A 107622-nucleotide genomic window follows, 5' to 3' on the forward strand; every position below is an offset into this window, starting at 1 on the left:
TCACGGTCCTGAATAAGGTCCATGTGAATTACTTTCTAAACAATTCTTGATAAATGGTCAGTCACATCTCTTGCTGCTTCTTCTGGGTTAATACCCTAATTGTCTCACATATGAGATAACAAAATAGGATAAATCAAAAAAACCCTCAGTTGAAATGTATCTCTTCTGCTGCGCAGCCTGTAATAGGGAGAGGATGATGAGGTACCCTGAAGTGATTAGACATGCTGCAAGAGTGAATTTAATTTGGAAGATTGAGAGGTGTGGATATAACTGCTTTCTGCCTACACACTTTTACCACCACTACTCAGTACAACTGAGGACTTATAAATACTTCATAAATTAAAGAAATTAACCACAGCACTCCCAAACTGCGAGAACCACCTACACCATTTGTGCGTTGCTCTATTAATAGTGGCTAGAACATTAGCTCCTGCAACCGTCGCATATATTAAAATGGAGCAGAACTGAAAAGATCAGAAGCCAGTGTTCTTTTCCAGGCAAATCCGTGGATTTGGAGGGACTAGGTACTTCTCAGTTTTAAAATAACAATAATTTCCTGGCTATCTCCAGATCCCTGACCAGAATGACAGTATTTTTAAAAAGATGATAATATACGTAATGACCAGATTTGGTAAATCCCAAGAGCCAGACACCCCCACCCCAGCCTCTGTAAGTGTCCTCAAGCCGCTGTGATGCTATCAGGAAGGAAAACTTTTCATCAGTCACTTCCGTGTCACAGTCCCTGTGCAGGAACAAAGCTTCATTTTTTCCTCCTAAGTGTCCCCAAACTAACTGAAATCGTTATGCGACCAAACCCTCCCCTCACCCCCCAGCCCAGCACTTCTGCTTGCAATATGCCTAGAAGCCTTATTTAATCTCACCTGCAATCCAATTAAAAGCCTCTCAAAAACTCACACCTGTGCTAATTGTAGATTCACATCACTGCTTTGTAGTCATTAAGTCTATGAGTTAACGTTTTTATGAGTGCAACTAATCTAGTTTATCAACAAAATGCTGGAAGGTTTACGCGCTACAAGAAGATAATCAGTATTCATGCTTCAAGATTTCAGCAGGGGTCAGGAAGGAATTATCTTGTCTTATGAAGCATTTCAAAATGGCTAATTATGTTTGTTCATAAAACTTGGTCCTAAAACAATTGAAATCAGGGTAAAAGCTTTTGAACTTTTAACTGTGAATGACTAATTTGGCTGAGGTGTTGATTTATGTCGCAAAGTCCTGTGATCATTTATTTTTTTCTTCAGTAAGGACCAAGAAGATACACTTTGAAAATACAAAAACCCAATAACATCTAACCCTCCATCTCCATGATCTCTGTGTTGCTTCCAAAGGTTGGAAATGTATTGCTGAGAGGCAATTGCTGATGAACCTGTTTTTATGTACGTAGGTGTGCACGGATGCGTGGTCTCTAAGAGACACGTGATTTTAAAGCAGTGGTCCTCTCGGCTCACAGAACCCAGTCAAGGTTGTTAAATATCAACCATGTGCGCACAGTTTCCAAATACCTTTTGTAGATCCCAAAGACACAGTATTCAAATAGTCTAAAATTTTCTATTTTGCTATTATTTTTTTTTTAAAGGAAGTTTCTTCACCCTTATACAGTAGCAATCACTTAGCAGTTGAAAACTCATCTAGAACCTCGGACAGATGAGGACAAATAAAAACAGAGCAATGAGAAAGAGAAATAGTTGTAATTCAGCCATGAACCTTTTCTTTTTTTTTTTTTTTTTTTTTTTTCCTCTTTTTCTAGTGGATTCTTGCTTCCTAATCCACCCAGAGTAAATCAACGGGCATGTGGCATGTACTACAGATGGATCAGCCCTGGTAAACATATACAGCTGCACATATCTGTTACACAGGTGCTTGGTTTCAGACTGGCTGGCTAGCCAAGAGCAGTCGGAGTTTTTGGCAAACGCCCGTAGTTCCACGGATTGGAAGAGAAAAGCCAGTGAGAAAGTAGTCAGCTGGCACTAGCGCTTTCCACAGCAGCCCCCGAGCCTGAGCCAAACCTGCCGGTCTCATTCCTCACCCTGTATTCTGAATCGCTGTCAAATTCCTAAACTTATTTTGCAATTCAGTGGGAGGATTTTTTGGCTGGAGTTATTGGAACAGGGACACTGGGATACTTAGTACCTCTGTGTACAGTATTAAGCCCTCCATTTGTTTGCCGTTCTGGGGCAAAAGTGCTTGTGTGGGGGTTTTATGGTCTTTTTTTCCTTTGTCCCTGCTCTCCCCCCCCCCCTTGTTGGGTTGTGATTTTTTTTTTTTTCTTGCTTCCCACCCCCCAGGTGGTTTGTGGTTTCTTTTCCGTGTTTTTTTTTTCCTCCTTTTTTTTGTTTTTTGTTTTGTTTTCTTTTTTGGTTTTTTTTTTTTTTTTTTCTTCTTCCCCCAACAGGGGACATAAGGGCAAGAGCCCTCTGCGGACAGGCTGGCATTTGGCAGTGGCAGCACCGGCTGCTCTTTATTAGCTGGACACGCTGCAGGTGTAACTGGAGTACGGTGACGTTTATTACGTCCCTCTAAATAGCTGCTGCTGATGTTGCAGAACTGGTGCTGAGCCAGTAGAAATGCATGAACCATAATCAAGCCTGAGAAGACGACATTACGATGTCGACAGAGACTAATACGTATCTCTCCGCTGTTAATGTTACGTTCCGATTAATCTATGTGATATATCTGCACGTGACAATGGGCCAAATCGCTTGCTGATGATCCGTTGTGATAGGAACATTAGGGAGGCCTACAGAGGTCATATTAAGCTTGTACGTCATGAAATATATATCCATTTTTCTGACAGTTCCATCAGTGTCACATAATCTGAAATAATTTTCTCTCCAACGCTCAAAATATTAATAAAAAAAGAGGACTTATATTCCTTATGTTGCAAAGATACCTTTCCAATTATAAACTGATAGAGATTTGCCTCTGCTTCTTGCTATGAAGAGACACGTACAAGCTGTCTGTTCACAAAGATCTAAATTCTGCGCATGCATCTGTGTGTTTATAGAGCAGTAATCTCTGCTCTATAAATAGCCTGAGCCTCTAGTGACCAAAGAGGGCCAAAACCTCAGGCTTCCACTTAAACAGAAATTTGGCTTTATCAGTATGATAAACCTAGCGCGATGGCCAGGGCTTAGGACAGAAAGGGCTGAGGACATGTCCCAAAAATCTGAGCTCTGGGTGTAAAACCTGCGCTTGGGAGGAAGCCTGGAAACCCTGTGGGGGTGTTAGCTCTGCTAGAGAGAATTTTTGGGGTTTGAGGGCCCCTATTTAAAGCCAGAAAGCTTCAACCTTGGTTGATCCAGCTATGCAGAGCAGCCCTAGCCCTTATCCAGGGTGCCCAAGACCAGGTGCCCTGGACATCCCAACTCCTGTGGTTTTTGATACTCCAGCAGGAGCGCAGATGGGATTTCACTCAAATAATGTTTAACTTCACTGAAAGCTTATCTAACCCAAATTCCTTTAGACAAAACACTTAAAATGCAAAAACCGGTGGCTTTAATTAAACAGAGTTTTGCTGGGAAATTTCTGACTTCAGTCCTCTCATGGCTGTCTCTAAAATACGTGTGAAATGTCTGTAATTTAATCAGCGTGCTGTTAGCTTATAAACCTAATGACGACTGGTTTAATGCCAGCATTTTTGTTGGCACTGCAGTTCATTTTATTATAATCTTTCAGCAACTCTGGGACTAAATTCAGAATTCTTGCTTCAGATATCAAGAACGGCAAGAAAGAATCAACACATTTTCTCTGGTTTCACAGAGAAACCTTGGTTTCTTGCCTCTTTTGAGCCAAGAGAAAACATTAATTAACAACATTACATCTTCAGTGAGGTCTGGGTGAGATATCCCTCTAATCATCATTTTTAAGCAATGACACAGTATCCTCAAACTATTTCCATCAGAAGTTTGTTTGACCTTTAGTTTGAAACTACCCACAATGGGGACTGGTCTTTTTTCACTCTTCGTTACCTTAGTCACTTACATCCAAGTACCTAAGGCCTTCTTATTTTTGCATAAGTGTGGGTTATGAATCATGACTACGTGATGTATTGATTTCATATGGATGATAAATGGAGATATTATTTGCTAGCATATGAAAAAGACAAAGCTAGCAATTTATTCACACCAAGATAATCAGTAAAACCACATTTCAAAAAGTGGCTTAACCTTTATTTTATTCTGCTTTCCTTTCCTCTTCTCTCCAATTCCTTAAGAATGTCACAAGCATGGTATGCGCGCTGTGGAAAGGATATTAGTCTTCAAATAGACCTTATCCAGCCCGGCTCACAGCACATACAGACAAAGGACACCTTTCCAGAAAAAATATTTTATAAACTGCTTTGCAACCTGCCCTTCCCAAAGGTTATTTGTGCATTCTCATTAGCTGAGATTTTTTTTTCCCTCCGTTGATAAGGCTGATTAGACAGATGGATAGTGAAATATAGCTAAGACGACGATATCAAAAGAGACAAATGCTGGTTTTACTCATGCTTAGGTGGTGTTGGTGCTGTCAAAGCTCACTGTGGCAGGTCAGTACCCAACATGTCTATGTACCCCACAGAAATGCAGCGGGGAGTGCCAGAACTGGCTCAAGGATGGGCAGAAAGTTCATCCTTCTGTGGGTTTTTCTGGTGGTGTGGTGGTTTGGGTTTTTTTTTTTTTTTTGGTAGCTCATCACTGGCATGAGGAATATCCGATGAATATCCAATAAATACCCAAAACACTGTAGACTGACACAGCTCTCCATGCAACTATTAATGGCCGTAACTATGCTAATGTATGTAATGAGCTAACTGCCTGTGATATAAACATGAAGTGCCGCATAAAGAGGGCTTTTTAATCCGGGATAATTTCAAATTTTAATCAGCTTGCTCAAAAATGACCAGGTTTTTTGATTGCACAGGTTTGATTGTACTCTTTGGAAATACTGTTTTAAAAAGTGATTTTCCATAATTTAGTTGTGAAATAATTGTATTCTCTTAGAAATGCCTGAAAAGATGATAAGCCATCATCTCTGGCAGAATTTGGACTTTCTGCAAAAATAAATCCTTTCAGTGTAGGGATCCGGTGTGGTCAAACTGATTGCCAGAGAGAGAGCACTCTCAGTTCATTATCTAGATGTCTTCAGTCTCAATTCGAGAAGGAATTTTGCAAGAGATCGGAATCGCTAGAACAGAAAATAGATGCACTGAAATGCTATTACATTTACAGAAAGCTTCAGGATAAATTATTTATGAGATGGGTTGTTGCTTTTACATACTCCTTATGTTTATCAAATTTTTGGCATTTATTCTTCCCAGTTGGGCCAGTAAAAAGCAGCCAATTAAGGTGTTTTTTAGGCATACAACTTCCAACCCCCTCCAGAAGTGGAGAAGTAACAAGAATTATTCAAGGGCATTTTTAGAAGCTTCTAATAGATTGAGCTCAAGCAGGTAGAAAGGGGTCCAGGAGATGCCTGCTTGCATGGCAACTAGAGCTCACTTGACCACGTCAAAGAGCTGGGTCTTTCCCGCTGAGGTCCCCGTGTCCCTTTGCAGAGATATCCTTCCCCAGGAGGAGCGAGGACTTTGTGGCCGGGTCCCACTCTCCTCCTGAGAGCTGGCTGGCTGAGCAGGGCTTTCACGGCTGATTTCTGATGACCCTGCTGACGCACAGTTCGATGGTCTTCTGCAGGTTTGTCTGTCGTGGCCCAGTAAATGTGGGGCTGTCCCTCGACTAGGAGGCAACGCGGTGCACAAAAAAAAAAAATTAAAAATAAACACAACTGGAGCTTACCTCCGTAGCAGAGACTTTTGCCAGTTGAAGGCAGTGGGTGCCTGAGAGGGGAAAGCTGTGAGTTCACTACTTTGTGAGTCTGTGGGTCTTTACTCCTTGAAAAATGAGAATAGCAGAGGCGTCAGTTTTTCTGGCTTGTTTCACCACTGGACGCGCACACAGAGTGCTGATGATTTAGGCCTTCAGTACATATTTGAATACTCTCCTACTATGGTTTTGTCCTACAGATTTGGCCATAAAGCAGCAATGATTCAGGCTTTAATGGTGGTCTTAAAACTTTTTGGTCTAACAAGCAAATATCATTTGGTGCGTCCAGCAAAGTTATTATCTCTTTATGTTTATGTCAATTAAATTATGTCTGAAGCAAGGTTTAAGCGCGGTGGCATTGCAGTTACAGATCAAAACCGATTGTGTTTTGCATGGCAATACTGTAAAACGCTGCTATTTCTATTAAAAAAAATCCACTTTTCTATAACAGATTACATTGTTTCTTTGAAGTGTGCTTTTAAGCGGCTAGTGTTTATAATATGTACCTCATTAATCTTCTGACTTTAATCTCTATAGTCCTATTTAACACAGTGAAGCTTCAAAGAGTACAGATGCCTTATATTGTTTATTGAGATATGAGGTAAAATATAAATGAAAGATCTGGGAAATCAAAATTATATCCATAACATTTTTTAATCTGCATAACATATTTAATGCTAGACGTGTTAGAAAGCTACCTGCGTTTTTGCCTGATGAACAGTAATACGGGCATACTGGAAAGGGTAAACATATTAATTAGAGCCTGCACATCTCTCCTTCTTGCTAGTGTAATCATTAAATTGATTTTTCCAGTCTGACATGTAATTGTTCCAGCGATGGAATCCTGCTTTCCACTCTCGTTCTGCTTCATCAATATTTCCTGTAAAACATGAAATGGGTTACATTAATCTAAATTTGAATCTCTTTATATGCTAATTGAAAAATAATTTTGATTATCAATGTCATTTGCTCCAAATACATTATAGGATGGTCTTTTGCTTCTTTTCTTAAACCTGGGATGATTGAAAATTTAGTGATCAACGCTTTATCTTTACATCAGGAAGGAAAGACTGCAAAGATATCATTCTAGCATACTGCAGGGTAATAAATATACTTATGCATGGGCTTGTTGCTTTTGGATAATACTTCTGTCCATCAAATGAGTAACTTTAAAGCCACCTTTTTTTAAAAAAAAAAAATCCTCAAAAATATTATTTTTACTCAGTATGCTCTACAGTGAACCCTACGTACCCCAAAGACTATGATATGCAAACTGAGATAGGTGCTTGTAAAGATACAGTGAAATCACAGCTTTGTTCAAGGCAACAACAGTATTGCCATTAGTTTTAATGGATTTCAATGGATGGACAGGACTTCACTGCACTGTGAAATAAATCTGCAAGTTTAAAGCATACGGGACACAAGTTTGCAGAAGGATACCGTAAAATGTGCACTATGTCAACATGAAACCATCTTGACTTTTCTTTTTTGTTCTAGCCCATAAAGCATTTGCCGACTAATCCTGTGTCCCAAGGCAATATTTATTGCCAAATTTGTTATAGGCATCAGAGCAGAGGGCAAGGATGAGAAGAGTAATAAAAATATATAATTTTATAAGGTTCTCAGAGTATTTTACAGACAGGGATCGCTTCCTCTGGTCCGAAAAAGTAATTAATGCTAGGGAGAAATGCAGTGACCTTGCAGGAACAACCCATACAACAAGTAAAGGAAAGATAATGTATGTAGACTGTATTGCATACTGTGGCTTATTATTTTGGATCAGTTGTAGACTTTTTCTTAAAGCTTAGAAACCATTTATGAACTATGAATGCCTTTATTCATTCTGGATCTAATTATCTCAGTGTCCATACTGACATAGTCTGCTTCCAAAAAAATTTGGTAATTGTGTTCATGAGATAACGGTTCCATGGTTCCTTTATGCTCTTTTGACTTTATGTTCTTCTGCTGCAGTAGACCATAGGCCCTTTCCCTCCATAAATACACCCTTTTCCCCTTTTTTTATGATCTGCCAGCACTGCAACTTTAACTGGTTATGTGAAAATGAAATACTTTTGTGTTTCACACATCAGTAGAGAAAACATTCTGGAAAGAGAGTTAACAGATTCAGAGATTTAGTTTGGAGAAGCATCCAGTAATTCGGTTGCTTATCTGCAGTTTCGCTCAACATTTCCAAACCTTTTTGGTGTGGAAATCCAGATGGCAATTTAATGAGACTTTGAAATGAGGTTTACATTACTTCGTGGTTTCAGTGAGACTGGAAATAAAAACAAGATACTCTTTCTTGGGGAGGTTCTGTACTTCTGCTTGTAGTCAAAAGGGAAATTGTGAAGAAGAAATATAGGAAAAATTATTTAAAAATTAACTACAGTCCTCTCCCTCAGTTCGAAGATGTAAATAAGCTCAGTTATATCGGAGATCAAAGAAAAGTTCAGGTCACTTTCAAATTTTTTTCTGCAGGCCTCGCTTGTCATTAACTCAAAGAGGATTTGTAAATGCTAGTAACAATAAACCCACCTTTTAATCACTAGGCTATGCAGATATGACCCTCAGAACTATGGGGAGAAGACATGCACAACATTTAACTTCCCTCACTAAGAACTCATCTTTGCATGTTTCTTAATTAAAGATGTAGCCAGGGTCTCAGGTAAAGCCAAATTTTCTATAAATGTCAAATGAATTGGTAATTTAGTGTATCAACCAGTAGTAGTAGTATTTGGAGAAAAATGCCCTAATCGTATTTCTTGTCATATTCTTGATTATAGGTATCCAGTTTTACTTATCCAGGCAAAGTCTACACTTATAAATTAAAAAAAACACAACTGTTTCTTCTTTAATTATTCAGGTTTAGATGTGTTTGAAGTCTGCCCAAAGACCCTAGAAACTGGAATACCTCTACCACACATACACCTTCAATTAAAAGTCACTATTCTAGAGTATAAATTAATGAAGCTTTTCAGTGCCTCTTAAGGATCCCGGTGAAGAAGTGAGTCTGCTAGAGAAAGCAGACAACGAGAAATTCGGAGGAGCCACCATTATGAATCTAAAAGACAAAAGGGGGAAGGAAAACACTGAAATAAGAACTCGGATTCCCATTTGTTTGCTTTTTCGCAGTGATAAGATCCAAATTGAAGTCACAAGTCAATGCATCCCATTATCACCAACATCATCAATCTCTTTGAAGCAACCACCCATGACTTAGATGAGCTGACAGCTAGAAGGTGAAGGCAAAGAAAAAAAAAAAAAAAAGATTAGAGGATTCTACTTGACCGATAATTACAGCTCAAAAGCTCAGAGCACCGGGATGCTACAGTGTGCTGCAGTACTAGGGAAGTCAGTTAATAATACGGTGAGGTTGTTTTGCTATATGTAGTCATTTAGGCAATCCCAAACCTCATAGTAATACCAATTATCCTAATGCAAAGCCCAGTGAAGTTTACAAGGAGAAAAGGGGAGGTTTCAGTAGGCAATGAATCATACCTTGGTGCTCAGAAAGGTCCCAGTTTATCAGACCAAAAAAAATGAAAGGTTTTGGGTTTTTTGATTCTTTGGCAGTGTCAGCACTGACAGCTGGCATTTCTTTTCTTTCCACGCAGGCATACAGCCCTTACTTTAATGGCATTATAGCAAAGCTAAATTTATCTCCATACCCTCACTTGTTGAACTGATAGATGTGCCAATAAAGTGCTAATCTTAAATGTATTTTTGTGTATTAACATTAAGATTGGGACAAAGGCCATATAGCTGTTGTTATACAGTATAATTAATAAGGGATGACAAGTTGGAATTAATTTTTTCTGTCCTCAGTAGCTCAAAAACATGGGTATCTGCAAACTTCTTGATTCATTAGGATGATAAATGCTACAAGTTTATCTATGCTGTAGATTCCTATGGTGATAGTTTCTACACAAATGTTCAGAAAGGAGAAAACAAATAGTAACTATACTTCAGTTTCTCTATTCAATGTTCTTTAGTCACGCGCTCTGAATATCGATGGTTATCTAACCACAACAGTGTATTTGTTTTCATACGTATTGTTAAGGACTTCCGAATTTTTTTTAATTTTTTTTTTATTTTTTAATTTTCTTCTTCCAAAAGTCAATAGAGCTCTCTGGGACGTGAAATGTTGTATGGGCTGTTATCTCTCCTATGACCTGGGATGCAAGGAACCAGAGTTAGAAAGAAATGAGATTCATAAGGCGCATCGTTGCTGCCCATAGGTGCACTGAGTAGAATCTTACTTTGTCGGTAGGTGCAGTACTACTGGTGAGGGTACTTTTGACTAGTTCACGTCTCTGCACGCATAATGAGTGCAGCATCTGGCTCTATGGAAAGTGAAAACTAATTCTGATGGCGAATTTTCTAATTAGTCTCACTTTTAATATTCTTACTACCCTGAGTATTTGGCTCTATAGAATCCAGATGCTGTTTGAAGGATCATAGCAAATACAATTGTTTTTGTTATTCACCGGTCAAGAGGCTGAACTTTTCTCAGCCTCCACATTAAAAATATTTTAGTGATGTTTTAAAATACTATTTATTTACATTACCTACTTTGTTTGATTTCTCTATAGATAATATGATGCAGTAATATAAAATAAAATAGAAAAATAGGTATTATATGTAATAGGCATACCAAAATAGTAATGGAGCAATAAATGGAAAGCTTGGCTGCCTGCAGCTCTCTATAATCAAAGGAAACAGCATATATAAATAGTTAGGGCTCTAGATGCATTAAAGTTTGTGTTAAGGAGGCAGAGTCGAACATAGATGCTTTTATAATTAACATATGCTTGCTCTAAAAGCCACTTAAGAGTCACTTACTGTTTACTGTCCCTCCAGTGGGTTTCTTTTAGAAACAGTCATCAGAAAAAGTTCTGGTGATTGTCCCAGAGGTCACGCCCTTGAATGAAACATTAAATGCCAAATGGTCCCAGCTTGTCTTGGGGTGAGCAGGGACGGAGGGTAGTCTTGGTGCCTTTTCAATAGGGTTGACATCTGTGTAGAAATTGGGTCTAGTTGGAACTGAAAGCCCACATTAGGCATGTCTAGGTCCAGTTTACCTGTCCAGTGATTATTATCAAGCTGGACACAAAACTACAAGTTTTGACTCATGTCTTCGATTATACTTCTATATATTGAATTGAAGGAGAAGACATTGAGAAATCTTCCAAAGTGATACAAAGTACTCTAGAGATATAAAGGCCGGTATCTTATACATATCAGTTACAGTTGTGTTAGTGGTAAGACTTCTATTTTTTTTTCTCGTTATTTTTCTCAATCCATACCCATGATAATCTTTTTGGAACATATCTGATTTTGTTTCTCGAGGAAAATGGGAAACAGTTAACCTTAAAGATGACAGGGACTAAATATCTTCCTCTCTCATATATTTCACTGCCTCAAGGAACTTGTCATACCCAGCCTGCCGTGGGAACAGGCTTCCTCAGTTGCTGAACACATCTGGAGCCAGCCGTTACATGCCGAAAAGACATCAAGGGGGTAGCAAGGCTTGTGCTGGGAGTGAATCAGTAACTAAACAAGTGCTTCGTTACCAAACGCATCCATGTCAAATTCTGACCGCCTGGCACAATGAGAAATCCCCTTGCCATTTCTGCAGAATAAGTTGGTTTGATTGTTCTCTTCAGGTTCTACCTGATAGAATTCCACTTTGTCTATCTGAACGCTACTTGAACTATAACTTGCAATAATGATAACATAAAATCTCCTTACTTCTTGTTCTGTGTCGTCTTATATCATGCTAAAGTAACCTTCTTTTTCTAAGAATATTTCAACCGAACAAGCAATAGAAAAGACAGACTCTCAGAAAATGAGGAAATATATGTATTTACGGCATGCGCTCTCCTTTGGGCATAAAAGGAGATAGAAAATGCAAAATAATATTTCAGTGAAAAGAGTTATTACATTATAAAGTATTATATCATGTTTGTAAGAAGAATGTTAAAGGTTTCTTTGTCAGAATTGTATAAGACTGTATAGGGAACGTAAATACAAAACCATCGTATTTCTGTTGCAATGTTTCAAGGACTAATAGATGTAGATACATGACAAAGCAGCAGTTCTTCCTGACAATATTCTTGTCTCATTTCTATACCAGCGTCCAGGCATGATGATTCTTTACTTTTTGCTAAGAATATGCTCAGGAATGTCTTTTAATTAAATTATGAAAATTTATGTTGTAAATCACTGAATACGGCAAAGGGGTGTATTCCTGTCTCCTGGCAGATCCAGAGTGTTGCTTTGTCATCCCTCACACCACAGGACCATGCAAAGCAACTCTGCTGTCCTGCCAAGGTGTGTTGAACTATGTCTGGTGATGTGCTCTCTTCTGCTCCGCCACAGAGCCTGTGGTTACGCGCAGTCCATTTGTTAAGATGCACACGACTCAATAGGGGTTCACAGCCAGGTTAAAGAAATATGTAAAATAGTTCAGTTCTCCTGGCTCAGCATAAAGGGCTTGTCAGAATTTGAGAAACCTCCTTTAAATCCACCCGTAATTCGGTATACCGTGATTTTAAAATCACAGGGTATGCTTTATAAATTATTCATTTTACCTACAGATTTTGCTTCTCTTGATTTAATTGAAAAGCATCTATTGAACTGAGAGGGGATAAAAGTTGAGCCATAATACAGTTATAGGCTCAAATGAGGAAGGAATAAATTATTTCAGAAAGAATCATCTGTGCACCATGAAAGTTTACATATTTTTAAGACTAACATTCAAACTGAATCTACAGGAAAGCCTGTAAATTACTAATTAACATTTAAAAAGTGTATCTTATTTTGAAATGAGACTTTTTTCTTTCTTTTTTTTTTCTTTTCTCTCCAGTAGAAGTGCAGAATGCAGTTCCAGAGCTGCAAAATCACTTTATAAAATCAATTCCTTTCGAAGTCCAGAAGCACAGAGGCTTGGTCTGTTTGGGCTTTGCAAAAACAGTGGCATGGGGTTTCCAATGAAAATCTGAGTCCTTTGTGTTTAACTGACCTTATAGCAGCCTTCCAGTACCTAAAGGGGGCCCACAGGAAGGATGGGGAGAGACTCTTTTTCAGCGAGTGTAATGATAGGATGAAGGGTAATGGTGTCAAACTGAAGGAGGGTAGATTTAGATTGGATATTAGGAAGAATTTTTTTACTGTGAGGGTGGTGAGGCACTGGAACAGGTTGCCCAGAGAAGCTGTGGCTGCCCCATCCCTGGAGGGGTTCAAGGCCAGGCTGGATGGGGCTTGGAGCAACCTGGTCTGGTGGGAGGCCTAGGGCAGGGGGTGCAACTGGATGGTCTTTAATGTCCCTTCCAACCTGAACCATTGTATGAACTGAGTTTAAAGTTTAGAACAGCCTGTTACATTTTTCTGGGTAGTGAGATTTCATAAACTCATTGTATACAGAGTCAGGCACAAATCAGTTCTATTTTGCATAGGCAAGTCTGGAAGTCTCTGGGTTGTTGTCAATGACTGACACTCTAGAAATAAAACACACGGCGCTCTCATGTGAGATGTAGAACAGAATCCCCTTGCAGCAGCAGTAATACGCTCCATATCCTCTGTGGATTAGCTGCATAACAATACAATCCCATAAATAACAGATAATATAATCCCAATATAACATCCCACAATGTACTTCAGATACATGAAATTTATACAGAACATCTACAGTCTCCAGAAGTCCCAGTGCAAGCTTCCACTTCAGTAATGTCTTCCCTGCTCTCCCGTACCCCAGGAAGCAGGAGCCAGGCAGTGCCGGCCTTAATTTGGAGGGTAGCTTGAGAACAGAGATTTGCAGCGCTCTAAAATGTCTCACCTTGGGGCTGCTTCTCCAGTTTGGGGCAGAGAAGCTCCACACTGCACAAGTCCCAAGGCCTGGCCTGTCCCCAGGCTTTGTCCTAGTGCATAAGAGGGTGCTACAGGGCGGTGAGCCCGTGGCCAGAAGCACAGGGCACGTTGCAGGGTGTACCCTCACCACGGCAGGGATGGGGGTGACCAACATCTCAACGTCTCACAGGGAAATTCAGTTACAAATAGGAATGTAAATATTTAAACTCAAGTCTCATGTTAACATCAAGTAAATGATCCTAAATGAAAGTTTAAATAAAGACATCCATAAAAGCATTTTTACCTGTCATTTCCAGGACTTTGGGAAAAAAAATATTCCAGAATCGACACTGCTGAGCACGTAACTTTGTCAGTATCTCTGAAGTGTCGGTATTTAATGTCAAATATTTTTGTTCAGTACTGGTGAAGACTGGCCATCTTGTTCCATTAACCAGCGTCCCATTTGGAGTTCTAAATGAGAAAAGAAACATTTCATTTGGAATGAGTAATTACCTCAGTGCATCAATTAAAGTATTATTTCTTTTTGATTTGGCAGTTACTTCAGCTTAAGTGTGTTAGTTTGAAATTACTGAAGTATACTTTTGTAAGCAACACAGGGTGGGGGGAAAGAACGTAAATTTCATTTAACCTCATTTAAAAAAAAAAAGTTTGTAATCCCTCTTTGGGGTGTTCTGGGTTCACCTAAGGGACGGGGCGGGGGGCGGAAGTTAATAAACGACCACAGAGAAACTACGCTTGTTGAATTTGGAGGTTCTCACAGAAGCTGTAAATTATTATGGGTGACTTAAGAACAAACAAAAAGGTTTGGGAGGCTGAATAGTTTATGTTTCAGTTTGAATGTTGCTGATCCCTTCAGATAGGCAAATAGACTGGACTAAATAGCTCGGATAAAAATGCAAGTAAAGGTACAAATAATGTCTAAACTTTGGATGAGAGCTATATTGGGAGAGAAAACAATTATTCCTCGTTAAGAAGGAACAGTTCCTCCTTGAAGTATGCTAACCCCCATCAGTGGCATGCCAAACATGAGCAATCTCAAATCTTTCGGAAATCGGGAAGAGATACAGAGCACTTGGCCCTTTATAAAACAGGCTCCGCATGTTAAAAGATCACAGCTGTTAGTATTAAGTCGTTGTGATAAATATTTATACTACAACAGAATTCATAATGTTCTAGGGACACACAGCCAGTTTTTCTCCTCCAAAAAGGACAATAGGTAGTATCTGTATGACTAGAGAAAAAATAATTGGTTTAAGTGTGTAGAAAAAGAACAAAATGGGGAGCATTGCACAGGGAACAAATGAGATGGAGTATGGTCTTCAGGAAAAGCAGATGATTTGTGACTGTTTAAAGTATGAATCTGTGTTAGCTCAGAAGAGGTTAAAAAAAAAATTAAACATCTTATTGCAGTGCAAGCAGAAGGACGCCTTTTCTGAAAGCTGGTATCAAGGAATCTTGGGTTTAGGGCAGAACAACAGTATTTGATGATTTTGGGTGGGATAAATTAAGAATGCTATTAGCTAAGTTAATTTGGTTATCTCTACTTTACTTTTCACCAGGACTCGTCCCAGAACGCAGCGGCCAGAGAGGAGTCCGGGGTGTGTGAAGCCCACTTGAGTTCTGCTTGCCAAGAGTGGGAACAAGGTACCAGGTGTAGGTGGGAGCAGTCAGAGCACAAGATTCAGCTGCCGAAATAATATCAATATCTCTTAGTTCATTCAGAACGAATCAAGTTTTCGGCCCATATTTCAGTATTCTGGAGTCTTTGGCATTGGCTGCTTACAGAAAGGATGTTAGAGTAAGAGATCCAGCATGTCATTTCCTGAATTGCACACTTCTTTACTAATTTTTCTTTACTAATTCAGCTCTGATTAACCTATGGCACCCTTTTTAACTGAACATTTATTTGTGGTTCATGAGAATGATGACTTAAGCAGAGCTGACTTGCACTTCAGTTCAAGATCAGAACGCTAATGGTGCTGTCAGTATTCATTTAACGGCTTTCATGCTATGAAATAAATCATGACATTCCACATTATAATTTACAGGTGGGGGGGGGATTACACAATGGCTACAGATGTATTTTACTAAAAAAGATTGAAAGAACTGTCAGATGAACGTAGCGTTTTGAAATACATGAACCTGCTGATAATGACATTCTCTCTGCATTTCAAGGAAGCTTACTGTTCAAAGAAATGTCCAGTAATTTCCTTCTTAGCTCTATTATTGAAAATTTCCCAAGTTAAAAAGTAGCTCCCAGTTACAGCAAAACAGAGAGATCACAGGAGTATAATTTTTAGCTGGTGTAAGAACAAGTCATCATGATAACCTCGTTGTTCTATCACAATTACTGTTTGTTCCTTCTTGTTAATAACTTCATGATGAGAATTGCAGTGCCCAGAATAAGCTGCAAAATTCCCTGTTCTTTGCACTAAACTCAAAGTTTAACAATATTCATGTAGAAAATGGAAAGTATTGTGAGAATATCCTTACTGAACAGAAAGGAACCCAACACGCTCCACAATCTTGACTCTCTCCATCTGTGTTTGGATGGACAATCTTTGCTGATAGATTGAAATAACTTGCTTCTATTGAAACAAAGCTCAAAATTTCCATGGGAACCTCCATTCTATCATCTTTACCAATTCCTCAAACCTCTGCTCTTTCTTCTTCTGGTACCACTCCATCATCTCTTCTTAGTACCTTCCAGGTTTGCCCACCTGAAAGGGCTTGGGCCACGCGTCTTCAGGACGGACCTCTGTTTTGTGCATCTTTCTCGTCAAACACTAATCACTTTTCTCAGACCTCTGTCCATATCTATAAGCTGTAGTCAGGGAAAAACTTCATTTTGTTTGGAGAAAATGTGAGCTTCTTCATTGAATATTTTAGAAAGAAGCCAGCTCCTTTTCTACACGCTTTTTAATGTTTGCAGGAGCAAGTTTTATGGCAATTAAGAAATACAATTATTTGAATTGCTCCCAGAGAAGAAATGCAAAAGAGAAAAGCGCCCAAAAAACCAAACCACCTGTGTTTAAACTTTGATATAAACAGAATTTGTTTCATTATTTCAGCTATTTTTTTTTTCTTGCATATGCCCTGAAGTTATAGGCTGGACTCTCTCTACTCTCTGTTAGTGGTACAGCAGCTCATTTATAGTTAATTATTTCATTAAGATATGTCTTTAAGGCAGCCTGACTTATTTTCTCATTAACTCGAAAACCAGAGTATCTTTGTCAGCTCTATCTCCACTAAAGCTGCTCTCATGTTCTACCTGTACACGTATATGTGCTTTCACTGAAGTTCATGAGTCTTTCTTTTTTAATCCTGGGCTTGGTGGAAGTTGCTTGTAACTCACTGCTACGAAGATCAGGTTCTTTCCCCTTTGGGTATTGTATGTCCATAATTGTCAATAACACTTAATTCTCAAGACTCATTTATACTAGGACGTAGGAATGAAGAGCGTTTTGGAGGAGCTTTTTCACTGATCGCTTCTGTGTATTTAATGTTTATCTTCAACAACTTTAGAAAGGGAAAGTTAATTTGGTTCAGATGGAAAATGCAACAACCTGAACACGGTTCTGTTAATCATAATAAACATACATACATTACCATTCTCATTAATATCATCAATACAGTCTGAAATACAATACTAGTTCACTGCATATTTATTAATATTCACATAGCATTACTTCTACAGATGGTTTATCACACACATGCACAAAAAAAATAATTCATCATCTAACCTTTTTTTTTTTTTAATCATTTGTGATATATAAGTACCTGAAATGTCTTCACTTCATTTTTGTGAGTGAACTCCAAATAGTTTTCACTCTGCTGTGGTACCACCATTTAGCCGAGAGGTTCTTTTGTAATCTTAAGTTATATTTTGATACAATCCACAATGAAAAATTTTCTCTAAGTCTCTTGAAAACAGTTTTAGGCATCATTTACCTTCCTAATGAGTGTTGTAAACACTAACTGTACCACATGCCAGCTTAGGTTGTCCCAAGCTTTCACTGCATTCCTATTTAGCTGCTCTATTTGTAAATAGATCAGGTTAACACGTTGTGTGTTTCTCTAGAGGGAAAGAAAAACAAAACCCACATCATTTCAGCTGTCTAACTCGGATGAATTATACCCACCCGAACTCACTGAGATTCACAGGCTGAAACACAATTTCACCTCCTCTCCCCCGTACCCCCTTCCTCTAGACAGACAAATATTTGTTCTGCCTGGCTGAAGCTGTTCGTAGAGATATCATTCCCTGAGAGGAACCATGCACTAATTTCACCTGAGCAGTGTGTTATTGCTTTTAATTGTCTCTTCAGTTGCCTTTGGCTTCCTTCCGACCCTCTCTGAGGAGAGCCCAGCAAACCCCTTTGCCTACAGCTCTCCCCATAGAGGGTTTCCCGTTGCCCCCGTTGTGCGGAGATGCAGAGGGTGGCCTGTCTGTGCCCAGCCTGCCTCCCTCCTGCTCTCCTCAGGGTAGCAGCAACCCCACCAGACACTTGATAAGGCAATTTCTTCCTCGGTGCCTTCTGCAGGTTATCACCAGGCTGGCGTTCTGCTGGCATGGGTCTCATTAGCTGAATGGGTTGCCCACTGAGGTTAACGAAAAGTTACGATAATGCCGCTGCACCCTCTGCTTCCCCCCCCCGCAGCACGAATTGAAATCAGACGGAGACCTGTTCCTCCTCATTGCGACTTTATTGACTTCGCCTGGCTTGTAACCGCTGATGCTCATATTCAATTTGGCCCCTTTTCTTTTAAACAGCTGGTTTAAAGGGAGGAGAGAGTGAATGTGAATCATTTTTATTAACTTTCATGATTCCTTGGAGCTATCGGGCAGTACTGGCAATCAGCTGTTTTTCATGGGATGGCATTTTGCGGTGTGTTACCATGGGCACGAGATAACAGGGAGGAGGAACAGCCTTAGAGCGAACGCGACAGCAACAATAAACCCATCGCTTGCACTTTTTCTACAGGTGCATTACAAAGCCTTCAAGAATTACGGAAATAGTCAGCTCAGCATCAAATAAGAGCCATGCTGTAAATGTTTCGCCCCAGGGGTAGCTCTAGGAGTGAGGGATGGTTCTGCACATGTCTATACTGCAAACGAAGGGAGATGCTGAAGCTGGTGCAGTGGTACCCAAGGTGGCTTGAGAGCAGCTATGCAAAGGCTACCAGCAGCACAGCACAGTCTCCAGCTCTGCAAACACTTGTGCAGCAACCCAGCATGGGTATAAAACCTGATAGGAATTAATAATGTCTTTGTGCTTATAGAAATACATAACGAACTGCTTTCTCTGTGGCATTGTAAATTTTGGTTGTGTTGTCTCCTGTATGCGTTTTCTCTGCCAGGTGAAAGGGAGGAAGATACCACAGGGCAGAGAAATCCAAGGTTCAGGAAAAATGAACAAAAGGATGAGAAGACATGGACTGGGCTATAGTTATCAACAGCTGATCTTGGTGAGTCAGGAGTTGGAAGAGGAGTTATGTGGTTTACAAAGATGCCAAACTCACAGCCGATACCGCAGACTAAGCTGTTACTGCACCACAAGTAAACACGCCGCTCGCTTTAATGAAGCTACAAGTAGATTTAAAAAAAATGATAGGATGGTAAGGGCTCCTGGAGAACGTCATCATGTGATGGATGCCCATCAAAGCTCTGGCCTCCAACCCTTTGCTCCTCCAAGGGACGGGCTCTGCCAGCCTTTTGGGTTTCCTCCTGCAGTACGGCCACAGCCTGAGACCTTCCTGCTGATGCCTCAACCAATGAGCGATCCCCTTGACTTAGGAGCCACAACAGGGATATTGTAGGCTTTGAGGAAAGACCACAAGGTTTGTATCTAAAAGAAAACTTATCTCAGTTTTACAATTGCTTTATTAGTGGTTGTGTCATGTAGAACACCGTTAACCATGGTGGTACTAAACAATATCAAAATATATTTATTTATCTTATCCAAAGGATGAATCTTTTTTCTTTTTTTTTATTACCCATCCTCAATCTGAAAGAAAACATTTTATTGTTTTCCCTCATTTCCACTTGGGCAGAAAGGCGCTCCTAATTAGCAGGAGAGCTGATGAGGAGCACCAGGCACGCCTGTGCTGCCCCAGCCCTCCGGAGCGCGGCTCGCTGCAGAGGGGTGGGAAGTGTTTGCGGCATTAGTCAGGCAAACGTATCCAGATGTCTCACATAATTTCTAAAGGCCACGACATATGATATTTATACCTATGTTCATTTTCTCGTCGCAACACGACGACTTGCCAGGTTAATATCAATTTTGGGCAGCGGCGTGGTCCCCAGGGGGATGGTGGTGTAGCGACAGCACATGTTTGCGCAGTACTTTGGTTGGATGGTACGACTGGGAGCTTAGCAGATACTTTCCAGCCCAGCCCTATTAAAAAGAAGAGCGGATTTTACTGTTAACTACTGGTTGAATCTTCTCAAACCCTCAAACAATTTGGCTTAATGCCGGTTTCTTCATACCAGGCTATTAGTTTCAGGTGACTCACTGTTAAGTAGGCACTGGAGAGGGCTGTGAGGTTGGAGACTCAAAGTCCTTAACCTGAGGAGCAGTCCTAGATATTGGAACAAAGGAAATGAACCTGTTCTGGAACTTTCCTTAGAAAACTTAACAAGGGAAAGGATGGAGAAATATCTGTTACACCTATAAAAAAAATAAAAATGGAATTATTAATTGTAAAAGCATCTCCAGAAGCTCTGTTTACTGTATAGGCTTTCCGTTCAGAGACTGAGGCCTGTATAAATCTGAAAGGCTCTCACTGTGTGAATATATAGATTGCATCTAGTGCAATATCACCATCAGTTTGGTCCACCTATGTACGGTTCAGTATAATGAATTTATTTTGGGATTTTTGAAATTCAGACAGTTATCCAGAACATTTTCCCAAGTCGGCTAATTGTCTATCGCCTACTAAAATGATTTGATGGACTCCCTGTATAAAACCTTTACGTTATGCCAAAATATTTTGCATTAAATTGTACACTTTGGGGCTTTTTGTTACTAGAAACTGCAAATGCAAAGACAAGATGACAGGGGCACTTTTCTGTCCCTTATCAATGGTTACGAATTGGCCCATTTGGAATAACAAGCAAGGGTAAGCTCCACCCCTAAATAGGTGAATTGGAAAGCCGACACGCTGTTACTTCGCAAATATATAAATATATATATACGTATGCTACTTTTGATGTTACTGTTGGTGCTCTTTACATATGATACCACATAAAAAGTTACCTTGCTAGTTTTTATTTTAGACAGCTCTTCAGAATATTCCTTTATATCAGATAATCACTAACGACCCTATCTATTGAACTGATGGGCCCTCTGTACAAATGCACTGCCACACTTAATATTTTATTTTAAAATATTCTCTGAAGGCCTTTATCCTCTTAGCCGAATGGGAAAGACAGCAGCCATCTAATCCATTAGCTGAATAGGGTGAGCGGTGCCATTTATAATAATGAAGCTCTAAAAACTACCATACTGAAAGGTGACGATTCAGACGGGGATATTGTCAGCCCGTGCAATACTGGGTGATTGGAAAGCATCCAGGATTATCTGTTTCATACACTAAGCTTCCTTGCAGCCTCAAGATATCAGGCCTGTGCTCCTGTGGCACTATGAAGAACTGGGGAATTTAGGAAAAAAAAAAATAAAAAATTAAAATTGGTCATGTTTAAAAACATTGTTTTTATTTATTAGAATTTAATTCTTGTGAGAAAATAGTAACCCGTTTCTGAAAATTTGTAGTAATTAAACCTTTCTCTTTTACTTGTTCCTTAAGATGCAAATACCATTGGTCCTGATTCCGTGGCGTTTGAGCCTTACTCAGATTCCCACTGTAATGAATGAAAGGGCTCATATGATCGAGTACTACAAGTCTGGGAGAGGTTGCAGATTTGAACCCTTCAAAGTACTTTTCTTAAGCAGCTGTTCATGAGAAGTTCATTATATTCTGTTGTGCTCAGTTCTCGCTCACAGATCACGCACTGAGTTCCTAATCTAGTGACTATAAAGCGCCCCTGAGCCACGGCAAAAGGAAGCTGCTTTGCAAGTTATATTGTAGGTAAATGTTATTTCTTCTGCTGATCCTTGAAGAAACCTGTAGGATCCAGCTGGCATACTTGTTAACTGACAGAAACTGGAGAAGGACCTTTGCAGCTTGGCTTTCTCACACCTTCACGGGCTAAATAAAGCTCAGGATATTCCTTCCAGATTCCAGCTTGGTGACAGCAGTTGTGTTTTTAAATGTCTTAAACTATAAATTATCGTGGTATGCACTATTACAACCAATATCAGTTTCAGGAAATGAAGCAACAAGCTGTTGCTTCTTTTTTTGTCTTATTGTGTGCCGCTCAAAGCGGCCTCAGGAAGCACTCATCAAGTTGAAATGATTCTTGCTTGTGCATGTCTTGGTACTTATTTGTGAATTCCTGCTATATATAAGGATTTGGTAAGGTAGGTCTTAAGATATTAGCTATAAATAATACAGTATTTGAGAAATTTAGATCCAGGATGTTCTGCCTTAGCTCTTTGGGCGTGCTTGCAGTGCATTTAGGAGCTCAGTGCCTCAAATCCCTGGCTCCCGGATTGCAGTCTGCTCTGGTGTCAGGAGTAATAACGAGCCAGGTCAGCCGAGCCAGAGCTAATGAGCCCTTCAGACCCTGCCTGCGTATCTCTAACCTCCTGGGCCCACGCTGGCACTCTTGCACGTAGGTCTCTTCCATGGCGAAAATGTTCCAGCAAAGCTTGGTGCTATTTCAGGAACCCCTACCCCAAACTCCACTATCTTTATAGTATATGATGAGATATGATTATCATACAAGGTCTGGAACAGCAGTCCCACCGTTCTGTCTAAGAGTCAGTAGCATTAGAAACTGGAAACAAGTTAAAATGTCCTTTCCTGAGCAACTGGTCAAGTTAAACGTTACCAGACCTTTCTCTAAATTTAGCTCTAATCAATAATGAAGATCCACATTGATTTAAACTACAGCAACGATGTCCCAATATCCTCTGGGTCCCTCTGAGTGAGCACTATCAGTCCTGTCTCTCCTGTCCTCTCAGCAAGTCCTAAAGCCCTGAAACTCAGAGATCCCCCAGTCTCTCGGAACATCCCAAATCCATGCGTGTTCTGCACAGTTTTGAAGAGAGTCTAAAGGAGAGAGTGAGACCATACCGAATCTGACAGCTTTCTCATCACGGAGCAGCGTTTCTGGCCAAAGAAAAGAAAGCAAGCTCTGAAAATGGAAAGACGCTGTGACACTGGAGTGGTTGGCAAGAGGAAAGGGGGGAAAAAAAAAACCAACAAAAAACCCACAAAAAACCCCAACCCAAACCCAGCAAATGACCTTCAAGCTAATGGTATGACTTCTAGAAGACAAAAGATGTGAAGTTAAATTGAGTTCAGGGAAATGGATAAAATTTTGACATTGTGGAGATAATTTCAAACCGCCAAAATATGGTTTATCCTGTCTTGTTTTAAGAAATACTTATCACTCACTCAGTGTGATACTCAAAGTCACACTAAGCTGAATGTGACAAGTGTCTAACATAACACACCTACAGCATATATAGTTATAGTCATTTACACATTTAGATTACGTATTGGGATAAAGCAGTAAAGAATTTTCAGACTTCTTGTTTTCCTTCTGCTTAACGTGCCTTGCATCTGATGTGGTTTTTTGCATGGTGTTTAAAGACCAGTCCAGCAGTTTTTGAGGTGAATCAACTTGCTAGTTAGGGGCTGATCCAAATACAAAAAAATGGAACAGATCTATTGGCTTCAGAAGCTTTGGATCAGGTTCTAGCTGGAGAAATACCTGTATCCTTAAACTTCTCTCTTCCTAGACAGAATTCACAATGACGATTTTACACCTTCTCCCGGAGTCCAGGTTCTGGTGTGAATATACACAGTTTGTATTTATGTCACTTTTGAATAGACATGAGAAAGGTAACACTATGGCTTAATCTCTCTTTATTCTAAAGGAAATTTTTTGCCTTTTTTTTTTTTTTTAATGTTCCTATAAAGTATTTTGTAAGATCCTTATGCCCTTTCATGTGGTATCCCTTTTAGCTTTCAAGGACCACTTTTCAAAGCTGTTATTTTTTTACACTCTTGACCGCAGCCAGAAATCAGACAAAACTGTACTTTTCAGTCTTACTTGTAGAGGTTGAAGAGGGTTATTTGGAAATGGAAGAAGGTGCTGAACCTTATCGAGACCTTGAAGAGGAAGTAACTTCCATAGGAGGTAAGTAAAAGAATAAATAGTCAGGAAGGCACATGACACTTCCTCTTTTACTCATCCTCTGAAACCGGCTTATCTCCTCTACAACCTCACTTCTTCTCATAACCTGGAAAAACATAAACTTATGTGGCATCTTAACCAGAATTGCTCCTTGGGACAAGCCTAAGGAGTGTGTGTAAATGGAAAGAAAAATGGGTTTGTTGCCATGGAACTGTTAATATTGTGTTTTAAATTCCCAGTGGCTTTGGTAAAATTTGTCAGCCCGGTTGGTTGTGAGAAAGAGTAAATACTGTACTCATATGTATATGATCGCTGTTTCCATCTCTTGCCTTCTCTCCCATTAATAGAGCTCTTCCCAGACACTCAGAAATTGTTAGATAAATGGATTCAATGCTTTCCTTATCTCTGGAGACGAAATTTTCAACACAGACTGTGTAGTAGACAGTATACTAGGATATAGTATTTGAGATTTGTTTTCAATTGTAATTGCCCTAATCATGATTTCTTTTCAAGACGGATGCTCCACATAGCCCTGCACCACATAAAATCATCAAGATTCATTGTGTCCTGATGGACTTCATCATAGTAGCATTTTCTTGATGTTTTCCACTACTGCACTGTTTTATCTCTGTGAATGGTAGGAAGAGCATGAGTCACAAACTTCAAGTACTGTGCAATCTAGGCCAGATTGAGGAGTCCTATAAATGAAACCATCAGGTAGCTTTCAGTAGCATGTATTTGTGTTATTGCTTCACCTGAAATAGAACCACCGATACATCATGATAGGAAATGTAAATCAGAAGCTACAGTGCTCATAAACCCCCAGATAAGATATTTAAAAAATATAGGATTAAGTTATTTTCTTGTCTCTGTTATAAACTCATTGTAGGTTTGACGTGGACAAGTAGTGATCGTGTGTCTTTCTACGATAAACACATTCAAGTTATGTCCCAGCATTACAACATCCTGTGAATCTGGTTTAAACTACATTCTGGCACCAAGAGGGAGATCTCCAAATATAAACTTTCGGACTGAGAGTCATGAAAGGCATGCTCTCGAGAAGAAATAATATGTAAAGAAGGGAGAATATCTGAGCCTATTCAAAGTTCTCTTTCAAAACTGTGTAGATTTTTGTGGAAATTATAGTATGCAGACTACTTAATGGCTAGGAAAAAACAACTCTTTAAACCTCTAAGCATTTCCAGTTATCTAGAAAATTCACTTGGAGGCTACTCCTTGAGGACACCACGGTGAATAACATTCATGAGAGGCAGGTATTTAAAACTTCATTAGTTAAAACAAAAATCACAGTATTTGAACAGCAGCTCCAGTAGAAAAAGGATCTCTCTGGTGTAAATATGCGGCAACACTCTTTAGAGTTTGTATTGTATGAAATTAGGAAGTTGCCTTCTGTTCCCTCAAGGAAAGGTAGAGGAACACAGATGGTGGCCAGAGATGTCTGGGAAAGCAGAGGACGGCAGCTTTTAATTTTACATCTGCAACAGCGTGTAATTGTGTAACATTACTAACTGTAAGCATGAAATGCCTGATTTCCACTTATGCAGCTTCTAGATTTGTGGGGATAGAATCTCACCAATCCTGCGACTAAATTGCTAACTACGTTTACCCACAACTGGCTTCTATTGCGGCTGATTGAAAAAAAATTAAACACCATATTGAGCTACCTTCAAAAATATGGTGTTAGGTAACCTCTGCTGCTCCTCATTTCCTCTTTTCACCCCTTTACCACTTTCCTGAAACAAGCCAATCTCTTGCGTTAGGGAGTAAATTAAAATGTGTACCAAAAGGTTTCCATTCTTCATGTGAAATTTCTCAGTAGGACTTCAGATTAGTGTTCCAGAACCACCTGGAAAAATGGGGTTTGCAGACCTTTTAAACTTCAATTTCTGTCTTTTGATGATGAAACAAAGACTAAGCTGCAGAAAAGCAGCATGGAAGAAGAGTGCCCTTAAAAAGCGAATTAACTGCGGGTGAACACTAATTAGAATTTCACAGTGACTTTTGCAACCATGTGTTTACGTGCCTGCAAAAGTTATGATATAAGGAAAGTAATCCCTAATCCCAGATTATCTCTGAAGTGTATTGGTGTTTATATGTTAACCTGCCTTACACATAATTAGTTCATGCATGCATTTCCTTCATTTCACTGTTCACAAATACTTTCACACCCCCACCCCCAAAAAAAAAATGGTTAACAAGTCTCTCGGACATTTTCTTATCTTTCCATCTCTTTTTGTTCTTTCTCTCTTCTTTATGTCTCTCCTTGTTCACCTAGGCTCTTGCATCATTAGTTAGCATTTCCCTCTCTTGTTTTCTCATCTTCCTTACTTATGTACTTTCCATCAAACGCTAAATTACAGAATCACAGAATGGTAGGGTTGGAAGGGATCATCCAGTCCAACCCCCTGCCACAGCACGGTCACCCAGAGCAGGCTGCACAGGAACGCGTCCAGGTGGGTTTTGAATGTCTCCAGAGACGGAGACTCCACCACCTCTCTGGGCAGCCTGTGCCAGGGCTCTGCCACCCTCAAAGTACAGAAGTTCCTCCTCATGTTGAGATGGAACTTCCTATGCTCAAGTTTGTGCCCGTTACCTCTTGTCCTGTTGCCAGGCACCACTGAAAAGAGCCTGGCCCCAACCTCCTGACACCCACCCTTTCAGTATTTACAAGAGTTGATAAGATCCCCCCTCAGTCGTCTTTTTTCTAGACTGAAGAGACCCAAATCCCTCAGCCTTTCTTCATAGAAGAGGTGTTCCAGTCACCTAAACATCTTGGTAGCCCTTTGACGCACCCTCTCCAGCAGTTCCCTGTCCCTCTTGAACCGGGGAGCCCAGAACCGGACACAGCACTCCAGGTGCGGCCTCACCAAGGCAGAGCAGAGGGGGAAGATGACCTCCCTTGATCTGCTTGCCACACACAGTTATTCCAAATCGTCTCCATCCAGGCTTCTTATTCCCAATGCCAAATTTGAGGTAACAATCATACCATGATTTTATTTCGACTTTGGAATGGTTGTATCTCTGCATTCCTCTCCTCTCCCCAAAATACATCCATGTAGGCTCTATGCCAGGTCCTGGGCACAGCAGGGAACCGTGTCCAGTCAGGGCTCTTCCACCTGTCTCTTTTGTGAGAACACGAAGAGCCACGTCCAAGACACTTCCCTCTATTCTTTTACAGGGTCAGCCAAAGGCAGCATAGCTCTACAAAAAAGACACCTCAAAGAGATCCACTTTATCATTTCTTGTGCCTGTGTGTGCATGTTTGTGTGTCTCTGTCTCCGACCACTGACCCGGGGAGTTCACCTGGCCCAGTCCCAGGGCTGCAGATTACCACTGGTCATTTTGACAGGCCTGTTAGAGCTTACCCTTTTCTACAAAGCACTGCCAGAGTTATATCCAAGGCAAACCTTTGCATTACACTTTCAGCTTTTAGTTTTATGTCTCATTCAATTGCTCCTACAATATTTGAACATTTCCTTAATAGGTGTTCTCATCTCCTTTTTGAAAATAACAGTTTGACTCGTCTGTTGTAGTGGACAAAATCTGTATGGACGGAATTTGCTGCACATACGGAAAGTAACAAGACATCTTCTTGTAATTTTGCAATGTTTGTAATACTATTAAGACAACCTAAACAATTTGTATCCCAGACCTATTTTCTAAAGATGATGGAATCAAATACTCCTGGTTTCAATTCTGAAATTCAATGGCAGCTTGTCAGCTTGCAAGCCAGAAAGAGAGAGATGACTGCCAAATGTGAGTCTCTAGTTACTGATTTTTTCCATGATGCGCTATTTCCAAATAGATTGCTAAAAAGATGTTTCCATTACCGCTTCTGAATATAACAAGATGTATGGACCCCGGAAAGATGATAAGCCACTTTTAAGAACCCAAAATCCAAAAGCGAAGGTGAATAAATAGGAGTAAGTTTCCTAAATCTTGACCTTTTTTTTTGTTCGTCACTATGATTTCCGCGTGCTTTTTCATGGCTCAGAGGTGACTCCAATGATAGGCAGCAAGTGTGACAATGCATGTGCCCTTTTGGGTCAAAATTAAAACTTCACTTTTCCCTAACAGGGGAAGGGAAGATGTTTTCTGTATCCTTTTTGTATTTTTAGAAACCTCCCTCATGCCTTATTTGTACTCCTTCAGTTTTTACCTCACACCCAGAAATCTTCTGTGCTGGATTCTTGACCTGATCCAGTCAAATCACCAGTTAAGGTGACAAATGACTTATTCTAGGCAAACGTGAGACGCCAGAAGCAGCAGCCTTGGGGAAAGGCTCCCCTTGGCCCCGCTGAGCTACAGCTCCGGTGCATTTGAAGATGCTGTGAGGACCATCACCAGGTCTCAGCTGAGGAGATCGAACCCAAGCACCTGCCTCTGTCCCTGTGACAGTGGGCTAATCTCAGAAAGAAATACAGCCCACAGTAAATTTCTTACCCTGAAATGGCTGAGTGGTACGTAAAGCTTCCTAGTTTCTGAAGTATTAGAAAATTAAAAGTGGTTGGAGTTTTTATTTTCTTTTTTTTTCCCCCCAGTATATTCATTCCCTTCCATACATAGAGTATATAGGTCCCCAGTTCAATCTGCTGTCTGGACTCTATATGAGGCTGTTGTTTTTGTTCTCACTGTTCCGAAACTACTCTCTATAAACATGTTGTGATAAGTTGGTAAGGAAAGCACTGAAATTTATTATATGTCTACCAGTGGAGCATCAGGGAAAGGCAATAATAACCAGGCAAAGTGCTTCAGAGCTTTAGTGGGACAATCAAAGCCTCACAAATTCCCCTAAAACATAGGAGGAAATATTTCAAAGGCTTCACTTTATAGAAAAAAGCTGCGAAGATTTGTTTCAGCAGTTGTAAACCTGGCAGTGAGACAAGTTTTGCCAGTTTCCTTTTATCCAAAACATTTTTCACAAAGCCTTAAAAATATTATCTTTGTATGTTCCACTGCATTCTTATTTGAGTTTTCATCTCATCTGATTTGTCTGTCTCCTTGTCACTTCACGTCACTCATGTCTAAAAAATACAGTTACCAAATCTAATGAATAAAGTAACGCAAAAGGCATAACCTAGCAACCACTGATTTGGGATGCCATATATTTTTTCATGATAAATAAAACTTCCTCTTACTAGAGTTAGCAGAGCATTCTGTTGCTTATGATTGATAGTACCTGTTAGTGTCACTTGCTTACTTTCAAAAGCTTCTGAAGAACAACAAAAGTGCAGAAGAGAAATGAATTTTAAAAGTGTTTAAAAAAAGAAATTTAAATTCTTTCACCATGGACATTCACTTAAATAAAGTGTGCTGGAAAGAATTCGGGAGAAAACCACTGAAAACTACCTTAATATTGTTAATATGAACTTTACCTATACACAAACAAAATCCTACTGAGCCTGATCCAGCTCAGGCCACATGTCCTTGCCTGTCTAATTTTGATGATGTCTGGAATTTTATCAAATGATTTTAAGGCTACCAGTTGATATTCAAGTGCTAATATTCTTAAATACAATAATTAGCTAAGGAGACGCTAGCTCAAGGTAAATAGAGGAATTTTAAATCAAAGTGTAAATCACGAAAATCGATTTTTTTGAATCTGTTCTTTCCCATAACCCAAATATTTTATTGCACTTGATTTATTCAGACAGCATCAGTAATAACCCTCTTTCCTCCCTCGCTGACAGAACAGATTTTTAAGGGTATGACGACAATGTTGTTCTTTCAAGGTTCAAATACTTGCAAAAAGAAAAAAAAGTATTTTATGAAATTCTGCTGATAGCACTAGGAACAGCTGGGATACTTGGTCAGCCTAACTTGGTACCAAAAGTTCAGTCATTACGAATTGTAGCGATAATGAAAAAGCAGAAGTGTTCAAGTGATGGAAAAAGAATTACCATACCTGGAAACTTTTGTCTTCCAATCCTAGGCATTTATTGGCTGTTTAGTAATAGTTACCTTTCCCTTCACTTTAACGGGCATCAGTATCCACCTCAAGACTGACTTCACACTGTTCAGTCAGGACATTCCTACCTCTGCTCTTTCTCCCTCAGGACACCAGGTCCAATTTTAAAGTGAAAAGGCCATTGGAAGATACAAGTGTTCGGCTGCCAGTAGACTTCAGACGCCGGCATGCCAAGGAGACCAGGAACGCCCAGGGCTGGAGGACAGAGGCACTTCAGCCACACTGGGAAGGGCAGGAACTGGCTGCACGTCTCCCAGAAGTAAAGAGTGATTGTTGGAGTGATGCTCTTCTAAACACTGTGAATCAGAGCATGGCATTCTTGTCCCCGTGTAGCACATCCTTGCAAGAGTCTAATGCGTAATCGGTACCCCTGATTGCTTAGATCTACTCTTGAAATAAATCGTAAGCATATTTCTGAGAGGAAGAGATGCTGCAAGCATTTAACTGGAGGGTAAGTTAATCACGCTGCAGCCTGCTTAGCCACAGCTCCATGGTGGGTGCTTGCCTGTGTCCTGTGGTCTACCTTAGAGCATCAGGGTTGGCATTAGCTAGAAACAATCCAAAGGGCTGATCCTAAACATCACTACCGGGAATCTTATGGGACTCCCAGTCTGTCCTTTCTTCACGCCACTCCACGTTAACTGCCTGAACAGCCAGAGCCCTTGAGGTAATTTGCTTTTTTTTCATTCTCAGACAGTGATGAGCAGCCTGTCCCTACCTGCATGGAGAGAGGTAGTTACAGTACCCATAGTTCCCATGGGTTCCCAAGCCACCGAGTCCTGTTCTGGATAATGAATCTGCAGGGAATCTCATGACTGAGAAGCAGTGGCTTGTTGTCATAGAAAAATATTTCAGCAGGGTTTTCACAAATGTTACAAACCATGTAAATATATGTCAGATTCCTAAAACTGACACTATTCCCTTGGGTACTGAAGAGAGATATTGGTGTATAACGCCAGCATCTAACTTCTAGCCTCACATATAAAATGACTGTTCCCTTCTCCTGCTGAACCATCTACATTACCCGTTCCTCATTCATATTCAAAAGTAGAAAACCTTATCCCTGTTAATTTTCCAGCAGAAATGGTCAGTTATCACTGATATTTATTTTTAGCAAGGATGAGAAATAAGAAGTGGCTAGAGACTTGCAAAATTGCACCAGCTATTGATGGTGGTTGAGTGGGAAACCCTTGGGCTGGCTGGCGGTCTCCTTTTGTTTACTGAGAAATGATCAAATCAAGAATTTCCCATACACTCACGGGATCCTTTGAAGGAGCTACTTCTCTTCTTCCCCCTAGCATCTGTCCTTTTGTTCTTACATGACATTAGGTATGTCTAAGAAATAGAAAATGCTCCTACAGAACATACCTTTGACTTTTCATTTCAACGTTTATTAATTCCCAGTGCTCATGTGAGAGTGACAAACAGAGATCATTAGGGTCAAAGTACTGGCTTGAAGACCCCCCATGAGAAACCGCTCCACAGGCGGTGAGCTGAGCTCCCTCTTGGTTCCTCCCAGCCAGAAAGTACCAGTAGAAAACCGATTTCTTTCAGCTTTTGTTGACTGTACCCTATCTCCTTTCCTCTGCAGGCTGCTCTTCTCTCCTTTGTGCTTTTATATGTCTGCACATTAGAATATTAGGTCAAACGCCCTCACTGAAAATTGTGCTGCACAATATTTCTGATTTTCATCTTTTTTGCCTGATCTTCTCCTCATCTACTGGAGACATCAGTGGTAAAGTAATTTCCCCCTCAGATGTTTACCCTTTGATCATGCCAGAGTTTACTATAAACACTGTGTCAAACGGGGCTTCCCCTGTTCTTTATAAATGTTTACTGTGCGCTCAAGGGCGCCAGGAAAATAAGGACCGCCTATTACTTTTGGAATTATTAACGATTTTTATTATTTCCCCACTCATCGTACGCTATGAATAATGTGTTACAGAGCCTCAAGGGTCTGTGTTCTCGATGATGAGGAAAGTGTCACATATAGGGTTAACGCTGACCCGGTCTTTTACTGTTACACAAATTGCATGACTGTATTGTTTACCCTAATAGTGATGTTTTTGATACTTGTGGTGGAAGAAGAGGGAGGGGTTATTTGCTATTTGCTGTGGAAACCACTTGAAATTCAATCTGTAGGCTAATCTAATTATAGTGCAAATGATAATCAGATAGATGACAGGACTGTCTTCTATAAACTTAAACCTGAATGTACCCTATGTTGTCTAATTTTAGCTAGCTACAGTGACAGGGACAGTGTACTCTATTTTGCACAGCAGGTTATTGACATTTTTATACATAAATATATATATAACTTTATATACATACATACATAAAATTTAAAAAAATATATATAATGCAGTGGAAACCAATAGTTCACAGAAATGTAAATACTGTTCTGCAAAATCTAATAGAGACCTGAATTTCTCTTTTCCTACTAAGAAACAGTTCTGTTTAATGGAAAGATCTGCTATCTCTAATATAAGAATCTGATTGCAAGCTCCTGTAGGGCAGGTTGTAAAGCTGCAGTATATAATAAGGAGCCTTCAGTCACTTTGCTCTCCACTAAGGGCCTAATGACACCGGCTTCAAAGCAATGTTGTCATGGCATGTCTTCATGATGCAGGAATTGTTACCAAGCTTTACCTGACCTCATTGTACAGACTTCATCTTGGGAATCTATCAGATGCATTTTTGGCATTGATAAATCAAGCGCACAGCTCAATTCCAGAAAATACACCCCTGCTGAATGCTTTTCTCTGAGCTACGGTCTGTCACACCAAATTCATATGGAGTGGTGTCATCAGGCTCCGAGTAAAGAGGAAGAGCTCATAGATTAAATTTTAGATTAAATTTTACAAGAATAAAACCTGTATTAAAACATTATGCATTGATGAGTATAGCTATCTGTATAGTCATTTTCTGAGTTTTAATATGCTCATCACTTATGGTAAAAAGAGTATTACAGGCTCCAACATATAAAGGGGATAGAACTTGTTAATGTAATTTATATTCCTACATATCAAGGCAATCAATCATGCCTATTGACAAGCCAATCTGTCAAAAAAAAAGGATGCGCATTAAAATAAGCTGTTAGTTGACCTTGGAGTGTAATGTGAAGGGACTACGCAGGGCTCGGGCAGCAGGCTGGTGCCGGACACTGAGATCGGAGCCACTGCAGAAGGTGGGGACCGCAGGATCGGGGCGGATGGTGGAGCCACTGGGCACAGCAGCTCCTAGCATAACACCACCATCAAAGCAAATAGTACTTTCCTTGGATGAGTAAACAGGGGAATATCAGGTTGAACCAGAGGGGATGGCTGACAGCTGTAATTAGGACTCTTTGGGGACAACTGTGTTTAATTCCAACACGGAAAGTTCCAACAAGGTGTTGATGAATCACAGTGTTAGAGAAGATGCATAGTTATTATTTAAGGACCTGAAAAAATGCATTACAGGGAAAGCCTCAAGAGAATAACCTGTTTTATTTAACCAAAAAAGAAAAAAAAAGGATTAAGGGTTATTTGAATAGAGGCTCGAAATATGTCTATATGGAACACGAATCACAATATAAAGCTTAGAAATTGTTAAACAAAAATAGTACCTGGAAAACGTAGAATAGGGAAATTCAGACCAAACACAAAACTTCCTTTTATAACTGCAACCCTTTTAAGTGGAATTAAGTTTTAGAACAACCTACCAACTTTTGTTCTCCATTTTTAATCACTGGAAATGTTTAAGTCCTACCTGTGTTGTGTGTTGTGTACAAGGTCATATGGATTAAATGAGCACAGTGGTCTCCTCTAATTTCTAATTAAGAAAAACAATTGTAACTTTTTCCAAAGTTGACTTCACTCTTTACAAATCCACATAACCTTCACAAACCGAAAGAAAATTCCAACATGGAAGTAAAATTAATGCAGGATTTTAAAATTTAAGTTAATTAAACATTTTTAAAGTGTGAATTAAGTGTTTGATTGTATGTTTTCATAGGTACAGATTTTTATACGTATAATTCTTCTCATGAGAGAGCACAAACCAAGCTTCTGAGAAGACAGGATACCTCCCCATCCCATCGGGCTTGCAGCCTTGAGACTAATCATACATGACTGTGGTAGCGGCTGTTTTTCTTACCGCACTGAAATGGTTTCATTTCAAACTGAATATTGCATTGAGAGCCCCACAGCCCTGCCATGCAGAAACGAAGGCTGTCTCACCTCTCTTGGACTCCAGCTAAACAGACTGAACGAGGGGTAGTATTTAAGCCATTTCAAACATCTAAATGAAATATGCTTATTTGCTTCTTATACAGGCTAGGACATATTTCACTTAAAGACGAGTCTAATGGAAATAGCAAGTGATTTGTCATCGGCTGCAGTGAAACCCAGGATTATACTTACAGTACACATGGGAAGATAGGCTTTCTGAAAAGAACATCCTGCAATTCCAATCACTTCATCATGTGAATGTAATATACCTCCATATTATACACCTGCATGTTCTGAGCAAATTACATCTTAAAGGAAATTGGGCTTTTTGCTCCTCTTTCGACTGTTGGAAGTCTTTCCCAGAATTTGAAATACTTGTTTCTAAAACTTGAAACCTTTACCTTCCTTTGCAACAGCTGCTGCCATGGTAAAAAAAAAAAAAGTTTTGCATTTGCTTTTATGGGTGGATACACATTGTTTTCTTAAGCTCACCCAATAAATGAGCTATGCATTAACGTTTATTTTACTAAGACGGTGTTTTTATCAGAACTAAAATAGGAATTCTGGGTAACTGAACAAATCATTTCTTCCTCATCGTTCTCATCAGGCTTCGAATCACCACCAAAACATTTAAGCTTTGTCTGCCTATGAAACAACAAGCATCTGACCAATCAAACAAACTTCCACGGTAAACTTACCCAGTTTTCGCAAAACTTGCCCAGTATCTCAACATGGACCGGCTTAAGATTTCTTCAGCTTTGGTGTAATTCACTCTTCTTTCTAGGGGCAATCCGAACACAAACTCAATCTCATAACCATGCATTACTCCCATCCACTCGGGCCAAGGGAGCTTTGAGGATCGATGTTCAAAGAAATAAAAGAACGCGTTGTGTCCTAGTTGTGCAAATTTTTTGGTGAATTCCATTGCAGGACATATGATATTGTAGTCACCAATAACATCATCCATGGCATCACGGTAATATTCTGGCTTTTGCTCATTTTCCCAATCTGTGTATTGAAAAATGATCGCTTCTATTGCAAGTTGGCTTGCTTCTGGGAAGGACAGAGTTAAAGCTGTTTCAAATTCTGTTTTATTGATCAAGCCATCCCCATCCTTGCTGAAGCCAGGGACTCCATATGCTAGAAATGCTGATCCTTCATCTTTATTAACACCAACTAAGATCTGTGTTTGTTTGAAAAGGCCATTCTGAATCAACGTTTCTGGCATGTCTGAGAGAAAATCGCCATCCACAGTCGGACAAAAATATACTCGTAAAAGAGGGTCATACGTTCCAACAAAAATTTCATTCTCCAGTATGTCCTGTGGGTCCTTGTCTTGGAGGCAGAGAATTAGCTCTGTCTCATTGCCGGTGGGACACTGGAGTTGTTTAGCTAAAGCCACTGTTCTGTTTCTGGCTTCAGATGCTGATACTGCAGCCCAAGGGGCATTTGCAGATCCACTTTGCAAGATGGCTCTTGTGAATAAAGGATGGCTTTTAGGAGAAAGGATATGGTAGCTGACAGAAGCCGAGCCAGCGCTCTCTCCAAATATAGTCACACTTTTTGGATTGCCTCCAAATGCTGCTATGTTCTCCTGGACCCACTGAAGTGCCAATCTTTGATCAAATAAACCTGCATTTCCAGGAGCTTCCTGGTTTCCTGGCAAAGCCAAAAATCCTAAGGCACCAGTCCTGTAGTTCATGGAAACTACAATGACTCTTTCTACCCTGGCCAGAAACTTGCCATCATAGACTGGTAGGGAAGTCGACCCAGTCTCAAAGCCACCACCATATATCCACACCATGACAGTTGCATTCTTGGGTTTGGGAGAAGGAACCCATACGTTAAGGTATAAGCAGTCTTCACTTAGATTAGTTTTTGGATTCCACATCTCTGATCCAGGAAATCCTGGGTAAGTTGTATCTATAAGCTGGTAACAAGAGTTTGCATGTTTTGTGGCATCCCAAACCTCTGACCACTTCTCACGAGGTTCTGGTTTTTGAAATCTCAGTCTACCAACGGGTGGCTGTCCAAAAGGTATTCCAAGGAAGGCCGTCACAGTTCCCCCCAGTACCTGCAGATTTGTCCCTCTGACTCTGCCTTTCTTGGTTGTAATGATGTTATCTTCAGGCACTACCTTCCTGATGAACATATACAGGAGAAGCAGCCACATAAGAAATCTGGTATAGAGACTTGTACCATTTGCCCAAATCATGATGCCTGAAACACAGGAAAAGAGAAATTCAGAATTAGTATTCCAACGTATTAGTACCAGAGCCAAAACGGTTTATTCAAAAAGGGTGTAGGTCACCCCAAGGGCATTGAAAATAAGACGGTGCTGCTGCACAAAGCTCAGCAGTCTTTAACTATAAGTTCCTGATAGTTGTGTCGCACAGACTGTGTTTAGTATTTAGTATTTTTTTGTCAAAAAGACTCCGTTGCTAAAAAGCATAGAACTGAAGAAGCCAGACCAGAGAAGGTAAAGTCATATAAGCAGACTCTGACCACTTCAGTTAGCAGAAGCCTTAACCACTTGTATTTCCACTGGACATTTTATGTGATGTGATGGAAAATGCCGTGCCCGACTATCCATAATTCTGTTAGAGGTTACTTCAGCAATTTGTATTCTCAAATCAATAAAAAGCGATAACAGACATCGCTAGGCATGGACTTTTCCACGCATAAACACGCACCCTGTGAACACCAAGAAGGAGCTTGAAGCCAAGTTTTAATCCAAGGATTTCCAGATCCGCTTAAGTTTTGAACTATATGCTTGTGTCACAGTAGTCGCCTGGGCTGAAGCAAACCATTGAGATGGCATTGCTATAAACTCAAAGCTCTGCGTGATAAGATCTGAAGGTGTTTTAACAAATGGAGTACATGAAGTGCCTTGGAACCTACTGTCAGTCAGTCAGCTCCCACAGGCGACTGCATACTGAGGTACGCCAGGGAATAAAACATTTCTTTGAAGATCATTTTTTCTCTAAAGCAACTTAACCAAGTTTACAACCACGACAAGTAGTCATACTTCTACTACTTAGAATAAGCATTAAAATGCTAAAAAGCCAAAATTTCTTAATGTATGTAGGTGGTGCCTAATAATTTAAGTATGGCCTGGTCTTTGCTTCCTGAGAACTTTTCAAAGTCATCATTAATATTATCTTAAAGCTAAAGGTATAGATGCTGATTATGTACCACATTTAAGCATACTAGTAGTCCTATTTACCCTAACCTTTTCAAATGCTATAAAAACCTCAGTATCTTCCCCTTGAAAGTGAAAAGTCAGAAAAAGACTATTTTGCATAACCCCATTTCTACGGCTAACATATTTGAAAATGCTCGACAAAGCTTCCTTCTATTTTTCCCTTGTTGCCCTGTCGTACATAGTGTACTCTGTCCTGCCACTTCAAACAGGCCATTCTTTGTTAATGAGAAGCACTTGTGTCCTTAAAAGGAATGAGGCTAATTTCTATGGAAAGTACAGCTGCGGCCTAATCTGAGCTCCTCCTGCTTGTTTGCGTATTCTTGGGAATGAACTAAGAAAATGCAGGGGGAGAAAAAAGATGATTTTGCACAAAAAGGTTCCTAACTTTGAGGTAGCATCAAAGGAGCTGGGAAGAATCTTTAGCGACAACATTTTTAGCCTTCATCTAAACAGACAGAAAATAGATAAATTTTCAAAAACGTAAACATTTACGCTCTTGTCTTTTTATTAAAAGAAAAAAGATAAGGGGACGAATGGGGGCCATAGACTTCAGACCTGGTCTAACACTCCGCCTAGCCTTCAGCTTGACTTGTAGAAACCTGCGGGCGGTCCCATGTATGCTAAACTTCAGAGATGTGAGTACTCAATCTGGACGACACACGCGGTCCACCAGACCTGAAGAGTTTGGGTAAGCAGAGACTCGCTCCAGCAGCCCGCAGTACCCATACAGGAGGCTCACACTATTTAGTGGCATTTAGTTCACCTTTCTATGTGCCAGTAATTTATTTTTTTTCCCCATTCATTCCTGTAATAAAATCTTTTAAGAGCTGGGTGAGAAAAGAGATTAGCTTGGGGCTAAACTCTTCCACCCTATCTCACAGTCAGCCAAGGCAACTGGGGTGGCTGTGAGAAATGTTAGCAGTAAGGATCTAGTTGGGTATGTATGTACCCAATGCACAGTGTTGTGAGATGGGGGAAGTAATTTCTAGAAGTCTGTTGTTTCACTGGCATTCTCTTTTTTTCACATAATGACTTCTGACATGCCACCCAGGACCAAACCACAACAAGAAGCTGGAAATGACAAGAGATTTCAAGCATCGTCATTATGAAGAAGAGAAAATGACATTAAGAAAAGCAAGAGATGTTAAAGTTCCTAAAGCTTTAAATATCTAAATCGTAATTAAAATTAATTCCCCTCTGCACTTTCCTGTTAATTAAAAAGGAATGGGATGGGAGGAAAATACCGTGGCATTGCAAAACACAGAGGCGTAACTTTTGACCCTAAGAAGTTTTAGACAAGAATTTTAGGAAGAAAAAAACCTGACATAAAATTCAATTCTGTACCTATTTAATTAGCTCTGCAAAAGAACAGGCGGCATTTTAAAGAAAAAGTTTGAAATGGGTCAAGCTTGAAAACAGCAGAAGTTTTGCACTACTGAAGGAGAGGGCTTGTCTAGTCTCAAGTTACTCTGCCAATATTAACAAACGTAGCAAGTGACAGAGGATTATTATTACACCTTGAATGTATGGCAAATATTACATTTAATAAGGTTTTTAACGCTGCATTAAAACAAACTCAACAAGGTAGAGCACACTGAGCAAAACAAACATCGCTTGATTATTACGGTGAGAGTAAAAGGGTCAGAAGATTGCTTTAGCTCATCAACCTTAACCGAGCAGAGATATATCATATAATGTATTTACATACTTTAAAAAGCTGCTTCTGTAGTAGCTTCCTCCAGCACAAGTTAAACAGACTATACTTCTGTATTCTTATTCAGCAAGGGAGCACAATTTATTTCAATGACTGTTTCCTCTCCTTGCAAATCTTCACTCAGCCAAAAAATCTATACACAAGACTATATAATCACTATTTAAATAGAAAAGATGGTTGAATTAATAAGCGATTTCTAGCTCAGCTTAATTTGCTTAGCCCAGGATCCCTTGAATAATACCAAGGTCTGATACACACGCCTGCTTACTCGTTCCATTTGCAGAGCGGAGTGAGTTTTCCCAAGAGAGCAACAAATGGGCAGAGCGTAACGTTTTAAAAGATCACAATCCCCGTGCAAATCAAGCTGAACTGTAAATTATCCTGGCAGACAGAGACGTGTAAATAGAGAATCACTTACCCCACTTCTATTACAAGAACTACAAAGTTTTAAAGAGTCAGGATCTTTGAATACTTCAGGGAAAATGCAGTATGCAGCTGCTGCTTTAAGCCCGTAAATTGGACAGTACTGACATTATAATCAACTGTTTCTGACACAAAGCTCGCGAGAGTTGGCAGCAGCAACTTGATCTGCAGGCAGCCGTTCCTTACTCTGACATCTGCTCAAAGGCTCATGGTATCGTTGTAGAAATGCTACCGAGAGAAACCCCTTTCTGGAGAAAATCAGGCGTGAGCTTCCAGAGGAAAGGGGAGACGCAGTGATTTGTTCTTAGCACGGGGCAACGATTTTATAATGTAGAAAGATAAACAGCATTATAAATATAATAAAATCCTGCCTCTCTTTCCTTCCTCTTGCTTAGAGCACCGATCGCACCTGTACTTTTTTGCTCTTGTGCAGCTCAAGATTAGTGCCATTTTAAAGCACCTCAAACTTTTCTTTTCACTGTAAGATAAGTAGTTATTTTTGGTTTTAAGCAACTGTGGCAGATAAAAAAGGAGTGTCCTCTGCACAGACATGTCAACAACTGGCAAGCATCAGTTGTATTACTTGACTCATGGCCATCTGTAGGCTACGGCAGAAATCTGCGTTGTCCTCTTCTGATGTTCGGGTTAAAAATGGTACCCATGTGGTGTCACACGCTGTTTTCTCTCTCTTCTTAGGCTTCAAATAGGATATCACCCGTGCTGCTCAGTACATCTGACACCCTCCTTTTGCCTGAACCTCTTAATCATTGTTTCCGCCAGAATTCAGCACTGCAGGCACAAAGCCAGCCTCAGGCACAGGTCAGAGTTGTCAGGGTTGCAGCACAGCTGGGAACACGTCCCACAGCGCAGGGGGAAATTTAAATTGCACATATTTTGGGGTACAAATGAAAGCAGAATAGAGGAGGGCTGGGGAAGATAAATAAATGACATACATCCCCCTTACAAATTGTCTGGTCAAACTCACATCCCCGAGCCACCACACGAAACCAGAAGGCCAAGCAGAAGGTGGTGGGGCTGCTGGACCCCAGCAGCATCTGCTCTACGGCTCTGCTCTGAAAAAAGAAACTTTTCCACAATTTTAGGTTTTCTCCTACCAGGAGCCTTTGCTTCCCCCGTTTGAGCTGAAGGCAATTACTTTCCCTCTGTTTAATAATCAAACTACAGCCCTGTTTCAATTACACAAAAGCAATATTTGGCAATGCATAGAACAGGCATAAAGAAGAAATAAAAAGTTAAGCATGAAGTTTATAGACCTTAACATGGAGACTACAAATGATTTTTACAAGCTAGCATGTGAAATAGTGTTTTAATAGAGAAAAGCTCAAGAAAGCATGGTCATTTAATTTCTCCCAGTAATTTTACAGTCTAGCTTTAGGATCAGACGTTCGATAGGTACATGGCAGGGACATGCCCATTGGGGAGAATATGTCTCAGTCTAAACATAAAGCAGGTTATAAAGCCCTAAGCTTTCAGCATGTAAGTGTCCAACACAGTTGCTAGTTCAGAATTCAGAACTCTTAGCTGAGATTGTTTACACTACCTACAGTAATGTAAACTGAGATATTTAATAACAAAATAGGATTGATTTGGAATCAACTGCAGTGGCAACTCTTGCTGATCAAAACTTTTCAAGTGCAGTTTCCTCAGAAAAATTTAGGCAGTTTTCAGGGTTCTCTGACGTTCGCTGATTTTCTCTAATGCCGCTTCAAGCCATTTAGAAACGTGGCCAGGTGACACACGTTTGCTTCATTTCCGTGACATCAGAGGAATGAATCATAAGCCCCAAATCTTGTTAGAGGCCACTTCTAAATAAGGTATTTCCGATGCTTATGACAAACCATTGTATTCTCAACCCTCCCCACTGCCTTGAGCAGCAGAGAAGCAGCAGGAGACTCAAACGCAAAAAATGCTGTTTCTGGGTTCAGCTATTTTCCGTCATAGGCCACGTGGTGCTACACCTGCTGTCACCACCGCTCCCTTCCCCTCTCCTCGCCCCTCTCTGCCCCTCTTTACAGTGCCCAAGGCACCTGAAACCGGCTCCTGCTCCGAGGCAGGCACGGTTACTGAATGCAAAACGTGGAGCGCTTCTATGGACTCTGACAAGGTGACCCTGGGACAAGTGAATCAACTGTCGCAGGCTGTTTCTCTGGCGGTAGGAAACCCTGCGTTCAGCCTTGGGGTTACCTGTATGTCTTCAGGGAAAGGGGCTATTAGGACAGACTGTTTAGACTGTTGTACTTCCCGACTATTATACTTTAGCCTAATGTTAGACTATTACGCTGTACTTTTTAAGAAAACTAAGCCCTCTGCTAGAATTTTTTCCTTTAATTAAAAAATTAACATATAAATTAAAGTTTCACAGCTGTGTGCTGTGAGAGGAAACACTTATTTTAGTTATTACTTAGCTTACTAAAAATACCTGCGCGAAAATTAGAGATTAAATACATTTAATGCCTTTAGTAACTCTGTGTAGAGTGGTCATTTTCTCAGTTTTGCTTTGGGAGCTCAAAAGGAAAGAAGAGGGACAAACCAGCAGATAGAACACTGTATATATACGTGTGTGTGTATATATATAAAAGCTCTTATAAATACATACATACGTATATATATATGTGTACATATACCGATGCTTTTAAATATCTCTATCCATCTCTCTACCTATCTATAATGGGTTTCTGGGGTTCTGTAAATTTTTATTTAAGGCAAGGTTCTTAAAAATCACTACCAAAGATAAAAATGTCTTTTCATTATTTAATATGTACATATGAAATAGATGTCACACTGACATAGGAATTTTGATATGAGAGATGTCCAGGTCTCTTAAGAAATGAAAGCAAAAGCCAGCTCTAGGAAAGATTGACATTTAGTAGGCTAAGAAGCTTAGAGAATTTAAACAATATGTATTACAGAAATAGCAAAAAATTTTATTATGATTTAGTTCATTGTTAAACTGCCCTTCAGGATATTACTTAAGCATATGCAGATGTTTGCACTTACAAATATCCTAAATTATGCACATTCTGGGTTATCTTCAGGACTTACCTAATAGAGCTGAGAAATCTATGAGAGATAAAACTGTTTGGAAAAAGATGTGTCCCAGACATTTCTAGTGGAAAACACGTGCCCCTCTCTCAAGGTGTCCTCTGAGCTCTCAAGGTCTACTTGCACGTGTAAAGTTCCATTCGCCAGATTTGATCCTGCCCTTCCAAGCCACCTACAGCCTCAGAAAGAGCACCTGGGCTCCTGTAAGGAGAACTGGGCTGAAAAGCTTTGCAAATGTGGCTTCAAAGGAAAGGATATCACATATGAAGTATGTGCGTGCTAATAGCGTGTAAAAGTAGGAAACATTCTTATTTTTTTAATGGCTGAGAGGAAAATCAAAAGGCAAATTATAGCTAAACTATATGAAATGTCATTTGTATGAAAATGTGCGGGGGGTTTTGTTTAAACTCCAGCCTTGGTAAGCTCCCTCAGGGGGGCTCAGCCATCTCTGATCCCTGGCTGAGTTTTCATGCTGAGCATCTGTGTGACCTTGGCTCGAACCTCTGAGAAAACCGCTATGTTGTGAGAAATAGCTGTGAGGAAAACAAGTAAACTCAAGCTGTACAAGATAGGAAAGGTGAAATTGCAGACAGGGGTAAGATTGCCGAGATGGGGACAGTTAGCAGCTCAAGGACTCAGAGGGAAAAACACCACAGCTACCAGCTGTGAAATCTTCAGGTAAAAACCACAGAAGACGGGAGCTCAGCGGGAGCAAGGAACTACTGATGCTCAGCTTTGGGGCTTGCATTCATTTTATTCTACTGTGCATATTAGGAAATAAATCATTGCCTTCACTATTAAGTTGAGTATACCCTGCTTGCAGAGCACCTTTCCATGCCTGTGACCCTTTCTGTATTTCTTTTGCAAATCTCATCCTTGGCACTGCACACAACACCTGTGTGTACCCATGAATGTAAAACAGGGACACCCTAAATAAACTTGGGGAGAGCTTAAGTGTCGCTACAGGTGACTGTAGCTGGTGGTTGGACCTGTCTGAAATTCTGTCGTTATTCTGGTTATTCAAAGAAGCCTCACTCCAGAGGAGCTGCCAGGACTACCAGAAGTTCCCAACAATAGATCTGAAGGGTAATTTAATAATATTAGCAAAGGTGTCTTAGATACACACCATGAAAATGGTTACCAATTTATTAAGTATACAGAAGACACTAACACTCATATAAGCCATTAAACATAATTATATTTTCCTCTTATTGGTTCAATTATGATCCTCTGTACCTTTTTCCTTATTACTCTAATTATAGGTTGGTATAATTTCCTCTTTATTAGCACAATTATGGTCTGCACTTTTATAAAATTCTTGGAGAAATCAGAGCCGATGAGAAAACATAGACAGTTAAAATATAAAGGTATTATGATTATTATTATTTCTTTTGAATGTTCTCTTACTCTTAATTCCTTATGGCACTCTTACATAACTCAGCATTTTGTCTCATATATGGATCAGATTCAATAAAGAAAATAAAAAATGATTAATGTATACACAATGCGTCTTGCATGACATTATTATAGCCTGGTGTTTAGCTTATAAGGAAAAATGGCAAAATTGGAGTGCCAGCAGAGCTGAAATCTTGTGCGACCATGATAAAACTAATTAAATTATAAGTTAGATTTCACAGATCTCCAGAGAAGATTAATTAATTGACAATATGACTGTTTTCCCTTCCTGTTTCCTTTTTCTTTTCAATGGATAGCAAAGTTCTAATTGTTTAAAATTATGTAAATAATTAAATAAATAATTATTTAAATAATTTGAATCAAATAACCAAGCTTCGTTGCTGGTAATCACCTATGGACAGCAGTGTGAGGTTCACAACGATAATATGTTTTCTCATACCCAAACTCTGCGAATTACTAAGAAGTTTGATGGATAAATGAGCTCATTTGAATCTGTTGAGTAGAATTTGTATCTGGAAGGTGGGAACTCTTCCCAATTCCCAGTTCCCAATTCCCCCTCCTTATTTTAGGTCTTATCACCAATTTGATCCTCCATCTTTCAGTTTCTGCATCCACAAGAGAGATAACACATCTCTAATGAAAAACACCATAGAGACATTCAAAGGTTTAGGTTAAGCCGCTGCGGTTTTCAGATTTCAATTTCACCCAGCATGTTGAAAACAGGAATGAAAGAATTGAGCCTTACGTCGAGACCTGCTGGGACCTGCGGGTGGGGAGCTACAGGGGAAACAAGTTCAGCGTGCCCCAGCCCACTCTCCAATTAACGGGTCGCAGAACCTGAACATGTCACAACTATGAACTTTAGTGGAGATAATTATGTGTTTGTCATGAGATAAAACTGCAGACCCACTGGTGCCCCGTCATTGCTCTGCGTTGGGGCTGAAGCCTGTGGGAGAGGAGGTTTGAGAGGTTACTGCAGCCCACGTACAATGACGGCAGCTGGGCTGCACCTTTCCGAAAGCTTTGCTCAAGCAGGAGGAAGGCAGCGTTGATGTTGGTCAACATCAGGTCAACATTAGTTCCTCGCTATGACTGCATCGGGGCAAAACTTAAACATATTCCAGAGCCATTTTTTCCTTTATTTTATATAATTCAGAGCTGATTTGCTCTCTTTGCCCGTGGGTTTCATGAAAGAAATATAACTTTGAGAAAAACAGACGACCCTGGAAGAGGTTGTGCTTATTTTGTTACCACTGCAGCACGACAGACGCAAGCACACACTGACCTCTGCCACAGGGTCATGCCCGAAGACCATCATGCTTATGAAAGCTCAGGCACTGCTGAGCACTCTTGCTGTCCCAGCAGACCAGCAAACTTCTCAGGCTGAGTGACTTTAAAACAGAAGGCCCCTTTGTTTTGGGGATGCGCAAGTGTTGTGTAATCATGAAAATCTCATTAGAAACATCTGTGCAAATTTTTCAGGAAGATGCCATGACTGGTGAATATCAGGTGATTTATCACAGTGCCATCTGCTTGAAAAACAGAGTTGTCAGAACAGGTGGCTTAGTGGTAAAGTACAGTAGACTCCCTCAGGTCTCGCTATATGTCTATATATTAAGTACATAACATTAACTTAAAGGTAATATGATGTTCAAAGTACGATGCTCAACATGAAGTTCAAGGATAGAAGTGAAAATATTAAGGGTATTTTGATTCCAACAGTGTCCTTGAAACATTAATCATGTATAACTATTAGGAAAGATTATTTTATAAAAGAGTTAGAAGAATTCTTCAGCAGTAACCTTCATTAGCTTATTAACACTACATTCAGCTCATCATTATTCTGTCCTGTGCAGATTCCTGATGGATCAACCCATCCAATAAATTTATCTTTTCTTCCTCTCATCTTTGTTTGCACCAAGGAGATCATACGAGACTGAAACAACACTGACTTTTCCCAGTCCTGTTCCCCCTACCATGTAGCAGCATTTTAACACTGAAAACAATCCGTTAATTGTATTTTCCCTTAGCAGGGGTTGCAGCAGGTTGAAGCAGGGGAGGAAAACACCAGTGCACCGACAAAGAACATGGCACCACGGGCAGACCTTGCGGTCCTCGGCTGGGGAGAAGAGGCATTTTTAGCAGTTGCAGGAACGTTACGATTCTTTGCTCATTCTCTCACTTTTGCCTGAAGGCAGGTTCAGTACAAGATGCACAAAGACAGTCTGCAACCTGAAAGACTTCCTATTTAAGTTATCAGACCAAGGATACTGGGAAATTAAAAGATGTGCCCAAGATCATAAGAAAGACTGAATTGCATTCAGATACCCAGAACTGTAAAATACAATCCCTCTTGGTTTGTTTTAAATCCCTCAGTTTTATAGCTGCAGCGGTAGGTTTTCTCTCAATATATTACTAAAAACTGAAGATGTTTTTGATGGTAATCTTGCATAAAAGCAGCATTTCCATCCATTTTCCACAGTGAACAGAAGTCAGCCCTTGGGATTCAGGGGTTGCATTTTCTGTAAGTCACCACAGGCAATATTCAGAAGAAGTTACTGCAGAATACCCTTGGGCTCCTGAGCTGGTAGGCAAACAGTGGGGAAGGAAAGCCACTGCAGAGCAATCTGCCCAGGAGCTGCCAGTGCCTCTTGTTGGAGCCACCACCACAGCTGTGAATCTTTTGTGCGCAACAGGACAAGAGGTAACGGGCACAAACTTGAGCATAGGAAGTTCCACCTAAACATGAGGAGGAACTTCTTTCCTGTGAGGGTGGCAGAGCCCTGGCACAGGCTGCCCAGAGGGGTGGTGGAGTCTCCGTCTCTGGAGACATTCCAAACCCACTTGGACGCGTTCCTGTGCAGCCTGCTCTGGATGACCCTGCTCTGGCAGGGGGTTGGACTGGATGATCTCCAGAGGTCCCTTCCAACGCCTACCATTCTGTGATTCTGTGATTCTGTAATAATTAATCATAATAAAGGTCGTAGTGAGGATTTTGTCTGGAAACGGATTCAGAAGCCGCAGATGGAATATCATGGCACAAAACCACGTGCCTTCATTTTTGCCAAAGCAGCGACTCCTTTGCTTTGAAGAAAACCCACAGGTAGGCAGGCAGGTGCCGCTAGGTGAGTTTTACCTGGTTTGCCTTTCATTGCCTATCCTGCAGGAGCGCAGCTTTAATCAAATGTCAATCTATTTCCCAGCGCCGCTGGAGGAATAAAGTGCAATGGCTAAGACGTGCTCAGTGAAAACATTCAAGCGATTTTAATTTTCGTGCTCATGCAAAAAAAAAATTCCCATCACCAGCCGACGAAAACAGCGAAGATTTCGAATGTCGCACAAAGAAATGCGAGTGCCTGCGGTGTTCCCTTTCTGATTAAGCACACTTATATCAAATATGAACTGTCCTCCTCAGTGAAAGGGCATTTACCAGTGTTTAGGATTTAACCATGTGAAAAGTGAAAGGCAATTTGCTAAGGCTCCTATGCTGCCTTTTCTCTCCTCCTCCTTTTATTCCCACCCCCTCCCCCAATTTTTAGTCAGCTATTCTCAGTGTTGCCTAAAATTGTGCAGTGATGTTCTTGCACACGGAATGTAAAAAATAGCTTTTCTAATAAACGTTAACAGCAGCCGTAAAACAGCAAAATAAAACAACAGTAAGGAACACAGTCAATAAAAATCTGTACAAGAATTAAGCATTGGTGCACGAAACAGGAAAAGGGTCTGGATCAGAGTCCTTTGTAGAGAAACCTATTTCAAGAGAAGATGGGCAAGGAATAAAATTTATCAAACGTTTCTGAGATAATTATACCAGAACAGACAGGAAACAAGATGTTTGACCAAAGGGAATGTAAGTGAGTGGGTCCAGCTCTTTTCTGTGCTTCCCAAATCATTGTCCTTTTGGGCTTAGAGTGATCCCAGTGTGTCACCACGCAAATGATTTTAAGCTAATGCTGAGACAGATGTTTCAGCGATGGGGGGGCCTGGGCAGCAGGGATTTAGCTCGTGCTAAGCACCTGATTCAATCTATGGGATCAGTCCAGAGCTTATCCAAACTGGGGGAAGGGAGAAGGGAGAAAAAAGGAAAAAAAAAGAAATAAGAAGCCCTGCAGCGTGCACATGATCAGATCCTCAGAACCAGCTCTTCCGTTGCTCTCGCCAGGCTGCCTTACCTGCTGTTGCAGCCACAGTGTCCCCGTGGGTACCCCCCTGTCCCAACAAGAGCACCCAGACATGTCCAACTCATCCCTGCAAACAAACCGTCTGGTCAGCCAGCAGAAAACGGGACCGTGCACAGCCAGTACCTAACAGCCTTCAGAACTGAGCCAGCGTGAATATCAATAAGCACGTATTTTGGTTGATCAGATAAAGGGTCAATAGGATCAATACATATCAGCAGCTCCAGGCTCTGGTTCCGTGGGCTTTGGAGTCTGTTCTGTGGACTAAGAGCTTTTTACCACTGAGCAATGCGGGGTTAAGGGAAGACAGCCCGTGCCTTAAGCAGTTGGAGGGATTTTCAAGCTCTTCCTTCAGTATCTCCGGAATCCTGGATATGGGATAGCGATGGGATGAGCTATCAAAGGGCTGTTCAACAGGGGTGTTACTGCCCGTCTAGTATGCTACGTTTGAGCCAAAATATGAGCCAGGAACCCAAGGGCTTATGGGTATTAAGTGGAGATTTTCCAGCTTAGCCATTTCCATTCCATATGCAGATTCAGCAGAAGAGGCTACAGAAGTGCTTCCTGGGTCCCAATGGACATTTAATCAATTAAGTGACTGAAAGACAGACATATTCCCTCCTCCTCCTCACCCAAAGATCTTGAGGGGGAGTAACACTCTGCTAAATTCAAAAACCTCACTTGAATAATGGGTGTGAGATTCTCCAAGCACAGTAAACTGCAAATATCTGCCGGAGATGGTAGTGACACTGGAGGGAATGCCCAGTCCAGCGATGATAACCAGCATTTGACACAGCAAACGTGCAAAGAGCAACTTTTATTTACTGATTGGTAGCACTTTAGAAACGGTGTTCCCTCTGCCTCATTACTGGGCTAAAGATCTTTACTGAGACCTCTTTGAATTTATTGTAGGGAAATTTTAGTGTACGTTTATACAGAGCAAAGCTTTCTCTCAGACAGAAAGCTGTACTGGGTCTTCACTCCACGACTGGAGTTTCAGGTAATGGGATGTGCAAGGAGATCGGCTAAGAGCAGTCTAAGTGAAAAAAAAGCTTTCAATTTAGGATAAGTGGCATCTGGTGGAAGCAGAAAGATGGGACACACACACTGAGAACCACAAAGCAACATTTGTCAGCACATACACTATATACCCACACAAACGTAAGGCGATAGAAGGTGACAAAGTTGTGGGGAAGTGCTTATGGGAAGCTCCTTCCCATGCACTGAAGAACAGAGGTGTTTGTCTGAGATAGGGTCAGCCAGAAATGAAATCTGGAGGTTTTGGCAGTATCTGGCATCTCATCAGCTGTAAAAGCAAGAGGTGGGTTGAGGGCAGGCAGTGAGGACAAGTTGTTCGGACTTGGAGTTCAAGCATCTGCCTGCTAGCTCCTGTTGTCCCCATGCTGCCTCAAAGTTGCATGAAATAAGCCTGGTCTTGGCTCACATTAACTCATTTACTATAAATCTTTGGCATGGCATGCAAGAGAATGTCAGTAAAAATGGAGCTGTTAACGCATGGATTTTTAGCGCTCTATACGATCTGTCTGGCATTACTGTAGCGCTGTTAGTAGGAAGGACTCTGGCACCGTCACGATGCAATATGCCAGTGGCTACCGCAGTTATTAGCCTGTCTACCTTTGACAGGATGCCTTAAGAGCTTCTCCATGGGACAGCTGCTATATTACATCATGTCAGTGCACAGGATAGAGCTATTAATGACTTTCAATGCGATACTCTGTATCCTGACAATGCATGCTATTAGGCCGTCCTTAATCACCGGACCACGGATATTGATATACCAACCCAAACAGCTCTAAAGATGTACGGTGCCAAAGTGTGCTACCCGCATCTGCAACAGTATATAGTAAAACTATTAGGCAAAGACTCCAAACATTATTTAGTTCAAAGGAAAATTACGAATTTTCAAACCGGAGCCTCCACAGGTCCAGCGTATGCTAAAAGTAATCTGAATTTTTATTTTCCAGGTGTCCACCTATTCTTGGGTTAATGACTGCATGTTACAACCAGTTTTCAAAAATATAACAAAAAAAATATTGCTGCTCATCTTCCTGGCAGACTGCTTGCATCACTTTAATTTAGGAAGCAAACCATTTTACAATAATCACAGACATGTAAATGAGCCAAAAATTGTGTTTGTTTTGTTGCTTTCCAAATTTAAGCTGACCTAAATAATTTAATGCAAAATTTGTAGCAATGAGAACAGAATTTGGTGGACACATATGGGAACACATTGAATTTGTACTGCAGAATTGTTACTCCTCTGGGTAAAAGATGATTCACCCTCTAAATGTACTGTAAATGCTGATACAGCATTCACTTTGGTGGCACGAATGGCATTGTGGAATCGTGAAAACAATAGAGACCCTCTCTATGTCCCCTCCATGTAACATGGGAAAAGCAGAGCTTTCTCTTACCCAAGCATGAAAAATGGGTACGTGCTTATTGTCTGAGTGGGTGTTTGATACTCAATTGTCAGGATTGTCAGATGTCCCCAAGCAGTATATTAAGCTGTTGGTGACAAATTCTTTTTCCTAACACGAAAATATGGAATAGCTTTAACAAATACTAGGGGAAGGAGAGCGGAGGACTGAGCCTATCAGCAGTGGTGTGTGTCCATGTTGCCCCAAGCACTACACAGCAGTTATGGCAGGAGGGGCTGATGGAGACGTCACCTCAAGCTTTGATGGAGAGCTTTGAGACTTTCCATCCAGTAATCAGTGCTGTCACCTCCTTCATGAGCAAAGCAAAAAACAATGTCTGAACTGATGGGTAATAATTAGTTGGTGACGAAAACATATTAAGCAGGTAGACCTGCCATCCCTGTGCTCACCAATAATTTTTAGCAAGATGAAAAATATTCTGGAGCTTCTCCACTGTGAAGCAGCCTGTGTGGGAAGCTGGCACAAAGGCATTTCATCTCAGATATGTTTGTTTTCTGTTCACAGTTATGGCTAGCTGCGGCAGAACTGAACATGCTTCCAGCATCTGCTCCAGCGGGATGCAGGGACGCGGGAACCACGTCAACTCCCTGTGCTTCAGTGAACTTTAGGGAAAGGTTGTGAACAACAGGATTTGTTCTTTGACCATCTTGTCCTCCAGTTCAGCACTCAAGGAAAAGAAAATAATTATCTCTCTTCTTTCTTTTTTTTTTTTTTCCATTCTACCCTTTTCCAAAGCTCTTTGTAGAGTTTCTCAAAAATATCTCCACAGGTCTTCAGAGTATTTTGTGCTATTTATGTAATAAAGTATTTCCTCTATAAGAAACTAAAGCAGAATAATAAGCATTTTCATAAATTTCAGCACACTTTACATTTCATGTATATTCAATTATAATCCAATAAATGAAATTCAAGTGTGAGCTTAAGTGTAAGTTTGAATGCATTATTCATACTTCCATGTGGCTAAAGTAATTTCGTGGACCAAGATTGTAAGTCATACTTTAGCCACCAACAGGACTAAAGTACAAATATGAAGCAATGAGAAACCTTAGCATTTACTTGTGTTGACAGTCCTATAGGAATTTTCACTGCATGAAAATAATGCTACTTTATGGCTATGGAGTCTTTCAGAGTCTTGATAAGTCTCTCTTAACATACCTTTTCCCTCAGGTCCAAACCCACACAGGCTGAAATCAAAGGTTCTTCCTATCAAGTTAGGCAGGACTGAGGAGTCTCTGTTTTGGACACAACCTGAAGATGAAAATGGCTTGCGCGGTCTCAGGACCAGCCCCACCATTGGACTGCCATCGCCTTTCTAGTTACAGCTAGTGGCTTTTGTCCCATTCTACGTGATCAGTAAATGAACTGAATGCGTAGTTTGCAAGAATTTTGTTCAGCAACCACAGCAGTGCCAGCTGCACTGCTAGTAATAACATAGCCCGTTCTTCCGAATAAAGCAAAACAGAAAATGTAATTAATTTTATTTGAAAATTCTGTCTGAGGACATTTGGCACCCACTTCATTTCTCTGCCACATCAGAAGATACACTCTGACCAATGTCACATACCCTGAAGACACAGAAGAAAGAGAATAAATATTATTATTGGTGTTTGAATATTCAGTCTATGTAAACGTATTATATACTTTGCTTGGCTTCATCGTAATAGAAAAAGCAAGCAAGGCAAACTTGTATTTTTTTCTGCACACACTTTCCTTTTGTCTTTTTTTTTTCAAATTTTGCATAGTGCATATTGCAAGTTCTTCTTTTTAGTTATACGCCTCTAGCTATTATCTTGGAAGAAAAATTCAGACATATCCAGCACAAAACCACATGAAATGGCTCGTCACAACGGCGCCTCGAGGTTTCAGAATCATAGATGTTGGGAAGAAAGAGACCTATTAATTTATCTTTTTGCATATGCCCTTGCAGTCTAGGGTTTTTTTCTATTTATTCTGAAAACCTCCGGTAAAATGGTATCTTACAAACGAATTAATGAAAACCAGCTTCCGTTCTGTACAGGCAATGAGTCGGTTTCTGGGGAAGGGAAAGTCCTGTGTTTTCTTGTGCAGCTACTTGATCCGATGCATTAGAACAACCATAAACCACCAGGTTGTGCTGTTGCCCTTAAGCAATATGCATCACCACAGAGCTATGCTACTGTGCTCATCGGATGGCTGTTATTCATCTGGGAAGACCCTAAAATCCTAGAAAACCAGAAAAAAAAAAAAAAGGTCCCTCAGACTCATTTTCCTCTTGATTATACAGCTCAGTATTTTTCATAGGACTTTTGGCTCACTTTGTAAACCACTGGCAGTGTTTGCCAGTGATGAAATTCAGGTACCAAAATAAATACTCCATCTGCACAGGCTTAGGATGCAAACACTGCAAAGCTGATCTGAGAATTGATGTTACACTCAGCGCAATTTCCAACAAACCATCCATAATGCTCATCCCTGCAGCTTACTTTCGCTGCTGCATTCCCCCCCCGACCCACACAGACTATTTCAGTTTTTCAAAACTATAGACTATTTCAAAAATTAGGAGTGTACTGTGGAGAGAGCTCGGAGGACACATTGAGAGAGCAGAGATTGGGCAAAATGCTGGACACCATGTCCATTTGCAGCTGGAACCAAATGCTGCTTGCACTTGACTAACCCTCTAAGTCTTACGAGTGCCTCTGGCAGGCTGGACTAACCCATAATTTTTTCAGAATATCTTTCATAGAGTAGTTTGGGTTGGAAGAGACCTTTAAATGTCACCTGGTACAGCCCCCCTGCAGTGAGCAGGGACATCTTCAACTAGATCAGGTTGCTCAGAGCCTCATCCAACCTGACCTGGAATGTCTTCAGGGATGGGGCATTGACCACCTCTCTGGGCAACCTGGGCCAGGGTTTCACCACCCTCATTGTAAGAAATGTCTTCTTTATATCTAGTCTAAATCTACCCTCTTTTAGTTTAAAGTCATTTTCCCTTGTCCTATCCAACAGGGCCTGCTAAAAAGTTTGTCCCCATCTTTCTTATAAGCCCCCTTTAAGTACTGAAAGACCGCGATAAGGTCTTGCTGGAGCCTTCTCTTCTCCAGGCCGAACAACTCCAACTCTCTCAGCCTGTCCTCATGGGAGAGGTGCTCCAACCTCTGATCGTTTTTGTGGACCTCCTCTGTGGTCTTTCCTGTGCTGAGGACTCCAGAGCTGGACGCAGTACTCCGGGTGGTACTCACCAGAGCGGAGTAGAGGGGCAGAATCACCTCCCTTGACCACCTGGCCAGATTTCCCTTTTTGATAGTTTATACCTGAGATTTTTCTTTTCTTGCTAAGCTCCAAATAAATTTAATTCTTTCAGGTTCACCATTACACAGCTTCTAAATAAGCAACCACTAAACTGAGCAGATTTTTTTTTTCCTACAGGACTAATCACCTCAGACAGCGGTGTGACTCAAAATTACTTTTCCATGATGTATGACTAAAGAAATATTAACTGCAGAGAAATAATAACTTCCTCCATTAAATAACGGAAATTTTATATAAGAAGAATACGTAAGAATGGCCATGCTGACTCTGACCAAAGGTAAATCAACAAATGCCAGTGAAGTTTGCAAAAGTAAAAGTAGAATAGCAGGCTAAACATGTAACGTTACAAGTAAAACTTCCCAGCCAGCAAAAAACTGAGTCTTAATAAGAAGTGAATTTTTTTTGTCTTATTTCCACCCAGAGATTTTTCTTCCTTGAATTTGTCCAAGCACTTTTTGAGACCTTGTTGTAAATATTTGGTATCTGGTGCATCTGGCAACAAGATCCATTGCATGAGTACATGAGCCATGAAAAACTGTTCCTTTCAGATTGCTTTTGAACACACCACCTGCTAGTTGTACACAGGGTAGTACAAAGAAAACTGGGCTTAGATTCAAGGCTGGGTCCTCATACTTTCCCTCATAAAACTAGATAATTAGATAAGATCGGTTTTAGGTGTTTGTGACACCAGAGACAAGATCACCCCACAACACAAAACCAAAATCAGGACCCCAAATCTTTAAACCCAGACAAAATAACTCAGAGTTACATTTGGAGATGATTAAGTTGAATTTTATTTTTCACACCACTAAGAGTTTGACTATGTATTGTCTTCTCACTATTCCTGAACTTTTCAGGACAATTCCTCTGCTACCCTTCAACTTTTTGCTTGGTGCTGGAGTAGCTTTTTCACTGCGTGTGCTTTCCTCCTCTGTTGATGCAACACATACTGTCTTTCATCTTCCCTCAAAGTACTCCAAGAAAAATAGCTTTTAGCTCTGCTTAAAAAGAAGAGGGGAAAAGGCCCCTCTTCTTCCGTGCACCTCAATGGGAATGTACCAGATCAGGAATTGTTCTAACACAAAGAAATGCAACGCTCCCACTGGGGAGCTGGCACCGTCCTGGCTTGTGGATCATACTTTCATTGCAGATGTCATGCTGCACAGTTACTTTCTCTGCTGAATTACTCTCCCAAAGAATACAACCAGATTTTTAGCTACCAAAAATCCCAGTAGTACTACTATAGCCTGCTTCTGTGCATCTATTTAGCTGAGATATGAATCTGTCCCTTCAGAAAGAAGGTAATTGTATGTTGGACATTTTCAGATTTCCTTCTGTCTAAATCATTGAGATGCAACTAATACTGTGTGAAGTCCAGTGTTTTAGATGAGGTGATAAATGTGAATATAAAACTCCAGAACATTTACAAAGTCACGCAACAGGGAAAAATCCCCCTGTTTGGAAAGGTTAAAAATCTTGCCCAACAGATCTGTTCCATGCCAGCAACACAAAGTTAACCGACAACAGAAGCAAACCTAAGGAAATCATTCAGTTGTAGTTTTAGAAGGCTTACGACACAATCCATCACCAAAGCCTATTATGGAAATTTGAAAACTACAGGGTAAAAGGTAAATTTCTGCCATGGATTAAAAACTATTCACGAGATAGAGAAAACAAAGGAGAAGAAAAAAGATCTAATTTTTGACACACAGAGAGGTTAATATGGAGTGCCCCAAGACTTGCTGCTGGGACTGATTTTTGTCACTTTAAATCACCAGCATAATGCAAAAAGTACTAGCTTACTCAGCAAATATTCTACGCTTCTCTATTGGCAATAAATACTTCTGCTTGCTTGCTTTAGATCAGGCTCCTGGGTCTGTATGCCTTAACTTGTGATAGCACCCACAAGACTATCAGGGCACACAAAGAGGAAGCTTAATCTCGATGTGGTTACACTTCAGTAGAAATGTCCCAAGGGGAGAATCTGTGTTACTTGCGATTGCTCATAAATCAGAACAAAGACAATTTTTCTTTTAAACCATGCCGTTAGTCTGAAGCTCTGCAAGGCAGATAAAACATATTTTTTCCCTTGTATATTGAAAAAATGTGGGAACCATGCTGCTACTGTGGAAAACATTGCTATTACGTCTGAATGAACGGCATGCAGCATCAAAAAGATTCCTCAAATCGCAAGTAAACTCCGTCCTAAAGGTTTAAGAAATATCATGCATGTATGCAGATATTTAGCATGGAAGTAAATGGTATACAACTCATTTTTCAGTAAATGTCATCAACTGGAGAAAATAGTAGAGGAAGTTTCACGCAGATGAAGATTTGTGAATCTACCAATAGAGATACTAATGGATTCAGAGGTGGCTGTTCACTCTCAAAAAAAAAAAAAAAAGATAAAAATAATCAAAACAACTCAGTAAAAATGTCTGCTGGTTAATGTGTTGCAGGCGACTGATAGCAAAAACATAAAGTCCAATTAAAAAGTCTGCTGTTATTTCACATCCTCTTGATTTTGAATTCAGTTTCAATCACATCACAGAAAACATTCAGAAGAAGCACAACAGAAATGTCTTCTAGGCAACAAGACCTCTGAAAAGTGTAAAAGCAGTTTTACACACGGTTCTGCTCCTCTTTTGACCAGCAAACCCAGCAAAAGTCTTTCAACTGTGCAGTGTCTCAAAAGCTGAAAAAGCTGCCATGGTCACACTGATTAGAGAAATCTGACTCAATTATCCAGTGCACATATATATCAAGATAAAAATACTGAGTACAATGAAAAGTCATGATTCAGAACATAAATTGATTAACAGCCAGTTCAGCCAAAAAGTTGTCTTCGTGGTGTATTTCACAGTTAGGCATCATGGCAGGGGGAATTGGCAGAAACCAAAGTTGAACATTTAATTTCTATTGTCAGCTGATGAAACAATGATCTCAGAAAATCAGTTGCCTTATGCCAATGGGTTTTGATATATGTGACTATGGAATATTTTCATTTGTGTTATGAATAATGCTGCCTAGTGTAGACCACCTAAAAGATCTCATTTTTCTAAAAATGTGATTGGAAGCCTTCCCAGCTTGCACGGTACATTTGCCCTTTTGAGAATAATGTAGAATGGAAGTCAATAATTGTACTTTATTTCAAGTTGTGTGTAGCACATGCAAACATTCACCTTTTATCCACAATGCAAGATTAGCAGTTGGGAAGCCTTGAGGGTCCCTGTAGAGGAACCGATGGAAATCAAGAGTTGATATCCACCTAGAGAGGAATTCGGTAAGTATCCTTTTTCTTTATTGGTATTGGTAAGAGTATCTACGAAATTTAAAAAAATATGTCCACAATATGTTAAAAATATGTATTTTTCAGTATCTCCTTTTCCTTTCTCTTGTTCTCAAATACATGGATTAAGGTAAGGCTGACGTTACTGGTTTGTTTTGTTAGAAACATAGCATCTCAGTTTGCTCAGTGTCACTTAGTTGATAAGAACACAGTTTAATTAAGCTAGAAGGCCTACTAACCATAATAATCTCAAAAGCATCTGATTGCTGGGGCCGGCTGGTAGCTTCCGCTCATTTTTTTTTTTTTGCTTCTGAACATGCTTTTTAAAAAAAAAAAGATTTTTTTTTCACAGCAAAATTCCTTAAGACTTCCTGCTCATTGTGTCCAGACCTCTACTGCTACAAGAAATCATTATGTGTTCTTTCACTCATTGCTTGATTAAGCATAATCTTGTAGTTTCTTGCCCACTTGACTCCTAATGGAAGAGCATTTGACAATCTCAGTCACTTGGGATTAGAAATTTTGCTCCCATTTCCAGAATAAATACATACAAAACTATTTTTATTATGAGCGTTAAAACTTCCTATTACGTTTTCCCCTCTTGGATATTTCTTTGTGGTTAAATTTGTAAGGAAACATCTGCAACAGCTGCATCATTTTTCTAAGCTACTCCAACCTGCTTCAGTCTATCAGAATTTTGGGGGATAGAAAGAATTTACTTTCCCCTCGTCATCCAAGGAAACCTTATCCACCCTGTCCCTGTTTGAAAGCATCACTCTTGACACAGAGGGATCAGAAATACGTCCACCATTATTGGAAAGTACGTCAATATCTTATGCTTCATGTCTTATTTCTATACAGCTATTCCAATGAAACTATTCTAGATTAACCAGAGCTGTCAAATTCTGTTCTTTGCCCCTGAATGCATGACTTGGTTTGATTTGACATTACAAAACCGAATAAGCTCGCATGATAATTTGAGATGAACAAAAAAGTAGGAATACCGGGAAGCCCTCTGAGACGTAAGTTCTGCTTTCTGACTTCTCTGCCACATTTCCTTGGCTGCTCTGAATGGGTACAGGGCTCGCTATCTCGGGTTTGGAAGCCATCAACAACAGCAGCAAGCTGTGTGCTGGTAACTGTGTTATTATAGTCTCACTTGAAAAAGAAACCGAATCCACAATGTTTTCAGCACTACAGAATGATGTACTTATTTGAAAATAGAATCCGTACTTTTTCTTCCCCAGCCTATCAGCCATTCTAAAACTTCATCTTGTTTCTTTGAGGTCAAGCTACTAGAGAGCAGTATATCAAAAATGATAGAGTTCCTCAAATAGTTTTTGAAAAGTAATTATTCTACACAGAAATGATGGGCCACTGGACTGTCCAGAGTCATTCCTTCTGCCTACCTCACTTGGTTTACAGGAACCCCAGTGCCTTTTCTTCCCTCTGGGCTCATCGATACAGCCCTGTTTCGGGTGAGAGACATGAGGAAAGACCATTTCTTAACCAGAGGAACTCTGGGAACAGGGATAAACAAGCAAAGGAAATAAAAACAGGGCAGGTGGTGCAAAGTAGGGTTGGGATGACCTGGAGAGAGTATCGACTTGCGTGAGTATCAAGCAAGGTGGGGGTTGGTCTCTTCTCCCAAGTAACAGGCGATAGGACAAGAGGCAACGGCCTCAAGTTGCGCCAAGAGAGGTTTAAATTGGATATTAGAAAAAATTTCTTCACTGAAAGGGTCGTCAAGCATTGGAACAGGTTGCCCAGGGAAGTGGTTGAGTCACCATCCCTGGAGGTATTTAAAAGACATGTAGATGTAGTGCTGAGCGACATGGTTTAATGGTAACTTGTCAGTGCTGGGTTAATGGTTGGACTTGATGATCTTTAAGGTCTCTTCCAACCTAAATGATTCTGTGATTCTGTGATTCTAAGATCTAATTTGTCCATTTTTTTAAGTGAAGTGGTAATTCAGCACCATCACCAGGTGGTCTACTAATGCAGCCTCTTTGCATGGCACTGAGACAGGAGGAATTGGGTACCCAGACCTTTTTTCCACACTTCTGTCTGATTTCCTTCTCCCTGCAGCTTTGCACCGGTATTCCCCTCCGCTAGGTATGAGGCAAACTGCGTTGGCTCGAGGTGGGAGGCAACTGTGTTCCCTGCCCACAGCACACACGCACAAATACACACACACCCTGCAATGGAAACCTCTTCAGGTATTTTTTCTCTTCAGAAAGGTGCTTTGTGCAATTACGTATCGACTGAAAGGATTTTCAGGGGAAAATACATCCAAATTAAAATCAGTCATTTTAAAAACATGGAAGGAAAACTGCTGTATAACAGTCATACTTCTGCCAGGGAAAAACAGGCGTAGAAAGGGAAGAAAAGCCTTTCTAAGAGTTTTACAACTGGGAAAGCCTGGGAACGTTGTTTTTCAGAATTCTTAGAAATGCAATGATTTACTGCTATTGCTCACTAAAACAAAAATGTTGGTTATGGTAGAAGTGCAGAGATGTTTATGCAAAGATTGGAAAGATGAGGAGCCCCAGGAGGCTGGAGCAGTCTGCCAGACCGGTCTGACTTCTCCAGGATCTAAAGACCTCCACACAAACACGGACTCTCCAAAAGCAAATGTATATAATGAGATTAATCCCAGGAGGAAGAATGCAAAGATTTAACTAACCACCACTGCAGGATCACACGTGTTAATCAGATTAGTTACCTACAGCATCGACCTCACTGCTGTACCAGCTAATGATTAACTTCCCCAGTGCCGCGGCCCGTCTCCTGCTGCTGCAGATGGCCTTGGGGTCAGCTGGCAGAAAAGGGAGGGGAGAAGGGAAGGAGCTGCGCTCAACTCATGCGTCACGAGGAAGCCGAAGAAGAAGGAAGAGCCACTCCTCAGTGCTCGGCTTCAAGCAGCGAGCTGTCAGGCACGTTACATTAATAACTGTAATTTGTAACTGCGAAACCTCCGGGATATCAGCAGTGCCTTGATGAGCTGTGACCAAGGATTAGCTGCCAACAGCCTCCTCGCGCAGGAGGAGCTTCCCCAGCCCAGGAAGCACACAGCCTCCCCAGCAAAAGCGACCAGCGCTTTAGAGAGGCACCATCAAGCGATGGTAAACTTCAGCCTCTGAGTTTTGCTAATCTTGTGGCACGGCTGCAGCGCAAAGGAAAATACGTTTGAAGTATCAGCCGTATTGCCAACAGTTACGTGCCCGTGGAGTAGCAGGAAATTGGCTGAGAAGTGTTTGCTCTATTTCTTCTGTTCATAACACGCATCGCACAAAAGACATCCGACAGCACTATCAGCTAGAGAGAAATTGCAGCAAACTGCGGAGTAATTTTATGTGCATTTATTATGGCTGCATTTTTGGTGATTGGGAAATTCCCAGTGGCATCTAGGAGATGCAAGAAACTGACATTTAAAGCATTTTAATTCCACCTTGATGTCCCGCTAACACTCTAAAGAGAAAAAAGTACATGCGGTTTCATTCCACACGGATGCACAATTTTATCTCATTCAGTTTACTCAACCTAATGCTAATTGTCCCTCCAATATTACTGTGCAATTTTAAGGCTGACATTTATTTCTCTGACCGCGATAGATTTAGATGATGTCTTTTCCTCCTCTGCAGCGCTGCTAATTCCTACACCAGTCCCCTTTGCACAGGGGTGACCCCACATAAGCCGGGTACAAACCACCTCCTTGCTTTTGCCTTTCCACGTGTCTGTAGGTGTTGCAGAGCCACTCGGTGCCCTCCCCCCGACCGTGACACAGACATGTCTATAGGCACCTTTTGTGGTTGTCCAAGGCGAGATTATTTAGTAGCAAAATATAATAGTAAAGTATTGCAATACATTTAACTGCCTGTTCATTCTCCTACAGCACATTCTGCATTTTCAACAGTAAAGAACATAGAAAGGATGAGCAACGTGCCATTTTTAGGCATCAGCAATTAGCTAATACTCTTTTGGGGTTCCCACCGAGCAAGACCCCCAGTTTCCTGCTTAACATCGTTTGCCTGTCCTCTGTGCGCAGCACAAAGCACAGGGCAAGATAGGTCTAGCAGCCTCTGCCAGCCTTTGGCTGCAATTCCGTTCGTTTGCCCAGCCGGGCGCTTTGGGACGAGCATGGCTGACTGCAGCCCTGAACACCCTGCAGCTCTTTGGCTCCGGTGCCAGCGGCAATCTCTGCAGGACCGGCAGCTGCCGAGGGAGGGGACGGTCCAGAGTTCAGGGGTAGAGGACACCAAAGCATCCAGAGCCCCCCGCCCTGGAGCCGACGGGTCCGGCTGGCGCTGCTCTCATCCTTTGCCCATTAAAATATTAGACTCGTGGCATTAGCAACAAATCACCACAGAAATGGAGCGGGGGGAGGAGGAGGGAAATAGCACGTATTTGTTTATTTACTCTAACCTCCCTGTCTGACCAAATCAACACTTCCACCTCTCCCGCTTTTACTACTCTTTTAGCTGAAAAGGAAACAGAAAAGACCAACCTCAAAAGCTGCTTTTCCCGTCTTGCTGCTTCTTTCTTTGAATAAAAGAGCTTTCTTAGGCCAAGAACACGACTACCAAGTAGCCAAACTACTTATATCCGCAATTGCTGGTTTACCTGCTGTCAGATAAGTATCAGGTTAAGGAGCCAGGAACATCACATGACTCAAAAGATATGCTACTTTTTATATGTAAATAATGTACTGAAGTAATGACAGTTTGGCAAACAACTGAAGGAAACGCACACATTTCTGCGCAGCTTTGTTTACACTTCTGTGCATTTCCCACTTTGCTGAGACCTTTGCCTATTATAGCGTATTTTTATAGCTGCTGATAGGACAGGAGTTTTGTGTTTGTTTCGAAGTTCTTCCCAAGAACCAAAACAAGTATACGTAGATTTAATTCTTTTTAACTTTCTGCAGTTTTAATTCACAGGGTCGATTTGTCATTTGAGTGGAATGTGCTAGATTCCACATTGCTTTTATTAGAAATAAAGAAGCATTAAAACCTAACGTAACGCTGGGGTAGCCATCCAACTCATTTATTCAATTTTCATCTCCGGTATTGCATGGCTGAATGAGCGCGGGGTGTCAATTCCGTGCTCGGGACTGAGAAAGGGTCGAGGCTCTGCCTTCTGGTCAGCTCGCTGTTGTGGCATTGAACTACGTTCCTTTCCACTTCCAGTTTTCCGATGAAAAAGAAAACAATTATTTGGTTTTGGTGTGTTTGGTTTTTTTTTTTTTTTGGTTGGTTGTTGTTTTGTTTTGTTTTGTTTTTTTTAAATTAGTATTTTATGTGAGTATTTTAATTGAATAAGAATCCCCAAATTTTACTCCAGAAATAGAATGTCTGAAAAATAATTCAAGTTGAAATGACTCCACTGTTCAGTTCTCAGTGAATCTGCAACGTGGTCACTCATCACGTTGTCACTTGATTGTATCCTCAGTCCTGGATATATTTGCCATCTGCATTATAAACTCTTAAGTTTGAGCCATTTTCATCCTGAGTTTTGGCACAAACAACACAAGGAAGTTAAGCTGGAGATAACATTTGACTCACTCCAGCTGCTCACATGATCATTCTACGGTTAAAGAGCATGTTGCTACCATGGTCATGATTCCATTAAGTGAAACATAAACATCTTAAAGAGTTCAAATGTGACCACGTCCGACGCTGCAGAGGGAGACTGGAGCCACACTTCCTTCAATGGCAAATTACAAATGGGTGTTTGCAGCAGACGTAGGCACAGCCACACCAGCACCATGTTTAGCTAATTAGGCTAACGCTGATGATTAACCAGTAACACCAGAAATTGTGGGTGGCACAGACTATAAGCCTTTTGAAGGAGGGGGCTAGGGCCTAGGTGGGTCTTCTAGGTGCTACCAGCTGGTTTTCCAGTTTTAGATCTGTGTTGGCAGGTCTTTGTTGATGACTGTTGTTCCTGGGACCTTTCAAGCAGGCAGGTCTTTCCCCCAATTGCAAGCTGGTGCCTTGCTGTAGCAAGCAGAGGGGCGTCCTAAACGTGGTGTTTCTCTGCTCAGACTCTGACTGGGTGCACCCATGATATTTTTCTCCTCAAGAATGATCCAGTTCAGTACCAGCACATCCCATCAGGACTTTTTATTTAAAGGTATGTATATTTAAAATGTAAAAATACAGATGCGTTTTTAGCTTTCGGTGATACAGCGGTGAAAAGAGCTAAAGGGACGCCAAAGGAGTCTCCCGTGAGCAGAGTGCTGGGTGGAGCTGACAAGTGCACCAGGCGTGTGACTGCCAAGCAGAGAGATGAACACGCTCTCAGAGTTGGGGTTTCTGTTCGTTTCTACAGTACTTAAGAAAATATGGGTTGGCTTATGCAATTTGTAAATAAATATTCTTGCACCTAGGAAATGCTTCACTGATGTCAAGAGTGTATTATTTTTTTTAGAAGCAGGCTGCTGGGGTCACTTATTCCAATTATTACTCCATGGACACTGAGACCATAATATTTCACCTATGCATATTAGACTTATTTTATATACATTAAGATAGCCTGGCTTTCAGTATTTTAATTTGGAAGTATAATCTACACACACTTCAGAAGACTTTATTGGCACTCTTGATCCTTGACCTGTTTATATAGTAATTATTAACTAGCTTAATTCTGAGAACTGTGTTCACGTTACGTTTTTACACAAGCTATTTTGGCAGGATAAAACGATGCCTATAACAAGTCAAGGTTGTTTTCGCTCAACCAAAACAGCAATATTAATTCTAAATTCAGTGTAAACAAGAAATAGAATAAATGTTTTCCAAGTAGAAGAACAAACCTGGCAAGAAATAAAACATACTCATGCTTTTAAGCGCATAATACAAGCGTGCAGAAACACAGAATTTCAGTTTTGAAGAGTGTCAGAACACTTTACAGTCTACAGTTTATGTATTTTTCCCTTTCATTTTGAGTTAATTCTTCATTTTAACTAGGCTTAATCAGGTTAATTTTAGGGATTTATAATCTGTGCATGTATGCAAGCCTGAATTTTATTTGAGTCTGAGTTGGGACTGACTCTGAATGCCTTTTCAGACAAGTGCAAATCAGAGCAGTTGCTGACTGAATTTACCCCAGGATAAGCTAAAAGCACAGAAACACCCCACTACTATCTTAATCTGACTTGCGTAATAGCAAGACTCCATTTATATCAATGATACTATCATAGTTTGTGTAAGGATCAGAAAATTTAGTGGTTTTAATAACTTACTATTAGATGATTTTTCATGTCAGTGCTTCCTTGACTTCAAGTCGAGAAAGTCATCTCCTAAACTACACCTGAATAAACCAAACACATTCAGTTTCTTAACTTTCTCTCTATAAGAAAGGTTTTCCTGACATCCTACCATCCTTTTTCTGAACACTTCCAATTTTCATTATCAGTTTGGAAATCAGACTGCAGGATTAAACAGATTGTTCCAATAATTCTTGCCAATGCTGCATGGACACATGCCACCACTTCCCTGTTTTTCCTTCTCCCTGACCTGTTTATGCCTTCAGGTGTTGTGTCCTTGCTCTTTCTTGCAGTGTTATGCTAATACTTTATATTCAGCTTGTTATCTATGATCCTTGTTTCTGCAGTGCAGCATATGTTGATTTTTCTAAGCATATATATATAACATTGCAGATGTAGAAAACATGTTTGTCTATATTAAAATATACCTGATTTACACCTAGACATGGCAAACCTTCCCCAGTATTTCTTTAACCCATGATTCATTTTGCATTGTTATCAAATCAAGACGGACTCCTGTCAGAAACAGCCAGAAACTAGGTTTCGATGTGTTTTACCATAGACTCTAGTAGTGTGTAAAGTCTAAAAATAGTGGTTTAATGTTGCCTAAGTCTACTGCTGATCATGAAAAATGGTGAGTGAAGTCCTATACTTTAACGCATACTGAGATCTGACATGGTATAGAACCTCCACTGGTGTTAATAATCATGCTGACATAAAAATGAACGAACTTGTGATCATTATGTCAAGTAAGAATCAGTATTCCCTAAGTTTACAAATATTTATCTGTATTTTAAATTGCCTCTCTCACACTGAAAGAAAAAACTTCCTTATTTGTCGTGTGAAATTTGTCCTTGCTTCCTACGTTTGGTAGAGAGCTTGGAACCAAAAATAGAGAGGGTGGGAAATGGCAGAAGTTGCTCAATAGAAATAGCTACCTCCCCTACCATGAACTGTTATGGAATAAAAGTCAGCCTTTTACACTTTCTGTTTGCTTAATATTTTTGAGTTGAACTCTTCGCATGTGAATGAGTGGGCCCATGCAAATAAAATTTATTAATGGTCTTTGGTATTATCAGTAGTTTTAGAAACTAAAGCCTTAAGAAAAGAATGTGGGTCACAGCAGAAAAACCTCTGAAAAGAAGCCTTATATCACCTATAGATAGTATTTCTAGCAGAAGAAAGAGTAACCTAAAACAAACCATGGTAAAAAAAATTCCTCTGCTAACAAATCTTTGGGTTACTGTTACAAATATTCCCATTTCCATTACAGTAAAACCTTGTTTGCCTCTAAGCAGAGCAAAACAGTTTGAAGACGTTGACATGAATACTAGATTTGAGAAAGGGCTGTAATCTTAATCAGAGAGGGGTGACAGTGGAGAGAAGATTACATTATCAAAAGATACGAAGAGTGTTTATTCATTTTTAAGAGCAATTTATCCTATGCTATTTCCGCGTCTCCTGATGCAGGCTTTAAAACATACGGAACTTGCACAGCAAGAGGCTGGAAAGAAGATACTAGTCGTCTTAAGATAGATATATTTCATAGCGTCGTGGGGAATAGAAAAGATTACTCTCTGCATTTCAATAGCTAGCATTCAATCCGATTTTTAGAAGTCCCAAACCATACAACTTCCATCTCTTCTATTATTCAACAGTTTAATATGCTGCATTTCCTGATATTTACATCAGATGTCTTTCACCCCTTAAAATATATTCCCCTTCCCTGTTAAAATTGTACTTCCATGTAATGAAGTGAATAATTATTACCCTTTCTATAAGCTTATGTCCTCAGACACTTGAAAGCTGTTATTGTGTTCTTGCTTGTTCTTTATTTGGCAAAATTATAACCACTTAATTCTTTTCATTTTTCTTGCCACTTCATTCCTCACAAAAACCTCTGGTTCTTTATTCTCTCTCTTCTCTGATTTCCTTCCAACTTCACATCTTTCTGAGAGGGCGTTTCTTATAATGCATGCAATAGCCACGACAAGGTTGCAGAAAATCCTTGCTTTGTGACTGCCATCTGTGTCCAAAATCCTTTGGAGTCTGTGGCTGAACTTCCACTGGGTGCAAAGGGCACTGGATTCTAAACTGGCATTTTACTCTTTATAATTCTTGTAATATCCTCCAACTCTCTTATTCGTTACTGCTGTTGCATTTCCTACAGTGCTTATTCTAATCGTTCATCTTCCAGTTGGCTATATGTTTTATGTTGGGTTCAGTAAAATATTTTTACTCCTTTGAATCTATTTTGGCCGTGCTTCGTATCAGTCCCTTTTTATTCGCTCTCCTAACTGACACTTCAAATCTTCTAGAATGAGCATAATCTGTGCATTTCATTAAGATATTACTTTTTTCTAAATCATTAATGAAGATAGAAAGCAAACTCAGACTAACAATCAGTACAGGTTACCCCACTGGGCACTTCCAACCATCTTGTTACACAGCTGTTTATTGCAATTTTTTTCAATTGTCTTTTAGCCAATATTCAATCCACACACAATTGTCTTCATCCAAGCTGACTTGAATTAATTTTTCAATTCAGATTTCATGAAACAGTGTCAAATGCTTCACTGAAATCCAAATATCTGTCAATGCCTTTACTGAATTGTTTTTTCTTCCCTCTGCCCCTTCTGTTTAAAACTCATTCCTTCAAGTGCTTCACACAAGGACATCAACAGCTGTTCCATGGTGGAGCTGTTACAAATGTGCTTGCCAACGCGTAGACCTGAATCTGTCTAAAGACCATTTGGCTCAGGGTTTGCAGACCATGGAAAAGACGCCTCTCTCCTTGGCTCTTTGCAGGGTGACTCTGGTGTAAGCTGAAGGTGTTACAGGGTTGTTCTAACTAAATCCATCCTCAGACTCATCAGTCCCTCCATGATTTTAGTTTATACACCTTGAAAATATCTTCTGTCCCTTCCTTATCATACAGAAAGCAGCAAATAAACTTGTAATTGCATTCACTGATTTTTATACCAATGAGGGAAATTTCTATCCGCCTACAGTCATCATTTGATGTCCACAGTCTGCTGAAGCCAGCAAATGCAGGCTCCTTAAATCCAGGGTGATCCCCAAAGTGTCTAAGGATTTGAATTTTGACAACGTCATTCCTGTACGTTAATCCGATGGTATTTCTATTGCTTTCAGAAGGACTAATCATGCAGTGAAGAGCTGCTTGTTGTTAATTGAAAAAAGTCTAGCCTGGACACTTTAGACCTCCTCTGTGTTTCTCTCATAGAGGGGAAGTAAGGAAAAGATGTATTTACATGTATTTACATATTATTTAACATTTAGTTAATTCCTTTCATTCACTGAAAACAGTCATGAAAGTAATTGTTCTTGGCTATATTAACTCACTGTATCCTGGATCCTCACTCATTACAGAGGAAGCTGCATGTGATGAAAGATCCGTCAGCTTTCTACGAACCAGAACGTGTCATTCATACCTAAGCCACCAGTAAAAGTAAATCTCCATCCACTAGGATGGTTTTCAAATGAATTCACAGTGACTAATTGTAAGGTGTTCGTTCCTGATTTTAGAAGAATATTACCAAAAAACCCATTTTATAATCTAGTCAGACTTCTGCCAATGTAGCAGAACCAATAAGCAAGCTTTTGAAAGATGGCAATGCCTTCTCCTTCCATGGGAAAAATATAGAAGGACCATCAATGCCCAATTTTGTGGTAGCCAGAGACTTAGATTAATTGCTGAAGGATTATATGTTTCTTTTTAAAAAAATCACATCCAAATCTATGAAAGATTTAAAGAGGCCTTTGAATAATGAAGAAAACCGTTGAAATTAAAGAAACCCAATGGCTTTTATTTTATTGCAAACATATTTTAAGACTTGACAATAGTTGCAGCGTTCCCCTAATTTTTGCTATAAAAGGGAAGTAAAACAACAGTTTATTGTAGCAATACTTCATACTGCCCTACTTCTGTAAATTGTCTTGAAGCTCTAGGGTAAGGATGGAACATTCATGTTTTTAAATTGGATACAAAAGCAGTTTCTACGCTGCGGCTGCTGTAGCATAAATTGCCACACAGAGACTACCAGATATATCTAAACATACTGATGCTCAGCAAATTGTGAACATTTTTTTGCCTTGCTTTACCTGCAATGCTTATAGTTTGTGCTCCTTTTAAGTGCTTTCTAATGTTTGGAAGGTATAACGCGCACCTTGAAAATGTTTCCTACTTGTAGACGGTTGCATAATTCTCCTCGAAACAGGATCAAAACTATCTATCTGGGCTGTCCTAAAGTTTTAAAATGTTTTAGCATAACTAATTTATAATATAAATTGGCTGACCAGCGTGAACCTGGATCTTACACTGCAATTTTTTATGAGGACATAATGTTCTACCCACAATAATGGGGAGAAAATAGTACTTATTAAACTTTCATTTGAGAGCAGCGGTGGGTCATGTACCGTGTCACAGAGGTGATGTGCTCTCCAGACGCCGCAAAGGAGGGACTAAAGGGTGGCCTTGCTTCATACAGTCTTGGACAGGTAATAAGAGGTTGATATATTTGGCATGCTGGAGGTGTGGTGGCCTCACAGACACCCAGCGGGAGCTGTGGCAGTGTCTGGAGAAAGGTCCCGGGACTGCTCGGAAAGCAGCTGAACGCTTTGCAGGTGGTGGGAGGCTGCTCGTATCTGTTCAATATTCCAGATGGCAGCTGTAATAATTACATTTAGTGAGATGGCTAGGAAGGCAACTGTGCCATTAAGAAGCCCTTGCGAAAGCCATTTGAACCAACTGCTGTATTTCGCAGGCAAGTACATAATGTGATACTGAGCAATTAGACATTGAATTGGCAATTAGATATCGAATCGAGTAGACCTCTGATGTAGATACCAACTGTCTCTGGAAACTCCTTCCTTGCTTGTACCTTCATTACGCTTCCTTTGTTCATTACAAAATAGACTCCTACATTGTATGTAGGAAGGAAGAAAAAAAAAAAAAAACAAAACATTTTGAGGCTATTAAGTGTTAATGATCAGATTGTAAGGTCCTATTACTTTTTTTTTATTTATTTTAAGATATGCAGTGTGTGAGAGCAAGGTGAACAGCACAACTTCTACAGCAGTATCTTTGAGAAGTTTGGGTGAGGTTAGCGGGAGGCTATTTGCAAGAATAGCAATGTACCCATTAGCCTTGGCATTCACAAAGGGTAGGAAGGCCAGTTGTTAACTGCAAGATTAGCAATGCAATCATCTGATATTTCAAATAATATGAGAGATCCGAAACATGAAAACAAATTAAGACTTGCTATGGATGAGAAAACACTACCTGAAAGAAAATAGTTATGTATTTAGAGCTTAGCTACAGCGACAGATGCTGCGGCTGAAAAAAGGTATTTACAAGATGTACAAAGCTGCCTCTGCTTATTTGTGCGTGTACACATTTCTTCTCTTAAAAGTTAATTTGTAATTATTGGGAGTTTTATAGCAATTTGGAGGTAAGATGCAATGTCAAACCACTTCGTCTTGTTTGTGAAATTAGCAAATATATTGAGGTTTAATTGGCAGTGGTTTATAAAGAGAATAATTTTGAAAGTAACATAGCATGTTCTTATTTGATTGTAGTGTTTGGGTGCTAGATTTCTATTTATCTTAGTTCCAACTGATGTTATGAAACTTTGGATTTGTTATAATGGGAAAAATGGTGGTTTTCTTTATTGCTGTTTTCTTGCCTTAGAAAAAAACTGACAAACATGTCTATCATCCTGTTCAGTTCAGAAAACACAGCGAAATCTGGATGCAGTTGAAACTTATTATATTTTTTTTTGTGGTAGCAAACATAATTTCCATATATCCAGACTAGTAGCTAGTTTTAAAGTCAATGTTAAATTTACAACAAAATGTTCAGATTACTATCCGGATTTTTAAGCAACTGCACTTCAGTCCTTTGAAATCAACTGCAATTTGAACCCAGTGGGTGGAATTAGGTATGTACATTATTCATAGTATTACATATCACTTTGTGTATTTTTCCAAGGAATCTCCAGCCATTCTTCCTGGGTATTTACTTTTGGTTTTGTGTATTTTTCCAAGGAATCTCCAGCCATTCTTCCTGGGTATTTACTTTTGGTTTTGTGTATTTTTCCAAGGAATCTCCAGCCATTCTTCCTGGGTATTTACTTTTGGTTTTGTGTATTTTTCCAAGGAATCTCCAGCCATTCTTCCTGGGTATTTACTTTTGTTTTTGTCAGCTCCAACGTTTGCCGTTTTCTGAAGTGGCCTATACGATAGAAATGAGAAGGCAGTCAAGGCTGCTGAATGCAATCAGCTGATTTCTAAGCAGGGCCTGATGGGTTTTTTTAATCTACACTTTTAAAACTATAATTTGCTCTGCAAAGAAAACTTGGTTGTCCCTGATATTAATACTGTTCAAAAAATTATTCCCAACAAGACTGAAAATCTTGAGATACTATTAATAACTGGATTCTCTCTTGGACTCTCCTCTAGAAAAGACGGAGGAAGTAGACCTACAATGCTTTGAACCCCAAGGCTGGATCTGAAGTGGAAGTTGCTGTGGCAGGTGCAGCTTTTATCAACCTTGCAAAAGACAAGGGATACAGGAGAGAAAGGGTGAGGAGGTAAGATACCTAAAGATCAGACTCTAAATATACCACCTGGTTTTGTGATTTATTTTTTTTTTTCAATATTGGAATGATTTCTCCTTGATACTGGATGCATTATAGAAAAACGTGTTCCCACAGAACAAACTGTTCGCACACTCCACTCATCTAGAAGATGGTAACAACAGGGTGGAAGATATTGTTAGTCTGACCTTTTGTCTTTGTTGGGAATTTCACTAGATAGATGTCCTCATATCTTTGTGATAATCAGGTATCAAATATATGTTGTTATCTAATCTTGGCTGGATGAAATGGACAGAATGCAGGGGAAGTAAGGTTTTACTTGCAGAAAAAAACCTGGCTAGGCAATGCGGTATCATCCCACGCTTGCCACAAGACAGGCATTTTTCGCAAAGCTTGTGTGAGGGAGAATAAGATTATACTTAGGAGTATTATTCAGATGTAGATTTCACGAGAGATTAAATGAATATAACAAATGTGGGAATCTCTGTTTGTAAAATGATGATTCCTATCTATTTGTCCCTAACACAACAGGAATTCCTAGAGATTCAGATACTATATTAAAGCTCATTCTTGAGCTATTGGAAGTTAATTTCCAAGTTTTGGATGACCCTAGATTGGAAGGTGGACTGTGGGGAAAATCAGAATTTTCCCTCTTTCTGGACTTCAGCTCGAGGCAAAGTATTTTCTGATCTCTCTGCACAATGGGAGGTAAATACTGAAGTAGATTTGGCCTCCGTAGTCCCCAGGAAGGAGAATTCTACATTTCCATGGTAGCAGAAGGTACACAGGTGATGCTGAGTTTACACCTGGCTGTTAATCAAATGGGAGTGTAGAGAGGTGGTGAATCCCTGTGAAGTTTGTCTCCTTCACTTCTATGTTGTAAGCAGCTATAAAATTCCTGTGCTGTTTTATTTGTTGCTTTCTAAATAATATCTAAGAAGCAGTTGGTCCATAAAGAGGTAATTTTATGTTTTACTTTAGGCGTGCATCATTTCATCTTTCTGTTGTGACATTGATTTATATATTATGCCAAAAATAGAAAGTCTGTTGTGTGCAACATTGCACACAAAACCACTCAGTTCAAGCATTCCTTAGCTTGTAAAGTTACTCATGGGATTTTAAATTGCCTCACATGATTTTTTTTTTTTTTTGCTCTTTGATGTTACCTTTCATTACAATATAACTTACTATTTTTTTCCCCCCATATCCTGACACCTTCAATTGATACGGTTCTCACGGCTCTCTAAGAAATAGGCATTAAATATTGCGTCTCATACTTGATTTTTAGTGCATAAATTACCATTATTTGATGCGTATTCTTCAAAATGAGGTGGTTATTCCTAAGTAGATTGGGGGGGGGGGGGGAAGGAATTAGTCATTACATGAGCTAACACTAGTTGCTGCGCTTGAGGTGTCATGGCCCATCCGTTGCCCAAAAAAGAGCTCTGTTGGCTTGTAGCACGCCTGTGTGAGCATCCACAACGCAAATTTAAGTTTGTCCCTCAGGCAAAAGAGAAACATCTTTGAGAGGTTTTTTTGTCAGCATAAAATACGTGCTCTTTCACACACGTGTGCACATATAGACACACAGACGCAGAGAACAGTTTACTAACCTGGGGCACTTGCGCACCTCCTTAGTGGTACGTGCAGAGCTGCCCGAACACAGCCAGCTTGGGGTGGCTAGACATAGGAGGAACTACAAATTGGATGTTTCTGTGTCTCAGCCCGCAAGCAATATAACCTCACGAGCAGCCGCAGGGTCTCTACTGGATAAGGCTCCGTGCAGAACACGGACAAGGAAACGGGGAGTTCAATGTCTCCTTTACAATTTAAAGAAGCACCTGGGATAAGGAAAAAAAAATAAAACTCATCCCTCCCTTTATCTTGTTTATAACCAGATACCTTTTTCCCTGTTTAATACTCAGCTACCAGCCTATAACTTGCAGGAGATGGAGGGGGGCGGAAAGAACAAAGTAATGCGTGACTTGACGGGAGGCTGGAAAGAGGGAAGGATGTGTGCTTTGCTGACAAGTTAACATTAGAAAACCGAAGTGGAAAACTGTTATCTTGCCTGTGAACCTGCTGTGATGGGTGACGTGAAGTGGCAGACGGATCTCTGCTATTTGCTAAACAAATAAGAGCGCTAAAACTCAGGAATAAGTTGCCTGGTTGTAGTTTTCGTAGAGATGCTTGTTGCAGTGGCTAAATATCTTCTAGTTCTCTACTCCAGTTGCCCCTAATTAGCCCTTTCTGTCACTTTTTGCAAAGGTTTGTTTCACCTTGTATCTCTACGGATATTTTTCTTCTGTGGTTTTTTTTTAGTGTCTCTGAAGTTTTGGTAGTAATACCTCTGCAAAGCACAGGGTTGCTGCCTCCCTGCTCCCGCTCTCCTTTCTGTCTTTACCTCCACCACCCTTCCCTCCTTTCAACAGCTGCTAACTTCCACTTCTCCGTTCCATTTACTCCTGCTCTTCCCAGTTTTTGCCGCTCTCTGTTCCTGTTCACCACCTTTATCCCCAATCCCTCCCAGTTTTGCTATTCCTGTATCTCCCCTTAACTCCCATCAGGAATTTCCCACGCTTCTCAGGTGAGCGGGAGGGCCGGGGAGAGCCCCTTGTTTTGTTTCGTGCCTCTTAGGGCAGTGGGCCTGCCAACAAGAAATTACTGTTGCAGGAAAAATCCCGATCGAGTGCTGCAGTAGAGTGCTCGTTTGGATCCTGAGCAGTGTAATTAGTAAACAGGAGGTGAGAGGGGGGACAGCATGGAGAGTGGAAATGAACTGTCAGATGCATTAGCGTCTTGTCTAGGTTACTGACAAGCATCTGTGTGCACACGGGGACTTTTGAAGCTTGTTACGGAGCAAAATTTGGATTTGGGAGATATTTTTCTGAGGGGTTTTCTTACATTAAAAAGGAACAGTATTACATTAAAGAATCCCATCTTATCTTCCCGTGCCCGGGAATACTAACTTAAAAGGTCCTAGAATTAGCAGCTGGCACCATTCCTGACTAATGTTGCATTAATGCAACGTGACTAATTTGGTTTCCTGCATCGTACTGCTACATTGCTTCTGGTCAGGAACGTAGCTCAGCTGAAATTGGCTCTAAGAAGTACTGAATCACGTGGTGTGGGTATCTTTTTATCTATATAGTTGTATCTGTATCCATATCTATATTTACAACTCGTTCCAATGCATAAAAGTGGTGTTTCTTCATAAAACAGCACTGGAAACGGTTTCCCCTTTAAACTCAAAAATGTTTGAGGTATTTTAGAAACAAGATGCTCCCACCCTGACCTCCAAGTTTCAACCTCACTTAGAAAATCCCCCTTAATGATTTGGTTTGCAACATTAAAACCAGATGACAGTGAGCCCTTTCCAGTAAAAAATTCCAGGCAACCACAACTGCAAGTGACCCGTGGGGGAAAATGATAAAATGCTTTTGAACTCTGTGCTACCATCCGGTGGTTTATTACTGCGTGTCGCCTTAGATATTTTTCCTGTACTTAGCGTTGCAATTAATAAAAATCCTTATATAAAGGTAACGAGGTGTCAGCTTCATTTCCAGTTAAGACACTCTGTTGATTAAAGACTACTTTACAATGACATTAAGCTGCAAAGAACAAGTCAAAAAAAAAAACCAACCCATAAGCCCAAGACACGCACTGTCAGTCCCCGTAGATTTAAATTTAATTAAATGAGAAAACTGCAGGACTTCTTCTGTTCACAGTGAAGATTCCCAGAGCTATCCCATGAACGGTATTCAGTTATTGCAAGTCATGAGCTCAGTTTGGAATGTTGTTTGATCATTAATGCTGCCAGTCTTTCCCCATTAGGACTAGTAACTAAAATGCCGTGCTGCCGCAATGAAAATAAAAGGCCTTGGCCTCGTACTAAATGTGTCCTGGGGATGCAGCTTTTGCAATCACACCAGTTTATCCATTTATTAGCACAGTGAGCCAGTTGTTTCGGACGTGAAACTCGACACTGAAGTGGTGCTATTTTGAGAGGTGTTGACCACCCGCTCCTGGCTGCAATTGAGCCTTTTATTTCGTAACACCTAAAGTGTGTTGTTATCTCCCTTTAAAATCAGACCTCTGCAGGATGCCTTGGACCCACGGCTGCATGGAGCAATGCCCTCTGCGGGTGTCTGCGTTCCCCAGGCAACGTGGAAAAATGCTACACGTAATCCCAGTAAATCTGATATTTTTCCCACAAAGTATGAGAAAGAACCGGACATCGCTTCCTTTGAAGTATAGAATTATTCATCTGGCATTTTGTCTTGTCTATCTACCATCACCATCAAGTCAAATATAGCATCTTCCAGCCTAGTTGTCACTTTTTTTTTTTAATTTTAGCTTTAATACTTGTAGGTTTTCTGTTCCCAAAGATAAATTAGGAAATAAGCCTGTAGACAAAGCTGAGAATATACTGTATGATGGCAGTAATGTACGAAGATGAACACGAAAATGTCATCAGCATCATTGCCCGGATATGTTCTTGTTAATATTTTTTTGGAAGACCGGCTTATAGTGAGGGGAGAGAAATAAAAAGCTGCCGAGGAGACAGGAAGAGAAGAAAAGATGGGGACTCAGAGCTGTACAAACATACCTCCCCAGTGCCTCTTACTTGCTCCAAAAAAGGGCTTTGTTGCCTTCGTAATTGCTGAATTTTTTAAACCGGCCTGGTCTGTGTGTCCTTTCAAGCAAACGCTGTGACTTTTTGAGATTAAAGGCCAAGCCATGTGTTCATGAATTTTAATGTAAACAAAATCAGCTTTTTTTTTTTCCAGTTTTTAAGATCTCTCTTTACTTTGTTGTGTGGGGTGAGGGGCGAAGGAGCAAAACGGCCAAAGGGTAAGCTGCAGCATGGTGGTACGTATGTTTTCATCTCCAGCTGAATCTTCTCCTCCATGCTCTAAAGAGATCACACTTACAACAAAGAGACCCGAGAGGTTGAGACCAAGTACCTGGAGCACAGTTTTTCCACACCTCTAATAGAAAAAGAATATGAAACGAGATTAGCCCTTCTGCCTCTTCACGGGTTTCTCTGAATTAACTGAAGTATATGCTTCTACCGCAACAATAATCGTTAATAACATTATTCATTTTCAAAGCATTTTGCACATGTTGTTCTTAATTCCACTGAAGTAGCTAAACATTTCTGTCTCTCTTTTGTTACTTGGGCAGAAGCGCAGAGAAGGCAGAGCCGGCTCCTCGCTCTGCAGCGATGTATTGACAGCGCGGTAGCTCCAGCTCCATACCAATAAACCTCAACAAATACTCAGGCCAAGGTGACCTGTCAGAGGAGTTCAAAAAGGAGCCTTGCAAAGTAGCACCTGCAGAAGGTAACAGCCATATTTTCTTGCATCGTTTCTGTCCTGTGGGTCCCTCAGTCGCAGAAGTGTACGTGTTCCTGGCACAGTTATTTCGAAGGAGAGCTGATTTCGCAGGGCGCCTCCCATCCCCAAATTTCTACTTTTGAAGCTCTCCTGCTAAACTAATGATGCTGATGCACCGAAAATGCCATCTGCCATTTCTGAACTGACGCCTGCCCCGCACATAATTTTGAGCGTCTCGTATGGTAATGCCAAAGAGACGTTCAGGCTTTTTAATCTCCGCCATCCATCTCTTTCTCAATCCTACTCAAACACAGCATCTCTTCTAGTTAGACATTCCTGTACGTATATCTCTATATAGCTACAGCAGCATCTAGAGATACGCTCTGGGAATTAAAAATGCACACTATGAACAATTTTGGGAAGGAGCATTGCTCCTATTACTTCACAACTTCACTTTAAAACCTGAAAGACAAGAAGTATCTTCAATTTATTTTACCACCGTAATTTAAGGGTACATATATTTTTCTTATTTAAAACCAGAAGCCTGGATGAATAACTACACTTTAAGGCAGAGTTGCTCTAAAATAAAAGGAATCGCGCGACTGGTTTTGTTACCTGCAGTATAGTGGTACTGAAGCTTCTAAATTGTAAAAAACATTATACTTTCTTGTAATACATTGAAATAATGTTACTATTATGAAAAATTGTGTTCGTGTCCCCAAAAAGCGACTGCGTTAATGTTTAGCCCCTTTTGCGCTGAAAATGCTTGTTCCAGGCTGAAGTTTTCCAACAGATGACAGTGCTGTGACAACAGCTTTAAGTGCTTTTTCACAATCTTCTACCTACATCTCTTCAGCTATTCTTATTTTGGTCCGAATTCCACTTCACACAACCCACCGACTGAAATACGCCTAACTCCAGAAGGACGCTGCCTTGGCTCGGCTTCCCGCTGAGATGAAGTTTTTGTTTACAGCCGCGCGTTACCTTGTACAGCACTTGCTCACTCCGCTGCATCTCTCGTGCGCGTGCTGGAAAAGCCACTCGAGTGATTTGTAACAGGTTCAGCTGAATGCCTCTCTGCCGAGGATCAGGCTACGCCGCGCAGCACTGCAGTGCGAATTCAGGCCCTCAACACGGCAAAATGCGGCGTATGATCGCTCCTCTGCAAAAGGACCACTCGAGAGCACAAAACTCTCTCCGCTCCCATGACTAAGTACTAGCACAACATGACTAGTTCTTACAGGGTTTTTTTTTTTGTTTGTTTGTTTTTCAATCACTGCTTGGAATTTCTGTGCTGTATCTTAATAGCTAAAAGTTAAGATTACCCACATACGCTCCTGACTTCTGTCCATCGTCTTCCTCTCAACACAGTAATATATATTTTTTGCCATAGATAGATATAGATATATTGCCATATCTAACACAGGCAAAAATTATCCTCGTTTCTCCATTATCCACACGTTTTGTCCAGGCTCAGCCATGTTTGCCCATAGGGAAATGCAGATGCTCGAGAAGGAGGTGGTAGACTCCAAAATGTCCAGGTCATATGGAGACACCAGGGGTGAGGATGCACAGGAACCCTGGTGCAGCTGGGATGCAGCACCTGGATCCTGTAGCCCTCGTTGCATTGTGTGGCTGCTGAGACATGAAAGCTCAGCGTGGGAGCAACCCAATTTTAGGGTATGAGATATAGAACTTGCTAGATATTTAAAGTTTTTGGACCTGAAGTATCAAAATGACTTTTTGTTTTTTTGCTGTGCTAAACAGGCTTAGAAGAGTGAATTTCAATTCCCATCCCCCTCCCCATGGAGGGGATTATTTTAGTTCTGTGGAGCTGATATGTTTAAAGTTAGCGGGGGGGAGGTGTTATCTGTTGTATTGCACTTTTATATTCTGTTTGACAGAAATGTTATACAGAATATAAATAAGCCTAATGATAAAAAGACATTGTAAAACAAATAAACATACAGTACCTGCTTTTAAATTACTTTTGCTCCTCGTTTCTGACACAAATAATGGTAAAAACGCAAAGCTCTTGCATAAATAATTTCCATTTCAATGAATCAGCCAACGGGAAAATGTTTACATCTTTGCTTGTTCTATCAGCTTATTCTATCAGCTTCTAGATTACACATATCATCTCAAAACAACAACTAAGCAAAAATCTTTTGGGAAGCTACAAAATGATAAAGATTTTCTTGGCCAAGAGAGAAAACGGGAAGATTGAGATGCTTGAACTCTAACATCTCTCAGTGTGGCAGCACGGCAATAGCATAATGCTGAATTGACAAAAATTATTTCCATTCAGTTCAGCAATCCAAACTATTTTGGTTCCAATTAAGCAAAAGAAAAAATGTAGAAAATTGGACAAAAAAACATTGACAAAAAATACTGATTAGCTCAACTAAAAACGCCAGGATGAAAAGGCTCAACTACACAAGGGCAGAATTGAAAGTTGAACCTATATTTGGAAATCACAAGAACTATGGAATAAAATAAGAGGTGGTTATGTTTATTTTGGTTTTCACTGTTCTATCTTAACTTAAAATGTTTTGATTGTGAAGTCTAGGAAAGATTACCAGCTAGAGGTTCCATTTTACTTGTCAATTATTTAGTCCCTTTATAGGAAAAAAACCCCAAAACATAAAAAAACCCCAACCCTGGCCTTCAATCTCTCATTTTCTCCATTGAGAAACTATATAATCATTTTATAAGCTGGAGCAAGTGTTCTTTTATGCCTTCATTGTATGAGCTGATTCACTGTGCCAAGAGAGCGATGGAACCGCAAGTTAAAATGCAGTGTAAATGAGGAAATTGGCCTGTATTACAAATCCCTCTGAGTATCTTGCTGAAGAAGTCTGGCAATAGCCACCCAAGATATTCTGTCGTGTTAGAACAGCCTAATCCTCTTCAGTACTGAATGTCTTTTTTGTTTGCTCTTCACTTCATTGATGCAGTTATTACCCAACGGAAAGTGGCACGAGGCCTCCAGGAAGAGAAGATGTGACTCAAGATGTGGTCTCGCTGCTCCTTTAGCCTCAATGGGCCTTTTGAAGGAAAAAGGGAAACAAAAGTGAAGGAACATCTAGCAGGATCTATCAATCAGGCTCTCTAGAGCACATCTGAAAAATCCCACATTTTGTTAGGAATTAGCTAGTGCTATTTCAAGATGATCCTCATCCAGCTGCCATGAATATTACACTCCTGTTATCTACTATGGAAATTGGATTTAGTGCAAATATCCTGCCTAAAGGAACTAAAAGAGGACTGCCATTGAAAAAGCTGGTCCCTCTCTGTGCTTGCTTTTTGCCGTTTGTTTTTGTATCGATCTTTTTTTTTTTTTTCTTATTGACAATTTGGGAATATGGGTTAGCGTTCAGCCACGGTATGTTGTATCACAGTGTGTGCAATAAAAAAAAAACCAAACAAAAACAAGCATAAAAATAAGTTATAGGCAGATACGTATACTATCACGACAGCAATATCTAGCTCCTTTCTGTCACTGTTTACCCACTGAACAAAGTGTTCTTTGCAGGGAAACCTATAATTATTTTCAATTTTACTCCAAGAACTTGACCAAATCTTGATCTTAATCTCACCCTTTTGTGGATTAGACCTTCCCGAGTACCAGTTTCAGACCAGCTTTATCAAAAAGTGTCTACTGCATATATAAATTCAAATGACGTTAAGGGCATTTCTTCATTAAGTTTACTGGAGCCCAATGAGAGAAGTTGTTAATAGGACAAGTTAAGAAATAGTTTGTTCTGTTTTCAATTAACATCTTAAAACAGTAGCTTCACATTAACTCTCCAGGTAAAAAATGCGGGGTTTTATACTGAAATATTCCAACCAATCATCTTAATCAGTTGCGTTGATTGCTAATTTTGTGTTCCCCTTGCAAATCTTTCGCAGCCTTGGAGCTTCCTAGCAGAACAGGTAGCCTGGTCTTCTGAAGAACACGGTTAAAGGAACACAGAAGTGAAAGGTTATTCTTGTTTAATTCTCAAGCACCTATGTTTCTACTTTTATTTAAATTTTATTTTCCACACTTTTTTATTGGACGTTATTGATTTTGTTTCATACCGTAATCTTTCGTTTCTGCAGCATTTCTGGCCGATGCGATGCAAGACATTTGATGCGTCTAGCTTGCAAGTGCTTATTGGCACTTGCATTGGAAATGAAAGTCCAAACTGGTTTCTGTGGCAGGAGTTGCATTTTTATTAGTTTATTTAATCTGCCAAAGAAGTAGGTGTCATTATGCCACACTTATTCCCTGAGTGTGTTTCAGTGGAGGTGAAGTACAGCAAGAGGTCTGAGGGGATCAATAACCCCCACCCCCCGACTTGCATCTCTAGATCGTTGTTCGAAAGCTGGCTTTTGACAAAACCCATGACAGTTTGACAGCTGTTTGGTCATTTATACCAACTGAATTGGTGGCCTCCATCCAGTTGCTAGTGCAAGTAGGCAACTGCATCCAAATATTCAGATTAAATTAGTACCTTTATCTGGAAGTCTCAGCAGGGCTGTCAGGTTTGAATGTCATGGAGATTCGTCTCAGGAACCATGCCAGTGCCCTGTTAGGTCTTGGTGGGCTTCATGGATAACTTTTCCAAGGATTTCTAAGATGTGGGCTGCACATCTTCCAAAAATGTTTCCATCTGTCTTTTACAGATAAAGGTATGATAATGATCACAGCCCTCACGCTGGGCCAGGGACCAAAGCATCAACTTCTTGCTGTACAACTCATTTGGCTTTTTTGAGCCTTAATCCCGTAGCTTTAAAATTCGGATGAGATAGTAGCAGTGAGGATAACGTCGGTATCCCACTGCACTGACACCGTATATGGTGTTTCTCATTTTAGTACCCTTTGCACCTCGAAAATCCCCCCTGATTTCACAGGATGGTGTATTGTATAGGAGACCATTTCACCTGACGGCATCACCGGGCATGCCTCAAAAGCAGTGACCCCACAAATGTCCCTGCTGGCTCTTTCTCTTAATTCTCAAACTACAACATTATTTTCCCTACCATGTGCAAGAATCCACACCAAATTCTATTTAATTAAACATTTATAGCATTCTAATTTAACGGTGCTGTTGTAGCAACGCTCTTGGCAATGATCCAGTTCCCTCGTTGGAATAAACTGCGCAGCCCGCGGCTTCATGGTTTATTCACTTGGGGACTGTGTTACTGCCTCATAAAACAGCGCGATAGTACTATTATCACTTAATTATACAGCAAGCTTTTTCAGACTTCGGTGTCTGCCTTCCTACATCAGCCAGAGCATTATTTCTCTGAATCCCAGAATATGCAGGAAATATAAATTGGTCTGTTCAAACACACGTAAATGTATCTCAGAAAGCTGTTTTGTCATTACTTGGAGAATTATTGATATATTATACTCAAATGTGATAAATTACTACTTTAGAACAAATCAAGAAATATATTCCTAATAGAATTAATGCTAACAGGTAATTCTGAGTCATCACCTGCAATTCCTTATATAAAAAGTCCCAGCAACAGAAATGGGCTACTTATCCAGTAATGAGTATTCACCGAGAAAAAAAAAAAGTTGGGGATAGAAAGAAATGCTGAGATTCAAACTGCATAATCATTATCACTAATTGTTGCTATCTGCAATAGGTATTTTTGGAGGTAATTTCAATAATAAAAATATCTAAATGTCACACATAGCCACAATTTATTCCAGGAGATCAAGGTCCCTCGTATTTTTCCTATTTGATGACTAACAGGCTTTTTTCTGTGTCGAGGCGGTTGTTAAAGTGAGGAAAAATTGCTAACAAAAGAAGCAAATAGAAAAGCTAAATCAAAATAATATTAACATTTCCTAAATCCTGGTTATTTTAGGTAAATTTAGGCCACTATTTCATATAAATTAAGCAAGTGTAAAGCATAGGATTACTTATTTTATACCTTATTTCTATAGTAGTTGCAATTTATTAAATATAATCACTTATGATTTTTTTTTTAAATCTTCATGCTGATTTAATTAATCCCCAGAATGAAATTTGAGTTAGGTTTATATTAAAACGAAAGGCTATTTTCAAAGCCTATTAAAATGTAAGGATATTAGGTAATTCATATCTGTCTCCAGATTGACAAAATTGTGAGAAATACTGAATGCTTAATTTCCCTTGAAACAGGTTTGGAAATGAGAACATTTGACTTATGTGGCTAAACAAAGATTCACACACACATGTTTAAAACTTTTAGATGAAGTGACTTGTCCAACTGGCTCAGTTTAATGAGCTCATTCAACCCATCGGTTCTTTCAGGTCACTCCTTTTTTAGTCACTCTTCACCATTTAAATCAATCAATCAGATAGTCATCTCCCATCTCCCGGTGTAGCACGACCAGCGGTCTACAGCCAGCTCAAAGGCTCTCCTCCTTAGAAAAGTTCTTCTTAGAAATAGCATATATAGGGAGACATTGGGACAGATCTTTAATGAAAAGCCTTGTTCTTTTTGAAGGTTTACTAAACTTCGGCATCTCAAATACGAAAGACCACACGTATGAGAGAAATGGAAATCTTGTGCTGTTTCTGTAATTTAAGGCTTTGCAATTCTTCCTGTTGATATTAATATGTTTATATTAAAATGAATATCTAATTGTAAACCCGAGTGGTTTATATTCTATCATTGCTCATGTGTAAAGGAGCAAGACTGAACTTCATTGTCTTTCCTAAATTAAGTTATATGCCTATACTTTATAGGCTTTTATTTTATAACTATTTATTCAAAACCCCAAACCAGAAAATAAATTTTCATTAGTTATGCAGAAGGAGAGAACAAAATTTTATACACTCCTTTGTATATCTAAAATGACTTTAGTTTATGGCCAGTATCTTTTATAATTTTTAAAATGGTAAATTAAAGTGATTTAAGCATAGCATGCCATTAGAATTTCTACAGTGTAACACAAAGTTCTCAATAATAGTGAGTTCATAAATACCTTTAAAAAGTTTTAATGATTTTACTTAGTTGTTTTCTCAGACAATGGAGCACATGGGAGCAAATATCCATTTTGTATTTCATTTTAAATGGCACTTATAAGACACCTGCATAAGTGACAGTGAGGCAAAACGGGACATCTACTCCAGATATGACTGTTGCCTGGCAAAGAAATATTTATTTGAGCATATGGCCCTTTACTTTTTACACATTGTAAAGTGTTTATTTGTATAAGCCACACAAAAAAACATGACAAAAACTTCACCTATTTAAATCTTACAATTATGAATGACGCTGATTAAAAAGTCATCTTGAAGAAAACATAAGGCAAAAAGTATTTTTCACATTTTTGTTGAGCCAGAATACGTAGAAAGCTCTTGGTGCAACTTAACACTATTTTTTTTTCTCTCAACTGCTTACCAAATAATTGCATTATTTATATTATATTAAATTCTCTGATGATGTGCACACCAGATAAAAGTAATGTCTACAACATAAAATAATGCTGTTTATGTGCCATTAGGTGTCTACTTAGCATTTAAATACTTTTTTCAATTGGATTTTTTTTAAGTAAGCACTGATTTATTTTGAACATTACAAGTGCATGTCTCTTCTTGGCTAGCAGGAGAGAGATTAAGTGGTGGTGTCACACCAAAGACAATGAAAATGAAGTTCCCTTGCCCCTACTGATAGGAAAGGGATGTGAAGATGGCGTGATTTGTATCTCCGTGAGTAGAAATTCACTCCTGAGATAGTGTAAAAACTGGGCTTCTGTAAACCTTGAACAATTAGTACCCTATAAACCATGATCTTTCTCTTCCATCAATTTCTGTCATTCAGATTCCGGTTTTCTTATTCACACACAGTTGAGATATAAAGAGAAAATATTGGGACTTTCCACTGTACTCTGTCACTTACCCAGCAATAACTGCAAAGCCAAGCCCCGATCTGCTCCCGTCACAGTCGATGGCAGAATCCCTGTCCCTGCACCGGAGCTGGATGGATGCTGTCAGGCTCCTGATGGCTGCAGTTCCAACCCCTGAAAAAATCACTGAAATGAAATCCCCAAAGTAAATCCATAGTTATGGATGTCTCCTTTCCTAATTTGTTTTCCTTCTGCTTATCTTTGTATGATCATGCAATATAGCCATGCTTTTTATATAGATCATAGAATCATAGAATGGTTACAGTTGGAAGGGACCTTAAAGACCGTCCAGTTCCACCCCCCTGCCCTAGGCAGGGACACCTCCCACCAGACCAGGTTGCTCCAAGCCCCGACCAGCCTGGCCTTGAACCCCTCCAGGGATGGGGCAGCCACAGCTTCTCTGGGCAACCTGGGCCAGGGGCTCAGCACCCTCAAGAATTTCTTCCTAATATCTGATCTAAATCTCCCCTCTTTAGGTTTGAAACCGTTACCCCTCATTCTATCGCTCCCCTCCCTGATCCAGAGTCCCTCCCCATCCCTCCTGTAGCCCCTTTAGGGACTGGAAGGGGCTCTAAGGTCTCCCCGGAGCCTTCTCTTCTCCAGGCTGAACACCCCCAGCTCTCTCAGCCTGTCCTCACAGCAGAAGGGCTCCAGCCCTCGGATCATCATGTCCCTCCTCTGGACTCGCTCCAACAGGTCCTTCTGATGTTGGTGCCACAGAGCTGGAGGCAGCACTGCAGGGGGGTCTCACCAGAGCGGAGCAGAGGGGCAGAATCCCCCCCCTCACCCTGCTGGCCATGCTGCTGGGGATGCAGCTCAGGATGCAGTTGGCTTTCTGGGCTGTGAGCGCACGTCGCTGGCTCATGTTGAGCTTCTCAGCCACCAACACCCCCGAGTCCTCCTCAGTGCTTCTCTCAATCCATTCGCTGCCCAACCTGTGTTTGTGCTTGGGATGGCCCCAATGGTAGTAGTTGGTAGTAGCAAGTGGCTATTTTGTGTAGAATGAAATATTTATGACCCCTGCTGCGTGATGCAGGGTAGAGGAGTACAGGCAGCTGTGCCAGCAGGGACAGCAAAAGAAGGGACTATAAAATGCTTCTCATATAGTAAATTCTGGCATAGAGAAGAGCTCCAGGCCACTAAGGAAGGAGCGCAGTGCACAGCATGTCACACCAGCAGCACTGCGATACACCAAAGTCTCTCAGCCCTGGTCTGTTAAGCAGGGAAAAGATCCAGCCTCATCTATGCCCTGCTATGAAATCTAGGGCAAGAGGCTTTGAAGGTAACTGCTGATACTGTCGCCAGCTGCTTTTTCACAACAGAAAATGTAAAAATAAAAATAAAAATGCTGAACTACAAACTTCAGTAAAGGAGTAAAGTTCAGCTGCTGCATATTCATAGCCCATCTCTGAGTAAGCCTTCCTCCATTGACACATACCCTTCCTGCATACCAAGTGCTAATGCATATTTATGTATTCACAAAGCATACCCAATATTTCAGCATTCACGATTATTTACTACACACAGGTATGCAGTCAAAATTCAGGTGGCATCTAATTTCCCATACTGTAAATTCCTCTCCAGACCATATTATTATACTCGGTGCACCTGCAACATCATAAGGTATTTCACCCCTGAGGATTTTATCTTCAATTATTCTTCAGCCTCCATATTGCAGGTCTTACAGCATTAGGCAATACGCAGCCAAATTTATCTCTGGGTACGTATTATCTAAGCTTATATGCCTATAAGCATAAATAGGCAATAATAATGCTAATTCTGGTATTAGGATATAGGCAGGAAACACAGCTCAAGAGGTACAAGGAGGCTCGTGTTCGTTTGGGGGTTTGTTTTAAACCAGCAAAGAGCGCTGGTTCTTTGAGTCTTTCCAAAGAACTTGGGAGGTGAGCTTCTGGGCCTTAGACAAGCCAATGCCAAGAGCACACTTGGCAGAAATTACGAAATATCTCCTAAATTAATCTTTCTATGGAAATGGCCATTTAGTTGGGAGTGAAACAGCCCACTGCTCAGTACTCTGTCGGGTTTTTTTTTTCTTTTTTTTTTTCCTCTTTTACCCTTTCTAGCACTAAATATAGAAACATGAATGCACGAAGTACCAAATTTTTATACTTTATGTAAAGAAATCAAGTGGTGTAAAAATAACTGATAATGACGCAAAGTTATTCTCTTGTGCACTCCTGACAATTGAGTTCTTGTCGTACATCACTCACAGGACTAGTCTAATTTTAAAAATTCGAGCTGTAGAAATAAGAATTGTTCTATTCTTTGAATGTTAACCTGCAAGCCTGAATCCATATCTAACAAACTACCATAAATAAATATGGCTGTTGTTCAGCAGTGGGGTGGATATGACATGCTTCCTGGATTGAATTAATATTCTAGGCAAATCCTAAATTGATTATTTGTTCTCACAATGGAAAAATTTTAAGGCATTTGTTGCCACGTACAACAGGAGGATCTTGTCTTCCTTCTGTATCTGAGAATTTATTCAAAAAGAGAAATTCAGGCTGTAAAACAAGATATCCAGTGACAAAGAAGTAAACCAAACCATTTCAGATTACAGATAAGACTGTCAATGGCCTTGGTGTACGGTAGAAAGGCACTTGATTCCTTTTAGAGGGACATACACATTTCTGATGAGAAAATTCAGCAATTACTTTCAGACAAAAAGTCACAAAGGGGAAAAAGAAAATACTCAATAACAAAATATGTAGATAAACATGGAGATGGAGGAACCTAATCTCAATAGAATCATTTCTGGAAGAATACGTGCTGTTGAGGCTGAATACTCCATATACTTTTTACCACTGAAGAGAATACATTAAGAAGATGCGTGGAAGATACATACATACCCAGATACATTTGAACATATCTTTCCTTAAGATTAAAGTGAAAATACAGATATATTCCATTGTGCTTGCTGAAGTTTTGCTACTGAAAAAAAAATAATGCTAAATTGCAGTTTTACAGTTTGAATGTATAATCTTCTCTTCTTATCCACTGATAGTCTAAATAACTCCTTGCTATTAATCCTATGCAGACAACAGTTAAGACCTTATCCTGAAGGCAGTCATAAGATGCTTGTATTATTTATTTCACCGTTATATATCAGATTTAATCTTCAGTTCCTTGAGATAAAAACCATTTGTTTGTTATAAGCATGGGCAAACCCGTTGCTGTAGAGATGCGAAGGGATGCATGCCTTCGCTTTTCATCTGTAATTGGAATACTTATTTGCCTTATGTTTTAGTTGGGAAATAAACATTTAATGCCATCTGTAAGGAATAAAATATATGCTTAATAACATGTTACTATTTAGTACTACTTTTTAAGAGCTCATTGCATAGGAATTAGTTATCATTTTGGTGATGTCTTTTCCATAGCTCGCCAGGATACTTTATTCATGAGTTAGCATCACTTTATTAGGTAGCAAATGACAGTATGTTTTAATAATAAATGTCATAATATTTAAATCATGTTTGTAGCACCTGGATCACATAAAATGTATATCACAAAAGTGTTACAATGCTAGCCAACAAAATAGTCTATCTCCCCAAAACGGTGTTTAAAAGTAAACTTCGCTGAAGAAAAACCATTTTGAACCTAAGGCCGTATCTAAAGTATTCACATTATGGTCCATTTATATAAAGACCTCAGTCACGCGATTAGCTCAAACATCATCAGAATTTTTTCCTACCTACATTTCCGTAATTCAAAAATTTTCTCTGTCCAGTGTCAGGTATTACAGCTGCTATTTTTGTTCTTTGAGCAAAGACTGTTCAAAACAAAGACAGCTGGGTAAGAGATATCTACAAAAGCAAATGGAAGCCAGACCGCTGCTATAAACGTGTACAGAAGAAAATGGAGCTCCTTTCATTTGCACCATGTAAGGACCTAGCATTTTGTAGTCTGGCAAGACATCAAAAAATTTCTTTCCTGTGAATCATCTCCAACCTGCAAGAGAAATATCTCAGAAACATGTGCCTTCCAAGTATTCACGTCTCACTCTTATTTAAATAAAACTTCCAATAAAAGAAAAGTTATATCCTGGGGAGTAATGCATATTCAAAGTAAATATATCCCGGGAAATTGCTTTAGAAAAGCAAAACTAGCCAAACAGCCACTCTGTAATTCGTTGCAAGAGTTAACCTTTTATTTAGGATTATGGACTTAGACCTACTGCCATTACTCACATGAATAACTTCTCCTTAAGTGAGTAGTACAACTGCATTTCAAGGGGTTTTCGCTAAGTGAAAGCAGTTGAATTGAAACCTAACTGTAAGAAACATGTTCTTTTAAATTAAAAAGTGTTTGTGTAGAGGAAGAATGGCCAATAAATCTCAGTTAAAGTCAATTCTGTTAAAACCGTGAATGTCTGCTATAATAAAGACTTCAGTGAAAACGAATAGTACCAAATACTTCACAGGAGGGTTCAAGTGCTAAGTATATTTCCAGATAACTAGACAATCTATATGAAGATTTGTTTGAGACAAAATGTGGTTTTTTCCTGTTCTTTTCAGAAGCCCTTCCCAAAATGGATGAGAGACTTGAATTCAGGCTGGTTTGCCAGGTGCCCAAGCAAATTATCCTGAGCTCGATTATGCAGGTTTTCCTGGACTCCAAGCAAATATTTATTCTTGAAAAAAAAGTTCTATATTATATCGGGTTGCAGCCTTGGCTACACATTTCATAGGAGTTTGGAAATGCAAAAGGCCAGGGAAGATTATTTGCATGCCATCACCTAAAAATTCAATTTCCGAACTTGCCCAATTTGCTGAGGGTTTCAGGGTTAGTTTTCCCTTCAAGAGAACTTGTTTTAAAGGACTTTCACCCTATAGAATCTTTTAATTGATTTTGGTAATCCCCGGGTTACATTAGTGCGTGGTGTGTTGACCTAGGATGAGGCAGCTCAGTCCTCGCTAGAAGTTTGCTCACCCTACAGTATATAGAATATACCCTCTGGCACAAGAGTGGTCTGAAAGGGAAATACTCCTCCTCTCGGTGGGTGACGACTTTCAAAACCTGGTTTTTATGCTGGGAAATCGGGGCGTTTCTCCTTTACAAACCCAGCAGCGCAGCCCTTGCTTCTGCAGTTCTGTTTTCTGCGGTGTCTTTCCCCTCTGCAGATGGTTGAGGTCGCAGATGGACGTGGGAGAGCCAGGCTGAGCAGGACAGCTGTTGCTTCGCATCGCTCTTGCTATGATCCCGAGTGTTTGTCATTTTTATGTCAATGCCTCTTCGGTTTGTTTGGTTTGGGGTTTTTAAACACTTTGTTCATTGGAAAAACAAGGAGGAAGGGAAGGCTGGCCAGCTGGCAAATGAGACTGGGCTCGAGAGAGAGAGAGGGAAGAATCAGGGCAATCGCATCTCTACTGACTTTTAATACGGGGTTGGAGATTTTGTGGTTGTGTGCTTAAGTAGTTAGCAATAAATCCAAGTAGGGTGATGTATGTAATGCAAAATTTAAGATAGCATTTTACAGTTGTACTCCTTCTTTTCATCTTTTGAGCTGTTTACCCATTCTCCAAGCACAGACTGAAGCAATCACTGAAACAATTACAGAGAACACGAAATGCATGAAATCCAGGCAACATCCTTATTTTGCGTGGAGGCGGGGAGGGAGGGCGCATATTTTTAAAGAGGAGTCTTTGGTGTTAGGAAGTCCTATGGCTGTAGTATGGTTTGGTTTTGAAAACAAAGAAGGGGAACCCTACATAATTAGTACCTCTACGGGGAATTTTTCACTAAAATTCAAAAGTGCTAAAGAATAATTTAATATCAATACAGTGTATTGATTAAAATCACTACATGTCTCAAAACTTGCTGAAGTTGTTATGCTTTATCTTGATTTGTCAGTTCGCCCGGCAAGACGTGGTTTGTCTGATACTGATAAGCTGGAATTGATTCTGGCCTTGTGCAAAACAAGTGAAAGTCGATGGGAAGACTTTGGTCTGCGGTGTAGGGGTAATCAAAGTATGGCATAACACAAAATTCAAGGGCTGATTTTGAGATGCTTAGACAGTACATAATTAACACAAATAAACCACCTCCTTCAATGAGTAAAGAATAAGTGAAAATAACAAGCATATTTTCTTCATTATTCTTTCAAAGCTGGTTTAGAGGAGTAGCCCGTTTATAAACCATCATGAGTAGCTGCGCTATGTCTGTTGCATATGACATGGAGATTTTCTAGTGTTCTCACCATGTTGATAGAGAAGTTTTTATGCTGAATATTCTTTTCAGGCTGGATTTCCCATATGTTTACTCTTGTGAAAAAAATAAAGCCATTTTACATCAGCTTACTGCCCAGGCTACCCACTTTCTGGGAGCCCCCAGAAACATGAGTCCTGATTTTTTAAAGGCAGCTTCTCATTTGCATTCGCAATTAATTACAGGCACAAGTATTCAGCTAGCTGCCTGCCTGCCTTTAACTATCTGGCACAGTAAATACATAGCTAACCCTTGTTTTTCACTGCTTACTTTTATTAGTGGCTAAAAAAAAAAGGTTCACTGCAATAACAAACCCATAGATACACATCAGAATATGTGTAATAACAGTTTTGGGGGTTTTTTTTGGTGATCAGTACCACTGATCTCAATGGGACTGGCTGCTAAAGGGAGTGCTAATACTGGTAGGGGAGTAAGATTCAAGAAGGCAACCCTGTGTGAATAATAACCTAAGCACCCATTTAACTTTAAGCACTTCTTTATGGTCCTAGAAGTTAATAGCTTTACACATTTGGTCAAAGTTAAGCATATGCTTAATGCCTCCCTGCATTAGAAATTAGGTCTTTGAACTCCAGTTTTGCTTACACCATCTATTATTTTGTTGGTAGACTCGTTTTAGGAAGGTAGAAAAATAGCAATCATTCAAAATTATATCTTTTTGCAATTAAATGTTACCCACACAGTATATTCAGCACATCAGCAATTAACATTTTTCTTCTTAATGTATATTTGACTGTATAACTGCCATTTAAATGGAAATAACCATACAATTGTTTCAATTACATTTTAGAGTTAACTCTTACAGTTAAGAGGGGAAAAAACCAACAGTTCTTACTAGGGAATTTGGTTTTCTATTAGTTATATCAATGTTTCTTTTTCGGGCTTAGTTTTGGCTTTGTGTAACCTAACAACTCACCATAATTTCATGATTTGACTTACAGTTGCTGAGTCCTATGTAGTGTGTGTGTGGTAACAGATCTTATGCTTGTATAAGCCATAACTTATTAGAAGAACTGTGGAAAAGCACTGTTTTACCTTGTATACAGGTTTACTTATCACTTGAGCACTCACCTGCATTATACTTACTGGGAATTAAGGAGATCAATGCCATTTTCAATAATAAATGGCCATTCCACTTGCTCATAGTCTTATTCAGAGACAGTTATGCCAGTCTTCAGTACACACATCATTCTAAAAATCTTCTTCTCTTTATATGCAGGAAGATTTTCGAGCCCAAATCCCACCATAAAGACTGGTTTGGACTCATCAGATAAACCAGAAAATCATGTGTTGTGAGACAGGAGAGATTTCTCACTCTGTGAACACAGAAAACACAAGGTATCTGAAATTGTACAGGGGCAGCTGCGTTAGAAGGCTTCAACGCATCCAAAATTTCTCTTGGGGTCTTCTGTACACCTGTTTTCTGGTAGCTGTAGGTGTGCTGATGAGTTAGGACTGTTCTTTGGTGGCAGAATCCTGTTGAGAGATCTGACATTAGTACGTCTCTACAGCACAGCCAGCACAGGGAAAATGGCATGCAGAAGCTATCAGTTGTCATAGGCAATAAGATACAGATGATTCATCCTCATTAATTTCAGTTAATTAAAGCAAAGTGAGCAAATAAGCCTCGTAAGCCTTCTGTTGGTTTCAATGGGAATTAGATCAGGCACAGAATACTTCAGCATCAGCAACACTCTTAAGACTGTGCGAAAGGTAACTATGGAAGTGGAAGATCCTCTTCATAATACAGAGCGCTGTAACATGGAGACATCGCTGACATCCGTTTCTGCTTCAAAACCTGGTAAATCGGAATTACGTCCACAAAATTCAGAATTTGTCTCCACAGGAGTCTTGCAAGTCAAACCTAGATATTAGCAGGAAGCCAGACTTCAATTATCCTTAACTACAACTTTTCCAAGTTTCCTTTCTTTTCCTGTCCCTGTAATAACACTTGTGTTATCTCATATTAATATTAGATATGTATTGTTATTCTAATAACTAATTATAGGACTCATAATGCTAATGATGGCAATTTAGTTTGTAATCCCATCTGTTCACTTTACCAGAGCTGTTTACTTTGTTTCCTGCTTTCAAAATACTCTTGATTTGTAATTAATCAAGCATTTTGACTTTTTTAATGAGAGCTTTGAAGGGGTTTTTTTGAAAATAAAATATCAGAAGGAATAAACACGAACCAGCACGGCACTGCAAAGAGAAAATATTTCTATGTTTTCAGTGACCAAATAATTGAAAAAAATGTGCCTATAAATGACCGATGGAACAGCTGAGTAAATTCTGTCATAAAGAATAAGTTGATCCTTTGCTGTTATAAAGTATTCCTGGAGAATCCTGAACAAATGTTTCTACTCTAGATGCACTCGATCCTAAAGCAGCCTTTGCATATGGTGTATGTTGCGTTTTCATTTCAGTAAAATTGGAATTCGTACTTTTTCACACGGCCTGATGACTTGGCCTGTTCCATTGGAGAATGGATCTGTTGAAACACTGCACAGAGACATTATCAAGGAAAGGCAAAATACAGTGTATTGGAGATCCCAAAGTGCTGGAATGTGCTTATATAAATGCTCATATTTTCTTTTTTATATTGTTCTCCATAATCCTGTACTCTGTGACTTCATGATAGATCGGGAAGTATTTGCTCATGTGAATTTATTTCTTAGTTTATGAGGCAGATAGGTATAAGTATGAGACTCAGAAGACAATATCGATATAAAAACGATTGTGCTCATTTTAAAAGACAATCAGACCCTCACAGTCTCACACTCTTTTTGCTTCCTATTCATTGGCTATATATAGAGGTAGAGAATAACAGAATGAAGCACTTTTCAGGAAACCGAAGGTGCACAAAAGTACACACCGAGAAGGAAAGCTGAAGAGCTTCCTCAAGTCCCCTCTGAGTGAACTGAAGGTTTTGCTTATTTCAGTATGAATTTGGAACCACAGTCCCAGACCTTCCTGAAGAAAATTCGGCATTTGTTTCAGCATTATGTGATGCTCATGTATAAACACTCTCCTCTGCCATTAGTCTCGAAATAAACTTTTGAATAACTGTAATCTTCATTTGTACGGTACTGTCCTGAACATGACAATTGTTCTAACAGTTAAATGTCATATTTTCACATACATAACTAGTCCAGCCAAGAAACAATATTATTGTTTCACTATATTGATACTTCTTGCTTCTTCAGGTAATACGAAGCGTACTTCCTTAGGAATGGAGTAAGACAAAAGAGAAGCTAAATGAGGATAAATTGAAATCTCTGTGGATGTTATTCATGACACACCTCCATAGGAGTCTGATTTCCAGCCCTTATGACTAGCAGTCTCATTTGAACTTAAAGATTAATACAGTCTGTTAATTTCTCTAAAACTTTCTCCCTTTCACCAGGGATCTTTAAAATCAAAAACATCTATTTTGGTGTTAAATTTCTTGGACTTAATTTGAGTATCCAGAAGGCAAAGGTGGCTAAAACAATTAGCTCTCTCGTGGAGAAAGTTTCCATCGATCTCCCAGAATAATTGGATTATTCTATCTTGGATGTATTTTGGTATCTTATATGAGTGCTGAAATAAATTGAAGGTAATGAAAACATTTATTTGCTAATTGCTTTATACATTTAACTTAGAGATTATTTCTAAAGCTATATTGTAGTAGTCCAGCAATCTTTTTCTGATATCCTTTTTGCTCTTTAGCATGTTTTTCCCACTTCTCGATAAGTGACAATTTAAGCACTCTCAAGCTTAATCCTGTTTTAACTGAAAAAAAAAGTTACCAGGACTTTTGCATTTGTTTGTTTGGGGTTTTTTTTCTATCTATACTCTTCGCTGTGCTAAAGTTTCTACACTTTTTATAAACTGATTTTTGTTACAGTCTCTGCTTTCTAAGGTGTGCAGCTATTACTGCAAAGACCAAGGATTCCATCCAAATGGTTAAGTAAAACCTCAATCTATATTTTGGTTCTGTTGAGTCTGAAATGTATCACTGTTTATCTGATTAATTGCAATGCCTCATCCACAACAGAGGACAGGTGGGGTGTTTTTTTTCCCTAGCCTCTACATGGAGCAGCCACTGTGCTGTGTTATTCTGACTTTGAGTTTTGTGTGGTTGTTTATAGGGTTGCTTTCTTGACAGCAGAATGTGCCCTGCTGATCATGATGCAAGAAAGTAATTACTTAAGACAAGAAAAAACGGATTCTTCTCAGTCTTTTTTTTTTTTTTTAATTAAAAACCCAAGATATATACCCCTCCTTCAGCCAGTGCTATGATCAGAAGTGTTTTCTTGCGTCTGAGAATTGGATTGAGACCTTCGTCCACATTCCTGTGTTTCAACACAGGATCAAAGCAATAGGTTTCCTATTTGCTACAGATCTTTTATCCATGGTGCAATGGGAAACATCAAACAAATCTCATTTGTTTTCAGCTAACACATACATAAAGAGACCAAGCCGTTGTAATTACATGCACGTAACACAAACTGAATTCATTTAGAGTTTTGTCCGCACAAGTAAAGCATATTCCTACCTTCAATATTCACAGCTAAAGCCCAATCCTGTATACTGATGAGTGTTGGCTGTGAGACGTTAAACACCTTTAGGACAGATATTTTTATTTTATAAGCATTTTTTGGCACCGAATACCCAGCCCAAGTGGCTGCACTAAGAGTGGTGAAGGAAGCATGTTTTATTTATTTAGCTGTCTTTGCTACAAACAGCTTTCCACAAGCCCGGTCTAGGGTTTGGTTCTGCCCCTCCAACTGTCTGTGTTGCTAATCAGGATTTCCAAATGTTAAGTGTTAACGCATAAAGCTTAGAGTTGAGAAATTCTGACTGTCATCACCAAGGGATTAAACAGAGATTTATTCAGGTAACTCAGAACAAATATTACCCTATGAGGTTTAAAACAAGTCATGCATCTAAATTATCGAACTTTCCCTGCATAACAAAACACTCTGCTTGTGTAGTGCCACGTGTACTGCCCTTTTGGCCAAAGGGCTTCGTTATATTGTATCCTCATCTTTTTAACCTTTTAAAAATATACATGGAAATGGCGTTACTGATAAATTAAAACTATTATTTTAGTGAATTACCTGAGAGACTGGCGATCACAGGGAGACTCCTCTTTCTGAGATGTCTTCATAGCAGCCAGTCCTTGAAAAGGGGTTTGTGTCTCCTGGGCCATGCGAGGAGGGACCAATCTCCACGTCAGCTTTGGCTCAACCCACTGTTCATTTGTGGGCTCGCAACTGGGGAGTAAGAGGAAGGGGAAAAGTATTTTCTTACTAATAAATTTGAGGTTTCCACAAGTACCAGTGGGTGCAGGCATGTGACAGTGGTCCCAATGTGTGTGACGGTGAGGGGCTGAGTGAGCATCAGAACTCTCTGGACACATAGGCACCAAAAATGGTGACTTTTGGCTTCCAAGAAAACAGGGGGGAAAAAGGTCTAAGCACCATACTGCTGACAGATAAGCTGTCCATGTTGCACCTCATACAGTCTGTCCTTGCCCGGGCGACTTTCCTAATTTTGGAGCCTCACTGCAAGAGGTCAGCAACCGCTTTAATTGCATGTAAGAGACGATCAGCTTTTGGCGCAGTTTATAACTAAGGTAACTAGTTCAGAAATACATGGCTCATTTAATTTCAAAAAGAGGGTCTAGTTTAATTATTTATGCTGTATAAATAATGAGATTCTAACAGTCTGAGAAGTCACTGAAACATTGTGATATTAAATCTTTGCAAAGAGACAGGGGGTGAAGGGAGAGACTCTTTTGTGTGAGTTGTAAAGTGTGAGGATTAGCAAAATATGGATTAGTAAGGGTCTGCTGCCTTCAATACAGAATTTAGGGCAAATTATTTACTGTTAGTATTACTTGCTTTCAGCTTATTAAAATTAACTCTACAAGCTGGTAAATAATAGAAAATGTGTTTGATGAAAGAAATGCTAATTTTTTTCTAAGACTGTTACTTGAAGTTATTTAACAAATTCCATTTACTATTATCTATTAATAAACAGGAGGACACATTCAATAGCTCATGTTCAAACCTTGAAGCATTTGAACCAGACGGGATCGTATTTTGGGTTTCATCGTCAAATTTTTTTATATCTCCATTCAGATCTGTTTGAAAGAAAATTCATGCAACACAAAGGGTGTGGGAGAGAAGAAATACTTTTTGTCCTGGGCTCCTGAGCTAAGAACTCAGCATTTGGTCGACCGTGTTGATTGCACTGAAATAGACCCAAGAGTGCTCTCCTAAAATAATGTGCGGTCTATTAAACTGAAAATTAGGCTGGAGTCTGACAGCCGGGGGAAAAGCACATATCTGTTCCCAGTGACAATCAGAGAAAGTCCAGGAAAGTACAGTGGGGATGGTGAGATCCGTTGTGTGATGTTAGGAAAAGCACTACCAAGGTCCTTCACCATTACCAAGGAGCTATAAACCTGTATGTGATGAGACACAGTAAGGGGGGGAAAAAATGGGGGAAATAGGAATTGACTGCTTTGTTTTACAGAATGCACACTAATCCGGCACCAGAGACAACCAGCCGACTATTATTGTTATGCCTAAACCTTGGACTCTTTCAGCAGAATTACTGAGTCAACATTTGTTCATATTTCATAGGTCCTGTTCCACGTTTTACTACCTTGATCTTTTATTGCTTCCATTTAATTACAGAGTAATCACCGCTGAAGTTTATGTTCCTGTCAGTTGTTTTGCTTCTGTAGGAATATCCATCAGCAGCACAGAAATCTCAGACATTCCACACGTCAGCTTACACCTATTTTTCATTTTGACATGGTTTATAGCAAATGCCATTACGGGATTGCATTTAAGCTGCTGGTGACAGCATGTCAGTGTTCAATTAAGTTTTTAGACACCTCTTCTAATTGTGTATTTCAGCACTTCATATTCCTGTGATTGCGGCCGTTTCTCACCTTCCCCAGTTGTTTAAAAGGCACTAAAAATCCCTCTCCTTACCTCAAAATGTGAAGATTGTGTTGACTTTACTTTGTAAAAGTGACATTAGAATTGCCCTCACAAAATCTGCAGGCTGACGACCTGCGCAAGGCAAACCTCTATCCCGAGGTACGGGGTAATTCACCCATTGCTGGAAAATTGCAGCAGTGACTTGAAATTTTCCCACAAAATGTTGTTTTGGGGAAATTCCTATATGGATAAGGGCACGTTTCAAATATTGCTATAATGATGTCATTGACTGTTCTGCTGAAGTACTTACAGACCATCCCAATTTTAAGGCTTTTTTTTTTTTTTTCCAAATAGATGTCAATTGTTAAACATTGGTAAAAGGATAGATAAGCAAAACAGATGCGGAATCCCAAATCTGTTTGAATTCTGTAGCTGAATATAGGTAACTGACTGTTTTCAACATAACTGTAAAGGAAAAATGGATTTATGTTTTTTATTAAATAGAGAGTGGCTTGTTTATGTGTCTGTACATGTGGGTTAGTGGTTGGAATTTTTTTTCTTTTTCTTTAAGAAAAAGCTTGGATGTCCACAGATTCTTTCTTGGTGTGGACCAGAACAAAACATTTTGGAGTCGTAGAGAAGGAAATCTTTTATTGCTGAACCTTCATGGAATGACAGTCCTTGAAAGACAGTGATCGTGAACCAGCTGGGCAACTAAGTAAACTCTTTCGATCACATAAAGTTAGTTTCAGGATGTCCTTGAAGGGTCCTTGACTTTGAAACCGATCTTCTAGACTGGTTAGACAGGACTCGGGTACTATTTTGGGGAGAATGAATGAAATACTGATCTTCTCTTTCAAGTTTTTGCTAGATGTATTCAAGCAGTTAGCCTCTTCCTGCGAATTGAAACAGATCTTGCTTCCTTGAATAAGAGAAATAAAACTATCTGTATATAACAAATGTAAACCCATTATAACTACAAATACATATTTTTCACAGTCACCATGGAAAATGTTTTTCAAACAAATAGAAAACATCTAGATTATTTTTTTTTCCATAAGCCAGAACTCCATTTAAGACCTTAGACAGCATGTGGAGGTAGGATGCAACGCTGGGGAACAGGTTTTGAATCTTGGATCTCTGTTTAGGACAACTTGATCTGTAAGCAGAAACATCATGAATTCCCTTTTAAAGGTTGATGTGTAGTACTCAGCAGATTAATTTTCCTTATGTTTTCACAAGTGAGATAGACTTTGTAATGTCTTCTCAGTCCTTGCAGTAGCACTTCACAACATTAGGTGATTTTTCCATGCAGCGTGAAAATACCTTTTCATGGCACACTATTTATTTTACAGGGAAAAAGCCCACCTGTTCAGCACCTCTGTGAGAAATATGAATTAATGCTTCAGAGGAACGAGTTTAGATAATGTGCATCTCAAGGCATTCTACTGTCTTGAGACTTCTTGAGGCAGCAACATAAAAGAAGAGGTGCAGTGAAGCTGATACCAAACAGTTCAGCCCTCTCATTTACCTGATGAAGCCAAACAAAAACTTCAGAGGGACACTCTGAGGCAGTTAATGGCACTGCTGCAATGTCGGCATCACCGGCACGTTCAAGCTGAATCATCACTTAGCATACAAAACACGCGCCAAGGGTTTAAAGGAACACTTTGTTGCCTGCTATGATCTTTGATTGCATGACACAGTGGCAAACGCTTCTTGAAAAAAAAAATTTTGCACGTGAAAAATTTAAAAACTTAATGACAAAAAACTGCTTCCAACATGTGCAAAACGACATCTTTCTTAGAAGGCAACATTTTGAGTGAACAATTATTTAATTACATTTCTGGAGATTTGGCAGTATTTCTAGTACTAATGGAGGAGATAAGAACATACGATAAACCTGTGCACATCAGTGTAGAATACATCCAGATATTTATTCTCACCCTTCGTCGTATTTTCCTTTTGCCATTCTCTTTCTGTTCCTCCAACCACCGTGTCCTCCTAATTGTATTCATATCCTTTCCTTGTACTAGATACATTTTATTTCTTGTAAAAGCATCTTCTATTTGAATATTGTGAAGGCCATATCTTCTTCCTTTTTTTTTTTTTGATGTTTCGTTAACCTGAGTTATTTCTCATCTAGTATAAATCATTATATCTTCAGAGCTTTTGTTGTCTCTGAGCTCATATACACCAAGATAAGATTTGAGATCCTTTCTTCTGTTTTTCCCCTTTAATGGTTGCTTTTTTTAGTGTGTTCTTTCCGTTAGTAAAAAGAAATCTTCCTGTGGGGTTGAAAGAGTCTGACTCATGCTACTGTATCTTAAGAGATAATAATGTTACCTGTGGCCAGGATTTTTAAGGTAGTTAAATTATACACCCGTCTCCCATCAACTTTCACTGGATCCTTCACGACATTTGACGAAAACTAAGTGTGCATTAATTTTTATTTTCTTGCATTTAGGGTATCCATTATTTTTATAATAGCCATCTCAGACACCAATGAGAGAAGAAGTGATTAGCAAATGTTTATTTAAAGAAAGGTGAGCGTGCAAGGGAGCAGCAGGCCAGAGAACAAGGATGTTTCCTCCTGAGAGAGAACATAGGAATAAAAAAGATTAAAAACATCAGCAGCAGAAACTCTCATAACAGTAGAAATTATTACAGGAAGAAATCTAGAAAGAGAATAGGCGTTCACCCTAACACAAACTTTGTGGAAAAATCTGACAAAAGCCTATATTTCTAGAAAACTCTACAAGAAGCTGAAAACATTTTGGAAGAGGGGAATTTAAAGGTATGCAATCTCAACAGCAGCATTAGTTAGTTGTTAATTTGTTTGGGGATGTTAAAGGTTTCTCATTACCTGAATTCCCTAAATCAACGTCAGGCCCTTTCAATAAAGACCAGGTGTAGCTCAACGACGTGATGGACATGGTGGTGGAACTGGTGAAAACTTTTGGCTGTGCTATTTAGAGGTCAGACTGGAACATTGTAAAGGACCCTACAGTCACAAAATAATTTTATTCAATCATTATAATGTTACATGTATGTTTGGGAAAAATAGCTTTATTTTTAAAAAATCAAATAAATAGAGAGATTTATATCTGCTTTGGCGAGATCTACACAGCTTTTCCAAGTGGATTAAACAAATGTGAGAAACCCTCTGCACTCTCCTCATGCTTATCGTGTTCCTCAAGGCAAGACAGAGGAAGAAATAAATAAGGTGACAGCTTGGGGGGAAGTGTCTCTGGGAAAGATGTTATTGTCATTGGGAGAATAAATGAGGAAGGATGACATGTAGGAGAAGAATTAGCAAAGCAGCTCTTGACATTCGTTAGGAAGAAAAGAGCTCCCAGCAGCTGGAGACAATGCAATACTTCAACACATGTAGGAACTCCACGGAAAATGAAGATCTAATAACCCCCATTGGCAAAGAAGGCGAGAATGTATTTTTTTTTTTAAAAAAGAAGTTTTCATTGCATTAAAAAATATGTAAATTTCAAATTTCACCCAGTTACATTGTGCGATTTATTGTTCCTTAAAACAGTGTCTTAGGATAAAAAGAGGAAAACCTCCAGTTGTAAACTAGAACAAGCTGAATATTGCTTAAGGACATTGTATTTGACAAACTGCAAAATCAGCTTTGCAATACGACTTAGTTTCAAAACTCTACAGCCTTTTGCTAGATATAAAATGCTGTTTCAGTGAATCCCTCTCCCTGAATTCGTGTTTGCTCCTGAGGGCTGCGGAGCGACGCAGATAAGTTCAGTGGTGTGGTCAGTTATCCTGCTGCTCTTGAATCGGAGAGTTTTGTTTCTGCTCATGCTCAGAGCAGCAGCAGCAACCGACATGTTTCTAGATTATACTGGGCAGTCAGAGCGCGGGGGAAAAAAAAATAAAAATCCTGTGCAGGAGCTCAGAAAATGATGGTCTTTGGCTGAAGCAAAATAAGCCTGGAATCTGTCGGATTCAGGTGTGACTTTTGGCAAGTCACTGGTCTAAATATTCATGGAAAAATGAGTATTTGATTACTTTTAAATTGAGTCCTTAATCTCTGTAGCCCTCTTATGTTCTTTTCCTTACAGAAAGGGGTTTAGGAGGTATAAAATTACATATTCTTTTAAGTACTTAAAACTGTTTAGAGAAAACATTTATGCTTAGGTATAAAAGAAAAAAAAAAAAAGTTTAGCAATATGTACTGGTTTAATTTAAAGCCAAATAAGAGAACTTTGGAGACCGCAATTCATTTCATTCATGGCGGATTCGTTGAGACTTATATCAGGCCTCATAAAAGCTGGAACTAGTGTTCCGGCTTTCCACCAGTCAGAGCACAGAAGTGACTTTTCAGTGTGGGATTTGCCTTAACTGCCTAAAGTCTCACGAAGGAAATTAAGTGCAGTCGACCAGACAGTGTGTTGCATTGGGCACCACTTCTGCACTTGTATTTCAGTCGGATTTACCTCCTGACCAGCTTTAATTTGAAAATATAAATGTTTATGACTACAAAATTGTGCAGACAAGTTACATTTGTGCGTACGAATGGCAGAGCTGGAAATCTACGATTCCAATTCATTTATGTAAGTACTTGTTCCTGCACATCAGATGCTTGGATATGAAATGCCATTACCAAAAGCCTTGCAAATATGTGTTTTGTGAACAACCGTTGGAATACCAAGATAAATATTTGCCCCTTACTTTGCCAAAATCTGCCACAACAACAGGAATTACCTCCTTCTGGTTAGGAACCTATTGATATTTCCAGAATTCAAGGGACAATCACTTATGGTTTATCCCATCTTGCGTTTCCTAGGAAGCCAGTATCAGTGTTAACTATAGACTATTGTTTTCCTTTTCTCATAAATTGCTATTTGGGCTGGATTTTAGGGGAGGCAAGAAAATATTCTAGATTTTAGCATGTCTTTTTCAGGTCTGTGCTTTCCAGCTACTCAACACAAACTCATGGGTTAGGGACATATTTTTATGAAAGCTTTTCTCTGTGAAAGGAAGAATGTTAGATACATTGGGAAGTGGGATACATGGGAAAGTGAGGTTTGGAAACAGAAAATTCCAGTAATTAGTTAAGGTCAAGCCCCACATCCCATCAGGGCTGTGGTGTGGAGCAGAAGGGGACCGTTCCTGGACATCACGAGTGGTCCTGGCAGCAGCCTGCTCCCAGCTGCCCCATTTCCCAGGCAAGCATATGAAAACCACATGGAACTTGTAAATATTTGTTTCCAAAATCAGTTAGTTAATGACAGAGAGTATAAAAAGCTCATGAAATTATAATTTGTTGCGACATTATTTTGAGATCTCCAAAAAGCGCAGACATAAGTAGTCAGTTGAAACGAAATCCAATATAGATGAACTTTACTTCTCAGGGAAAAAAAAAATAATGTGGTGGAAAAGCTGTATATATTAGACAAGATTGCTAATTTATGGGAAATAGCACATACAGTAAAAATCTTTACTTTTTTTGATGATATTACCAGAGCACCAGGATGTAAGTAGACTCCAATCCATTATGTTTTACACTTACATAATTTATTAGACTCGTCCTGTGATCTTTATTCAAGCAAAGCTCTCTTCTGAATTGATGCAGTTTTGCAATCATTACTCAGCCTGTATGGAATCGTATATTTCTATGAATTAAACTGAGAAGCAATTTTCTAATTACCATTACAATTGTTAATGAAATGAAAGATTACATGAGTTGCAGTGAACAGAGAGACATAATACTATCAGGCATTTGAGTCAGACATATTTAAAATATACACTTCCTATTTTCTGAAATTCCCAGTTCCAGCAGTCTCCAGAGTTTAGCAAGATCGTAAAACTGGAGCAGCATTTCATAGAGTTCCTTTTAGTTAATATCACAGTATTAAATAAGATCTTTCCTGCAAGGGAAAGAAAATGATTGTTCTCTCTCCTAAGCTGACTGTGTAAAATGCTCTTCAATAAAATCCAAGAAATTAATATTCAATGATTTACAGTAAATCTCCTGAGCAAAGGAGGTTTGCTCTAGACAGGAAAAGCAAACACTTATGGGGTACATTATTATGATGGCTTATGCTAATTAAATTGAAGCAGAAATGCTTAATTTATGCTTTACCATCAAGTGCAAAGGGGAAAATTCTTTCTTGGTTCAAGCTTTATCTTGTTAAGAAGATTTACCTCCTTATTTCCTATAATAAAGAGCTATTTTTGAGACTACACTGGGAAAGCAGAGGCTTGCAGAGCTTTTCTGCTAGTTGCCATGACACTTTGGATCTCAACCTACAGTTCAATACAGTAGCTGCAATTAGGTTAATTAGAACATTATCTCAAAGTACACAGCTATTGTACAAAAGAAGAAACATTCTCACTGAATATGCTGCTTGGTCACCAATAAATGATTTTTAAAAAATTACATTTTCTAATTATAATTAATAATTTATTTCTCCTGGGGACGCTTGACATTTAAATATTGTAACAAAAAATAAATACAGCATCCATCTAATATCGTCTTAGGACATTTGAAATTTCTCTCACCTTTTAGTTATTTTCTTCTATAAATTAATGAGAAAAAATAAATCCCTATAACAAAGGATTATACTATTTTAGTTCATCGGTTATTTCCAAATTCAAAGGTCTTAATGAAAAATCATACACACATACATGTTAATCTTGTTAAAGGTTTTTTTTTTTTATTATAGTGTTCTCTACTTCTGTCTGCAAAAGGTAACTAAGGTTTTGCTGGTTTGTTTGTGGGTTTTTTTTTAACTATCACAGCATCTAGCAGCTCTTCTCTAGGGAAAGGAATCAATTGTGCCAGACGCTGTACAAACAGAACAAACAAAGCTTTCAGTCTACACAGAAAATAAAAAGGAGGTAGATAGACAAATAAATACAGGAAATAATGAATGAAAATTATTAGCATGATGAGTTAGGGTGTGAGTCCGTCAGTAGCCAACTTGTCTTCATACTGCTTTTATATTAATTATGAAAAGAAAAGCTTTAAAGGAGAAAAAAATGCAGTATTTGATGCATTTTCTGAAAACTCAGCTCAAGCACAGAAGGGAATGGTGAGGTACCAGGAGCATGCGGGTAAAACGCAGCTCTACTGAAATCAACAGGACTTTTGTCACTGATGTCAAACGAGGCAGATCCAATTTTTGAGAGTGCCCGACGTAAATTGCTGAATTTAAACTGTTGACCTTCTGAGATAAATATTCACCTACGTAAAACTATTTTGTCCGGATGAACCCGAGTGACACAACTGGCACTTGAACCATGTGCATTACAAAAAGGGTACCTCTGTGCTACGCAGTGTGACCAGCTAAGATTTCTGACTGTCCTCGAAAACAGACGGGACCATCGGGGTATTCTGTAGTCTCTAAAATATCAAGTGTGCTGCCCGTTTCCTGCAGAAGCCGTACACGCTGTATAAACCTGCCGTGGGCAATGACTTAGCGGCATACATCTCATGAATGTCATAGCTGTCGTTGTGAAATATCAAATGCCAAGATTTTCATAATTTATTTCCGCATATTTGACAGGCAGGGACATTCTGAGGACAGAACTCTAAATTTAAACATTTGTTTCTGCCTTTTTGTGTCTCCAATTTGTTCGCATTCCCCACCCCATTTATCAGTCATTTTCACTCATCATTACTGCCTATATTTATCTTCCATAATCACTAACCCTCTTTTCTCCACACCTTGAAGGAGGAAAAGTTGCTGTCAGACATTATGCAAGCTATGAATATCTCTGAGGTGAAAAGATGGGACACCGACCCCATAGAAAACGATTGCCAAACTACCTTAACTTCAAGAAAAGCATGTTTTCGCTGATAAGGAATGTTAGCAGCCAGATGCTGAGCCAAACACATGAACATAACTCACCTAAGAGTGAGTTATGGTGCTCTTAGCTTCTAGGACTTTCGCCCAAAGTCCAGAAGCACAGTTCATGATTTAGGGGACTTCTTGACTTTGTTTTGATTTGATTTTACACCACTTCAAACTTCTCAAGTCCCTTCTTCCTCTTTTCATATTCCTTCACTAATCTGCAAAGGATGATGATTATTATATTATAACCTAATTCTTTGGTTCCGTGAGGCAATTAGAAGTTTGCTGACCTGGCACTTCAGTTATATCTGACACAAGTTAGAAACAAACCCAAAATAAATACAAATGCACATAAATCTCAGCTAATGCAAAATTCTCATCTCATATAGACTGAGTGCACCACTAAATTTCAACTTGAGACCAAATAAATTGTTATGCATTATGAATAACCTTGAAGACTAACAGGAAAAAGTATTTCAGGCCACAAGATTAAGCCTTTTTAAGAAAATAAGATCTTTTGGGGTTTTTTTTCTTTTAAAGGGGAAGGAGAGAAGAAAAAAAAAAAAAAAAAAGAATTGTTTTAGATTTGACAATATGCCTGCATTTAAAAGATGTCTTCAGTGATCATGGCTATGCCATGCAACTCCTCCGAGAACCAAATCTGATGTAAGTGGCCCAAATTGATTCCTAACTCTTCTGTGCCTTTTTCTTAATTCAACCTTTTCCATTGTTTTACCTGTTCGATAGTGTCTCTTCCATGAGTTTACAGGATGTGTACATGTGTGTATCATACATAATAATACAACACATGGTATCATTATGTGAGTGAATCACATAAGAAAAATTAAAGTTAATATCTCATTATCTCCTTCCCGTATTTAATCAAACAACATAACCATACTCTTTGTAATTAATTCAGAGAGGCTGAAAATATGCCGTGGTAGACTCTTTCCATCTCAGTCTACAGCACTTCATCATCTCAGTTCTGTTCAGCTCCCCACCGTGAGAACCAAAACAACAGCAATCGCCCGAAGTTTGAACTCAAATTAACATTTGGTCTTACAGCTGAAACTCTTTGAAACAAACAAACAAAGAGGAAATCTTAAATTGTGCTTGTCAAGGCAGTGAAACTCACGTGTGAGACGAGGACATAATGATAAAATGTGTTGATGTGGGTAGATTCACAAATATCAAAGAAAGTAAAATGTTAATTTTCCAGTGTTACTGTTTGTTTCTCTTCTGTTTTCACTAAGTTTCAGTAAAATGTATCTTCTCTTCTTCCAGGCAGCTATGACTACTGCTGCCAACCCGGTTTCGCATTACTGTGATGATAAAGATTACACAGATATCTCTCTCGGCTCCTTATTTCCGCTCATACTTACTCTCAAAGCCATTCTACCAAAAGCAAGAAAGCACGTCCTCACCTTATCTAACGCCTTTTCTCCCTCTTCTCTCACCCTGTCACGCTGTTTCTGCCCTTTCTTACCTTCTGTCTAGCGAAGACCCTGCTCATTTTGCCCAAAGAATCAGACAAACCGCAATCCCTCGAACCATGGCAGTGATACCTTCTGCCACTGGTGATCTGGAAACCATCACATATTATCTTGTCTATTTATACTGAAAATTCTCCAATGGAGAGATTATCCATTCGGACGCTGCCTGGTGCAAATGGAAACCTGTTCCCAACTGGCCTTTTGGCAAGACTGAAAAAAGGAAAACCCACTTGTGTGTTACATATATGTTTTTATATACTTTAAACCAATATACATGCCGTATAGTCTATTTTACAGGAGCAGTTCTGTTTTTCTTGAGTACTCTGTCTTTAATCCACTGATGCAATGCAGCGATTGTTGATTTTTTCCTAAATTTAGTAGCAGCAAACGTTACTTCATTAGTGTTTCTGCGTAGGGTTTTCTTCACAATAAATTCTGCATAAAGGCTGCAGGATACACACAGCACAGTATTTTTATTTATACCAGGCTTCCACCCAGGGGCAGTAAAAAGCACTAGGCCTTTCAAGCACACAAAGATTGCCCGGCCTTTATTCCCCTTTTTGCTTTCGTTCACCCCCAAGTCCAAGTACACTTAGAGATTAAAATGAAGTGCGGTCTTTAGACAGGGCATGAGAACGGTTAAAAATGGAATCAGAGAGAGAGAAATGCATGCAAGGAAGCAAATTCTCGACATCACTTCATTGCTTCATGACCTATCACTTGTTCCTTGTGAATTTTATGTGGGGACGGATTTATAGGGCAAATCAATCACTCTAGCAGAAAGAAAC

General features: G+C 39.7%; 1 protein-coding gene across 2 annotated transcripts; it reads right to left on the reverse strand.

Annotated features, from left to right (window-relative positions):
* Positions 1-6395: 6395 nt before the first annotated feature.
* BCHE (butyrylcholinesterase) lies at positions 6396-61842 on the reverse strand. 2 transcript variants are annotated; one of them, XM_063339162.1, is made up of 4 exons: positions 61707-61842; positions 34860-36381; positions 13975-14141; positions 6396-6702 (listed from the first exon to the last, which is right to left on the reverse strand). In XM_063339162.1, exons 2-4 carry the CDS (start codon positions 36374-36376, stop codon positions 6575-6577), a joined length of 1812 nt encoding a protein of 603 aa, XP_063195232.1. In that variant the 5' UTR covers positions 36377-36381; positions 61707-61842; the 3' UTR covers positions 6396-6574. The 2 variants fall into 2 exon arrangements, with proteins under 2 accessions (XP_063195232.1, XP_063195233.1); XM_063339163.1 differs by lacking the exon at positions 61707-61842 and adding an exon at positions 39499-39845.
* Positions 61843-107622: the final 45780 nt, after the last annotated feature.

This window comes from Chroicocephalus ridibundus, chromosome 6, assembly GCF_963924245.1.
Source record: "Chroicocephalus ridibundus chromosome 6, bChrRid1.1, whole genome shotgun sequence".
In the NCBI taxonomy this organism is placed as follows: Eukaryota; Metazoa; Chordata; class Aves; order Charadriiformes; family Laridae; genus Chroicocephalus; species Chroicocephalus ridibundus.

Excerpts from the sequence above, each read along its gene's own strand:
- BCHE (XM_063339162.1), bottom strand. The coding sequence starts at position 36,376 with ATGATTTGGGCAAATGGTACAAGTCTCTATACCAGATTTCTTATGTGG. Across the intron at positions 14,142-34,859 it reads GCAAGTTTTGCGAAAACTGG|AACTCCAAATGGGACGCTGG; the intron begins GTAAGTTTACCG and ends TTTCTCATTTAG. Across the intron at positions 6,703-13,974 it reads CAAAGTCCTGGAAATGACAG|GAAATATTGATGAAGCAGAA; the intron begins GTAAAAATGCTT and ends CATGTTTTACAG.